The 144,179-nt window shown below is 40.8% G+C and overlaps 6 protein-coding genes across 15 annotated transcripts; 4 read left to right on the forward strand and 2 right to left on the reverse strand.

The window, feature by feature from the left end:
* The first annotated feature begins 10,187 nt into the window (after positions 1–10,187).
* On the forward strand, positions 10,188–36,268 carry fndc5b (fibronectin type III domain containing 5b). Of its 5 annotated transcripts, none has more exons than XR_011693951.1 (6): positions 10,189–10,463; positions 14,514–14,632; positions 16,305–16,503; positions 22,155–22,244; positions 27,355–27,547; positions 28,594–36,268. XR_011693951.1 is itself a non-coding variant. In XM_071500791.1 (5 exons), exons 1-5 carry the CDS (start codon positions 10,388–10,390, stop codon positions 27,492–27,494), a joined length of 624 nt encoding a protein of 207 aa, XP_071356892.1. In that variant the 5' UTR covers positions 10,188–10,387; the 3' UTR covers positions 27,495–36,268. The 5 variants fall into 5 exon arrangements, 2 of the variants coding, with proteins under 2 accessions (XP_071356892.1, XP_071356893.1); XR_011693952.1 differs by lacking the exon at positions 10,189–10,463 and adding an exon at positions 10,515–13,324; XR_011693953.1 differs by lacking the exon at positions 10,189–10,463 and adding an exon at positions 10,515–12,866.
* Positions 36,269–42,406: 6,138 nt separating this feature from the next.
* ldlrap1a (low density lipoprotein receptor adaptor protein 1a) lies at positions 42,407–60,489 on the reverse strand. The gene is made up of 9 exons (XM_071500790.1): positions 60,286–60,489; positions 53,449–53,591; positions 51,991–52,103; positions 51,721–51,835; positions 49,450–49,522; positions 49,125–49,220; positions 47,735–47,862; positions 46,156–46,190; positions 42,407–43,431 (listed from the first exon to the last, which is right to left on the reverse strand). The coding sequence occupies exons 1-9, from the start codon at positions 60,368–60,370 to the stop codon at positions 43,287–43,289; spliced, it is 933 nt and encodes a 310-aa protein (XP_071356891.1). The 5' UTR covers positions 60,371–60,489; the 3' UTR covers positions 42,407–43,286.
* A 994-nt stretch (positions 60,490–61,483) lies between these two features.
* Positions 61,484–75,502, reverse strand: maco1a (macoilin 1a). Of its 3 annotated transcripts, none has more exons than XM_071500782.1 (12): positions 75,282–75,502; positions 74,200–74,341; positions 73,460–73,586; positions 73,179–73,302; positions 72,853–73,031; positions 70,656–71,199; positions 69,792–69,950; positions 67,987–68,169; positions 67,732–67,852; positions 67,408–67,582; positions 66,561–66,705; positions 61,484–63,770 (listed from the first exon to the last, which is right to left on the reverse strand). In XM_071500782.1, the coding sequence occupies exons 1-12, from the start codon at positions 75,359–75,361 to the stop codon at positions 63,620–63,622; spliced, it is 2,130 nt and encodes a 709-aa protein (XP_071356883.1). In that variant the 5' UTR covers positions 75,362–75,502; the 3' UTR covers positions 61,484–63,619. The 3 variants fall into 3 exon arrangements, 2 of the variants coding, with proteins under 2 accessions (XP_071356883.1, XP_071356884.1); XR_011693950.1 differs by having other exon boundaries at positions 63,634–63,770; positions 66,561–66,694; XM_071500783.1 differs by lacking the exon at positions 66,561–66,705.
* Positions 75,503–75,516: 14 nt separating this feature from the next.
* On the forward strand, positions 75,517–78,633 carry srfbp1 (serum response factor binding protein 1). The gene is made up of 3 exons (XM_071500784.1): positions 75,517–75,657; positions 76,163–76,651; positions 76,813–78,633. The coding sequence occupies exons 2-3, from the start codon at positions 76,184–76,186 to the stop codon at positions 78,067–78,069; spliced, it is 1,725 nt and encodes a 574-aa protein (XP_071356885.1). The 5' UTR covers positions 75,517–75,657; positions 76,163–76,183; the 3' UTR covers positions 78,070–78,633.
* Positions 78,634–78,895: 262 nt separating this feature from the next.
* On the forward strand, positions 78,896–87,020 carry e2f3 (E2F transcription factor 3). 4 transcript variants are annotated; one of them, XM_071500788.1, is made up of 7 exons: positions 80,195–80,343; positions 80,674–80,797; positions 81,727–81,967; positions 82,165–82,296; positions 83,248–83,362; positions 83,466–83,652; positions 84,074–87,020. In XM_071500788.1, the coding sequence occupies exons 3-7, from the start codon at positions 81,744–81,746 to the stop codon at positions 84,349–84,351; spliced, it is 936 nt and encodes a 311-aa protein (XP_071356889.1). In that variant the 5' UTR covers positions 80,195–80,343; positions 80,674–80,797; positions 81,727–81,743; the 3' UTR covers positions 84,352–87,020. The 4 variants fall into 4 exon arrangements, with proteins under 4 accessions (XP_071356890.1, XP_071356886.1, XP_071356887.1 ...); XM_071500789.1 differs by lacking the exons at positions 80,195–80,343; positions 80,674–80,797 and adding an exon at positions 78,896–79,288 and having other exon boundaries at positions 86,820–87,020; XM_071500785.1 differs by lacking the exons at positions 80,195–80,343; positions 80,674–80,797 and adding an exon at positions 78,904–79,288.
* A 28,120-nt stretch (positions 87,021–115,140) lies between these two features.
* Positions 115,141–120,635, forward strand: LOC139634350 (uncharacterized). Its single transcript, XM_071500748.1, has 4 exons — positions 115,141–118,336; positions 118,530–118,685; positions 118,986–119,078; positions 119,622–120,635. Exons 1-4 carry the CDS (start codon positions 118,235–118,237, stop codon positions 119,928–119,930), a joined length of 660 nt encoding a protein of 219 aa, XP_071356849.1. The 5' UTR covers positions 115,141–118,234; the 3' UTR covers positions 119,931–120,635.
* Positions 120,636–144,179: the final 23,544 nt, after the last annotated feature.

Below are 144,179 nucleotides of genomic sequence, written 5' to 3' on the forward strand. Positions count from 1 at the left end.
TCTTGAGAGAGAGAATGATAGAGAGACATAAAGAGAAAGAGGAGAGAGCGAGAGTCAGGATGATGGAGGAATCCCATTCATCAAAACCATGGAGATGAATGTCAAAAATGTGTTTAAAGCTGGTATTTTGCACAATAACACAGCAGAAAAGACTCTGATGGAAGCTGGATTCATGTGTGAAGGACAGAGATAGTAGTGACACACACACACACACACGCACATACACACACGCACGCAGAGGGTCCGTTACTGAAGTGTGCTGTCAGCATCAGTACTGCAGTTATTCATCAAAGCTTCTCCTCTTTTCCATCTCTCTGTCCTCAGCTCTCCTTCACACACTTCCACATACATGACAGTGCTGAAAGAAGCCCAATAATGACTGGAATTAAATAATAATTGGAGGTGCAGAAAATGTTAAATTACTATCTGGTTTCTTTTGCATAATCCAATGAGATTAGAGGTCAAAGGGCAAATTTACCTTGGCCTGGCGTAAGATGTAACTGCCTGCTTTGCAGCTATTCTAACAACAGTGTGTTGATACTTATGTAGTTATTTTTGACCAAGTGGGAAATATTGTAAAATTTGCAGTATCTCTGACGTGGAATTGCAACTAAGAAGCTAACAAATAAATTTTTTGCAATTTGGTTGCTCATAATTCTGATCTAAACAAGGCCTGATAATGAAATGTACTGGCAATAGACATTTCATCAATAGCAATATCAAAATTGTCCGATAGTTTCACAGTTGCATGGACAAACCTCTAGCGTGCCCCCTCCCTGGCTCATAAACACTGCCCATCATATCCCTTGATAATGGAGCGTGCTGACCGAGAGGAAGATTTAGATGTCTGTTCTTTGTCTCACAGAAATAAATGAGATCTTATTTGGAGATCACTGAATTCTGACCTGTTTCTGCTAAACCCCTCCTTAGGATAAATAAGAAGCAAAAGAGGAGATCAAGATCTGAGAAATCAATCCCGTCCAATTTGAGAGGAGACAGGAGAAACACAAGAAAAGCAGGACATCTTATGCTGAGCTTACAAGCCTTCATTTGATCACAATTTCAGGTGTTGGCTCAACACTCATTTATAAGCCAATCAAATTTTCTTTAACATCTTACTGTTGTCTTAAAAGCTGATTATTTCAAGTAAAGATCAGAGCAGTGAGAGAAAAAAAAGACTATCTTACATTGATCTTAAATTGAGCTCAGTTGTGTCTAGGAGAAATAGACTAGACAAAGAAGGGATCTTATTTTTGTATTTTCCTCTGGGGAGTGTCAAACAGACAGTCATATTGCTCAGTTGCACTAACCGCAGAAGCGTAGGGTAAGAAAATGACTGCAGCCAGTAAGGGACAGGTCAGCTCGCCAGAATGGCAGTTTTTTTGGTTTCTTTAAAGGAGCAATTTGCAAGTTTTGCCATTGCTACATAGAAATGTAGCGAGTTTAACATCAAACTTCATTCCTTTATTCACCAAGAGCTGTCTCCAGCGGTGGAAAACAACACCAATGTTAACTCTTGTCTCAATCACGATTTTTCTTCTTCTGAACTTAGCATGCTAACCAGCTAGCCCCAGCCCGTCTCATCAATATCCGATAGCGACACACTGTAGCCTCCAGTCTGCCTGAAGACGTAGCACTGCTCAGATGACATATCAAAAGCTCTTGTCTTGTAAACGTAACAATGGCCGACGTGGTTTTCAAGCGGACCCTTTAAGTCTAACTGATAAAAGTTGTGCAGCAAAACTGTCCCAACCAAGAGTGGGAACACAACCAACTTCTTTTTTTTTTTAAGAATAACCTGTGACCCCACAAAATAATGTAGAAGCCTATGAAATGCTCCTTGGCCTTGAAAGTAACACTTGGTTATTCAGAAACACACAGTTTAATCCACTCCTTCACTTTTGTATCTGTGGTTTCAGACAGGGTAAGAGAAAAAAAAACACCATCCAAACTAAAGTATCTCTTTCTCAATACACTCAAATTCAAAGCTTGAAAGGTCCGCCACACCAAGTCAAAGCTGCTAAGTTTTGACTGGAAAAAACGCTGTTCAGGAGGGGTGTAGCCAAGTAATTTGACTTGGATAAAAGCTTAATGGAGAACTGGAGGGTTGAAGAGACCTAGATATGAGTATAACAGTGTTTGAGGGATTCCAGGTCGGGGGGGCTCCTCAAGGGCTTCCCCTGCAAAATGAGTTTAATTTCACAATAATTTAATTCACAAGAGTGTGTCCCATTAGAGCCTGAATCAGGAAGGATGGTTTAATAATAGACATCCCCATAACTGCCATTATCCCCCAGATACATAGCAAACAGTTGTACAATTCAGTACTAAATGATCATCTGCAACAATATCATCGGGGACTAATCTGATGAAACGATTCCATGGGGCCCAATCTGAGTGTAATTGGAAACGTGGTTGAGTTAAAATGTATGAACAAACAACATATCTCAATTATCTTAAATATGAAGATTAAATGCTCATCGTGAGTCACTTGTGGAGTCATGTGACAATCTGGAAGGACTGAAAGTGACTTTATCTCTGCTCCACGGAGACACACATGCTCCCACTGTCACACACATGCCCGAAATGTTGCTGAAGCTTCCCCTTCCTGTTAGGTAACAGAGGGGTTTGCACCCTCAGCACTGGGCACCGGTTCATGTCCTTGTAGGAAGAAGAGACACAGGGATGCTAAGAAAATATGCTGACAGAACAGTGGACATTTACCTCTCTCTCACTTGCACACACACACACACACACACACACACACATCTTCTATCTCTCTCTGTCTTTCCTCTCCGTCTGTTCCTCCTTGTGAGGAGGACAGTCTCTTTACCTGATGCCAACATTTCAATCGGGACCACTTAAGGAAATAAGCTGCTGCCATCTTTCTGCTGCTGTTTGCTGCCACCAGCCCAGGCAGGTGGAGCTTTGCTGTGTGGGGATGTCCACCTTAAAGGAATGCAGCGGACGGTCAATATCCCCCATTAAGTGATGAGAATATATTTGTCAAAATCGTCAATGTTTATCCACAGCAACGCTTCAAAAAACTCTTTAATGTGTTCTGCCTCATATTACTTCTTGAGTCAGAAACTTCATGCACCTACTCCTGGGCTCTGGGGCAAAAAGGAACCGCTGAGTCTCTATGCCGCCCCCAATGTTTTTCTGTGTTGAAATATGTCCAGGCCCCAGATTTGCTGCGAGGTAATTGAATTAAACACATTTATTTCAGTGTATGCACAAATTTAAAGCAGCTATTTGTGAGGTTTGCTATTGCTACTAGGGTTGCCACCTTCTATGTGAAGAAATAAAGGGCACCCCAGCACCCCCACCCTCAAACTGCCAATACATACTCTTTCATGTTCTTATAAGCCAAAATAAGGAAACGTTGAGGACATAATTTATAAATGAAATGATGTGTACAAAAATATGGGACAAATTTTATTTTCAAATAGACAATCCCGTATTGTACGGGACTGGTGGCAGCCCTGACTGCTAGAAGACGTATTACAACCTCTTGTATTATAAAGACAACGATGGCTGAAGCTCTTGCCCAGTGACCATCACCACCACCAGCTCCTGCCAAGAAACCACCCTCACAGAAAACTTACAAACAGCCCCTTAAAAATGATGACACTCAAAATTTTGACACAAGGTCCCTCTTTAAGGGTCTTCTCGTGTTGGCTTATACTGCACTTCGGTGGTTCATATTCCCAAACACATTTTTTAATCAGATCAGCACAAACTAGTTGACACATCCTGTAGCTTTCCTGACAGTTTTTCACTGTATGTGATCATCAGCTGATTTGAGACCAGCATACAGTCTGACAGTGAGAGACAACCAGTGGCCAGTGGGTTCACAGAGTCATCAGCTCTCTGACAAGCTCTGTCAGTGTCACAAAGTCTGGCTCATATTCTCCCTGTGTTAAGAGCTACAATGCAAACTGTGACTCTGAGGAAGGCTTGTTTGAATGTTACCATGTAAGAAACTGATTATCTGATGCCATAGTGTTGACATTTTTACAGTTTACAGATGATGGCTACAAAGTCTTGCTGGTGAGGTACCAAAAAGTAAATCGCAGGTATTTCACCCACCTGAGACACCCACACTCCGAACACAGAGGATGTCAATCCTCCTGAGAAACTGTCAGCAGTATCCTCGAGCAAGATAATGACCTACCTATCTGCTTGTGGAAAGTAGGCTGCTCTGGTCCGTCATTGACCCAGTTTCAAATTGTTACTTAGAAACAGTAACACCAGTATGACTGAACATACAGTTTATCAGCAACACACGCCACTCAATCTGAGCGGGTATATGTATGTATATGTATTGTATGTATAAAAGTCCAATATTCAGTTGCTAACTTTGTCTATTAGCTGTATGGTGCTGGCAGGTATCATACAGTGAGTTTATTAGAGCCTTTTCTTTGAAATGCCTTCCTGCTGCTGCTGGAAACAAGCACCTGTAAAACCAAAACAATGAACTGACAGATGCTAAAATATGCTAGAAGCACCATAGAGTTGAACAGACTGCCAAGTCAGGTGATAATTTGTCAATATGACCAAAACCTCTCAGATTACACAAAGTTATTTGATTCCTCATTAAAAATATCGATCAATGTACCTTTAACAACTACATTAAATCATCTCTAAAAGCTTATTGTTTATCAGTCCAACAATAGATCAAGTAACTCATAAAGAATCAACAGGCAGTGATAGGACTGATAATGTTTTACTGACCCATCAGTGAGATGAGACAAATATTTTCTCAAAGCCACATTAGACAATACACTGTGCTCCTCTGCCAAGCCAAGACTGAGCCTACACTCCTCTTCTGTCATTATCATTTGTTTCTCCATGCAGCCAAAACATCACTGACATTAATGTCAGTGTTTGCTGCTGGTGGACAACGGTTTTAAAATGTCCCTGCATCACCATCATCATATTAAGCTGTTGACAGGCCATATGCCCGGCTTGCTATCATAACAGCCTGCAGTTCAGATATAACAGTACACTCACTTTAACTCACACAGACTGTTAAGATCATACTACTTCCTGTTGCACAATTTGAATTTTGCACTTGTTTCAAGAAAAATCTGACTCTGTGGCTCCGTATAAAACTTGCTGAGGGATTAGGATGAAAACATTTTGCAGCGCACACACTGTTACCTGCTCACCTACAGTAACATACAGTGAAGAGAGCAGAAAGGTGAACGGCTTTAGTCCCGTGAGATCTGCTTTTAAATTGAATTGCGGCGCCAAGGAGAAAAGGACCAAATATTCATGAATGAGAGGAGATCTGATGATATCAGCAGCTCTTTGGCAGAGCTGTTTTTTTTTTTTTTTTTTCCGGATGGCAGCATACATGAGCGTGTGCACGTGAGAGGTTGAATATATGTGACATTGCAGAGGTGCCACTATGCAAAGTTGAACAGGTTCAGTTCAGCATCAGGGGGACTGGAGTAAGGTAATGGGCTGAAACTCTTTTTTATTATCTCTATATCAAAGTCTTGGCACTTTCCTGTCACTTTTTCTTCCTCTTCACCTCTTCCAACTGCATTCCCTCTGCTAGACTTAAATCCTCTGTAGAGAGCTGAGAGTCCTGTCCTGTCTCCGCCTTTACTTCTCTATTATTCACATTTTTTTCCGGTCATTCTTTTCTGTCCAATTTCTACCATAATTTCTCACTTCATTTCGCCCATGAGCCTCCGTCATCTTCATTTGCATGACTCAACCATAAATATTCTTCTGCCCGGCACACACACACACACACACACACACACACACACACACATACAGACACACAAACATACAGTGTAATTAAACAGTTCCAGGAGCAGTTTGGGGGTTAGCAGTGAGAGGAAGCGAGGAAAAAGTGAGCGATAACGCCACTTCAAAGCAGCTCCGGACTCGTTCCTTCCCCTGCAGCTTCAGATGGATTAAGGCCACTTCAGGCCTGTTTGTATCCCATCAGCTCCCCTTCAGTTCTTCACACGGCACAGAAAGCTCTTTAGGCCAAATGCTTCCTGCAACACTCTCAACACCCACTGGAAAACAACCCATCAAGTACAATAAGTGGTCACTACAAACTCACACTGAGAGTGCCGCAAACTCACTCTAATTAGGAATATTAGAGTAATATAGTGATTTGTCGCTCCAATTTGTGATTATTGTGTCATTTTTTTTTCCTTTAATTGCTGCTCAAGCTGTTTATTGAGAGATGAGTCAGCTCTTCTAAAGCTTTGTTCACGAGCCAGCAGGGTAATTATTTGAAGCAATTATTGTTAATATGAACATGTGACAATGAGCAGCAAACTTTATTACTGAAACACAAAATGGATCTGATGAATGAGTAAATTATGTTTTTAGTTTCCAGGTTAAGTGGGACATAAAAAAAAAAATCTAAGGACATTCTTACAGTTTTGCTTTACGTTTGTTTGCCACCACAGAAAAAAAGGTTTTATTGATTTTATTTATATCTCAAATTCAAGTCTTGCATTACTTTTTTTAGTTAAGCTATTATTTCTTTTTTTTTTTTTTACACAAACCCTATTTGTTACAAAAATTCAAGAGACAGTATTTGTGTTTCAAATATAAAGAATTAAATACCTAAATTTTTAACATATTTTGTTTTATTCCAGTATTATTGGGTTGAAAGTCATGAATGTTGCTCTAATCACTATTTTTATATTAATAATTGTTTAAAGTTCTTCTCCAGACATATTTTAAACTATGTAAAAATCTTCTGCTATGACTAATAATTAGTTTAATATGGTTTTCCCACGTAAAAAATGGGAAAAAAATGGCAAACTTGGGCTGGAAGCACATCTACGCCTACTTCCTCATTTAAAAAACCTGGATCAGGCCTTGTGAGACCAGCAGATGTATCAGAGCAGTTAGCATAGTTAGCATCTTTTATTTGTTTATGTTGTTTGTTAGCTTGTAACTGGCAGTGGCTGACACAGTGTTCGTGGTTGGCTAATGCAAAGTCTTTCTCAAGGTCTCAGCTTTTTTTGCCCAACATGCCTGTAAATTGATGGGGTTGGCTCTTTGGTTTGTGACGTATGAATCCCTGGCTGTCTGAATCTGTTTTTATGAGACAGTCATTACTTCACTGCAGTTCCAAGGTGGAACTATGCAGTTGTGGCACTGACTGATTATTTCACTCAGGATATGTCTTCTATTGCATAAAAAACACCATACGGACATGTTAACAAGGTTAAAAACTTGATATTCATCCAAGGGTGGTTTTAAAAGACCTTGTTTTGTTTGATTTTCATCCACCTCTTTCCGCCACAGGTAGCAGCTGATTTAGTGAAAAAGCTTTGACAAAGTGATGACATTGAAATGTTAATGGACGAGACAGAGACAGTGACAGAGAGTTCACTTCTCGAACCACTTAGTTTATTCCAGTAACACACAGGTATAACTTGGCAGGCTTAACTCTCAAGCTGACACAAAGAGAATCGACAGCCTCTGTTTCCACAGGTAAAACCAAACTTCAACAAGCACACACCCCTCACCCCCCTGTGCTCCACCAATCACCAGCAAGCACTCTGACTTTTACCATGCCACCCCGATGACTGGCTGCAGAACAAGAGACTATAGTCTGACTCCGCTAAACAGAACTCAAACTCTACAGGGTCGCTACAATATGCTACCTGTCAATCACCAAACAGCAGACAAAGTTAGCAGCATGCTAACGAACAGAAGGAGCCTGATATTTCCATTGATTGTTGGCTTCTAATGTTTTTCTGTGTCTGCCGGATGTGTGTAAATAAGCAACTGTTTGCTAACATAATTACTGTGTCTGCTTTCCACCTAGTGCTCCTTAGTGTTGCACATATGGCCACCAGACGGATATACATTATCCAGAAGCTCTCTCTGATAATATATACAATATATTAGATTAAAAATGCCAGGCGAGGTTCTTATAAACACGCTGCTGACAACCACAGCCACACTGTAGGAGTAATGTGGTGTTGTTGTTAAGGTAAGTGAGTGTTTGTGTGGAGGTCAAACAACAATCTTCCTCACCTCTTCAGCAGTTAAGATATTCTTCTCATTCCCTAACACCCACATCAAATCTGCATACACTTTCCTATCATCGCACCAAATGCATTAACCTCTAAAAGAAGCTCTACAAAATATATAACTCTCTGCATCATGGTCCATGAAAATAACAGATGAGCCCTACAGTAGGTGAAAAGGCAAAGTCATTTTTGTGTGCTGGAACTGTTGAATCCAGAGGTCAGCCGAGGAGATTTTGCTCATCTGAACCTAACTTGAGTGATAAAACTGTCAGTGGCAGAGCAAAGAGATATGACTGTTGTCGTCCAAAATCATTCACATAACCTTCAGCCAAAGACAGTGAAGAGCAGAGAGGAGGAGGAGGGACATGGAGAGTGGCACTTCTGCCTCTTCTCATTGAAATGAAAGAGACATTAAGAGGCTCCTGTTAAGAATGTTAATCATGTATTGATCTGTGTAATCTATGGCCAGCTCTTGTCCTCGGGTCCTTATATGTGACAGCAATAAGCGTCATTCTTCCACACTGCAGGTGAAACAGTGGCTCTAATTCATCCTTGATAAGATGAACATGTACTATAGGACCCCTCTTTCCTCTTTATTGACTGGACTTTGTATATATGCTTCTATATAATTTTAATAGACCATACATTTCCCTATTTGGATCAGATATAAAACACTTATTTCATTTTATCGACCAGCTATAGGACCCATAGGTCTTTCTATTACATATATGACCCCTGGGTTATAATTATGGACCAGACACAGGACTGGTTTCCTGTTAATACCGGGTGCACTCTTGTTTTTTTCTTTATTGTATTTGGGCTTTGCTTTGGTGCTGTGCAATCATTTCACTTTACAGATAAAACCTTAGATGCATATTCTTATGTACCACACAACAAAGTGACTGCATCACAGCTTCTTTACAGAGGCTTTAGCAGTTAGAAATTGTTCATCTTTTGCAGGGACCACCGTTCAGCTGGTGATGCAAACCCCGAATTCCCAACTACCCTGCACCATTTGCCACTCCCTCTCCCGAAAAGAACAAAGTCTCAGCTCTATGAGCTAATCCAGTCAATCCAATTCCCTGGTAGAAATTACTGTAAATCCATGTGGGAGGAGGACCTGGATGTCAGTTTCACTTAGGGGATATTGAGTTCATTCATCTCATTTCTGTGACAAACATGGCACCACCTAGTGCTAAATTCTTCTCCAAATGCATTTGAAAAGTGAAACTCCATAAATCTGATCCGCAGATAATCCTGGTAATGGCCCTGGAATTCACATGTATGATTTTATTAGCCAGACATCCTATAGTGCTGATATTTATGTCCTAATATCCATGTTTTATAAATGTTTTATCCAGATACATATTATCCTCACTCATCTGTGAACCTGTATGGTCAACCATGGATCCAGTGTTTGTTCATGGAGAAAATGAATAAAAAGATCTGTTTATAATTTTCAAAAATCAAAAGCAATCTGGTACTTCATTTGGACAATTTGCATTAAGTTGAGGGACACGAGACAAAAAGAGGGTCAAAAACAAGGTATCAGAGGTCAGGAAACAGGATATCCTGACCTTTAGTCTCTGATGACTTACTTTCTCTGACAATATAAAGCTCCAGAGCCACAGAAGATATTAAATAAACATGTACATTATATAAAACAGAGAAAAGCAGCAAATCCCCAGATTGAGGAATCTACTGTCAGTGATATATATGCATATGATTAATGATTATCATTCATCATATTTGTCAAAGTGTCTTTCAAACAACTGATCAATTAATCGACTAATCATATGAGCATCATAAACACCACTTACGAATATTAATGGACGACTCTTTCTTTGGAGGTTTGGCAGGTACTTCACCATGCACGGCTTGCTGCAGGTGTGTGTGTGTGTGTGTGTGTGTGTGTGTGTGTGTGTGAGAGAGAGAGAGAGAGAGAGAGAGAGAGAGAGAGAGTCATTTGCTGTGGCTGCACGTTGCACTCTGCAGCACTTGCGCACTCCTTTTTACGCTCCGCTCACCTCTGCGCGTAGTAAAAGCCTCTCCACGCCGCCGCTCCGTCACCAGCAGCCGGACTGAAAGTCTGGGGCCGTCGCCGCTGAGGCTCCGAGCACGGTATCGAACAGCAACCCCCCCACCACCACCACCCCCCAGCCCACCCCCCTCCTCTTCCCTCCCTCCTCTGGCTGTTGTTGCGCCTCTGCTGCAGCGTCCAAGTTCAGGTGAGCCTCAGTCTCCGGGACAAGAAGTCTCCATTCCGGCACCGACCGGGATGCTGGCTCCCTCCCGTTAAAAGGGATGTTATAAATGGGCCGCGCAGGATGTGAAGCTCCGCTAGAAGAAGCAGGAGGATGGCAAAACCAGGCTTGTCTGCGGCGGTGCTGCTGCTCCTGCTGGGCTTCCTCTCGGTGTCCTCCGTTAACGCCGGTGAGTTTTACCACAGGTTGATGAGGGACCATCACGAGTAAACAAGGTGGTGATGATGCACTGGCTGGTCAAACACATGCTGTGTGTAGTATCAGTGTGTCGGACCTCAGCTGTCCAATGCGGTGCATGTAGTGCATAAAAGAGCAGCGGGTCCCTTTGGAAAAGCACCTGACATGACACATGTTGTTACGGATGTGTTTGCGTGTGCTGGTATGTGCGTGTTTTTGTGCGCATCAGCGCCAACATTTGCATCAGCTAGGTAGAAACAATAAGCTTTGTAAAGCCAAAAAATGGCTGACACAGTTTAGTCTCCTACTGTACCAAGACTTAGGCTTATGTCATGCTTTATAAGCCAAGTTTTCCTCCCTAGTTTGGAGCATATTTCTATTTTTGAAACAAGACAAAAAAAAAAAATCATCTTTCTTATACTGTGTGATTGTTTCAAGAAAGTTGTCAGTTTTTAAGGGAAATACACTGGAAAAATCAGCACTTCATGTAAGAAAATAAAAGTCAACCTAAGACCAAGTAGGTAGACAAAACAAGACATTTGAAGATGTTACCGTTGCAATTTTGACTATTTACTGACCTAACTCAGAATTGGTTAATTGAGAAAATAATCAATAGATTAACGGATAATGAAGATGATCCTTATTTGCAGCCTTAAAGTGTGCGGCCCTGCTTTCAAACTTCAGCCTCAGCATCCATCAACGTCCTGAAGGAATATAAAATGAGATTAGACAAAAATGAGTTATTCCTATTCAAAGCCCCACACCCAGCCTAGCTTCTAATCATCGTATATCAGGCATGTTGGATATAGTACCTCATCTATCTTTCATGATATTGCATATTTTTAACCTGCAGCGGCTTATATTCCTGAGGAATATTCATCTCAGGCTCAGGATCTTAACATTGCAACATTGGATCTGGATGATAAGCGGAGAGATGACAGATAGCGCTTTGAAAAGCCCAAATCTCGGTGATATGATCGTGTGGGATTTATCTCAGCCTCCAGAGATTTGGTATTTGGCTTCCTGAGGCTGGAGATGAATGTAGTGTTAAGAGGGAGTTTTGTGATTCTGCAGCCAGCTCTTGGCATTTTTGGCAGCAAACAGCTTAAGAATGGATGGGAATCCCTCTCTGCTATTGTATTGTCTGTGTGTGTGTGTGTGTGTGTGTGTGTGTGAGTGTGTGTGTGTGTGAGTGCTGGAAGACAAACAGTGGGAAAACAGCTAGTCAAACAGGGAGTCATAGTTATGTATCACACATGTACGTGAACTAACACCACACTTCTGCTCTGCATCAACAAACATGCACAGAGCCTTTGGGAGCCACTGAGAGTTTGTCACCCACCAAAAAAAAAAAATAATTAATTTCACCAGCACCATGTTAACACTCCAGTTTTCTCTGCTGTGCTCTGAGGATTGTGTTCGCGGTGAGCAGGAGAGGACAGAGAGAAGAAAAGAGAGTCCGCTCTTCCTCCTGTAACATCATCGTTTGACTCTCCGAACAAGTCTCAGGCAGGAGGTTCAATATTTGCAGAGATGTGAGACAATGTGACAATCTAATTTGCTGTAAGTGACAGACCGCAATCTCTGCTGGTAATCTGGCGGGTAAACAGAGAGAGAGCAGGAGCGCTCTACTGTAATTGTACCACACAGACGCACACTTTTAAATGGAGTGGGGAAGGTTACAGCTGGAGATTAGGGTGTACAGAGGAGCAGTGTTAAAGGGCGACTTGGTAACTTCTGAAAGACATAATAGCGCAATTTTCCTCTTCCAGATAAAAAGGAGCATTCATAAGAAATGAAGTGCCGCCTTGCTCGACTCAACACTCGTTTTGCAGCTACAGCCTCACTTGGCCTGTGTTCGGAGCCGCCTGCTAACGTACCGCATACTACATACTCATTTGAGTATATATTGTATACTACCTACTAAATTAACAAATTAGTTTGCCTTTACCAAGCTGTGTTCACACTGAAGTGTACAGCCAATATCCCAGAATGCATTTTGCACAAGCCAGTGACGACTGGCGGGGATTTTAGAGACTGTTACAATATTCACTAATAACACTGTTAATAGGTCACTTTTTAAAGTTGAAACATTTTTTCAGGCAAGAACATAACTGTATAGACTTACAGTTTTAGGTCCGTATATATAAGTACCGTCTATTTGTAAATCTGCTCTCACGATTTTGGAGATTTAGGGAGGGCAGCTGGCCGGTGTAGTGTCCAGAGGAGCACATTCACATTTGTATAGGTTTGTTGCAGGCCAGTGCCAGGAGCCTCCGCCTCGTTGGCCGCCATCGTGGTTTGAAGAGTCGCAATACATCATGGGGCATTTGAGTACGTCCAGTATGCTCACGGCACATACTGAGAAATTCTTCGTAGTCTAGTATACAACCAGGTATTTCTTACATACACAAAATTCACATACTATGCAGTTGGAACGCACTACATATTCATTTTGACGTCACACTTAGTATGAATAGTACGTTGTGGTTAGTAGGCGGTTCCGAACACAGCCTTGGTCCTGCATGAGCAGTAGCCTATGGTGGCTAACGCTAGCTAATGCTAGCAAACTCCAGATAGATAGCGTTTTCTATTTTTACTTCAAATTTGAAGTGTCATTTAGTAAAGGAAATAAAAAATGAATGACATACAAATTCATAGGATATAAGCACAGCAGGACTTTGGTAAAATCCACTGTCGTTCTTAGTAAGCTAATGTCGCGATTGTTTTTGCTTCATTAGCACAAGACGCTAGCTGCGCCGCGCAGACAATGACACAAAACTTTCTGAGAAGTGATGTGCAGAAGTATGTATTCTGAATTTGGCAGTACAGGTGGAAAAATAGTGGATAAAGGTAGGGCTATTTGCTGCTTTTTAAAATTTGAAATTTAAAATCACTTTAAAGTAACAGTACAAATTTGTTAGCTCGTCAAGTGAAGCAGCAGAGGCATTGAACATTTAAGATTAGACAACGGTTAGCTCTCATTTGTGCTAACTTCTTTTTTTGACGACTGTCGTGCTACTGTTAGACTACATTTTGGCATTTACCAATATGCAAATTTTACATTTTATTTCTCAGCATTCCCCTGGTGGGAATTATTATTATGTTCTGGTGGAATAATAGTTGTGTTAAGAAAGAAACTAATTCAATTAAATGGAAATACGTATGTTCTTGACGATTGGGAATATTTATATTTATAGCATACAACTGGTAAATGCACATTTCGTTCATTTTAGTGCTAATCCTGTGTGTGTGTGTGTGTGTGTGTGTGTGTGTGTGTTGTCAAGGTCTTCCGTGATCAGAGTCAGGTCTGTATTCCCCATGAGTCTGACTTGTAAAAACAATGTCAGAGTCAGACCTTGACATTGTACTAGAACACACACATGCCTGCTCACCTACACACCTACACACACACACACACACACACACACACACAGAACCCTGGCAATGAGGTTTTTCTCCGCTCTCTGCTCCCTTTACAGGTAATGAGGGAAGAAACTTAAGCGAGACTATGATTTAATCCATCACAGTTAATCTCCTAACAAACAAATGTGCTGCATTCTGTGGTGTGAGATTTTTATCCCAAACATTAACATCAATTGTCAGTATGACAGAGGAAATACATCCTCATGAGTCACACTTTAATGAGATGTGCGTGGGTGACAGGAGAGAGAACAGAGAGAAAAGGGTAAAGATGGGAAAATGAGTGTGAGTGTGAGTGTGTGAGAAACATTTCGACAAAGACAGATGAGAAAGAATGTCTTTTCAAGGGAAACACCAAGAGACCCGTGTGTGGTTAATTAGGCCTGGTATTAATGAAAAGAGGAAGATTAATTTGTGGGAAGACAAGAGAAGATCTTAGGGAAGGCGGGGCGAGGGAGCAAGAAAGTTGAAAGAGAGAGAGAGTGATGGAGAGGGCGAGATGTGTGTTCAGGTCTACACAAGAGCATCTGTGGTGTGTTTCACAAGACTTAAAGACAAACTATTCATGCCTCGTCTCTCCTTATCCGTTTCATGTGGCCGTGCTGCTTGTGTGTGTCAGACACCCTGCTGTCAGCTCCGCTCAATGTGACCATCAGAGAGCTCGAGGTCAACTCCGCAGTGGTCACATGGGAAATCTTGGAGGGGGACCCTGTCATCGGATTCGCCATCACCCAACAGGTACCTCTCTGTGTGTCGTGCCCTTCGTGCAAGTGTGTGCAGACAGAAAGTGACAAGTTTGGACATGGTTTCAACCATCATCATTACTCCATCCGATCTTAACACATTGTTTTACACTCAGTGTGGCTTACTGTTTCATTTTTTATATCAATTGCATATAAATGCACATAAATCTTCTTAGAAATCATAAAAAACACTCCTTATAACTTACTGACTGGCCTGATAAACATCACATTACATCACAGTTTTCTTCAATATCAAAATAATCATTGCAAACAGATTGTTAATAGCTCACGTGACAAACTCAATGATGCCAGTTTGCCAAAATGTAAATAAATACAGGTTAAAAAACAGGGCCCAAGGTGTAGTCCAGAGCATAACTCACTGAATCCAATGAAAATGTGAAATGAATTTCCTCTTTACATCCCCAAAAGCATTATGGAAATTGTAGTTTCAAAGGTTGGAGCATAATTATGAACTAAAAACACTCATCAAGCACTTTATTAGGAACCTCGGTAGACTGCTTAATGATGCAGCTATCCTATCAGCCAATCACGCGGCAGCAGTGCAGTAAAAACAGTAAAACACCTTTGGGATTAGGTAGAACAGGAGATCAGCAGCATGAATGTGCAGCTGAGAAATCTGAAGAAATGGTGAGATGCAGCCATGTCAACATGGAGCAGTTTCCAACATCTTGTGGAGTCAGTGTCACAAAGAACAAAAGCTGTTTTGAGAACAAAGGGAGGAACGACTCAGTATTAGTGTGGAGATCCTAATAAAGTGCTCAGTGAGTGTAAAGACAAAGAATAACATTAGGAGTGACACCTCCATTGACATTAATGCTTTTTGTTTTTTTTCAATATTTTTTGACATTATTAAAGCGCAGTGGTGCAGTTGCCAATTAGTTGTAGTTGCTGTTCAACTGTACATTTTGTCGATGTGCAGTTTTAATAGGTTCAGAAATTCCCAACTTTAATTGCCTGGTAAATAACCCCCCAACCCCCCCAAGGAGACTTGCTCTTGATCTAACAGGAACCAATTGACCCGAGCAAACAGTCTTAGCTGGATAATAATGTACATTTCAAGCAGTGCGTACATGGTCAGAGAAGCACTCGGTTTCTTAACGCTTAATTACACTGCCAGAAAAAAAAAAAAACCCATGAGGGTTTATTTCAGATTTTTTTCTGAACGTTGACCAAAAGAGACGTGTACACATTTGCACCACATCAACCTGTAGGGCAGAATTTCCACAGGAGGGCTCATCAGCAGGAAAATCTGCATTTGATAAAACGTGCACCCACTAAATTTCTGCTAACAAGTTGAAAGTGCTTTTGTTTTGCCTTTAGGGAGCAAGGTAAAGCTGAACTCTGCCTTTAGTTAAAGTGATATGGGATTTTCATTGCAGATATTGTTATGTCAAAGAAATTACAAATAGTGAGCAGTTCCCCCACTATCTTGATCTTGGCCTGTAGGAATAAAACTAAACCCTCTATAATCTACGGTTTAAAAACATCAGACAGTGACCTGATGCATAAGTTTAACCCTGACCTGTATTTTCTCTGCTGAGGTGCTGCCAAAATACAAAGAGTTTCCCCGCAGGGATCAATAAAGTATCACATTACACTGAGCCTGCTCTCTCTTCTTCTGCTCCCGTTTCCCCTCTCATCTGCAGAAGAAGGATGTACGCATGCTGAGGTTCATCCAGGAGGTGAACACCACCACACGCTCCTGTGCACTGTGGGATCTGGATGAAGACACCGAGTACATCGTCCACGTTCAGAGCATTAGCATGGGAGGCAGCAGCCCCCCCAGTCAGCCCGTTCTCTTCAGGACGCCCAAAGAGTCGGAGAAGATGGCGTCCAAGAGTCCAGGTGAGTCACTCTTTTATTAAAAAGGTTTCTTTGACACTCTGGGAATTTATCACAAGGGAGAAAATCTGATTAATTCTTGGCGTAAACCGTATTTTACTTACTTAAACAAATTCCAGTGCCGTAGGGGTGACGTATTTTTGTAGGCTAACCCGGATGTTAGCGTCACCCTGGTTCCTCAGACAAACAAGCCAGTGGGATTTTTACATGGGCTTTTTGGATTACTGCAAAAAAAAAAAAAAAAAAGTTTATGTTTTACTTTTTTAGGATTTTTGAAGCCTAAATACAATCACCAAAAGGAAAAAGCAAATGTTAGGCTATGAGCGAACTTAGCTCTTACCTCTTCTACAAAAGCCATTTACTGACGTATTTTATGTTGTTGAATAAAAGGTGAAAATGTCTTGAGCTTGTATTAACCACAGACCTTATTTCAGGCATCTAACCAAAAACCCATTCTCAAAACCCATAGACTTTAGGATGAGAGAACCAGGAGTGTTAACATGATAACTAATTTCTGGGTTTTAGGACTCCTTCCTATTATTAGCAGCTTGTTTACCCCATTTCACTCTTCACTATTACTGGAAGTTTTATCTGACCTAACCCTTACACTGTTCTAAATACAAAACACTGTGATCGAGTCATGTATTACTTTTCAAACATGCAGACGTTGTGCAGTGGAAATCATCATCAAAAGCCGAAAAAGATGAATGTTACACAACATATGTTAATGCGTTTTTATTTCTGCAACAAGCACACTCATATAGGTAGATTAAAATTCATCATATGCGAGAGCACACAATTGTAAGTAGAAAAGCACACAAGCACTCACACTCACACAGAGTCCCTTGCTGACACACACAAACCTACATGCACACATACATCTACACGTGCACGTACATGCATACAGCTTTTGATCAGAAACAATAACACAGCAGAGGACTAATGCTCTGTTTATTCTTTATCAAGACAAAGAAAAAATACAATAAAACACAGAATTTCCCCTCTTTGTTGGACCCACCTCCCATACAATGTATTGTATTGTTCTCATTCTCAAATGCAGAGGATGCTGTTATCTGGAGCGGCTTGCAGTACTTCCAATTTTATCACGTCCGACCCAGTTACAGCGCCAAGAGCAGCTGCTTCAGAGGGACACAGCAAACGCTAAACGCTCATCAGCAGCAAGTTGATAAGAGAGGAAAGTGAGGATATTAGGGAGCAGTGTATTCCCTAGAAGCACCCTCCTGTGGGAGCTTTTTGTTGTCCCTATGGAAAGAAGGGGGGAGAGGTATTCAAACTAGATATGCACAATAAGAATATACATCTTAAGTTACTTTTGCAGAGTGAAAGCAACAATCCAGGCAATTTTACATTAGTAAATGGTCGTTTTTGGTCTTACAATTGTCAAACTTTACATTCTTGCACAACACATGTGCAGTTCACAGTGAAAACTTTGTGATTCCTGAAATAATAGGGGTCCTTGATTTCAGGTGAATGGTCATGTGATAGCATGGATGGAAATAATTTCTGATTCAGAGTAAAACAATCGTCTGGACTGAGGTCGTTTTCATCTTAAAATGCTGTTTTATCATGAAAACGTAGTGGTGTGGATGTAGCCTTTATCTGCTGAAGCGAGCTAGCTAATTACGTAAGCTAACATTAGCTGCATTGGATGTTTCTGGCTTACTTACCTTCTAATGTTTAAAGATGACTAATTTTAAAATGAATAAACTGTATAAAATGGGTCTAATGCCACACACACACACACACACACACACACACACACACACACACACACACACATACACACACATATTATGGGCACATGAAATCAACTCAGGCTAAAGCTACATGTCCCAGGTAAAAAGTTAGCATCCTCACCAGCTGATGATTCATGTAGAAGACATGGAAATAAATAATTCTTGTATAGCAGTGTAGAGTAAGTCCTGGTGTTATAAGTATGTTAAGAAAAACAGATTTTGTTCAAACATAGCACTATTTGCTGCTTATCTTACATAACTGTATTTAAACAGTTCTTAGGAAAATGGCTAACACTAAGCTAACGCTAACAGCAGCTAGTTTACAAGTTTAGCTGGGGTTGATGGAGCGTAAAACCAAATCCTGTAAAGAACAGGACAGAGCTTAATGTTACCTGAAGTTTATAGCACTGATGACCTTCTCGTATACTTTGGGGGAATATTATAGAGTGAGTGTCATGGTCATGAATAGGGTTTAATTTAACATCAAAGTTTTATAGGCCTGTCTAGTTAAGGGTGGCAAGCACAGTCAATTGCCATTTGCTGTAAAAGAATCATGATTCAGTGTATATTTAGTGTAGTTTATATTAGTTTGATGTCTAAGTCAGGATTTAGCACAAAGACTGACAGATACTATGGCTGATCACTTGACGAAAAATGCCACACTTCCACAAATTAAATGTCAGTAGAGAAATAGTTACAACACTGGACACAGTGTTTGATTGACAAGTGCAAAAATGCCACAGTGATTAGAACATTTTTTAAGTAAAATTTTATTACATCATGGGCAAGATGCTTTCTACTAGATTTAGCTACTTCCTAATTTCCATCTGCAGTCCCTGGGCAAGTGAAGGAAGCTATAAAACAGAAGGTAAAATCTAAGCCAACATCCTATTTGTAACCATGCGGACACAGACAAATACACAATCATACTTCATTGGAACAATGATTAAACAGAATATAGATGTCAAAATATTACACATCCATTTTTAACTTCTTGAGAGTACTAAAGATGGAGACACTTGATTTATAAAAAACTCTTGAAAAGGATAAAATTACAAAAGGAAACGTGAAACTATCAAACACCTATGGCTGATGTCTTTAATTGTGTTAAGAAAAATATGATTCTAAGACTCATCGTTAGAGAGAAATATTTGTTACTAGACTTATATTTTATTGTGTGTGAGGTCATGTGACTTTGGTGTTTAGTGGAACAGTTTGTCTTGATGTTGAAGGGGCTGACTCGTTTTGTTTGCCTCGACTTTGATGGAAGTTCCCTGTGTGTGTATGTGTGTGTGTGTGTGTGTGTGTGTGTGTTTGTGGAAGCATTCATTAGCTGTCCTGATTAAATCTCTCAGCCATTACTGCCTTCCTCCCCTTCTAAGCGGGTATTAATCAGCCTGACACCATTTAGTATCTGCAGGCGCAATGCAACACAACACACATCCTGCCTGTGTTTCCGTCTGTCTATGGCAAAAGTCTTGGGTGCACTGAAGTTTTCATCCTGTCGTAAAATCTTTGGTTGCAAATGTGGAGATATAAGGTTTTATTTTGGTTATTACATTATATATAGAGAGATGCAAGTTCTGCAGTTTTGTAAATCAATCCTTAACGGCGGTAAAATATTATAGAGCCTCTTCACTGTCTGAACCGTTTCAACCTTTAATTCATCACCGATAGTCTACTGAGCACCGTGCAGCAACAACCTGCTTCACATTCACAACAATATACAAGGATCCGATAATTTGACTGCAACCCGATTAAAGCCTCTGTGATTATTGCAGCTGTCGTGTACAACAAACACAGTAACAAGCTTATCTGACCTTTATTAAGGCATAACTTTAACCTGATTTACAGTGCTGCTTTGTCTGGCAGTCGTTCAAACTGCTCTCCTGTATGACTGCAGCTTGGTGTGTTCTATTTCAGCATTTTGATTCTGCACACAGGGGTCAAAGGTCACAAGGTGAACTGAAAGCAAAGTAGTATGTTTGACAAAAGAGCAGCAAGGCAAGTGATGTATACCTGCAACTAATATTAACATGCTTTGTAAACCCACCATGCACCAAATGATAAACATTAACAAAGTCTCCATGTGTTCTTTCCATTATTGTACGTCACCAGTGTCGTGTTTCTGCACATAACTGGAGTGTCACACAGCTTATATTGTTGAAGTAGTCAGTTAACTGCACAAAGTTTTATCAATAACATAAATGTTAAGAAGTGCTATGATGTGTAATAATCGATATAAGTTGATCAACAGAAAAATATTCAACTTTTTTTATAGTAGGTTCATTGTCATTTTCCACCAAAAGTACAAAACATTTCATAGTTCCAGCTTCTTCAATGTGAGGATATCTATTTTATCAAACAGTAAATGCAGGTATAAATATCTGTGGGTAGACTGTCAGCCAGGCAAAACAAGACATTTAAAGGTGTCACTATGGATCCTGTGAAACTGGGGGGGATTTCTTCTTTTTGGTTATCTTAAATTTTTTTATAATTTTATCAAGAAAAAAAACAGAAGATTAATCGATAATGAAAATAAACATTAGTTGCAATTTAAGAATGTGTATAAGGGAGAATATATGCTGAATAATGCAAGATGGCTACACATGCTCCGACTTATACACACACTTGCGAAGGTAAGCATTTACCTGGTCTGCTGACTTAAAGAAAGGTCAGTGTGCAGCCTCCGCACAGAGAGACGTACAGTGTCCCACCCAGCCCGACTGAATCAGAAAAAAAAATCTGAGCTCTGCCTTTACAACGGAGACATGTAATCTGCTATTACCAATTTATTAGAGTATAAGCTCCCCTCTGTCAAGCTTGACGTCTCAGCTTCAGCGCAGAGGGATCACCATGGCAACAAGAGACCTGAGAGCAAGTTGGACCAGAGAAGAAGCATTGCCCCTGATTCATCCAGACAACAAAAGTGTGTCCCGAAGAGACCGGGCTTAGGGAGAACTCAACCCTGCCTACAGTTCACAAATGTATGTGACTGTGACTATATTTCAAAATGAAAGAGATCATTTAGATTTTTTATAATGCTTTAGTGATTTGTTAATGTTGATGTGATTATGGAGGTGAAGCCCTCTTGCATTTTGCTACATTATCATCATAACATCATATTTTACAATTCTTACTGGTTCCTGTTTTTATTTTTCCTGTTTTATATTTGATTGTCTAATTTGATTGTCCTTTTATTCACCCTTATTTTATTGTACTATTCCTTGTTTTTTTATTGTAAAGCACTTTTAGCTACATCTCTTGCATACAAAGTGGTCTATAGATAAAGCTTTATTTTATTATTTTTATTATGTTATGTGTATTTTATTGCACTGAAGAGACCAACCCCCTTTTTACCAGTGTGTGGTCAACACTTCCTGTGAGAATATTCACATCACCTCAAATTGCAAGCACAGTCAAATCAGTGACAGTGATGTCTTTGTTCTGTGTGTTCAACCCTTTAGATGTTATACAGGGGAAGCAGTCCTGAGTGGAGGAAGGAAGGGGGGGGGGGGGGGCAGCTTGACCATGGGAAATGAGGTTAGCATGAGAGTGAGAGGTTGTAGTGGACGGTGTTCGAACCTTTAACCCTGTGATTGATGTTACGCCGCAGCTGTCAGAGAAACAGTGAGTGACGGAGGGTCAGGATCCAGCTCTCTCTGTCTCTGTGGACCTCTGCTCTCACTTAGTTTTAATTACACTGACCAGAGTGCAGAATTTACACCAGGCAGCCTCTGTGCTCTCCTGTCGCCTCGTCTGATTCCTTTATCTTCCCCTGCAGACTTCCAGAGTGATGGCAATTTCACATTTGCTCTCTGGGACAATAAAACGCAGTGTCCTCAGTGGCACTTTGTTGACTCTGTGTGTGTGTGTGTGTGTGTGTTCTCTCTCCAGACGAAGTGACGATGGAGGAGTTTGGTCAGGCCGCCCAGCTGAGGGCTGGAGAACTCATCATCATTGTAGTGGTGCTCATCATGTGGGCAGGTAATACTCCTCTTCAGCATCGCACATTTATCACCGCAGATCTTATAGGAATCCAGTGTCTTTGGGGCAAATAAGCTCTCAGACTGAGGTCCTATTAAGACACACACACACACACACACACACACACTGGTCGTGGTGTCATCTCTCTGTGATGACCATTTTTTATCCTGCAGTGCTTTTGAAATGATGCAAAGCCAGCTAGTGTGCATTTTGGGTGATGACAACACATCAGATCTAGGCTTCCATTCTGTACACCCATCAACAAAAAGCAACTATGGAAATGGAAAGTAAAGTATCAGGAGGCAAGACGCTATTATAGTAACTTGTCAAAATGGACAGAAATGTGTTTTAGTAAAAGTAAAATCCTTGAAGTGAGTTTGAGTTGTTTTTTCTGTTGAAGATGTGTTTTTATAAAAAAAAGACATCATTTCAGAGTCTGACGTTGAATTTTACCCCTAAACTCATCAAAATCAGCAAATTATTGTTCTTTGCTTTATTGACCCTGAAAGGAATTTTCTCAGAGCACTGAACATGATACATAAAATAACACACAGAAACATACAGTCCTTATCTAAACCAAAGACAGGGGTTGTAGTATGTTGTAGAGCCCTTTTTTAGTTTTGAGTTTAACAGTCAGCTTCATGTTATACAAATAAACTTATTGTAATTTATGTTAGCATGTATGGTAGGTTGTATTTTTTTAAAATCTTTATTTAATCAGAAAACCTCATTGAGACCTCTCTTTTCTAAGAGAGACCTGAGAACAAAAAGCAATCACAAAAACACAGTCAACAAAACAGAGACAGCACAATTACACAACACAAGGAGCTGAGAAACAAGGAATTAAGAAAAACAATTTAAAGAGTCATAAAAAAATTAAAAAAAACATCAGATAATAAAGCTTCAAAATCTCCCAGGAAAAATAAGACTCCAGTGAGAGCAGTTTGCAGTTCATTCCATTGAAATGATGCATAGTACCTGAAACCAGTTCTGCCAACATTAGTAAGAACATGGGAGATTTTGAAGGTTAAGTAGTTACTGGATTATGTACTGTGAGAAATGTGACGTAGTTTGGAAGCTTTATAAATGAATAACATGAGATGGTTATTTCTTCTTAACTGTAGGGAGGTTCAACCCACTGATACAGAGAACAATGATGAGATATTTGTCATTTGTGATAAAGTGTAGCGCAGACAGACATGAAGGTTGACTGGTGTTGTGGTTGGAAGAAGACAGATATTCTTTCATTATATAAAGAAGCCTAGTTTGATTTTTAATTTCTGAATCAAATGTTGGATATTAGTCTTGACAATTCCTGAGTATTTGTATGAATCAGCAAAAGAAATAAAATATAATTTTAATAGTCATTGGTGGAGGTGGAGAAAACTATGTACTTGGTCTTGTCTGCATTTAAGACTAGTCTGTGCTTAAGGAGTGATAATTGGAAGTCATCAAAAGCAGACTGAAGGTGAGCCGGGGTCTTGATTGGGGTGGAGCATATAAAACTGTATCATCAGCAAAAAAGCTGACTTTAAAGTATTGATAAGGACAATTATGTTATTTATGTATAATAAAAACAGCAAGGGAACAAGGATAGACCTATGTGGCATCCCATTTCTGATGGTACAATGGCTTGACTGAAAACAATCAGCAACAACAGTCTGAGTTCTCTCTGTAAGGTCAAACCAATTAAGAGTGGCTTTGTCGAGATCTATAGATTGCAGTTCATGGAGGAGAGGGCAGTACAAATTTGGAGTCTGAAGAAATCCCCTCTGCCCAGTCAGAGACAGGGATGATGTAGTGGTGGCAGGGGTAGAGGATGAGTCAGGAGAGTTCGAGGAACACAAGGGATTGTGTGTCTAGCTTGTGTTTCACACACTATCTGGCAACTTGTATAATATTAGACAAACATACAAAATATATCGATCTGTGTTTGATGATTATTGATGATAAAGGTTGAGGGTCATACAAATTATGAGAGTTTCCTTGAAGAAACAACAAAATGTGAGGGCGCTGGGAGATTACCTTGAAATATGAGAGACCTGACACTGATTAAATGTAATTAATTAGAGTGATCTGGAATAGCTCAGTTTGTCAGTACAGTGAGTGCCTGGTTTACTCCTAAAAACCACTGTAACACCCATCCCATGTAGCTTTATAATATTTAGTGAATCTGCTCGGTGTAGTGGTATTACGGTCGGGCCCCTGGGTACAGTCTGAAATTTAATGGGGCTAATGCTTCTACTTGTAACTGGTAGTGCCTCTGATAAGATTAAGGTTTTTACAGCATCTCAAGTCCATATACCCTTTTACAAAAACATGAATTACCTATGATGGCATATCACAGAAAGTTTACTGTAAAAGCAACACAGTAGCTATTCATTAATCCCCCATAACCTCTCCATAACTTAAAGTCTCTTTTAACTTCCCATCTGTTACCTCAGATTGGGCTCTACTATCACAAGTGCATAGCATCTTTCATGTGGGAAATCAACATGCAGGTGTGGGCCCACACTCTCACACATGCACACACTCACTCTGCAACTTAAACTAAAATGTAAAGTAAAACTCCTGTTGCAGGCCTGAGTCGTGGCTTGGGAGCACAGAGACCTTGAAAACTGTAATGGCCTTTCACTTGTGCCCACAAACAATAAACTAAAAGGAACATGCAAGTTTGTCAGTGCTCAGGAATCCAGGGAATATACATAAGGGTCAGTCCACAGTAGCACTGCACCAGCGAGGAAGCAGTTCTCCACAGTGGTCCAAAGGAACTTTCCAGATGTTCTCTCTTAATAATCACAAATGTCCGTCAGATAAATCAGCAAAGCAAGTCCACACACTATTTCAACGTAGTATAGCAATAGCTTGTCTTAACCAGTGGTTTCAAATGCAATGCTAACAGTCTGACAGCAAACCTAGTGGCGATTCAGCAACTTGTTTTTTTATTTTACACTATAATCATTTAATCACAGTATAGGATCCCATAAATAAACTAATTTACCTCTTGTACATCACAGAAGTCTAAACCATAGGATAACTGGTCATCAGCCACTAAGTTATTAACGTTATTGCTCTCGTACAATATTCTGTTGCAATTGATGCTGAATGGAATTTGGGTTGGCTGAAGAAAACCAAAGATTGACAAATCATGCTGACCAGGTTAGACTGCTGGCTGACTCACACATTATAATGAGACCATATTGAAAACATCACATCAGTCTTTTTCTAACTATTGGAATCACAGAAACTGCAGCTCAGTCAGAGAGGGAGGACTTAGCTTTGTGTTTAAAGTTACTTTTAAATAAACGTTTACTTTCCCTCAATGGAACATCCCATTTATGGGATGTTCATTAGCTCTTTGTTGTAGATATCTGTTTGTGCATCTCAGCACCATTTTACAGCTGCACACAGCTATAAATATTCCTTCCTAACCCACTTCACCAATGTAATGAGATATAAATATGGCCCACATACTGTATATGGGATATAGAGGAACAGCGAAAGGCTAGCTCTCTCTTTGCCAATTACCCATGAGAGGACAAGAGGCTGAGAGAGAGAGAGAGAGAGAGAGAGATTCAAAGGGAGTTGGAGAGGGAGCAGTGAGGGAAAGGAGTGGAAAACTGAGCAATTGTGTCTCAAGAAAAGAAAAAAGGAAAGCAGGATGGTGGGAAAAAGGAAGGAAGGAGGTGAATTGTGTTTTTCAGCTTTTAATTGGGCCTATGGGGCATGCTGGGGGATATCACAGTGAGATATCACATCAAGCTCTTTAGTATTGCAGTGATCAGATGAGCAGGGGCTGACATAAGCAGAACAGCCAAGACTGAAGCCCGATCAGGCCAGATTCAACCCTCCACATACTCCTCCACCGTCATGAATTATTCTCTTTTTCCTATCTCTCTTCGCATCTGTGTCTCCTCTCTGCCTTATTTTTAATCTTTTTCACTGAAGGCAGGTTTCACGTGGCTATCTAAACATCAAGTTCATATCCACATCTGCACATTTCACCACATTCACGCTCTCTTTCTCTCAGTTGAAATCTGTCTGCTTTATTGACACATCAGAGCACAGTTGCAAGAATCAGTATTTGTCAGCAGGGTTATGTTTTGGAGGTGGATAAACGCAGACTGACTCTTTTTACAGCGCCAGATGAGTTTGCCTCTCTGTTGCCTCTCACAGCCGAGCGCAGCAACACTCTCAGTGGAAGGTGTAGCCATGGTGTCTCTGGTTTAAGGGCACCGTGCTGAGCAGGTGACAGGTCTGTTTACAGTGTTTGTCACAGCTCGGATAAGGGGCAAAAATTAGCGTGTTCATGTTCACATCACTACCGACTGGAGCCAGAGCCGATAAATACCCATGACTACTGCAGGGTCATTTGACCCGGGTGTGAATCCTTGTTGGATTCTTGCAATTAAATGACAGAAGCTGGATGTTGTGGGATTTTTGTCCAGTGTAAAAAGGGGCTATAGTCAATATTAGGTATAAGGAAATCTACATTTGAATATATTAGATAAATGCAAACAGGACAGAGCTAAGAGATTGATAAGAAGATTGATACCACTCATATTTATATGGTAAAAATTCAGCTAAAGATAGTAAGCAGTTAGCCTATCTTAGCATAAAGACGGGAAACAGCTAACCTGGTCCAAAGATAAAATAATCCATCTAAGAGCACTTTTAAGTATACTGAAAAACATATGTTGTTTGTTTTATCTGTACTGTGCTGGTTGCCTGGCAACCCTCTGTTCTTTTGTCACCTGATTACCTTCTGCAGACCCAGGCTAGCTCTTTCCCTGTGCTTCCGGTTTTTATGCTAAGCTAACTGCCTGTAGCTGTAGCTGCTTATTAAGGGGACAGATATAAACATGGTTCTCATCTAACTCTCAGCAAGGAAGCAAGTAAGTATATTTTCCAAAAAGTGGAACTGGTAATTTAATTTGAATTATTTGCATTGGTTTGAGACCAGTAATAAAAGAGACCACACTGAATTGTCCATATTGACCTCTGACCTCACTATGGAGGAGAGCAAACACAAACCAAAGGAAAAATGTATTCCATCAGCTGTTTTATTCTTTTCAAACAAAATAATTACCATGCCCATTTCCTTCTTTAGGAGTGATCGCCCTGTTTTGCCGTCAGTATGACATCATTAAAGACAATGAGCCCAACAACAACAAGGACAAAGCCAAGAACTCCTCAGAGTGCAGTACCCCTGAGCACCCACAGGGGGGGCTACTACGCACTAATGTCTAAGACCAGCCCTGCATCGCCTTCTGCAATAACCAATTCCTCGAACCTCAGGACAGGTGAGTAACAGGAAGTCTTTACTGACTGTCATTTATAGAATGCACCTATCTTATATTAATACTGCTTACAAATACTATATAAATACTTATTTTCTATGCTTTTTTTCCTTCTATTTTGTTATTATGCAACAATCTACCTGATCTGATACTCACATAATTATCAGCTATGTGGGTATCACAAACTGAGTTTATGATTTTAAACTAGTGTCAGTTGTGTGCGCCATTTTTTTCAGTTGATGATTTGCAGGTTTAGGAGGACTCAATGGCACGACTCGGGTTAAAGTTCAAAACAGTTCACTCTGCAGGAAGAAGCAGACAAGGGCAAACAGGCGGGCAGATTAAACAGGCAGAAGGTGCAAGGAGAAAGCAAGAATGGGCAGATCGTCAAAAACAGACAAGAGAGACTGGAAAGCTACAGTGTGGAAAGCACAATATACAGTCTGACAGGGAACGAGTGGAAATCAGCCTCTATAAATACTAAAAGCTGATTCAGGAGTCAGGTGGCTGAAAAGTGAGGAAGCTGCAGGGCAAGGACTTCCATTTCACTTCAGCCTCTGCCTTCTAGCATTAGATCATGTATGTCAAGAGAATGTAATGTCAAGTGTATATTTAAAACCCTTTCACTGGCTTCCTCTCTTAAAACGAGTCAGCTGGAAACATAAATAAGTGAGCAAGAGAAAAGATTTGCAATGACATAGATTTAGCTAGCTGTTGGTGACAGTTTTCATTTCAACCAGTAAAAATGAGAACCCTTCTTTTGTCCACCTCTGTCTGAAATCACAGACCCATTGTTTCAAAAATTGCTAATAATAACCTTTGTTGTCATTGTAAACTGCAGTTGCTTCAGTGCTACGGTGGAAAACTTGACAGGTGGAACAACAGTAGCTATTTGGGCTTGGTGAAGAGTCAGGAATGAGAACATCTATTTTTTGGCAAATAACACAAAACAAACACCATCATATTTACAGATCTTTGACCTAGTAAGAGTCTTTGAACTATTACTGTCGCTTTTCTCTCATCAAGTACAGTAACTTTGTCTCTTCCAGACCCTGAGACCAACAGAAAGCCATTCTCAGACACCATCGTACTGAAGAACAGTTTAACCATCACAGAAACTCTGCTTGACACAGTGAAGAACTCTTGAAATACAATGGACACAAATCTGAACTTGTAGAATCACAGTCAAACAGAAGGGGACGAAACCACTTAGTGCGGACAGCCCCCACAGACACGAGACCTAAAATTGCTGTCGGTCAAAGCACCAGAGTGGACGGTGTTTCCACTTGACGAGAACTGCTTGGCTCTGGTTACTCTTCATCAGTGGCATCAAATCCCAGGAGTGGATCATCAAACATGAATGTCTGAGTGATTTTCTTTTTTTTTTTTCAACTTCAGGTTTGTATCGCTGGTCAGAGATGGCAGGAATGTAGTCTGCCTCACAGGAATAGCTGGTCCTTTAGGTCCAGGTATCAGTCAGCACACAACAAAACAAGCTAAGCTCTGTTTTAAAACAAGGACTTTCTCTTTTTCTATCTGTCCATCTGTCTTGACCTCCTTTCCGTCTATACTACAGCCCTCTGTGTAGCAGCTCATCTCTCTCCCGGTGTCGACATCTTTCTAATAAGCACATTACCGTTTGGTGCTCCTCCTATTGTGATTGTTTGAGCCCTCACAATCCCAGTCTTGATTACAGTATTGTTTTGATAGTGGGCCAGACATATTGTACACGGAGTCTTGTCTCCTCTCTCTCTCTCTCTCTCTGTATCATGAGTTAAGTGATGCATCTGTTTCTTTGTCTCCTCTCTCAACTGGATCCTTAAGGCTCTTGTCAGTGTGGGGATAAAATCTTTGTTTTTTTTTTTCTTTTTACAGCACCTGATATTTTGCTCATTTGAATGAAGTGATGCTGTCTGAATACAGCCATGATTCAGGCGAGGTTCAAGGATTTACCGGGCAATCTCTCATCAAATCAGTGTCTTACTCCAAATCAAAATGTTAAAGCTTTCAGATGGCACATGCTGCATATGCTGTCTGTGGTCTGCAGCAGGATGTGCAGGGAATAAGGATGGAGATATGCAGGCACATCATTCCTGCACATCCAATGAAATGTATGGACAGGGCAAAGTTTGGCTGGGTTTCCACTCTGGTTTGGCTGAAGAGCAGCAGAGATCCCAGGATGTAGAGGCACACAGCTGATCCATCCGGCTGTGTGGCTGAAGCCTGTTTTGAAATGTGGATTCACTGGATTCACTCATACCCGCCTTTTCGCAAAGTCATTAACATGCATCCTAAGCACTCAAGACCATCATGAGATAGAGTGAAAATGCACTATATCCAGGTGTAAAGTCATCTAAGATGCAATCATACAAACAGCCAGCATTATGTAGAACTCCTGCTAGTACCAGGAAATGTCACATGAACATGTATGATATGTTTGTATGAGTGTTTTCAGTCATTATGTTCACTTTTTAAAAGAACGCCCAGCTGTTCATACACAGTGCACAGCAGAGTATACAACTGAAAATTGAAAAATATGGTGTCTTTCCACCTTTAAAGCAGCCCGGCAGCCCAACCGTGCAATAAATGTGATGTCTACATTTATAAGTAGGTGTAATGATCGAAAATAGCCTGTTTTAATTTAGGTGGACCACCCACAACAGAGGGTTGGGTGTCCCAGGGTTAACTGTAATGCATAAGGCTGATTCACAGATATTAGATTCTTGTCAAGAATCATTTAAGAGTCATTTGTTGGTTACAGCTTTAGATGTCTCAGCAGTCCAGATTTGCCGGCATCTTTGTTTCATATACATATCTTTAATTGACATTTAATGAAGGAAATTATTACTCGATTAAAGCAGTGGGGAAGGAGTTGGGACAGGGCCAATCCCTGATCCAGAAAGAATGGATTTTATTTTTATCTGTCATTAACAATACTGGGGAAACTACAATTAAAAAAAGGCCAAAATTAATTTTTATTGAACTTAACATAAGATTCACATTAGGAAGATTGCATTGCTAGCCCTTTATTTTATTACCACATGAATACTATTCATTCACATACAGCTCTGCTCATTAATCTTCCCCCTGGATGGGCACTGTCGATTATTATGAGTCATTCCCACATTATTCGTACATATGCAATATAGTTGTAGCATGGTGTATACTCAGTAGCACCAAATGTGTATTAGTATGTGGCTATTATGAGTTGCCAACAAATTTCCTTTTTGAGTTACATTTGCCTGAAACTACAGTATGCTTCTGTTTCCAGGAAATTACTCAGCAAAAGGAACAACTGGGTCTGGGATGAGTGCCACAGACAGGCTAGAGAAGTCAGAAGCAAAACTAAATGGGCAGATTAATCAATGAGGAAAATCACTATTATTTGCAGCCCTAGTTCTTAAGCACACCCAGACATCTTACCATTAAAGGAGGAATCATAGTGTACATATTCATAACGTTCTCACTTATTCAGTTACCACTTCATCAAGGGTTTTATGATAAGGAGCAAAGGGCCATCAGAGTTACCCTGCTAGAGATAAAGCTGCATTATCTTCTTTGGGGCTTCCTGTTCAATTATGATGTGTTATCCACATAATTACAAATATATTGGACCCCCGGCTCTGGATACCGACGCTCACCAGAGGAGTTCAGTAAAAAGTCAGGAAAACACTGCAGAGCTGAACTCAGCAGAGTCGCAGCCATATTACAGATAATGAGTGAATGTCTGAATGCCTGGCTGGTTGAGATGACTGCTAATCAGCACCACACACACACACACACACACACACACACACACACACACACACACACACACATGCTCACACAGACACGCTCACACATGCTGGATTTAAATACTGCCTTGCGTATGTAAATGCCGTGCTGAGAGAGACAGCCATTACTTTCTCATCTCAATCATCGGTTCTGCGAGAATGGCGATCCTACGCTCTGCCGTCCATTTTTCCACTCTCTCCTTTATCAGCCTCCTTCTCTATCTCCAGCCAACCTCATCTGCTGTCATTCTCCCATTTATGACTTTCCCCTCACTTTCTATCCCTCTGTTGCAATGCTCTCTCATATATCACGCCACCCTTCCTCGCGCCCCCTCCTCCAGCTTCCCTCTCCCCTGTTTCTCATTATATCCACTCTCAGACTCCCGTTAGCCACCTTCTCTCTCTCTGCGTCAGCTCTCCCCTCTCTCCTTTCGGCCTCGGCCCACTGCCTATCCCTCGCTCCTCTGCTCATTTATCACCTTTTCGTCTCAGACTGGCTGGTATGGACACTTTACCTGGTAAACAAGTGAGGCGAAATAGAGGTAGGGAGGAAGAGAATGAAGGAATCAATGAAAGAGGAGAACTCAGAGGAAAGGGAGGGATAGGTAAAAAAAAAAAAGAAACACTATATAAAAGCACATGTGGTGTCATAAAAGCAATACACATTTAAAGAGTTTGGTGGGTGGCTTCTTGTTGTTTTAGTTACAAAACCCAAGAGGAAAAGTATGTGTAATGGATTAAACTGATTGTGATAATCTGCTCTAATATAAACTGCAAATGGTTGCATGTCCAGCTAGTAACCAAGTGTTACTTCCACAGCCGAGGAGAATGTGATCAATTTGCTTGGTTACATTATTTCTGTTTTTTTAAAAAAAAACTGTATAAGAATACAGCACATTAGTTGTGTAGTATTGCACTGTGGTGAAGCTGGTCCTGGACTGTTTGAGAGTTTAGCTTAATGTTAGCGGGAAATTTACCCACCAGCAACACCAGCCAGTGTTACCTGAGTTCCCCAAACACAGCTGTTAGCTCCCGTCCTCCATGCTTTTTCTCCTCTAACGTTAAAAGTAAAAACATACTGTTCGAAAATATGAACAAGGAAGCTAAGCAGCAACACATTGAGTTATGTTAGAAGACATACCGAAACATTGTGCTCTTACATTTTTCATTCGAAGCTCTACACCGCAATACAAGGATGCTGTATTTTTATTTCCATGCCTTCTTCAGCTGGTGAGAGTACAGACTTTTTTTGATGTAGTATCAGCCTCTGCAAGCATGATTCCATGTTATCGTGCTAATGTGCATATTTAAGACCCTTTTACAGAGTTGTCGTTAAAAAGTAACTCATAGAGGTAATCTTAGCTTCATTTAGCATTTTAACCATCTCATAGAGATAATGTTAGCTTAAGTTAGCTTGTGACAAGGGACATAACTTGCCAGCAACAAGTATTTTGATGTAACTGACCAAGAAATTCAAGGCACCATGGGAGAATGAAAAGGCTGAGAGATGTAACAAAAACAAAACAAAACAAAAGCTCCTGAACAAAGTTAAATGAAAAATGAAAAAAACTCAAATGAAATGAACAGTAACATAACACTTCCTGAAAACGTCAATCCCTGCTTAACTCCAGTGGTTTAATCCGTCGGCAGTGATCATTTAAAGCAGCCTGCTTCTGTTTTCTGGTGGTAAGTTACTTATTAATGTGAGATGAATGTGCAAAAAAAAAAAAACCACAGATTCATTCACGCAGTACCAAGTCTCTCAAACCATAAGAATGGGTGTAAAACAAGTGTGTCTTGAAAGAAGGGAGATTAAAAGAAAGACCGTGTAGCATGAATAATGACTTCAGTGATGCGCTGGTCTCTTAAATCAAGCTGAGAAAGCCAAAGAAAGTGTTTTTCACCTGCACAGAAGAAAGAAAGAGACTAATAGAGCAGACTTGTGAATTTTTGAAGCATTCGACTCTTGAGAAGTGATGGGGCATCATAGTAGAACAAAGAGAGTCCAACTAGATAGACACTGGAAATTTGAATGTCAAGCTTTTTTGAAGGGAAGTGTATCTGGTTGCGTCTGAGAAAGTTAGAGTGGAAAAGAGTTCACTCCCCCTTCCTGTTTCGTCGGTGCTGTCATGTGTTCCGTCTCTTTCTGCCATGAAAAAGAGAAGAGGACAGGTATTCTTTTTGCACAGACGTCGGCTCATTAAAAGCCCAAATACACTCTCCATTCTTCAGCTTAATTATTTATAGCAGTAGTTTAAAGCAGCCTGCGTCTGTTTTCTGAAGGGGCCAGTATACCCTGTCAGAACCGCTTGTCCAGTGGTCGGATAGCTTTGAAAACCCCTCTCCACACCTTTTAGTCGTAGTCGGAGGGAAGGTCCATGTCCGACCATATCTGTAACTGTATCCAAAACGGACGATCCGACATTCAGACCCACTCCACACAGTAATTGGCCAGCAGTGCAGAGGTGAGAACCTCTCTCTGTTTCTGTCACCTTTCACATGAACAACCGAGTGCAGCAGTTTTCCAGGAGAGACTGTCTGCGCCGTTCTCATGTCTGAAGCCTCTCTGTGAGGACCGGCTTTTCACTCCACCTTCAAGTGTTTGCTTTTTAAAGAATCACGCTACAATTGTGGGGAATCTGTGTGTTTACTGTCAGATTCAGTCAGATTCAGTCAGATGTGAATGCTGCTTACAGTTCTTGCTTGAAAAGTAACGCTGGCAGGACTTTTACGTCACTTACTCCTGCTTTCTTACAGCAAAGCCAAACAAAATATCTCCACTTTGCACAATTGAATCAGCTAACATGAACACATTTTTGTTTGAGGTGAAACTGAGCAATTAGAGGCGACAAGCACATTACTCAGGAGGCTGGATTTTTCCCTTTATTTTCAGCATTAGCGGCTGCATCTTCTCTTGTCGTTGAAAATCAGAATAAGTTTGCTGTCAGTCTGTGGTTGTGATTGATCAAATGAGCCACTGTTCAGGCTGGCCTTGCCACCATGTTGCCAAAGTGGTTTTTTTTTTCTAAATTTCTCATTATACTAGGTGCATGGGGGGTAAACACCATCCGAATCATTGAGCATAAATCTGATATAGTGTGTGTTAAAAGTGCAAATGTGCTTTGTAACTGTAATAGCATTTAACCTGAAGTGGTAATTTCCCTACCCTGGTCTAGTCCGAGCACACACACACACACGCATACACATACACACTTAAACACTCACTCATGCACCAAGTCCATTCTCCAGCTGGCTGCAGTCCAAACTGAAACGTTTGGGGGAAGCAGCAGAAGGCAGGTCTGGCCCATACAGCTCTGTCTCTGTCTATCTGAGGCTGCAGGAGGCGACTCAACAGCTGCTCAAGGTGAACGTCCAATGAGGCATGTGCGTATATGGAGCCTGAGAGGCTAAAGACAGGCAGATAGACAGAGTGAGAGAGAGAGAGGGAAAGGAAGATGAGTCAGACAGTAAATAAAGCTGGGAGTGACTGACACAGAGGGAGAGAGATCATGACACCCAGTGGGGTTTGCAGTGTCAAAGCTCCAAGTTCATCCCCGTATGGTGAGATATTTGAATGTTGACAGAGGTGTCAGTTGGGTGGTAATGTCTGGGCACAAGTCTGAATTTGAGCTGCAGGGTTAAACAGTGGTATTTGGAAAACCGAACAGGATCTGAAAACATAACACAATGGCCAAATTATATCTGATCAGTCATCAAGCATTGCTCCACATTGTGTGCATGTAGATTCTGGTAGCAAACGATATTTGCTGCTGCAAAGTTCAGCACATTTTTTTGTGTTCTTAACAACCTTGCATTTTTCAAACAAGTCGTTCTCTCGGTATGATATTTGTATGAATGTTTTAAGCCCCCAGTAAGATTTAATCTTAATATTACTTAATAAGTAATCTTAATATAAGAAATATTCCAGTAGTACAGTTCGTTCCACTAAAACACCACGTGCATCTTCAGTAACCGCAGCCTTAAACCTAACTCCTGGTTGCATAATCCTCCTGTGCTGACAGAAGGCTACCAACTAGTCGAAGTCATCACCTTCATCCCCACTGGTTTGCCTGTACTGTAGATGACTGGACAAGTGATTACTGAGAACCTTGAATAATTACCCTAAGGTCCCGCACATAGTAAAGAATGGGACTGTTTACTTATGGCATATATTTGTACTTTATGTCGAAGCAAATAACCAAGAAGCATGGATTTACAGCAGAATAATGGAGTCGGTGTTTTACGTACAATCATGTCTGTGTTGTCCATTTTGATGTTCATGGGATAAAACCTGTTCATGAGGGCTAGCATGACTCTGCTATCGTTCACATCCATGGTATACACACTACCAGGCAGGAGTTTTTTAGAACACCTCCATTTTTCCAGTTTTTATTGAAATTTAAGAAACTCGTTCACTTAAAGTTTTCCTGCGGCAATGACGAAAATGAAGCCTTGAAAATCAATGCAAACAGTTCCTACAGATCTGTACAAAGGCAGTGTTGGAACAACCCCCTCTGATGCATTATTAGGACAGTACTGTACTGCAGGACCTGGTATTGTATATTGGCATCAGGAAAGTGTGAGAAAAAGGAAAGTAACAAAGGAAGACAAACATTTGTGGGAACTTCTGCAACAGTGTTGGGACCAACTCTCTGAACTATATTTGATTTCCATTGTAGAAAGAACGTCACAGTGACTGGATGAGTCAGAAACTTAGATTCAGTTGAGTTCAACATGAATATCCCACAATTAGTTGTCCAATTGTTTATTTGTTCTAAGCTTTAATTTCAGAAACATTGAGATGTTGAATTATTTAAATTTAAATAACAGCTGGAACAATTTAGGTGTCCTAAAACTTTTGACTGGTGGTGTATACATATACTATTTCTATGAAAATATAAATGTCTAATTATGTATTAACACAGAAAAGAAATAAAATATTTTCAATGCACCATTTATGTGTCCTGGTGTTTACTGTGTGTTCTATTAGTCAAAGCAATGCCTTGTATTCTTGTGTTTAGACCATTAAGAGACACAGAAACTCAAATATTATAATAGTTACAACACACACACACACACACACACACACACTGTAAACCACTTAAAGTGATCACATCTGTCTGGGTCAAGTTGATCACCATAAACAGATGATTATTAGTATATATTTTTTATTTCTCATGCAGATTAGATCTAATTATTTTTTGTTACATGAATACGAAGTAATGGAAAAGACAGCTTGGCTATTCACTGATTTGAAAATAATATAAAGTGCGCCCGGGCCCTCTCCTGCTCCAAGCCTCGTCTGAATGTACAGGGTGAAAGCATTACACTCCACCCACGTAACACATCTGCTGCTCTGAGAGCGCAGGGATGATATAAGCACTGTAAAGTCCCAAAACGTGAGCAGAGAAGAAACAGGAGGGCAAAATAACTCACTGAGCCACTACACACACACACACATACACACACACATGCACACACACAAGGGTATACTTATGTTGGCAGAGCAGGCAGGGGCAGTCGTAACTGGTCGTTACACTCTGTGGCGTCAAAAACTTCCTACAAATAAGGTAGAAGAGCACATGACATCTTACAGTAGTAGGCTACAACAGTTTTATTCTTTTCCGTATGTTGCCATGTATGAAAAGACCCAAAATTAACAAAGTGAATGAATTATTTAAATGGCATTTGTACAGGATTCTATCCCAAGCTTTTTGATCCATACCAGCAGATGATCTATAACTGTGATCACTGTGCGCAGTTTCCTCATATATTAAAAACATTGATGCTGGTGCTAAAATAATTACTCGGTTAATGTATTAGTTGATCAATATAAAATTATTTGACAACACATTACATTAGTTTGCAATGTGTGTGTATCAAGTCGCCTTCAAGTGCCTGTTCCCGACACATGGTAGTTTCTTAATAGTTTTGCAGGTGCCCCTGATACCAACTTTGCCCCATGTTTGCTGTTTGTCAAATGAGCTTTTAGTGATTTGATTAAAGAAAAAAGTATCCAGGAATATGTACCATATAAGAATAATGTGAACTTATACCCCAAATTTAGTAATTTTGTTAAGCTTAGCATAAAGAAGCAGTGGGAAACAGCTAGCCACTGCTGGCTCTGTCCAAAGTTCAAAAAGATCCCATTATTATCATGTTGCATGTCATTTATTTGTTCAGAATATAAACAATAAAAAAGAAGCAGCAACTATATCGTTACTCTGTTTTTACAACACAGTGGCACAAGATTCATAAAACCATAAGGCTTTATTATTTTTATTATTATTATTATTATTATTATTATTATCATCATTATCATGCTGCTGGCCTGTATCAGATTATAATGAAAGACAAAACATATCAGCCTACATCTATATCACTTGAGAGTTTGGTGAGTGCGGATGTTATCTATTTGAATGCTAATGAAGGGTGTGGGTGGCCAAAGCTGGCCTCCAGCATATGCAGCCTGACAAGGTTAGATTGCGATGGATGTGGCCCAGGCCTTCAAACTCAAGGCTGGTTTATGAGGCTGGATCAGGAGGCGCCGTGCATCAATATAACAACCACAAACACACACAGACTCACATCTCCTCACTCACACTCCCACCCATCCTGGGCATCTTGTGGAACCGAAAACATAAATTAGACTGGGGCTCCAGAGAGTGCACCACCGCAGGTGTTCACATGCTTAGGCCCACATACACACACGAGCTAATGGCGCTATGTCAAATAAAATGGTGATACGTGCTTCATAATGAATGGGGTAAACAGTGGTGGCAGATGATGACTCGGTAGATTGTCAGAAGAGGCTGACGGAGCCTAATGAGGCAAACACTTCTGTTCTTGTTTCTAGCCTTGGACGGCAGGAAGTTTAGATGGCTTGTGTCTGCTGTGACGTGGATGTCAAGAATGAAGACAAGGAAATAAAGACACGCACATATAGGGGCACACAATCATTCTTCTGCATCAATAGGACTTGAAACTTAGCTTTATTCCCTTTCCAAGTTTTTATAGTCCCCTTGATCTCTGCCTCCCTCTCCCTCTGCACTCAGTGCTGTTATCTGAATATCCAGATGGAGGAACAATGCAAAATTAATGTCTCCATTTCTCCACCCAACTGCTCCAATACATTACCGCTGGCAGGTCACATTATGCACGAAATTTATTAGATATGTGAATTAAGAGTGGCATCGATTGCAGCCACCGTAGATTAATCCTCTGTGAAGCTAAAGCTATGGATTAGTTTGCTTAAATGTTTATTCGATGCCGAGCCAGTTTTGCTGCAGTGCTTGTCGCAGCTATACAATAACACCGAGCACACACTGTGTGCGTATGACATAACCACTGTGTACCCTCTTCGACCCCTGCAAAACTGTTTACCCATGGGATTTTGCTGTTGAGTGAAAGCCAGAAACTTCCATCCATGTCACTTTCTGTCTGTGGGTTTTATGTCTACGGTAAACGGGGTTCTCTCTGTGCACAGTGTGGCCTTTGTGTGTGTTACTAGCTGTTGTTAGCTAAATTAAAATGGCTGAAGTGAGGCGGTTAATCACCTAAAGTTGGACATTTTAGGAAATATTCTCATTCACTGTCTTGCTGAGAGTTAGATGAGAAGGTACCACTCTTATGCCTATTCGATTTCCATTCAATTTAAGCTGGAGCTTGAGATGACCAGCCTAGCTTAGTCTAAAGACTATGAAACAGCTAGGGGAAAGAGATAGCCTGACAAAAGCAGAAAAAAAAAAAAAAAGACTAATATTACTTCTAAAGCTATTTAATTAACATTTTGTAGTTGTTTTTTTTTTACTTATACACAAACAGAAAGGCTAAAACAACACTTGTAAGTTTGTTATGTATTGATCTTATTATATACAATAACAGCTGACCTGGCTGCACACTTCAGGCTAGGACATGTTTAGCCCAGCTTAACGTACACAGGCACAGGGAAGCAGTCTGGCTCGGTCCAAAGTCACAGAACACACATACCGACACTTTGACAGCTGATGGTGGGTTTGGGTAATGTGCTACAGTTTCTTGGTTGTAAAATAGCAACTTATTCAGTTTTTATATAGAATAAATAAAGAAGATAAAATGTGTTAACTAGTGAGCTTTAAAGTGTGTCAAGTGACTTAGGTGAGGTGAAAACATGCCTGTTTGGGCTGGAAATGTCTCAAATAGAGTAAAAGATGTGTGCTCATCCTGAGGCTCTGTGCATCTTCATAAACACACAGACACTTTTCACACTTCACCACACACAGTCAGCGTGTGCATTGCTAGCTAGCTTACAGCTAACGTCCATATACTTTAAATGAATAGTAAAATGGTGTTGGATGAAAAATGGCTTTGCTTCTTGTCTTTAATAAATAACTGTTAGCAGAGTATTTGTCTGGTTGCGGTGCTGTTGTCTCTTTTTAGACTGCACGTCTGTATATTTTTAGTGAATTGTGTGATACTATTAGTTGTGTTGTCTGTTTTATGTTGTTTTTGCTATTGTTGTTGTCTCCTCTTAGACTATACATCACAATGAATGAATTCAGTATAGGGTTTTACTGGACTTGTATATCTGTAGTGTATTGTAGTTTTATTATAGTAAAAGCTGACTGTTTTAATTGAATTGAACATGTAAAAGCCCAACTAGGAGTCCAGAATTAGCAATAGCTATAAACTCTTTGTGCAGCACATTCGTTTCATACTGTGGTTTGGAAGTATGTTAACTGTTATGTTGCATTGTTCCTATCAAATAAAAAAAAAAATGTTTTACAAATGTATTTATTTTTTTAAACCTTTGGACCAACACAGACTAAGTGTTTCCCCACGATTTACAGTCATAATGCTAAGCTAAGCTAATGTCTCGTGGCTCCAGCTTCACATTTAATGGACAAACACGAGAGTAGTCTTTATATTCTCGTCTAACTCTTGGTGAGAAAGAAAATACGCTTATTTCCCTATGTGTCAAACTCTTCCTTTAGTACATACACAGATTGTAGGTTTCATTTTCTTCCCCTCTGCCTTAGGTTATTGGAATGCTCTCTGAGGTTATTTGTTCTCTGTATATTGAATAGGTAATGTACTTAGGCTCATAGCGAAGACTTTAAACAAGCCAGATGATAAAAACTGTGCAGAAGGTGCCTGAATTTTAGATATGTCCTTTCTTTTCACAGGTTTTCAGTGGAGTGAGAAATTTAATATTCATCTTATTGTGTCAATAAAAATATACCAACCCCAAAAAGGAAAACCAGCTGATTTTGCTGATTTTATCCATCCTAAGTCACTTGACCTTGATGCCCAAAACTCACTTTGAGCCTTCAGCCATTTAAGTGTATGTGCCCACAGTATTTGTCCCCTCTCTGACAGAGGAGATGTTTGCCGAGCTGTTTCTCTGTGTGCACGCTTTCATCAAACTTGGAGAGAGAGAGAGAGAGAGTTGGAGCTCCCTTTGAGGAAAGACTGTTAAATAATGCAGGTGGTTAAGTAAGCTTGTCGGGACGAATTGTAAAAAAGCCCCCGCTTCACTGAGCCAGAGCCTGTTAGAGAGAGAAAGGGGGGAAGACCGCGTGACTTTCAGCCCTCTAGAGTTCTGTTCACACACACGGGTCGAATACAGAACGTGGCAAGGAACGTGTGCATGGCAGCTGAAGTCGAGCGTGCCCTCCTCCCCTGCCATCATGTCCTCTCACTGGTGGTTTATAGATCAGTCTGACACAAAGCATTGTTTGGTTTTTCCTCCCTTTGACAATCTCTTTCAGAGCTAATGCAGTCACATTTAATGGCCTGCACTGTCACTTTGAATTTAAGACAGGGCAGGAAGAGGACGGTTTATTAGACAGAATTAGACACATTGTAACATCATTGTCTGGCAATAAGGAGTACAAATGACTGATTGGTACAGAGCTGAAGATGTAACCAGCATAAGCTGCTGCCGAACACTCAAAGAGCAGTCCTCCCAGCCGTACTGTGTGGGCTTCACTTCATTGTTAGTACAGGCCTGCCCCCTAGTGCTTTTATAAACAAGCTGCAGCTTCATCTCCTGAGGACGACATTGTCAAGAGTCAGTAAGAACACAATACGAGTCATTTCATCCCAAGGAAGATCCAAAACTGAGGAATCAAACAGAATAGACCAAAATTAAACATTTATCACAAGCTGCACTAAGACCATTAAAAAAAAAAAACAGAAACTCGATGTAAGTGTGAGAAACTGGGAACACATGCAGTAAACTTGTAACTTTGGCTACGTGGTGGAGATACCTACTGGGAAGCTGATGCAGTGATCCACACACATGCATCAATCAGTAGGTGGTATCCTACTGATTGATGCATGTCACAACAAATGCCAGAGAACCGCTCCATTTCTGTATGATGCACTGATTCACCCTGATGCCAGATAAGCTAAATTCCTACAAAACAAAGTTGCCCCTGTAAACTCAGTTATTCTGGAGCCTTGAATTATATCACTATATCAATATATATCAAATTAACATTTTTTTCAGTTCACTTCATTATGGATTTCCCATCCATGTCGGGTTAAAATAGTTTTACAATTTGAGAAATATGCTTATTTGCTTTCTATTCAACAGTTAGATGAGCAGATTGATACCACTCTGGTGTCTGAATGGTAAATGTCAGACCACAGCCAGCTTAGCTTAGCTCAGCATGAAGAGTGGAAACAGGGAAAGAGCTAATGTCCCCCTGTTCATAGGTGACACAGACCAGTGTCACCTGTGTTTGTTTAATCTGTACAAAAACTGAAATGTGAAAGGGCCAATTTGTCTATCCACACACATCCTGACTTTTAGCCTAGCTTAGCATTAAGACTAGAAACAGGGGGAAACAGCTAGCTAGAAAATGTTACAATCAAACAGAGCCAACCAAGCTTGAAGAACTCATTGAATTTTGGTGTTGGTCCAGTTAAAAGGGTGAATCCAGGAACATTAACAATCCGAGATAGAGCATTTTTTCACTAATATGGCAATTTCTAAAAAAAATAAAACATTTTTAAAATATATTTATGATGTTGAAATGTATGATTTTGTACAGTTTGGTGCATTTGAGTGCTGTTCCGGTTTGGTAATAAATTACATGAAATATACCAAAACAATCATTTTTTATTAATGAATATATTTTAATTCTTTACAACGCTGATTGATTATAATGTACATTGAAATGGCCACAACGGAATGTGAACACATCTGGGCTTCATTCAAGAAAAAGCTGTTACACTGCAGAGAAAAAGTAATGCCTGTAACAAAACATCTTGAATGAGCCACTGGTAGATTTCATATAAATACAACAATTAGAGTGATTTTCAGATTATAGAAATAAAACAATCTTCAAGGTTGCATCTGAGGTGGTGGAAGGCAAATCCTCACAATAATTAAATCCACTGATACTGAACATAAACAACTGAAAGATGTAGCTGATTGTCCTGCTGTTATTAAGGCCTGTTGATAGTCTGTACGTCAGTCTGAATTAAATCCTTCTCTCGTCTTCATCCATAAAAAAATAATTATAAAACTATAAATTATAACTAAACATATACAAAACACTGATTATGATCCCATAACTACTGAAACCGAAAATTTTAAGTAAACAAAGGACAACAAATGCTAACATAACATGACGGTGAACGTACACACACCTGTTTTTAGGGATGTTTGCAGTGTATTAGCAGGAGAGACTCAGAAACCTCAAAAGAAGATATTATTGCTTTGGTGTGTGGGGGCAGCAGCCTGTGCTGTTTCCACAGAGAAGGGAAGAAATGTCCATGTGAGGAAGGCAACAACAAGGCGAAGCAGCCAAACATAATCTCACAGATCTACACTTATTCCCTTATTGATTTACTGTATCCTCATCTTTAATACACACCGACAGTGATGCCGTGTTAATTCAAAGGAAGACATAAAGACACCCCTCCTCCCCTTAGTTGCTGCCTCTCTCTTGCTCTCTCTCTTTGTTGTGTTGTGGTGGTCAGAAGCCGAGGATATCGTCCCCGAATGGGCTGAGACTGCGTGGAGTGTTTCTGTTGGTGCTGTCCCAGTTGGGTTCAGTGAGCCAGTCTTGGGGCGTCACCCCAATGTCCAGGACCTGGGGGTTAGTACGCGACACTGCCAGTCTAAGGAGACAGAGGAGAAAATGATGAAGAGAAAAAAAGTTTCTCCTTTTAAAATAATTTTAATGGTGAAGCTGATATTATTCTATTTTTTTCTAATTGTCAATGAATCCAATGAATCTGTCTCAGTACTTTTTAATTTTGACACCCTGTCTGCGCACCCAGCTTTCATTGAAAGAGCAAATCTTTATGAAACAGACCACAAATATACAGTTTCTTACTTCATATTTTTCATCTCATCTCAGTCATTTTTCAAGAATATATGGGCACTGTAGATTTTATAAAATATTCCCCAGTAAATGCACAATTACCACATTATTATTAATTAATTAACCATACGTTTTTTTTGGGGAACATTTTCAGGCACAAATTGATACAATTTTGATACCCTAATAAATGTTTAGGATTCAAGGATTCAAATGTTTACTTGTCACATAAAAATGTGTCATGCTTCTAAGTAGGGCTGCACAATTGATCAAAATATAATCTAAATTGCAATATGGCCAAGTGCAATATCCAAATAGCAGGAGCTGAATGTAAAACGTGTAAGAACATTGTTGTGCATTGTTAGCACCATAAGCGCTGTGGTGCTACAGAGATGCCCCGGCCTACAAATCATATTCTCCAGACATAAGGGAACATGATTGGTTGGAACAAAGCCCACAAAAATCACATCATCATCATTTTAATTTTCTTTTGACAATGAAATGTAAAAATGATCACTCCAACTGAAATCATGACTCACTGCAATATCTGCCAAAACCGCAATTTTCTTTTTTTTTTTCATATCGTGCAGGCCTACTTCTAAGGGAGCTCAAAGACTAGTGTAAAAAACGTAAGGGTTAGAATAAATCTAAGTTAGAAAGTAAAATGTACACATCACAAGATCAAATTTTCATTGTGCAGCGCAATGGAAGGGATTCACAGGAGATACTGTGCGAGACATGCCTGAGGATACACAGAGGTCAAAGTTCACCATCCTGATGGCTACACATTGGTGTATGAAGGACTGACTCAAAACAAACTACAGCGCCCATGTTCATCATAATAAAGGAACACATTACCCAGTGAAACAGTTTAACTCACTGGTGTGGTTTTCAGCTTTCTTTCGTTCTAATAATTTTGGACAACAAATGAGCTCTGAGGCACAGAGGATGAGATCAGGTTTTGGCAACACAAACAATTCTTGACAGGTTCAGGATCATGCTGGTTCAGGTCTTTTCATAGATATTTTTAAATATTAGCCACCTCTTACTTAGACAGTAGAATAATTATGAGCTGACAAATGGCAAAAAAAAAAAAAAAAACTGTAGAAAAATGGCAGACAGAGACTTGATGAGATGAAGTATGTTTTTGCCACATGAGAACTAATAATAAAAAGCTCTGAGAGCCTGCACAGTTCATAACATGTATTTATACAGACAATAACCAGAGTGGGAGCTGTTAGAAAGGCAGTACTTATCTTACTACCTGAGTGAAGGTGGAGTCAAAGAAATAAGAATAAAATCAAAAACCTGAATTTATGACCTTAGACGTCCAACAACATAGCTCACTAGCTTATTTTACAGTGTAGGGATTAGTTTTACATACACATAGGTACTGGGCCTGCTTCTCTTCTTTTTCACTGAACTGCAGGCTAACGTTACATAGCCAGAGCAGCCGTTGTTCTTCAGCTCCTTCCATTGATGTTTAGGTCAACTAGCGATTTAAATGCTGCCTCTATGGTGGCTCAGCCTCCCAGATCTGTTTATACAACTAAAACCTCGGTCTGTTCTAATTCAGGTTTCCTCTGTTTGGCCTTTTCTCGCCGAGATAATGATGTAAACAGAGTCTGGGTGAAAGTCAACAGGATTACTTCAAGACATTAAGTCCATCTGAAACACGGGATAAATGGTGTGATCCGTCGTGTGAGTTCAAGTGACCCCCTGCTCCACTTTTACACCAGTGACCACAAACACAGTCACTGCTCAACAAATCCCTCTGTGTGCACTGGAGTCCCATTATTCCCACTGCTGCAGACACACACAGACTATATATAACAGAAAGGGCTTTCAGGAAAAAAAAGCCAATTTTTGGTGATGATGAGATGTTAGTGACTATGACATTTTTCACTTTGACTGAAATTCAATACTTTGAAATAGTTTCCTTTTCTGGGCCCAGTCAACAATTACTCCATCAGGGGGTAAATAAAGGACACAGGAAGCTATTTCACACTAATGACTAACATTTCTGACCTGTAAACTGTGTTATTGGGTTTGGTGATGATTGAATGGAATGGAATAGGGTTAGGTTAGTAATTAGGACTACTACACTAAACGAGGTTTGTACCAGTTGACAGTGGTACTGAACTTTACCTGGAAATGAACCATAGCTATCCAGAGCACAGCTGGAGACACAAACACACAGTAGATTGAGGACAGTTTAAATCTCAGCTGTCGACCAAACTTTATGCCATCTATTGATTGTATCATTTCTCTTGAGATCATCCCTTCATTCATCCTCACTTTCTAGAAAATCACAGGTTGGGGGATTTCTATTCTGCAGTACACACAAATCATCAGTAAGTGGCACTGTAAAGCCAAGCAATATGAGAATAGACTACAGTTTACTGAAGGGTTTGACAGGGCAGATTTTGGTGATAGGATATTTCATACCAAACAAGCAGCAAAGGGAATCAACGAGGATTAATTTCACTTGATAACAAAACTATTAAGAGAAATATTTCACCTGGAGAAGGCTTCATCCAAACCATCTTCTATTTCCTGGAAGAAAATGAATATTGGCTTAATACACAGAGAAAATTATATAAATATGTGTAACAATAGTGTTTGCAAACAAGGTTTTGACAGTTATAAAACTGACATATATTTTGTTTCAAAAAATCTTAGATAGTTATGCTACATATTTCACCTTATTGCTTTGGATGCTTCCATGATCAACATCTGACTTGACTCGAAATTCCAACTTGAAAATTAGAATCACTACCTTGTGGTTGTTTGCCTCCACCACTCAGACTAGTTTCAGATTACATCCCTGTTCATACAGGGTCATAGAAAATATTCACCATTTGTTTGAATTTTTGTCATAATTGCTGTGTGAAGTCTTGAGTTATGGCTAAAAAGTGTTAAATCTAATCAGTCCACATGAACATTTGTGCCAAATTTGAACAAATTCCCTCAAGGTGTTATGGAGATATTGTGTTCACAAAGCCAAAACCACATTTTGTGAGGTCACCGTGACCTTGACCCTTGACCACCAAAGTCTAATCAGTTCATCCTTGAGTCAAAGTGGACATTTTTGCAAAGTTCCTTCGTGGCATTAGGGAGATATCGTGTCCACGAGAATGGGATGCGTACGGACAGACAACCTGAAAACAGTATGCCTCTGGCTCTGGCTGTTGCCGGCGTCGAGGCAAAATAAATACCATGATTTTAATTTAAAGGACACTTGAGAGATGAGAGAGAATTGCCATCATCATCATCATCAGCAGCAACACAGAGCCAGAGCAAGAGAAAAGTTGAATGTAGGGGTGGACTTTAAAAAGTCGCCAACTTGTGACACATTCTACTTCCTGTAGTGTCGGTGAGCTCACAACAATGATTGATCCCATGGTGTGTACAGCTTTTCCTTGTTTTTATATAAAAAAATATGAGTGTTAACCTCAATATGTCAATACTGTTTTGCAAAACCTATACACAGTGTTTATTCACCAAAAAATATGTTGTTCTAAAACATTTTCAGGCCGGACACAAGCTTACATTGGTCCTTTGACACATAAAATGAAATCAAAGTAATGTTTTAAAAAAAACAAAAGCCACCACGTTGCCAGGACGGTGAAAAGAAAAGAAAACTAAAGGATAAAAATATGACCCAACAAGGCCATCACTTCCTTTACAAAAACAAAACTGTTTTTACAGCTTTCTGACTGGAAATAAAAACTGTAGTGATGATGTCAATGAGTGAAAAATGAGCTGCCAGAAAGAGGAGATCAAATAAGGTGCTTCCCCTTTAGGAGAGACAGTGGGTCTGAAGTTCTTAGAATAAAAACACAGAAGAGGTCAGGCGTGTCAGTCAAGACTTAAGCCAACCAGGGCAAAGTGCGGTCGTCACAGACGTGGTTTCCAGTCGGTGGAGAAGGGGGGGGATTAACTACAGCACCCAACTCAGAAAACTGGAGCCACCTCGCTTCTGCTGGGTTTTAATGTCATGCTAAATGGTGGTGTTCTGCAGCGTCAGTGAACATTGGACACAATTTCCAAGCAGCATCATGTTAAGACAAATGAGCCTACGAGGAGGAGAATCTTACCCAGGCGGGGTTGTTATTGGTCTCAGAGGGCCTGTGGTTGTCTAGCTGATCCTCTTCTGCGTTCCCATTGGTCTCCACTACAACATTCACACTGTCCTCAAAGTCCAGCAGGTTGTCTGTGGCAACATCTAGATGTGAAGAGGGGGAGGGACAATCAGTCTCTGGTTTACCACACACAGGTGATCCATCTGTACTGAACATAAAATCATTGACAGTCTATAGCCGCGCTGAGGTGTCAGTGTTCTTTACAGATCAGCTGTTCTTAGATCATTAACACTGATGAGGAGAAAGGCCATGTCCACGCCTAAATCGAAAGTTTCGTTTTCTGTCACAGCAGAAATGTTTCAACATCTCAGTCTCAAACTGTCCGAGTTGACTCAGCTCTCATCAGTCTGTGCTGTTCTTGGTCTTCCTCAGCTGCACCGTGAACAAGTTAACATCCATAACATTTGCAGTTTTTCTCCATCGTTGTGATGCAGTTTACACATCAGAAACATCCTTCTTACAACTGTTAATGCAGTTCTCAAAACAGTTCATCATTTTCCCCCCATACATTAGCATTTCTCATTGTGTTTGCACAAACTGCCTTTGTGTCCACACTTCAGTACCACTGCTAAAGACATTGTTATTGTGTTGATGCATTTCCCATCCGACTCTGACAACACAATAACAAAACAGTTTGTACATTCGTTAGATAGAATAACAGACCTCTCTCTCTCACCTTGATACTGTCCTGCACTGCATCAGTGTTTTCAGTCAAATCAACTTAAACAGAGAATCCATCGCTGTCAGTGGTAATCAGTAACCTCCTTTACATCACTTCTCAAAACTAATTTTTATAGACTTGCTTATGTGATGTTCTCTTTTTATACTTTATTTTTCTTTTTTTTAATCTTTTTATTATCTCTGTATCATCCTTTTACTTTTTTACTGTGTTTGTGCATGTGTGTGTGTGTGTGTGTGTGTGTGTGTGTGTGTGTGTGTGTGTGTATGTGGTTTTGCTCCCTCTTTCTTTACATGTTTTTTTTTTTTTTTGTTTAGCTTTTTTTGTGTAGAGAGACAGGAAATGGGACAGAGAGAAGGGAATGACATGCCGGAAAGAGTCCAGCTGGTCAGGATTGCTCTAAGCATTTGTTGTATGAGCCCTAATGACTCGGCCCATTGGGTCGTCCCCCCTCGGTCCCACTTTTGACTACCATTGTTTTTCATCTGTCAAAGCACTTCGTAAAGCCTGTTTTGAAAGGTGCAACACAAATAAAGTTATTATCATCATCATGATTATAAATATCAACATGGGATTGTCATTGTGAGCATGTCAGCATGCATGCATAGCGCCCTGCTGTGCCTGAGTACAGCCTCACGGAGCCTTGCTGTAGACTTGAGTTTTTACCTGTCCCTTTCAGGCTCCCCAAGCTGTTCGATCTCTCTGAATGTGAACTACTGCTGCCTTCTCCCGCTGAACCAGATTTCACTCTTTTCCCTTTCTCTAGAAAAGAGATGTAAGGAGACATGAACAAGCAGGTTAAGACCTGTTTACTGCAACTGTACAGCAGATATCAACGTCCTTGGAGCATCAGGGCCGATTCAGTACAAACACCAGCAGTTTGAGACATTGATAAAACAACGCTTCCAAAGACAAAACTTGTGTGTGGGGGGGTTGGACATGGTGTGTGTGTCATTTCCAGGACTTGAAGAGAGAGGAGTGAGGTGCGTACCTTCTTTGGCTACTTGCCAGAGTTCAAAAGCTACTGTGAAGGCCTGGGCTACTGTCAGAGCCACTGCCTGAGCCTGGAGAAGAGGAGAGAAATTCACTTTGTAACAGACCATGACCAGAAAGAGAGCATTCATGTTCACCACCGAGAATAGACTGAAGAAGAAAGACAAGCATGATCTGCAATATGTCACTTGTCTTATGTCAAAGTAGATTTTGGATAGAGTCATCATTTGAGATGCTGTTGTTGTGAAAGTGAAATTTCAACTGGAGTCTGACTGATGGCCGGTTTTTTATTGGCCAGTTTAAGCTAATTGCAGATAAATGGCTGCTTGAGCCATTTTATTCCCGTTTTCTCATTTGCATAGTTTGTCCACCAAAGAGCACTGAAACCCCCGAACACAGAGCAGAGTCAGCAGCAAAGTAGCTGAGTGATATAATCTGCAGCCCGTCGACAAACTTGATTTGATGTTTATTTGAGAGGCAGTCAGTCAGTTAGACAGCTCTAGTGAGTAAATGAAGAACTGGTGAATCATTTTCTCCCTCGACAGTGTAGCGCTGACAGCTGTAAGCCATGAAGTTAATGCTTGTCAGAGGAAGACAGCTAGTGAGGATGTTAATGTAAAGTGTTACTGTCATTCTGCCTAAATGTCATGAAATGCCATGTAATGGCCCTTAGCTAATGTCTGACCATCACATTTCAAAACAACTGTCTAGAACTGGTGATATTAGGGGGATTATTATTATTACAGACCAGCAGAAAAGACTAGAAATAAACACATGGAGATTCAAACAAATGAATGACAGTGAAAGCTGACTCAGACTCTCCCTCTGGCCCATTGCCTTCTTTGTCTTGTGTCTGCAGCAGCGTTTACTCTCAGTCACTGTTTCACCACATCGTTAAAGAAGATGTGATTTTAAACAGCGACAGAAACAGATGCTTTACTGTAGTTTGCATTGTATAGACATAAAAGAGTAAATGGATAAATCAAATAAATTAATACTTTAAAATTAGTCATAGTGACACACCTGGTGTTTCCCCCAATTCCTATTATATGAATAGTAATGATATGTCATTTAAACATATCATTTTTGTACTTGTGTTGTCATTCAAGTTTACAGTTTACCATTTTTGACAATAGATGTGATCGAGCCTAACTAAAATTTCTTTTATGTCATGTGTTTCTTTTTTAAAAATGAATATTAGCCAATGTATTGTTATTTGACTTTTTAAACCCTAAAATTTTGAAACCATTGGCTTTAAGAATCCTGCATCAGTCAGGCTCTAATTTCAAACAAGCAGGTCTGCAAAGTTGACAATAAAAAAAAAAAGCTTTGACGCGTTAAGGACTGAAGAATGTGATCAGTAAGAAAAAGTATAGAAAATCTTGACCACTGTCCTGTAGTCTTCATCAAACAGAAAACAACAGCTCTTTCTTTCTTTCTCCCTTGCTTGCTTTCCCACAAACGTGTAATCATGGGAGACATGCAAGTTGTGACCTTTGTGACCACAACTGCAAAAAAGGATAACAGTGCTGCAGCTGAAACTAACTGCGTCTGGCTCAGGTTCACACATAAAAAAAACAGAATGACTGTCTGGCTCGGCTCGGACTTGGGCCGGATTCGGACAGAACTCTACAAGAAACTGAGTGAAGATGATTTACCCTGAAGCCAGTTTAACTGAGACAATGCTGCTCATTCAATAAGACTGGACTTGGGGCTCTTAGTCAGAAAACAGATATTTAACATTTATCAGAATGAAAGTGAGTTATTTTCATTAGTCATATCAAAGTTGCCAGTGCCTCTACAGCAGAGGACAGAACGAGGTCATCAGCGCTATCTCCATAACCGTGATGAGAGAGAATCAAGTATAAAGGAAGTGGAGTATTAGCATGTTATCCTGAGAGAAAAAGGGATAAGCGTGGTTTCAGGTAAGATGAGAGGAAAAGTGCCCTTCTGTTTTTCAACACACAGGAAGATGACAGAAGGCTTGAGGAGCTTGACTTCTAGGGTTTCCTCTGAAGGATGGAGAAAGAGGTGAGGAGAGCCGCAGTGCTGGAAACGCTCTGAAGAGGAGCAATGTTACAGGGAAAATGGTGTCTATGATGAGCTAAACTAAAGCAACCAAGCAATTTTAAACCCACTCAAAGCACAGAGGAAGGTACACAGAACTCTGACTGATGCTGGCTGAATTTAAAATCCCTGCACCGCCTCTTTATTCATCCTCGTCTTAAATTAAACATAAAAACACTGACACTGTGGTCAAACAACTCACCACTTTCCTCTTCGGGCAGAGGTAGGCGTGGCACTCCAGCGTCCCATTGAGGGTGTTTTGAGTGATGTAAGCAAACACCTTATCATGCAGTTTGTCCACTGTGCAGTAGGATATTCTGCAGGCCAGAGGTCACAGGTTAGACAAACAGCATGCAGAGCATTTCAGCAGGGTTCACTGGATAAGTAAGCCACGTGCCAGAACAGCCACACAGCATTATTCTCTCTGACGGCTTAACACAGTCCAATGCCACCTATGTTGTTCTGCACATACCTGTATATGGACACATTTTCCAGGAGTTTATTGTTCAAGCTGTCGTGCAGCACTATTCCCTGAGGGGAAACCTTCAGAGCAACTTTCTGAGGCTTCTTCCCACTGGCTTTGGCCTGTTAGAGGAACAATTGTAAAACGTTTGTTTAATATTATACAGCTCTGCATTCAGGTTGTTATAGTGTAGCCACAGAGCCTTCATATATAGCTGCTGCTGCCACAGCTAACTTGTGCCAACAAATGTGTCTACACGTTGGAGCTACAGCAGCTACAGAGATAGTGAGCGGTGAACAACTGTGACAGGTTAAACTGAGCTGCTTGGGTTTTCTCCTACAGACGGTGGTAGACACTGTTGACACTGACGACAACATGATCCAAGCTGAAGAAAGAATCAGTAGCTGTAATCACTGCTCTGTATTTATGAATGAAAGAACGTGTAAAAAGTAAAATACATGTGGTCTAGCATTGCAGTGCTGCTATCAGTGGGTGAATACAACACTCAGTTATTAATCAAAACTTTTGTCATCTACGATGGGATTTCAGTTAACCTCTTGCACTGACTGTAAATCCAGCTTTAGTGTGCTGAACAATGCAAACAGATACAACACACACACACACCAGCTTTAAATCCATTTTTGATGCAAAATCGACAAAAATTACTCAGGATGGTGAAGAAATGTATGACAATGGTTGAAAAACCCAGGCTTAACTGTCATACTGATGAAAACCTACCATATCTTAGCAATATGAGATGTTTTTGCCAATGAAAAGCCAACAGTCATAATTCTGAGGTTTTACTGTAACTTAAAATGTCCTATATTCTAAACTTCCCTTGTGTTTTATTTGATGTTTTGATATCCATAAGATATATTTGTGGTTTTAAGTACCAGAAACCATCTCAATGTAGTTTTACATCTCTTCTCTCAGGCTTCTCTCTGGAGCTCCAGTAACAACGGGGCAATGAGCCAATCAGAAGAGAGTCTCTGAGCCTGAGCTGACTGTTTTTTGAGTGATTGAATAAAAATGTGTCAGATTTCAGGTAAACACTCAGACAAACTAAATCCTGCAAAGTTGGATGGTGGGTCCAGTGAGCTGGGCTTGGAGCGTGGCTAAGAGCAGTGACTGCTCTGCTGTGACATCATAAAGCTACAGAAGTCCTGACGGCTCATTTTAAGGCTCAGTTTCTGAATACAGGCTATGTGCATTTCTCTGATGACTGAGCGCTTTGATACTTTCACAGTATAAAATAGAACCTAGACCTTTAAGGTTACATGGTCCTCCAAATGATTTCAGCTTCAGGCTGATTAAACATCTTAAAAACAACTGTATCATATCATTTTTAAACATGATTGTCTTTATGTGTAGGTAACAAATTCGAGCAACAATGGCAACATATTCTGTGCAGATATAGTACCTTTAATGAAAACAGTAGAACAATGTGATTGTTAAACGAGCTCTCACCGTAGCAACAATCCTCTTCACAGCAGCAGCTGACAGGTCCTCTCCCCTGGGCTGGTCCACTAGTGTCATGCCAAGGTGACGAAGGTTAAAGGTCATGCCCTCTAAGATGGTCTCCCGTGTGTCAGTCCAGTTCTCTGGAAGCTCTATAGAGTGAGAGAGAGAGAGAGAAAAAGACACACATTTTGAGTTAAAAGTGCATCAATACATTGATCAGCAGGACACGTGTTCTTGCTGCCCCCATTCATCGAGTTAAAAACATCAAATATTTCGCAGATGCTAAGATTTGCTTTTCTCTCTATTTCATGTTCCAAAATTAACATCAAGTCGTGAGAACATTCAAGGGGCTTCAGAAAAACACAAATCAGGGGAAATGTAAACAGCCAATGTCGAACTTAAAGTTGAGCCATTTCATCTGCTCGCTCCCTGAAGAGGACAGGCAAAACAGGGTATCTAGGTCAGAGGTACTGTCGATGTAAAGTAAATATTTCAACTCCAAAACAACTTATAGCACTTGACAATAAAAAAGGCAAAGAGCATGGAGCAAGGATACATGGACTCTGACATACTGTGATAAGAACGTGTGGTTTTCCTTTCTGAAAGTAACATAACTTATCTCCCCCAAACTAGGCCACCAACATCTCTCTGAGAGTGCTCTACTGTCTAAACTTTTGTGTTAACCTCTACAGAAGAATTAAAAGATAGCACACTGATATGTTTACTGAAAGAGGAGTAGGAAGAGGAGGAGTGTCAAAACTGTAACTGTTGAAAGAACAGCTGCTACCTCTGTGCAGTTTTCTTATCATTTTTGAGTGGTGCTGTGTGGCCCTGACCCTGTGGCTGTGTTTACAAAGATTTCCTCAGAGAATGAAAGGAGGGGAGAAGAGTAAGAGAATGCAAGGGTGGAAAAAACATCACCATTACCTAGAAATTCATCCTCCTAGCATATTCCTCCTCTGGGATGTAGTGCATACCACATACTCATGCAGACACATGTTCACACACATGTGCACACACACATAGGAAATGAAGGGTGGTGGAGGGGGGGCTGTGGTTTGTCATGTGAGGTTGACACAGAGGCTTTTAAAAGACTGATAGAGCCACCGGACTGACGCATAAAAAAATAAAAAATAAAAAAAATAAAAAATAAAATCTGATTTTAATGGCTGGAATTTACTGTACTGAAATATGGCAAACACTTTAACATTTCAAAAAAAAAAAAGTAAAAATCCCCCAGTCTTTAAAAACTGCATTGCCACCAATTCATTCTCTTTATGATAAATAAAGGGGGGGGGGGGGGGGGCATGCTAAAGTTCACATCTAACTTTAGCATGTTAGCATGCTAAGATTTGCTAAACCAAGTGCAGCTGAGGCTGATGGGAATGTTGTTAGTTTTGCAGGTACAGTGCATCCTGAAAGTATTCACACCGCTTAACTTTTTCCACATTTTGTTATGTTACAGCCTTATTCCAAAATGAATTAAAGTCATTTTTTTACCTCAAAAATTCTACCCACAATACCCCATAATGACAAACTAAAAAAAGTTTGCTTGAAACATTTACATATTTATTAAAAATAAAAATATAACATGTACGTAAGTATTTACAGCCTTTGCTCAATACTTTGTTGAAGCACCTTGGCACCTCCCTGCCTAAGGCCCTTCTGCCCCGATCGCTCAGATTGGCTGGGCGGCCAGCTCTAGGAAGAGTCCTGGTGGTTCCACACTTCTTCCATTTACAGATGATGGAGGCCACTGTGCTCATTGGGACCTTCAATGCTGAAGACATTTTTCTGTACCCTTCCCCAGATCTGTGCCTTGATACAATCCTGTCTCAGGGGTCTACAGACAATTCCTTGGACTTCATGGCTTGGTTTGTGCTCTGACATGCACTGTCAACTATGGGACCTTATATAGACAGGTGTGTGCCTTTCCAAATCATGTCCAATCAGCTGAATTTACCACAGGTGGACTTGTTGTAGAAACATCTGAAGGATGATCAGTGGGAACAGGATGCATCTGAGCTCAATTTTGAGAGTCATGGCAAAAGCTGTGAATACTTATTTAATATATTCCCAAAAATTTCAAGCAAACTTTTTCACTTTGTCATTACGGGGTATTGTGTGGAGAATTTTGAGGTAAAAAATGAATTTAATCCATTTTGGAATAAGGCTGTAACATAACAAAATGTGGGAAAACCAAAGCGCTGTGAATACTTTCCAGATGCACTGTATGTGGTGAAATTTTAAGCACTGAACAAATAAAATTTGAGCTGATGATGGCGCTTGATTAAAAGTCAAAACTGTTACAATTCATCCTGTGGGGAGCGTGAACATGTGTGTGGCAAGTTTCATGAAAATCAATAAAAGACATTTAATTTAAAACAAGCCTGTGAACCTCATGGTGGTGCTGGATAAAAAAAAAAGAAAAAAGTCCCCAGAGTCAGCAGGATTCACTCTCTGGGAACCATGAATGTCTGCACAAATTTTCATATTGATTCATCCATTAGCAGCTGAGATATTTCACTCTGGACTAAAGTTATTCACCAAACAACAAAGTGACATTGTCATCTACAGCACCACAACAGTAAACGTTAAAACTGTTTTGTGGATAATCTCATGATGCCAGAAGTTCAAACTTAACACATACAAGATGTTCTTCTGCGCTCTTTTCTTGGGAAGTTTTGAGGGACAGACCCCGGGAGAAATCATTAAAAAACACTTCAGTGACCAGTGCCAGAACCACAGTGTACCTAGAACCACAGTGTCTTGGTCAGTTACCAATTTGTATGACCAGAGGAGCAGATCCAGGGATTGTTTGAAACAATGTAGAGATGTTTTTGGCTCAGACTGTAATATCTGCCCACTGGTTTTGGCTGTATGGCTGTAAGTGGTGATTTGGCAGAGCACTTGTTCGATAATTATGTGCACTCATTGTTGACTTGAAATTGCCTGTACCACAGACACACAAAAAAGACTTCAAATAATGCAGATTTTTTTTAAATGACCAACATATTTTGCCAAGTGGCTGATAATGGTAGATATTTTGTTTTTAGCTTGAGCCATGACCCATAACAAATTCCCAGAATTCCAAGTATGCAATGTTAAAAACACCACTTCAAACATCCTGGGACAACAAAACTTTCAATTTCAACCCAAAAGATTTAAACTGGGCTGAAGCAGGTTTCACAACAGGTTTTACAAACTGTTCTCACACTGCACTGGACTAAATCCCACTGAGTGCCAGAATCAGTTTCCAGTTTGTCTATCCTGAGAAAAAGTGCAGGTACCAGGCACCACTCAGCCAGGGAATGTGGAGGGTCTTTAGGGATCAAAGGTCAGCAACAGCGACACATGAAACGTAACAGTTGTGTGCACGTGTGAACTGAGATCAACTAAACCCGGGCGGCCCTGCTGTAAATACAAGCTGATCCCAGTTAAAGTTAAGAGATTGATTTCTGGGTGTAAAAATCATTAGTTTTCTAATGGTGAGGTAAGTGGAAGTGTCTTCGATGACAGCAGGAAAAACAACATCAGACAACACTTGGTCTTCAGCTCTTTAGTCATCTGATCAATCAAACCCAACACTGATGGATGAGTATCCATTTCACGCATCACAGTGTAAAAGAAAAGCCTTTGCTGAACACTGTGACAACAAACGTGTTGATTCAAAAGGGCCCAACTGACAGGCAATTCACGTCCTGGCTGATTTGTGTGTCTGCACCAAACACTGAGTCACTGTGGAAACCACCAACTGCTCTTCTACAACTTAGACCCACAACAGGACTCAAAGCCAAATAACCTTTTTTTTTTTTTCTTTTTTTACAACCAACTTCTGCTACCATTTGACTTTTCTTTGAATTCTACTGATCCACACAGCTCAGAAAAAAACTGGTTTCAAGGAATCAAAACCCATCTGAGCAGATGTGAGGGTTTCTGCTCATGCAGAGAAATGTAAACATATACGTGATAACATGAGCTGGCCTGGAAGTCTCTGCAGATGGAAATAAGTTAAACAAACATTTCAGAGGCATTTAGCCTCAAGTTCACTCATCTGCCTTTAGACTGTATGGGCCAAATAAACAGACCCAAGTCACTTGAAATAGGAGAACCTGGGTCCTTAAAGAAGTGTCATCAAATCAGGTGAGATTTTTTCCCCCCATCTGAATTCCCTGGTTCATCTGCATTATCATTGCTACTGGAGATTTTTTTATTTTGTGAAAATAACTGAAATCAAACTTGAGGACTTATTCTTCCCAATGGCAGTTTGTTCAACTTTTGAACTCTGTGAGTTCTGCCTTCAGTCTTGAGAGACCTCCTGACTTGCTCAACATGCAGGAACCAACTGGTAAACCAATACATACATCTCAACACCACCAGGAACCATAAATCACTCAGTATGTTAAGGAACTGATATGTTACCATCCATGCTCTGTGACCCAGGGGCTATAATATAGTAGGAGCCTTGCTTTTTACAATGAGCCTCATCACACATCTTCCTGTATCTGTTCCCACAGTGCAGGTGAGATGCAGGCAAAGTTAAATTCAACTGGTTCCTGCAGCCAGCAGAGTAAAGGGGAAGTCTGAACATAACAGTGGAAACAGAAGGGGGAAAAGGCCTCGCCCATGAGCAGAATCCTCACCGAAGGAGAAAAGATAAACCGAGAGCAAGTCCCACGCTTTGGTGAAATAACCACTTCTTTACAGGGAAGAACTATTCCCATCCTGGCAGTGATTCTCGCTTTACTGCTCGTTATTGTAGGGCCACAGTCACACGCTTCCATTTGACAAGGTCCCTGGAAAAAGGCTCTTTGCTGCAGACAAGCACCCCTCCAGTTGGTCTTTGGCGCTGGTAGTAGGTCGTGTAGGGCCAGGGCAATAAGAGTGGGTAAGGAGCGGGGAGGCCACTGCCATTTAAAAATGGGGCAGTCCTCATGCTGTTAAATAGGTCTGTCCTCAATCCCACAGTATGCAGATACATGAAGAAAAGTGACAAGGCATATGGAGTGTCTACAGGGCTCTCCTAGTCCTCAGGTACCACAGCACTGTTGGTTTTCTGTCCTGCTGCGTTGCCCTGTCATCCCCGACTTGCTCCTGTAGGTCAGAGTCAGGCCTGGAAGTCGGGCACGGGCGACATGGGTCAGCGCTGGTTAGGAATGTGTGCCCTGCAGCCTGGAGAAGACCCTGTGATCTATACTACAATACACTACTTCTGTAACAAGTGGGTCACTAGCTGCATTTACGGGGAGCTTGTAATTCCACTCATCATCAGAGCAAGAGCCCAGTTAAAGTCAGACTGCCTCGTGCAAACACCTCAGTCGGGATAAACTGGCTCATTCTGAGGGAAATTTTACTGCATTTAAAACAAGCTGCTTTAAAACCTGTACAATACATAAAAAGCCCCGTTTTATTTTAAGATTTGTAATTGTTTCACACGCCTTACTCTCTGTTTGATTAACACAGCAGCAGTATATTCAAGTAAGTGCTGCTTCATAATAAAAAGTGATGGAGCAAATACCCTCCACAATGGTGCTGTGCACGTTCCAACTGCACTTTCTGACCTTTTACTGTGGGGCATTGGTAAATATTTTTGAGAGAACAGTAAGATGGATAGATAACAACCAGCTATGTAACCACAGCCACTGATAGCTCTGCAGAACTACATCAAAATCTGACCCTCGTCCATTAACACAGAAATATGCTGGCATGTAAGAGTGTATCTCAAATTCCTGAGGCATTACTAATTTTCCAGGTACGCTACTAAAGTTACCTGCCCTAATGTGGGATGTTTATGTAATCCACCCTGTATTTTCTACGAACCCTATATGCTTTATAATGGCCGTTCTGATGGAATTTAAAATAGGCCAGCTTGAGCTCCAGCCAACGGGGGCCGTGCACCGACTGACCTGCAGCATTCCTGACGTGTCCTCTTGGTTACAGGCAGGGGAGCTTTCAGGCTTTCTCTGCCACCCGGTCAGGATCAAGTGAGATTTAGTTTACAAAGTGGCCCTTGAGTGCTACAATGGGCGCCGGAGTGGCCTCAAAAGTGTTTCATGTTAATGTTGCAGTGTGGGCAAGCTCCTGTCCTACTGAAGGGCCCTTGAGCAAGACACAAAACTCACTGTAAGTTCTAGTTTTGTCCCTGACCTCTGCATTTCCTCTGGTGGAGCGAATGCAGAGAGGAGGCTGTTCTGATGACTGGGATTATCCACAAATCCAAAATACCGCTTTAAGGGGTAAAATAGCAGTGAAATAAGTCATTGGCCTCATAAGGAAAACCTGTTGAAAATATTCTTATATTCTTAATCTTTTTTTTCCCTTACAGGTAAAGAAATGATGCCATTGAGATGGGGATCATTTTAAACAGTTGAAATCAAACAACTGTCCTCAGTCAGGAGCCACGTTTGGGTGGCTCTGTGGTTTACTTTATTCTGCCAAGTGTCAAAATAACATTTATTTCCGGAAGATGCCGCACTGCAAAACAAGCAGGTTGTTGCCTCCACATGAGAAAAACAAATAAATGAAACTTTTTTCCGCCCAAAACAAAAATAAACGTGAGAGAAAAGTCGCGTGTGAAATGATCCGTTTATGAGACAGACTGAGACGTGCCAACGTGAGTTAAAAAGATGTCAAACTTCATCTCTGTTTCGCATTTTTGCAACAAAAAGCTCTGATAAAGTCAGCCAACAAATATAACATCGACTATGTGTGAGAGTTAAGGTGAAACGGGCTCAGCGGTAAGAAAAAGTCAACTTCAGCACGGTGACACTGGAAAATATTGCTCTTAAAAATAAATAACCTTTATTTGTGCGTTTTTCTGTGGAGCTGACAGTTGTTTCTTACTTCTGTGTTTGCCGGAGGTCCACGACTGCTTCGCCATGCTCGGGCTCCGGATGATAGCCCGCCCAGCCGACTTCAGGGCATCCATGTCGGGTGTTTCAAAGTGCAGGGAGTCGGTGAAGCTCGCCGCTGAGCCCTCCTGGAGAAATGTTGTTGACCAGACTGCTGATGGGGAGGATGGACTTGTGGTGCCTTCCAGTGTCGTCAGAAATCCCGCTATTTACGAAGTAATGCTGCGTTTGGGTCACATGGGACATCGCAACACGTTAGCTGTCGGGTACGATTACACGCCTCCATGTGAGAAAATACTGACACAGTACATACGTATACAATAGAATTGCGTCGTCAATTCAATCAGTAATAATAATAATAATAATATTGATAAATCATATAAGTATGGGTTTTTATCACAACTTGAGGTCACGTTAAAGATGGATTTTATATATGAGACATTATGTTGTATCAAAGTAACGTTTTATTTTTTGAGAGAAACTGCTCAAAGGGTGTTTTTAAAACTTTAGATACAGCAGCTTGTTTGTTTCATTTGTGCCTTTTTGGTCCTTTTTGTGGGCACTTATTTCAAAATTCCAATATTTCATTACACATAAATGCAACATGACTGTATAGGTGGAGTTTGCCATGAAAGCATCATCATTAACTAAATAAAAAGTATTTTTTGATTTTAATTTGCATTTATATACGTTTGTATTTTCTCTCTTGAAGTTTCAGATATCATACCTTTTTGTAAACAGGACTTGTAATGCGTTATCTTCCTGGAACTGAGCTGAAAATACTGACCTATCATCTATATCAGTCCATTGCCACACACACAAAACCTATATGGCAAAGCAGCTCTGTGGCTACAGTATTTCCAAACCCAGAGGCAAAGAATGGATCTTGTTCTTGTTTTTTTTTTTAATAAGAAAGAGTTGAGATTTGAGAAAAATCTGGTATTCAAAATGGAAAGGTTTGTTTGCATAACAAACTAAATACCTTTTGTGAATTGTTAGAATTTAACATCTCAGTGTAGCACATCTAGTAGATGTCAATTAGAATATGTTTCTTTGTTTCGTAATCCCAGATGCCATGTACCACACAGTCAACATCTTGTGATGAATTCTGGGTAAAAAGTTTGGCCTCTTGATCGAACCAGAAAAAGTAAAAAACTTGACATCAAGATCATAACACACTCACAAATGGAACAGCTTGCATTGCCACCAGCAAGACTTTCTTTAATAGTGATGGTCAAAGTGAAAAGTGAGACACAGCCACCATCACTTTGAGTAAAGAAAATAAACATGGTGGAACAATGAAAAGATAAAACAAAGCACTTTTTTTAAAACCTTCTCTTCCTTCTACACAAACTTCTAAAAGCAACTTGAGAACTGAATTCACAACGCCAGAGCGATCCACAAGAAATACTTTTTTTTTTTCCCCAGGTAGGCAACATGACAGCACAACATGGTCAAATGGTTCAGGGGTAACCTTTTCCCAACACAACACATTCACTGAATCCTTCCTGGTAGAAAAGATAGGAAATCAACTCAATATGATGGGAAATATCAAGGATGTGCCAGTCAATAAAAAGTCTGTAACAAATAAATAAATGTGTGAATAACACAATCAGTTCAACTGACCACTTACTGCGTCGTCATGATCAGCCCAGAACCTTGTAAACACAACACCATCCGAATATGTTCTAATGACAAAAAAAAAAAAGAAATAACAGCACTCTTCTGCAAACATTATGCTAGCTACATCGATCAAAGTATGGATGGAAACCCAACATCGACACTTGGCACTTCAGAACTGAAATGAAACAACAAAAGAAAACATTCCTCAGTAAGTTAATGTACATTGCTGTAAACAACTAAATGCCAACTCTAGGGCATGATAATAGACAATCAGTTTGGTTGGTGTCTGGCATACCAAGACTGAGTCACTACGAAATGACATGTACTGCGTCATGTCCAGAGTTATGTCTTCCCTTTAAGTCTGCAACATTGAGGTCAATTAGCTGCGAAATGTTTGTTGTTGTTTGTTTGTTTTAATCTTTGAATACTGAATTGAAATCTTTGTCTCAAACAAATGAAAACCAGGCAAGTCGCAGCCAGAGAGAGAGAGAGAGAGAGAGAGAGAGTCAGAGAGAAAAAGACGGTTTTGAAGGTTGATGTTTTTAGATCCCAGGATTGCAAAGTATGTGGTTTCTGCATCTGAAAAAGAGAAACTGCAAGGCACTGTAAAATCTGCAAATAATGGTAACGACTGGTTACCTCGACATCATTAAATCCAGTGAATAATATGGCCTAACAGGTTCTAATTTGGTCCAGAGGGAGGGGAAAGGTGTCTGCAGCAAACAGGTGAAGATTAATGTAACATTTTTGGCAGTGCCAGGTCAGATCTATCAGTAGCATTTTTTTTAAAGGACAAAACTACATCTGCTTCATCCACTTACTGATAATCCTGGAGAATCCATTATTCCAGCATTAAGGGAATTAATTGTAATGGAATATCTGAGGAACACAGCAAACGTTTACCTGTTCAATGTCACTATTTTTGAAGAAATGTACATCATCGTAACTGAACTGAAACATTACAAAACAAACCATCACTGATTTAAGTTAATGGTGATATCAAAACATGAATAGTTTTACATTCATGTATCTCTCACAGGGGCTTTACTTTACAGGTGAGTTTAAAATTCACATCTGAACAACAAAAAAAAAAATATTCTGTCTCAATATAAACCATCATGAAAGCCAATTGTTTTCTGAAAATTAAAAGTCTGGGTGTCAGTTAACGATGGAAGAAAATATGGCTGTGGCAGGGATTTATACTGTACACTAAAAGAAGACTGACATGAAGAGATGCATCATGGCTCTTAAAAAGACATTTGGCCAACAAACTGTGTGTTCCTTTCTCCCCCTTCAAACAGATCACGCTGTCTAATAGCTAAATCCCAAAACTCAACAGCAACAACAAAAATTCCTACTGTACACAACCCCTTCAAAATAATAGTTCTAATAACAGAACCAAAAGAAGGACCAAGTACATGTATGTATGGAGGAGTTGTGTGCATTGTGTGAGTGTGTGTGTGTGTGTGTGTGTGTGTGTCTGTGTCTGTGTGTGTGTGTGTGTGTGTGTCTGTGAGTGTCTGAGTGCAAAAACTGTCAGGGGCTGGTAAAGTTAAAAAAAAAAAAAAACAAACAACCCGGGACTGAGAGCTTGACTGAAATAAAGAAAGAGGAAAAAAGTTCTGTCTGACAAACAGTGTGGATGTCAGAGTCACTTTTTGAGGGGCTGGTAGACTGAGGCGTTGGGGTCCAGGGAGGAGGGACTATTGTCCATAAACTTGGAGGAGTAGTGTGGGGTGACGGGGCTGAGGTTGCTGCCATCCGACGAGTAGGACAGACTCGGCATCACCGCCATCACCTCTGCTATCTTCTGCTTCAGCTCGGCAATCTCCTGCTCTCTGTGGTGGATCTGGCCTGGATGAGACAGAGGAAACTGATGTTATTATCACACAGTTAGGAGCGGAGCAATGGGACATTGGTTCTGAAATGTCCTTTCAAACTGAATCCTTGACAGCTGTCGAGGTGCTGTTCTGCAGCTGACTCTCACTTAAAACTTTCCTGTGGAGTCGGATAAGGAGATAAGACAAGACACCTGACTTCACGCTGGCACAAGGGAGGGCCACATGCATGCAATCCTCCATCACAACATGGATATTTATCATGGTTACCAGAAAATACAAAATAGAAATGCAATAAAAAAATTAATTGATGAATTGTTCATTAACACCCTTTCAAATCAAAGTACTTCATCACATAAAGACAAAAATCCAAATCAGGAAATTGCAGTATTGCCTGCAATGGGCTACTACACCCAGAAATGTTAAAGGCACACACACGCACACACACACACACACACACACACACACACACACACACACACACACGTACATATTTATATATATATCTCTTGTTTTCTGTGTCATTCACCCTCAGATTAACATTGACACACGAAGTCCTTCACAAGTCCAATTTGTCTCTGTGGTGCGTCACTCTTTAAGCCAATGAGAACAGTGTAGTATTCATTTTAACTGAATGCTACAATGCTCTCCCATAATAGAGCTTTTCCACGGCAGATGTTTGACATGCCATAGCAGAGAATACACAGGTGTAATTCATGACGTTAGCAACAACTAACTGTCATGAGACACCCAATAAAGCTGAGCCCTCGTTAGGGAGATTAGTTTCACCTGCACGTTTCCTGCTGTGACAAGTTAAAATGTCTGCCAGGTGAAACTACTTTCACTCAGCATTATACAGATAATATGTCTTTTCACTGAAACCTGTTTGTAATGTCACAGCTGGAAAAGTCCCACTGTCACTGATCCCCCTGATCCCCAATTGCACCAATCACCAGCACAAATTCCTTGTATGTGGACACATACTTGGCAATAAAACCGATTCTGATTCTGATTCTGAAGTTAATTAACTGAATTAATAATGCTGCCTGAACTCTACTGTGGCTGCTTCAGTTAGTTTCAGGGTCCTGGTGTTGTGCATCACAGCTCACTGTGATGACGAGGACAGAGCCACTGTTAATGTTATTACTAACACCTGCGGCTTATAATTACATTATAAGCAAAACCCTACACACACCACACTGCAACTCACCATTATTTTCATTGTCAGTTCATCTGATGATAACTTTTTTGATTAGTCAATGAATCGATTAGTCATATTCAACTTTAAAAATGCCAATCACAACTCTGCAGGGCTTCATGTGACGTCTTCAAATGTCTTGTTTTGTTCAACTAAAAATCCAAATGGAATCAGAGAATATTTGGCAGTTCACAATTTTTCTTGAAAAATGACTGAAATGACTTGATAATGGTTGGCGTCTCTGATAAGATTTAAAAAAAAAAGAAGTGCAATGCATTTTGAGCTGAATAAACAGGTAATATGACTCGCGCAAGAGTAATCCCTACAGTGTGCGCCGTGTATTTATCTGCAGAGATCCTGCCCTCTGCCTGTTGTTTCTTAATTCTACTAATTTTGCTGTGTTCAGGATGTTTCTGGGCTGCAACCTTTGGGCAGTGGGGTGTGAGGGTGGGACACTATAAATACACAGCAACCAGATTATGTCAATGTCTCCATCTCTCTTCTCTTCAGGTCTGTGTGTCTGTTTGACCAGGGGTGGGGCTGAACTTCGGCTGCATTCACACTAAATCCGGCGGCGCGGCACTTTCCTGTGGGATTTTGTGAAGGTGTGGGTGCGTTAATTTGTGCTTAAGAACATAACCACTATGAAACAATATCCCATTTCTCTGATTCACTGCTTTGTAATTGCTACTGTCTAGCTTACTCGAACCCTGCTGATCTCTCTTCCATGTTGAGCTGTAGAGGAGGGGCCAACTTTGAATGGTGTTTACAAACAGCAACCAACAAACCCTGCATAATGTACCTTTAAGCACATTTGACATTTGTGTTACACCTTATCATCTAAATATGTGAAGGGGACTCTGGGAGATGTGAGAAAGAATATGATTAAAATGAGAAAATGCATAATTAATACTGAAGTTTTACAATATTCCAAAAAAAGGGTGTTTTATTTTCTGACCTGGACACAAGTTTGTTTTAACATGACCAAACAGTAGTCTGAAAATACACTTATAAGCTTCTATGCTTCTTATGAATGAGTCATTTCTTTCTAAAAACATTAGTTGGGGGAAATCACCTGAAGTTGCTATGATTAACATTTCATATTTTCACTGCATTTGTGTAGTTTTATATAGACCAAACAAACAGACGCGATCATATTGAAAAAATTCTGCATGCGGTAGGTAAATGTAGTGAACTGCAATCCTTTGATCCCATGGGGCTGTGGCACAGAGAGCAGCCAAAACGTTGCATAAATAGATTAAAAAAAACATTGTATGACGTTGCAGGAACGATACCAAATGGTTAGAAAATGTGCTGTAGTTGGGGCTTTGTGGTGCAGTGGCAATGGCTGTGTTTTACTGATTCTATTTTCAGAGGTAGAAACACAGTAAATATGATTAGGGATTAGGTTACAGCACAAGGTCAGAGATCATTACCCAGAGGGATTAGGTTTCAAATGTGGCGATGGTTTGTTGTGGTTTTAGTCACTGCTACTTGGTTCACTGTTCAGAATTTCACATTTCATTCTCTAATAACTATGTACGTATTAAAGGTTGATGCTAACCGAAATATATACAGATCTATCTCTGCGTTAGCTGTCACTCTCACCTGTTGCCTCTGGCTCTCCCACAGCAGCATGGTGGCTGCCGTCCTCCTCTCCTACACCTCTCTCCAGTAGTTACAGCTCTCCCTTCCTGACCCTCTTTGGCTGCCTCAGCTGCCTCAGTATCACTGTATGAAGCCTGGAAATATTCTTAACAAATTAATTGGACAGCGAATCACACTATGTCGGGCTGTTCAGCTTTCCCACGTGTGTTTTCTTAAGTGTCTGGGTGCTCTGTTATGCTAATACCTCTGGAAACTGCCTCTGTGCCTCCTCCCTTTCTGAGTCTTTGAAAATATTCTTCAATATTCATGTGGACTGAAGGAGCAAACATTCAGCTTCAGAGGGCATGATGGTGTTTTGATTCAGAGTGTGAACAGAGAGGAGGGGCTCTCTGCAGACGGGTCCGTTGTCAATGTGTTTGTGAGGGAGAGCAGGACAAGGAGGGGCTGAGCATGTCAACGTGCTGCACTTAGCTCCGCAGTGAAATAAGATTCTGCCCATTTGAAGTAGCAAAAAAATAGAAAATCAATATGTGGTGGTTAATGGTTAATGTTGATATTGTGCTGGGCAGCCACAAATAAATCAGGGTAAGGGAGACCCTGCTATTGTGATCATTCAAGAATGTGGGATGCAAATCACTAGCATATTCTTCTTTAACAACCCTGTGGTCATTTTTGTGCAACCAAGACTTTTACACACTGTTGAGTTCGGCTACGTTTAGACCTCCAGTCTAGGGTTTTGAACCAAACACAGATTCTGTAGCATCTAAAATGCTTATCTAATATAGAGAACGAAGACATCTTGAAAGTGACGTGAGCACATCAGTGCATCCCTACAGTCAGCGTCTACCTTGTGCTATCTCCAGCTGCCTCTTGGCGTCCCCCAGTGCAGAGAAGAGGTCCAGTTTGATCCTGGTCTCGGCGCTGAGGCTGTTCTCCAGGTGCTGGGTCTTCTCCTGCATGGCTGACAGTGCTGACATCAACACCTCTGTGTCCTTCTCATTCTCTTTATACTTCCTCAGCTCCTGTATGTGACAACATTTTATTACATTCACAGCACTTAGATCATTTCTGGTTTCCATCGTTTCCAATCTCTTTACTGACCTTGTAAGTACAGTTTTGCCAAGATAAAGCATTATGTTAATAAAAAAACTGTTGTGATATTCAGACTTACCTGACACTTGCCCTCCAGATCCCTAATCTGCTCCTCCTTAAGTTTCATGTCCATGCTGAGCTTCTTACACTCTGTCTCCAGCTCTCTGATACGAACACGGAGAGAGTCAGTGGACTCCACTCTGTTCAACAGAAGAGAAAAACAGAAATCTAATAGTGAAAAGGACAAAAAGGTCCAAGAGTCAACAGAGAGAGAGAACAGAGGCTCCTAATCTTGGTTCGGACGTAAACTTCCTAATAGTCCTCTAATTAGTACCTCGTGGCAGCTGCTAATGCTACAGCTCTGGCAGCAGTAGCCTCCTCCATCTTCTTCCTCTTCCTCTCCTCGGCCAGCTGTTTCTCAGCCAGGGTCCGAGCATCCTGCTCAGCCTTTAGCCTCTTCTCCAGCTGCGAGATGGTCTGCTTGTCCTTCTGCTTGGCCTGGACGGCACTGTGGAGCCTAAAGTGTGAGGAGGAAAATAATCAAGCATTTTGGATTATAAAATGAAAATGGGAGATTATTTAGACAACACTTTTTGACCCTTCATGCCTGGTTGTTGCCGTCTTTCTACATTGGTGAGACCCAAAACTTTCCTCTACTGCCACCAGCTGGTCAAAGTTTCCACTTCCTGTGAAATATCTCAACATCTACTGGATAGATTGGCACAAAACCTGGTACAGACATCCATGTTAGCCCACTGACTTTGTGTTGGTACAGTACAGTACAGATTTTTTAATATCTAAACAACATTTTGGACATACAACCATGTCCCTCCTTGGATGAATTCTGATCACTTTGGTGATGCTTGATCTTTCATCTAGAACTAGATCAAAATTTCAGTTCGTCAAAACTTTGTTTTTGCTGCAGCTTTATTTTTTTAGTGCTTGTTGTTAGCATTCTAACACCAACAATAAGATGGTGAACGCGGTAACACCAGCTTCACATCAGCATGTTAACACTGTGACGCTAAGATGGCTGTAGACTCTTAGTCTTGTTCTGTTGTTACTGTTTAAATTTTTTGAATATGTTGCTTATGAATTCCCCAGCTGTATGTAAATGCAAATGTAAATCACTACAGCACTTCCTCAATAACTTTTATCTGAACTATTGTCCATGGTGTACAAAGGAAAAACAGAGAAGGGATAAAAAGACAAGACAAGTGTAAAATAAAAAACTCCACCTGTTCCACTTCAATACATTTATAATGCCAGAGTTCATGACTCATTACGTGTGCAGCATAAAATCAGATCCAGTTTGCTCACAGACTGATGGAAAAGGGCTAATTAATACCTGACCAGTTTATCAAAATAACAATAGTTTGTTTAGCTGCCTCCAGACCTCTGTGACCTGCAGTATAAAACCACGTTTCTTGTTACCACCAGTAATGACAGGTGTTGCCAAATCAACCTGGAGTGAAATCTTCAAGATTCACACAAACTGAAGAGTCTGTGGTGCTCTTCAGGACATAAAAGACATTTATTCAAGCAACAAAATGAAAAAAAGCTTGTTATAGTGGTCTGAGAAAAGTTCCCTCCATTGCTTGTAAACACAACTCAGAACAGGTTTTTCAGGCATCTATCGTTTCTCCAGAATGAATAAACTAAAACAGGAAGCCGCTCACAAAACAACGGATTTGATGGTCAAGTGCTTTGCTCTGAATGAGACTGGAAACATACCTGTCTGCAAAGCATCATTTATGCACATTTTTTGTAAGTAATAAATATTAATACACGTCTGATTATGTGGATAATTCTTAAATTTCATTTCAGATTGTTTGCTGTTTAATTCTATACACAGCATTGGGCTTTCAGTTTGTTAATAACACAGCACCTTGATTATAGGAGGACCTGACCTTGGAGATGACTGCTCTATCCTACAGCACAGACCATCACATGGCCCTTCACTACCCAGCTACTGTAGCTTCCTCAACCTACTTGGTCCTTATATATTTGGTATTTTTAAAGAAATATGTCCAGTCTTTTCATAAGCTGCACCAGGATCTCAAAGAAAAGGCAGCAAAGAAAAGTTATAGTTATAGTTTAGGTAAGTATACTCAGTGAGCAGACTGTACATCCACCCACTTGTTCTGTAGCAGCTCGTTGTCCTGGCGGAGCTGGCCCAGTTCAGAGCGAAGGCTGCGGTCCTGGCTGCTCAGAGAGGAAAGCTGACTCCGCAGCTCTGACTCCAGCTGCCTGTTGGCCTGAAGATCTGCCTTCAGTCGCTTCACATCTTGCTCCAGCCTTTAAGGCAAGAAGAAGAGAGGGCCATGAAAACATCTACTGGAAGCCACAGGAAACCACAGCAACAGAGGCAAACATGTCTCCTCCAACTGGCCCACACAGAAACGAGTATTCTGCATTTCTGTGACTGCAAGAGTTGGCAAAACTGTATCGACTAGTTTCCTTCAATAAAGAGTCAATTCTGCAAAACAAACTAAAAGCACAATGAAACTGTTGTTGGATGGCTGTGAATGGTATCAACAACTCAACTCCATCCACCAACAACATGATGTACGGTGAGTGTGGGCGCAGTGAGGGTGGGTACAGAGAGGATGGGTGCAGTGAGGGTGGGTGCAGTGAGGGTGGGTGCAGAGGAGATGGGAGCAGTGAGGTTGGGTGCGGTGAGGGTGGGTACGGTGAGTGTGGGTACAGTGAGGGTGGGTGCGGTGAGGGTGGGTGCGGTGAGGGTGGGTGCGGTGAGGGTGGGTGCGGTGAGGGTGGGTGCGGTGAGGGTGGGTGCGGTGAGGGTGGGTACGGTGAGGGTGGGTGCGGTGAGGGTGGGTGCGGTGAGGGTGGGTACAGTGAGGGTGGGTGCAGTGAGTGTGGGTGCAGTGAGTGTGGGTACAGTGAGGGTAGGTACAGTGAGGGTGGGTACAGTGAGGGTGGGTGCAGAGGAGATGGGAGCAGTGAGGATGGGTGTTAACAGTACAACAGTGTGAGTCTTACCGTACTAGAGCGTCTGGTTTGCCCAGCTGATTGTTTGGAATGCAGTTCTCCACCGGGTCCTTCTGACCCTTCCCTGCCCCCTTCTGCTTCTTCTCATTCTTACCGGTCGAGGAACCCGGCGGCACGCTGCCGTTTGCAGAACTGTGATTCCGTGGAGATGAATTGGAAATGCTGCCCCCCCCTCCGCTGGCGTTTTTATAGTTCTTCCCCGCACCCCCCATTTCCTCTTTTGAAGTAGAGTGTGTGTTGGTGTCGGCATGTGTGTTTTCTCCTGCCAGGTCGTTGTTCAGTCTCTTTGCCCCGACGTAGTTCTCAATATACTCTGTCTCCTGTAGTTTGGAGTCCAGTGCATGTATAATACTGTTGTTATTGATTCCAATTGTGTTTTGTTTTTTTCCCTCGCGCTCTTTTGTAGCACTGTCCTTCCCTTTTTCCCGGTACTCCAGTTCTGGTAACGAGACAGAGGTGCTTTTCTTTCCAGGCGGTGCTCCGTTCTGGGATATTACTGAAGGCTCTACCTCTGAGATCCCTTTAGCTAAAGCAGCTGGAAGAGAGCGAGCACAGGTAGCATTAGTGAATGTACAAAAACACACTGGACAGAATGAACTAAATTCCACAGCCAAGTGGAAACATATTTGACCATAAACACAGACTCAACCTGACTGTAGCCGAACAGAAGAACAGCCTGATGACAGCAGGCTGATACGGGAATACCTTCCTACTCTCTAGTAACTACAAAGTACACGCTAAAACTCATTCCAGGGTACTCTGACACCTGTTAGCCTAAATGAACACTGGTATCTTTACCTGTCTGATTCTGTTCATTTAAGGCTTATGTGGAAGCTGTTGGTCAAACTAAAGCTAAACAACTGGACTGAGACAGCAGGAAATGGCAGATCTTGCTTTTAGTGAACTAAGCTGTTTCTTTGTGGAGTGAAAACAAAGCAGGCCAACCACAGGTTTCTTTATATGATTTGAGCAACACTAAACTACCTTTACATGCAACTGACTGTGAACTGTGTATATGTTTAGACAATATCATCTAGTAACCATAGTTACATGTATGAGCACCACCACATGAGTGCAGGGCTTCTCCCCAGTATATCAGAAAGTGGAAAGGAGTTAAATCAAACCAGTTGAGATTGTGTCCTAATTTGTGTATTTTATCTACAGCTGCAATGATTTGTTGTTTAATTGATTAAATGATTGAGAGAAAATTAATTGCCAACTATATTGATAACCGATTAATCATGACATGTTTCAAGCAAAAATGCCAAACATTTTCTAATGGTTTACTGGTGTCTTTGTTATACTGTGTATAACAGGAAGTAAAAAGAAAGTTTTTAGATTTTGGACTGTACAAAATAACAAATGGAAGATAACCCCATTGCTTCTTGGAAATGGTGAATGGCAGTGTTTCACTATTTTTGTAACATTTTATAGACTAAACAATTGAGAAAATAATCATTAGTTGAAGCCCTAATGTTATCAGTTCTGCAATAAAAAGCAGCAGCTACACAGCAACAGCAACCCCAAAATATTCCTTTTTAAAGGCCTCTTTTGTCGTTTCTACCCATTTGTTACTCTTTATGACAAGTGAGGCCTCTTTGCAGGCTAAACTAATAATTCTCCTAATCATTGTAAGCTCTTTGTGAAGCCCTGAGAAGATAAATGAACACATTAATGGGAAAGTGCAGCATGACTTGCTACAAGTCACTGCAGTTTGATTTCCACATGTGGCTCTGATGACACAGGATGACAGTTCCCAAAACTGTCTAATCAAAAGTTCCGTGTCAGTCCATATGACTTCTGGTTTACAGCTTGTGATTCAATTGTAAACAGCACATGTGAACATAAAAAGGCAGATTTTTTCCTTTGGTTTGGACCCAATCAACTAAACTGCAGGAGCGAAAACACCCTGAAAATGACTGATTACTTTGGAAAACATAACTATAATACATTTTACATAGAAAAACAAATGATACACAATGTCAGACATGAAAATGTTGACAAAGCAGGTTGTGTTGCTCTGGATAAATGTGTCCACTCAGTTGGTTAATTGACCCAGTAAATCCTGGTCCATGAGTGTCCTCCTCTTTAGGTAGACCATCTCTAGTCATTACTGCTTCTTCCGTCTGCAGAATATTTGTAGTGTACTGCTATAAGAATAGTAATAAGTGTTGTGTGTGTGTCTCACCCTCCTCTGCCTCCCTCTCTTGTCTCTGCAGCATCTGTTGCTCTGGCGGTAAAGCCTGCTGTAGAAGCTGCATGTAGAATTCATTCTCCTTTTGCACTTCCTTCTGTTTCCTCAGTCGCATCTTGTAGCTAACGTAGCTCTTAAAGCCAAAGCCCAGAGTCACCACTGGATAGCCGATACTGGGAGGTGAAGAGAAACACGTGTCAGCTTCTAACAAAGATATTCTTTTATGTTTGGAAAATAAATGTATAAAAATATTACCATGTATCTTTTTCTATTTCTCATGGGCATTGGTGAAAAAACAGACAAAAGGCTATGACATTTACCAGTGAGCAGCAAACGGTCGACACAGGTCTACATGAAAGTTCTTCAGATCTTTGAACCGTATGGCAGCTTCGATGTACACAAACAAGATCCACAGAGATACAGTGGGTAGACAGACTCCTCTCTCTGCATGAAAGGAGAAAAAAATGAAAAAAAATCAGCTCTTTCAGGTCTCGCTGAAGAAACTTGGCAGCTATGAATTTCTTGTCTTTGGGTCTTTGGGGTGAAAGTGGCCGTTTGGCTGGCAGAGATAAAAAAGAGTCCACAGAAAACTTGGACTAACCTGTGTGCCAGACATACTGGACCCATACGTAGGTGCTGGCAGCGAAAAACAGCCATTGGACGGGGATGAAAAGGAGGCAGATGATGTCTGATGTAAACGCCACACATACAAAGAAGACAGAGAACGCCTAAGTGTAAGAGGAAAGAGACAGACAATTAAATATCCATATTCACCTAAATATCCATCATAACTAAGTTTAGTATCAGAGTGGAAAACATTTATATTTACATTTTACATTTACTCATTTAACAGACACTTTTATTCAAAGCAATTTACAAGTGAGAGACATCACTAGAGCTTCGGTGGAGGAGGAGACCTTGGTGTAAGTACTAAGTACTATATCTATTTAATTAGTGCAAGGAGAAGGGCCATACACGTGGACAAATATAAAAGCATGTGCATACACATAAAAACCCTTATTTTTAGCATGTGTAATGTAAAACACACTTGATAGTCTTGCTTGCTGTTATCCACCCACCAACGCCATTATCATCCACGTTTGACTTTGCTACCTGTGTCCCATATTTCATATGAGCATTTCTTTGCTGCATTCTTGTACAGGAATGAAGTGAATTTCTGTTTTACTGTGCAGACTGAAGAGGCATAGTATTTAACCTTTGTTGTTTATTAGTCCAAATGTGCTCCAGACCGCCTCCAGCCTGAGTAATCACAAGAAAATTAATGTTTGGTGGAAAGGGAGGGGGTCAGGGTCATATATACATATATATATAAGCTCTTACCAGTCCCTGATATCTGAAGGAGTCGTAGACACTTCGAATGAAAAGCCAGAATGGCCACAGGTACTCAAACCTGAACTCCAGCACAAAGTCGGCCAGCAGAACTAACACCCACACTACGAGGAACTTCAGGTACAGGAACGTACTGCAGGAGAAGACAGAGACGAAAATATGGAGAAAAATGTGAAAGAGAGACATGTGAAGGAGACAGAGAGGACACAGCTTACTGAGGATTTAGATGGTATCAAGACATCGGGTTTAGACAACAGTCTAGTGTTTATAAGAACCACATTGTGACTTTCAATGTTACCTCAAGTTCATACAAGGTTTCGAGAAAGATAAAAAACATGTTTCTGTTATCAAAGAAACAGTAAAAGGTAATGCTTCTGAGAGACATCCAGATAAGTGAGAGGGGCTTAAAGAGAGGTTGAGAGTGTATGTATAGTGTCCTGTCTAGACATGTTACTTATAGCACAGCTGGTTTTCTTTTTCTGGCATGCCATCAGTCAATCTGTGAGAAAAGGCAGGCTATTTTCATATCCAGTCTCCTCAGATAAAATGTGCGCTTCACTTGGTCCGGTCTGACCTGTCTAATTTGGCGGCTATTGTTTTCCTGGCATGTTAAGATTGAGACCTCTGCCAGACAAAGCACAGGTGAGAGCCCCGCCGTCGGCATCACCCCGGACCTCGAAACGAGCGCCCCTGACATTGCTGTTGTCATCTCAAGCTAGAACATAATTTCCCCACACAAGTCCAAGCTGATTGATTTCTTCCCTTTAGCCGAAATCATTTACAAAGAGCGGGATGTGTTACGAGTCACACTGGATGCCCACAGAGCCTCACTGCCACCTTCCCACTGAATTCAGCCAGAATGTGAATTTAACTACCCAGCTCGGAACAAATCACACAAGTAACGTTAGGCCTATAATTTTGTCGATATGCGTGCATGTTCATTTAGCGGCACACGGAGCACAAAACCACGGCATGCTAAAATATGAACGTAACAGCGGCTGGCGTCCCTGTCTTGACATATGCAGAGAGGCGCCATTGTTATACAATAACGTCCCTCCAGCCCCTTTTTGTACCTGCTATATATACCCTCGGTGATTCGGTTCCGTTTTAACGGCCGTCGGAGTTTGCTGCAGTCCGCATTGCGCCGCTTCATCCTCCCCCTGTTGATTCACTTGTGATATCGGTCTGGTAACTGTAACTGGAAATGTCATTCGCTCATCCTAATGTTCACACTTCTTCAATTATCCACCATTGTTGTTGTTTTATGCACATGAAACAAAGAAATAAATAAAAACAGACCGCGGAAGGCCCTCCCCTTTTCACGACGTGCTGCGTCCTCTCACCGTCGTCTGACGTCACGACGTCGTCGGTGGCGTAAGAAACATGGCGGCTCCCGACGAGCTCAGACATTTCTCTCAATTTTAAAGTTTCAGTGTTTCCTTCTGAACGGTAAGTGTGAAAATAGTGGGTTACAGGTATATTATTTTATTTTGTGGGCTAAAGTTTGTACTGTTAACGCAAATTGTACGTAAAATAAACCTATTTACACGTAACGTTACGTGGTAAAACGTCTCCATGCTTACTCAACCACGTTTGTTTTGGCAGCCTTGGTCAGATGCTTAACCATATTTTTGGTCCCTCGGTAGAAAGTATTTTCTCTGGAGTTTCTTCACCTGTGACATCACATTATAAATTACATATAATTTCGATAAAGTCGTCTGTGGTTTAATGCAAATGTATTTATGTGAGAATTAATGAAAGACAAAAATACACATACACGTTTATATACAATATATATAATTTGCAGTCTGAGTCATGTAAAACGTGTGATATTGTTTTCACTTGGGTGTGTCTATGTGTGTATTTTTTTTCTTAAAAATTGTATACTGTGTTTGTTGCTTATGAGAGCACATGAGAACTGTTACTGAAGTGAAATGGGTTTATGTTGAAACAGGTGATACATACCAAGGACAAGATGGAGAAACTGCCATCTGCTGAGGAAAAAGGGAGGGTGGAGGGAGAGATCGAGGAAGAGGAGGTAGAAGAAGAAGAAGTACCAGAAAATGAAGAAGGAGACAGAGATGATGGTGATGATGATGATGATGAAGATGAAGAAGACGGGAAGAAAGATGATGAAGAGAAGGATGGTAGAGATGACAAAGAAAAGGAAGAGGAGGCCGCAGATAAAACAGAGAAAAATACTCCATTGCCTGCTCAACCCAAAGACAAAAAGCAGGCTGATGTCCTGAACCTCAACAATGAGGTGGTGAAGATGAGGAAGGAGGTGAAGAGGGTGAGAGCTTTGATCATCAGGAAGCTGACACGACAAATTGGTGCCCTGAAGAAGAAGAAGGGGAAAGAGATGGATATTGAGAGGAATCAGAGGAGAGCTGCCAGGCTGCTGGAGGAGATCCATGCTATGAAGGCGCTCTCACCAGACGTGGTAGGTTTCATAAGTACTTTTGAATATCCATGAATTTTGGACTCTATTATTCCTCAACATCTTCAGGGCTAATTTAAATTATGAAAAAAATCACTTGCTATTTTTAAAATACAAACATTTGTTGAAATGTCTAATTGGATAATTGATTTTCCTATTATCAGGTGACCAAGAGAGCCTTACAGAAGAATCTCAACTTTGAACAAGTGTGTAAAAATCCTAAGTCTACTATTTCTGACCGGGCCGTAGCACGAATCGCCAGCCACCCTCAGTTTAACAAGAAGATTGAGAACATCAAAGCTGCTGTGACAGCCTTCAAAGAGGAGAGGATGAAGGGTGGAAAGCAGGGAGGGAAGGAAAAGGTGGCAAATAAAACTCACAGCCACCCACAGTCAGAAGACAAAAGGGAAGAAAGAAAGAGTGAGAAAGAGAAAGAGGACATGACAGGGCAGCGAAAGGAAAAGTCAGACAACAAGGAAGGAGATGGTATCCTTAAAGACTCTAAAGATGCAACTGTTGCTAAACCTGAAAGGGACATGGGGAAGGCAGCTCATTCAGCTGACACTGCTGATGTTCAAAAGAAAGACATCCCGGAGTCTAAGAGTGTCACACCAGAAACCATCAAAAGTAATGAAGTAAAGGACATTGTGAAAACTGACCCTCAAAGTAAAGCGACAGGAAAGAAACCCACGCCTGCTGTGCTTCAGAAAAAGGAAGATGAGGAGGAAAGTGATTTAGAGTCATCAGATGAGGAAGAGAAAGAGTACTTTGATGACAGCACAGAGGAACGCTTCCACAAGCAGTCCTCCCAGTCGGAGGAGAGCGATGACGACTTCTTTGTAGGAAAAGTGAGCAAATTCAAGAAGAAGAAGCCAAAAAGCATAGAAGGGGAGAAAAAGGTCGAGAAGGGGCATGAAGTGAAAGGGGACTCTGCAGATAAGGCAAAAACTTCAGACAAGGTCCAGAGTGAACTTGATGAGCTCGAGTCCAGGCTGAAGTCTAAAGCGACTTCGCTTCAGTCTGTTTTCTGTTCTTCTCTCTCTGGGTCTAAGCAGAGTAGAGGTGGAGGTGCAGGCAGAGGGAGAGGTGGGGATAAATTTAGGGACCAAATGAAACCAAGGGGTGACAGTGGTTTAAATAAAGATTTTAGTAAACAATCCAAGTTCCAAAAGCAGCTTACAGGAACAGAAATAAATTCAGGTTCAAAGTACAGCAAGGCCTGCCCTGAAGGCAGGGGGAGGGGACGAGGCAGAGGTGATGTTACAAGGCAAAAGGCTCACGTGGGTGGAGGTGTCTTTTCCCATCAGGCACCACAGCAGGCATTGCATCCGTCCTGGGAGGCTAGTAAGAAAAGAAAGGAGCAGCAAGGACAAATCTTGGCCTTCCAAGGGAAGAAGATCAAATTTGATGATGACGACTGAACCTACTTTTTGTTTGCTTGTAAATGTCAAGTACATTCATGTGGTTGTGCGACTCACATGTGGCGATCCTTTCTGTCTGGTACACTTGTTAAATGTAAAGCTTGTCACTTATGATGATCTGTGACAGTGTTTTAAAGGGTGGAAGCCGCTGTTTCATCTTTATGACTGGGAAAAGACGGCATGATATTTCTGTATGAAACATCAATCGAAAAATGTATTTGAAATATTGTGTTTTGCAAATGTGATTCAGATTTAAGGTGTGAAATGCATCACCAAGGCATGTAACTTTCCTATGCCATACATTTACCAGTTTACAACAGATTTAGGAACAAGTCTTTCTTAAGGATGTGTTATACAGTTGTGTTAAAAATATAAGTGGGAAATTGGGAAGCAGTTTTTTTTTAATTGAATGTTTTAACTTCTACACAGCCTGACACAGTTCCACTAATGTGACATAAACTATTTCTTCTCATCATGACAATTAGTATGTGCATTATATGAAACTGATGTATGGTGATACATGAGTATCCATGGCAGAAAGACCTTAAACCAGATGTTTTTTTTTCACGTTTTTGGTTTTTCATTTGTGTTTAAACAATATAAAGTTTATACTGACAGGTAGGGTATCTATCAACCGCTGTTGCCTTGTATTTATAATTATATATATGATATAATATATAATTGCATCACGGAAAATGTTTTAAATACAGAAATACAGCAAATGAGGTACCATAATAACTTATTCTACTGTTAGTAGAATAATACTTTGCTTCAGAGCTCTACGGCCATTGGTCGGCTATAGCTGTTTCAGACGTACACGGTTCTGCGTGGAGTGATGACCAATAGTAGTTTACATGCAAATCTGTTTAAAACTGTCCCGGGGAATCTGCTACAGCTCGTAGCACATCTTCTTTATCTGTGACAGTTGCGCTTCTCTGTTAATTAATTATGTATGTGTGCGTTATTAGTGGAGATCGCATAGTCATGTAGAGATGAGATGGATACGGATTGGTAGATATTGTGCAAGCGGTAAAAACGATAAATTGGCAGAGTAATAGTCAAGCCAACGCGATGAGATGAGAAAATGCTTTTTCTCGGTGTTGATAATAACGCGGGATGTTCCGAGAGTTGCTCGACCACACCGACCCGCACCGGGTCCCATTGGCCCGGACCCTCACCGACCGGGTCATGGCAGAAGTGTCAGCGCAGAGGAGCCAAGGTATGACCAACAAATAACAATTAAAATTTGTGTTTAACGTGACAACCTAAAAGCTTAGAAAGGACGTGGAAGGGCGATATGCCAGGTGGCCGCTAGCTCAAGGCTAGGCTGTCTGTAATTAGCTAACATTGGGTTAATATAAAAGTTTATTTACACATAACGCCATCCGTGGTGCCCAGTAACTGGCTTCACAACACATCTGGGCGCACTCATCTTACACTTCGCCGTGCCTGTCCCTCCAGATGTTTTCATTTTTTTTTTGTTGAATGCTTGGTAGTGGGTATCTCTGTTTAGTTTGTCAAATTAGCCAAACACGCCGGGGTCCAGTAACATTAGCACCTCACTCCAAAAACAACTGCAGTCAGCTGCTGCTTCAGGGACGTGAGGTTACCCGCCAAAGTACCGGAAACTCTAAAAACGTTTTCAGAATAAAGGTAGTTTAAAGTACAGTGAGCCACTGTTTTTGCTTAACCAGCCGTCATAGTTTAATCCTCTAGAAAGTTAGAAAACACTTGGAGTTGGCTACACACACACACACACACACACACACGTGACATTTACATTTGAAATATTACTACTCCAATTAATAATTAAAATAAAGTAAGCACAACAAGTGATGTCGGACATAATGTGTTTGTTTGGGGAAAATGTCTACATTTTGGGTCAGTGAAAAAAGCAATGTGCCCCGTAAAATAAAACCAAAAGCTGAGCAGTGGTGATAGGTGTAAGCCTGTCGCCATCTGGCCAGAGAAAAGTCTGTATCAATGTTTAATTAAACATTGTAGCACTGGCCACTGTAGCTCAATGCATACTACTGTGTTTGTTTATGATATGTGTAGAATTGTGTCCCAGTTATTGACATACTTTTATCTTGAAGGTGGGTTTGTTTAGCATCGGTTACGTCTGTGTACTTCCGGTAACTTTGCGTGTGTTTTATCTTTGGCTGAGGCATCACACCGCGCCTTGTCGGGACATACTTTATCGCACTTTGGTCTACGAGTGCACAGCGCACTTTGACAATTAAGTTTTACCTTTATATATGTGGGAATACACAGGTAAGGTGATGACTGTCGGTTGTGATGTGTTCATTACTGCAAGAAGCAAACTACTGTGTAGGCTTTGGGTCAGCGTGGGAGGGGGATGGGGAGATGTTGCTCCAACTAGCTAAACACATTGGTGAGGGAAGCTAGCTTCTGTCCCAACCCCCAGGTAATGTCAAACTTAATAGTGACTTCACGTAAAGATACAGTCTTTAATTAAATGCAAAGCAAGTCGCACGTCAATACAATGGAGTTATGTTTACTTAAAATTGCTTTCAGTGAGCTATAGGACTCAGTTAGATAATTGCAAACAAAAGTTTTACAGCTTTCTGACAAAATGTGCAGTTTCTTTCGCATGCAAAGAGAAGGCTGGAGCAGGAAGTCAGTGACCCCCAGGACCTTCAGGATGGTGGCAGGACCACCAAAGCCAATAAGTCAGTGGCCTCCCTGTCCCCCACAGTAGAAAAGAGTAAGACTTTGTGCTGAAATGACTTGTATTTGGGATTTTCAGCAGATCAGTGTTAGTCAAGAGAAGTGGTAGAACTTGTCATAAACCAGCATTTCCTTATGCAGTTTTTACTGTCAAACCATGACCTAAACAATAATAACAGTTCACATTTAGCAAATAAATGGCATAATTCATAATGACATGAATTCAGGTTAGTATTGAAAACCAATGGCATAAGTGGTGTTTGCTGCATATTCTCAACACATATTGGTTTATTAGCTCAGTGAGCTGATGTGTGTTCTAGCATTGAATCCAGCAGTTCAAAGTTCGCTTGGTTCTTTATGTGCACCACTACCCAGCACCACTTTCAGTGTTGGTTTTTTAAGTGCTTGCTGTCTGTATGTTTTCCAGAGTGCTTTTGCTTCGTTTTCTTTTGGGGAGCACCTGACTTTGTTCATCACATGACCTCCAGTTTCTCCAGACATTTCTGTTTCTTTCTCACTCCTTTGGGAGCAGTACTACAAGAGAATCATTGGCCTCTTTGATGCGCTGCTGAATCGTGGTTCTGCTGTTCATTTTCATAACGTCTCCTAAAGTCTATAGAACGGAACTAAACTACGCACAAACTTCACATTTAGACTATCCACTTGAAAGTGAAATTATGGAATTTATGATGACAAACGATGTCTAAACTAATATGGCGTTGAAACTTTGAAACCAATTTGGTTATGTTTATATTGTATTATAGCATAAGGTGGTGCATGCTACCCACACTCCCACTTCCTCTGTTGCTCAGTGGCAAGACAAGAATGTTAAATATTTAAAGATAAGTAGTCTAAATGCACACATCACCATATCACATATTAGAGCGGCTTCAGGAATCACTAAATAATCGTGAAAAGAAATAATCTGGAATTAATAAAATTCTCAATCCCTATCTTTACTTCCAGGTCCAGCACAAAGTCCCATGTCACACTCTTTTGCACTCGAGAAGGCGCGCTACGAAACCTCGCTGGGTTTCCTGACGCGGAGGTTTGCAGAGCTGGTGAACCGCTCTTCAAATGGGGTGTTGGACCTAAACTTAGTCGCGCACGCGCTCAATGCCCCAAAGAGGCGTGTCTATGATGTCACCAACGTGCTTGAAGGGATCCACCTGATCAAAAAGAAGTCTAAAAACAACATTGAATGGTTGTAAGTATGAGTGAATGAAGTAGGTAGTGTGTGTATTTTGAAAAGGAGCTTGTCACTCAGTGCATACACACACATTGTGACTGTTCTATCTTGGTTAATATGTATTGTTTAGAATGATTCAGTATATATAGTCAAATTTCACCTTGATGTTTGTTGTGGTGTTAATCCTGTGTCGCTGCTTGACTGTTTGTGCACAGAGGTGGTAAAGTGACTCTAAAAAAAGGTCCCGAGCTGAGTGTTCTCATCGAGGAGGAGAGGAAGCTGGACGAGTTGATCCAAATCTGTATACGGCAGATTCACCAGATATGTGAGGACCATCACAGTCAGAGATATCCTTTTTTGTGTGTGTTCATTTTCTCTTTGTCGTTGGAAGTGAAGAACTTGGTTTTTGGATAGTAGAAGATAAGATTAAGTCCTTTTATTAGTCCCACACTGGGGAGACTGTCACAGCAGTAAAGTGGACAGTACAAGAAAGAAAAACTGCTAGATGTCAGTAACAAATACTTAAAAAAAAAAAAAAAAAAAAAAAAAAAGATAATAATAAAATATGCGCAATTTGATTCAGTATTTACTAAAAAAAAACCTAAACATTGTTGGAAAAGAAAGACGTCCATCACCAGGCAGGTGTTTCTAGAGATTTTTACATGTCCATCATTCTTCCAGTTGACAAAACAGACACATTTCTCTTATACAGTGTATCAAATACGCACATCTGACGAGCATAAATACAAACCCTCATCTGTTTTGATTAATAGAAGATTAACTGATAATCACGAGTCTTTAAAATGACATAAAATAGAGAATAAATGACCATCATAAGCCATCTGGCATCTAAAACATCTGAATATTTAGTGCAGTGGCACATGATCTGATTCTCTCATTTCAGAAGCTTGAAAAAGAGAATGTTTGGCTTTTTTCACCACTTTTGCTTGAAAAAAAATTGAAACGATTAATTGATTATCAAAACAGCTGCAGACTGTTTTTCTGTTGATTGACTAATCAGTCAATTGACTAATGATTTTGTCTCTACAAGGCGCCCCATTTCCTCTGAGCATTCCAGCTTCATTCTACGCAATGCAAAGAGCTGGTGTGTGGTGAATAGTGATAAATGAATCAGGTCTATTTTCTTTTTGTACACTCTTATTTTGTTACATATGATCCTGTTTTGTTATTTCTACTGTAGACAGCACGTTAAAGACAGACTGGAGGGAATGTTTGAGTACATCCCCGTCTGTGCATAAAACTCCAGGGTGATTATCCTCCTTGACTTGGTTGATAACATATGCCTATTTGACATATGAGGATGTTCAGAGGATCCCCAGTCTGAGAGAACAGACTGTGATTGTGATCAAAGCCCCAGCAGAGACAAAACTGGAGGTCCCACATCCAGAGGAGGTACGTTCCTTTACATAGCAGCCTCTCAAGAAACTGCTCTTGACAAGTTTCTACAGTTCAGAGACCATTTAAGAAAATCACTGTTTACCTGCCGGCTGTTTAGAGCCTGCAGGTCCACCTCAGCAGCACCCAGGGACCCATTGAGGTGTTCATCTGCTCTGATGACCCCATCCCTATGGAAGCTGGAGATGCCTCTGTGGCCAGTGATGGCCACTTTAACTTGTCCACCAATGGGAAAGACTCCGTCCCCCTCTCGCCTTTCTCGTCCGTCATCCAGGTGTCCATCAAAGGTGAGTCCTACACTTAAAGGTCCCATGGTCTATTTGAGACAGGTTGCTAAAGCAAAGGAGTATTACATTGCCTCAGAGAAGGAGGCAATAATCATGCGCTTTTACTCGTACAGGAAGATGATAAGATAATGTACTCAGTTCTAACCCCACTCTTAGATTGCTGGCTCAGTTTTGCTTTGGGTTTTTAAATCATCATTGCTCATCTTTCCTCCCCACCCCATGTCTCCTTACCTACACTCCCCACCCCATGTCTCCTTACCTACACTCCCCACCCCATGTCCCCTAACCCACACTCCCCACCCTTGTCTCCTAACCCACACTCCCCACCCCTTGTCTCCTAACCCACACTCCCCACCCTATGTATCCTTACCCACACTCCCCAACCCATGTCTCCTTATCCACACTCCCATTATCTTTCCAGACGACGCTAACAATACTTCTGGAATCAATACTATCTCCAAACCGCTGTTCGATCCGAGACAACATTCATCACCAGTTACTGTCACCCCCGTCTCCCCCTTGCCCATCTCCCTCCAACCCCCCTCTGAAGACCAACAGAGCTTTGTTGGTCTCACTCCACCGCTGGCTGTCTCTCTTGATGGGGAGGACTACCTCCTGAGCCTGGCTGAGGATGAGGGCATCACTGACCTCTTCTCTGTTGATCAGAACCAAGCGCCCCTGGATATGCCTGTCCTCTGAACAGCCTTTTTGGAAAGTCAATCATTTTGGAGGGAATGGATAACTTCACACAAACAGGATATCACGGGGAATTCAAATAAAAGAACAATCTGCTTTTTTTTTAAAAAAAAAAAAAAAAAAAAAAGAATTAATTACAATTGCCTATTCTGGACAATGTGACTGGGATTTACTGACACTCAGAGGTGTGACGGAGGATGTAACCCAAAAACATCACATTGGAAGGTTATTGTAATGAGCATATACTTCTAAATACCAAGTTAGATCTTCTGACGACTTCTCCAGTGTTCTGGACTTGGGCTGATGTGCATGTTGTCAGACGAAACACTTTGAGTCAGAGCTTTAATCTGTTCTTTTTTGAAGTCCGACCTGTGCTATCAGCTTAGACCTGAAGTGAAGGTCTTGAAAGACACCGCGGATCATAGTATGTATCATGAACACAAAGGAACTGTCACAACACAACCAGAAGATTTAGACCCCCCCCCCCCTTTAGCTGCTGATGTTTTCCGCATTGAAAGCTGGACCCCTGACACTTTGCTGATTGTGTTGGGCTTCTGGCAAATGGTTTCACTGCGAATGGTGTTTGTCCACACTACAAATGTATGTTTTGTTTTTTTTGTTACTTCCTTATTTTAAGCCCCAGTCACTCAGCCACTGAAGATACTAATACAAAGCCACATTCTGTGCCTCGTTTCAGAGGGTCGGTCCCTCATCTCCTTGCACTGATGGGAAATAACCCACATGCCTTTTGTTTCCTCCACTACATGGGAAGCATTGATCCGTTCCTCTCTCATCATACCTCAGCTCAGGGTATCGGCAGATACCAAACACTGATTTGATACCAGAGATCCTGAATTAAAAATCTGTTTACCTCACAGCATCGGAATTATTTTGATCTAAGGTAACATGAGGCCCACGTTTGCTGTAGCACTAAAAACTACAAGTTGGTGCCTCAGCATGTCTGAATGATGTAACTGGTATTGGATACACTGAATTTTATGACACTTACAAAGAAACTATCTAATCAGGATCAGTGATGTCATTGCTGATGCCTGATTCATATATTAAGGTGATGGTCTTAGGTTTTGGACTGGTGAGTTCCTGTCTGATGTACAGGTGAAATTACAGTATAGCTCAGTCTCTGCCCAGCTTTTGGCTTCATAGTTTTCTCAGGGCTCTAGGAGTTTCTTCTAGAGGTGCAATTGTATGTATCAAAGGCTGATTCACTCCAGATGTTTATGGTGTTTCCCAAAGTTTTGCATTGTTCCTTCTCAGTTGCTGACTTGATAGCAGTGTTTTGTCCTGAACATTGTTGCAGAAATCTTAGCACCTCTCTACAGTTTCACCGACTGTGTTTGAGATGTCAGACGTCTCAACAGGTAACTAGCTCAGGTAACAGTGCAGCCTGTCTTCCTCCTTGTTAGATGTATGAAATCGTCTGTTAACGACACATGAACCACCAGAAGCATCGACTGGCTCGAGAAACCTTTAGCTTTTCCGCAGAAAAACATGTCCTTGATTGCAGAGAGAGGTGTCAAGCACTGATAAACAGAAAATTCATTTGCAACTGTTTTGATAATTGATTATACCTTTTAACCATTTTTTAAGCAAAAATGCCATCTTCCTTTTTTTTGCTTTTTTTTTTTTCATCATAGAGACAAAACAATTACCGGTAATCGACCAATCAGAGAAGTAATCATCAGATGAAAGAAAATAATTGTTAGGTGTTTCCCTTCCTCTCGCCATATTTGCAGTAATCAGCCATTGACAAGATTTAAGTTATTAAAGAAAAGCGTTGCCTTTTCTTTTAGCCACACACCAGCGCAGTCTGTCCAGACAGGGGCAGGCTGTCAGCTCTACATGGCTCTGAAGAACTAGACTGTGGTTGGAAGAGTTTGGACTAATATTACTCTAAAAACTTAAAGATAGCAGCTTTGATCACTTTAAACTTTGACATAAAGATCAAATGTAGACTTCTTATGTTCTCTTAACCTGCGGTTCAGAGCCTCAATTAACAGATGTTCTTACTGGATTTTTTTTCTCATGTGACAACCAGTTTGTGTCACTAGTACTATGCACCAAAGCTGTATGCACCTTTGTAGCTAGAGGACCTTGAAGGCTAAATAGCTTTTATGTTACTTAGTTTTTCAGTTACTGTGTCAAACTGAAATAAATGGAGATATGCTTGTTAATATCAGCTCGAATGTTACATGTTAACTTCCCACAGTGCTTTGATCATTTCTCTTACTTTTACTTGCAAAACTGTGCAAATCATTTATTTTTCAACAATCCCCCATGAAAGCATTTGCTGCTGTTATATGTTCTGCTTTTAATCAGTTTGGGAAATCATGACGTTAATCCCACAAAGGTTTATGTTCTCAGTTGAGTGAAGTGTTGAAGATGCAGGTGCAGTGTGAGTGTTTATATAGTTTTTCCATAAAGCTCCATTTTCCACTGCTCTGACATTGCAGTATTAATGCTCTATATGACCGTGCTACACTGACCTCAGGATGGAAATCACTGACCTGCTTCATCTCATTGAGACGCAGATGCCTTCTACATGAAGCCGTCTGTGTTCTGCAGTCCACAGTACAGCTCACAGTTTTGTATGATGAGATGTTTGAACAATGTTTTTTTTGAGAAATGAATAAAATTGGTTTGGTATCAAAGTATATCCAGCTTTATTTCGGCAGCTGTTGTTGGCTGTTTGATATCATATAGGATTGTGGGGTTTCTTGTGTTTTTTATTTTTTTTTACTTGCCAAAAATTCAGTGTTAAATTGTGACAAATGTTGCTCTCAACTTCTGTCTGACAAGCAGCAAAGCAATAACAATTTCTTCCTTTTTTTAATTTCGTAAGTAGTAGGGAACAGTACTAATTTTACCAATTTTATCAATTGGGTGTATAATTAGTGAATATTGTGAGAATGAATTGATTTATTGACTTGTCTCATTTGTCACATTTGTTGGCCATCTAACAACAGTCATTATAAAGATGCTCTAAGTGATGGTGACACTTTGACATGACGTGACTTGACATTTTGTAGGAAACCATGACATTTCTTGTCATGGTTTCCTACTTGGATAATTAGAAATGATTAACTTTTATTAACTAGACCTTGGTTATCCACCATATAGTAAGCTTAAAACAACCAGAAATATGGTTTTAATTAAGTAACTCAATGGACTGTGATTCAGTTTAATTGCAAGGAAGTCAGTAATTTATGCTGCTTTTTTTTTTTTTTGAATATCACCTTCCAAACTCGTGCTGTTGCAGATGAACAGTTAAAAACATTTGACTGGATAAGACGGCGTGCTTTGTTGCCGTCCTGTGTCCTTCTTCACTGGCCTACTACAAGAACAGCCATCATGTTATGTGCTTAGTTTGGTGTTGACTCGCTTCACTATCCAGCACTACATCAGGAAAATTTCTGATGACACCTCAGAGGTTTCTACATCATGCCAGCCCCCTTCGTCTCTGCAGCTGACTCCAGTGCAGTATATATGGAGACACTAGGAGGCAGTGTGATCCCACAGAATCATTGACACACATGATGCTGTGATGGTTCGAAACTGTGTGACAGTGTTACACGTCTTACTAGGAATTGACTTTTTATGAATTTGGCATCCAGTGGAAATGATCAGACCTCAGTCCAGAGTTAAGAGGTTTGAGCTCTGTGTGAAATCTGAAACATTTTCAAATAAGTTAGAGGAGAAAGTTGTAGAAATAGAAAGCCTTCCAAATTCATTCTTCAAGGAACTTGTAGAAAAGAAATGGGTTTTGTTTTAACTACAAAACATGATCTTGTGCTGTTAGGGCTAGAGTGTATACTTCATTATCAGCATCATCATCATTATCATCATCACTTCAGCAGGACAGGTGCTTGTTGACTTGGTGGTGTGACAGCCTTTTTTTCTTTCATTGAGGTGAAGTTGCAACAATCAGCCCATGCTGGTTTTCAGACATCTATTACAGTTTAATTACCTTTCAAATTAGAAGTTCAGGTGAACGTACAGAGTGAAAATTGCTTTTTTTTTTTTTTTTTTAAATGCGTCTTCATGCATTTTATCTCTAACTAAAAACAGGCTTGTTAAACCACAAAAGAGCAGAGGTTTAACAGTGTTGGGAAAAGGTTTCAAACTAGGTCTTACTGACACTGGCTGAGCTGACTGGAGTCCTGGGGGCCGTCTACAGAGAAACAAGACATCCGGGATGAGCTTTGATGTCAGCTGGGCTGGTTGTCTCAAGGACAGCATCCTAGTTCTTACAAATGAGGTGAAAAATATTTGTTGGGCTACTACAATTTGCACAAGTACATAAAAATATACATGTACTAAGACTGACATAATATTAAAGAAATGGAGAAATTAATGATTTATAGAAAAGGTTTAATTATGGACAGTAGTCACTGTTTAAAGGATTGCCACGATTTCTTTATGTGTGCACATACACATCTTTGAAACTTTCTCTTATTTCAATCCAGTTAAGAAACTATCTCTGTCCCTGCCTCTCTTTGTCTGAGCCACAGCATCTTAGAAAAACACATCACATGATGATGTAATCTGTCGGGAGCCTTCAGCATCCAGACGTGTCCATAGATGGCAGTGTTGTACCTCAAAACTCCACATAAACCCGGTCAACCCAGTTCCCCATAAACAGTGGCACATTCACTTTGAGTTCATGGAGAGTCACTGGATCACTGCTGTTATTGATTCATGTGCGTTTCTGTCGTTTGTTTTTTTTTTTTTTTGTCCTCTCTGCGCCACAAAGATTTGCACATGGAAAAAAAGAACCAAAGTGAATATTGAATTGGGTGATATTGAATGAGGCCTGACGTCAGCCCCCTCTCGTCTCAAGGGGGCTCAGTTAAAGATCAGCCAATATAGCTGTCAATCAGCCGATCAATCGGTCAATGTAGTTTCATTTTTAGAGTGCTTTCCCCTGTCACCTAGGAGGTTTTAAAGTGCTGAACAAAATACACAGATGGCAGAGCTTAATGGGCGAGATAGGACTAAGTCGTCACGTAAGACTCTGTCTCTCAGGGGGTCTGGAAGTGACTCGGAGCAAGTGAGATCCTCTCTGAAAGTGTAGGACGATAGTCTTGTCTAGAAGGTCCCCTCTCTCCATAATATAGCACTTGTTTCTACACTGCACTCTCTTCAGTCAGGCTGTTTTGACTGCTGTAATGCACTGAGGCAGGGAGTGAGTGAAACAGGAAGACTGAGAGAGAGAGAACAAAAATGAGAGAGGGTTAAAGAGGGAGCATGATAGCAAGAGAGAGAGGGAGAGAGTGTACAACTTGTCACTCATTGGCTACCGCGAGCACGCCGTCTTTTTGCGTAGCGCCCTCCCAGCCAATCGGCTGCCTTTGCAACATTTTGGGTTTATGAATGAAATGAATAGTGAGAGAGCAGGACAGGAGTAGTTTGATTCATCACCCGCAGCTCATGGTGCGCGGAGTCTACTAAAGTGAAAGGTGCGCTTGTTTGCTTTGCAATCTGACTAACATGGCCTCTGGATACAAAGAAGATGACCATGATGGTACATGCAGAGAAGCACCTGCAGGCACCTGTACCTGTCTTTGTGAAGAAGTAACTGCAGTATCAACAGGAGATATTTCAGAACAAACCTCAGGCATTACCATCACTGATGCACTGGGATGCAGAAAAGCTGCCTCACCAGTTTTTTTTAAAGTTGCAAGTACAGATGAAAGAGCTTTTGAGTTCGTAAATGCTGTGCACATTCCTTATTACGCTACTAATTGATTCTGTTTCTAGTCTTCTGTGTTAATTGCAGTTTTTGGCCTTTTTTCAGGAAAACATTGAGCAATGCCACCCTCCAGACAAACAAAAAAAAAAAACTGTGACTGCATATTTCTGAAGCACAAGGAAAAGTTACATTCTCAACAGTCCTGGTAGCAACCTTATATGAAAAGAGATTCCACAGAAATTAGCTGTAGGCAGTGCTCAGGAGATGTCAGGAGATGTAGTTCTAGAGAGATTGAGACTGTAAGGCCAACTGTTGTAGAGTACAGGAGTGGTGAGCTGTTGCTTTACAGTATTAAGCTGAAGAGGTCAAGATGCTTCACATTAAAGTCATTTATGGATCATCGAACAGTATCTGAAACACACACCTTTCCAACATTGGAAGTGCAGGGGAGGCTGCGTCCAACAATCTTTGTGTCATCACGTCCACTTCACAAAGCGACCAGGTGTGAGGAGGTGAACTCTGCTGGGTTTGATCTTCTCTCTCAAGATCTCTTTTAATTCGTCACTCACCTAATTCCATCACTTTGCATAGGCAGTGCAACAGTTAGAAAGTGTATGCCGCATTTGAATGGTTATCACTTTACCTCTCTGTGAAGTCAGACTTTGCCCAACACGTTTGTCTGCACATGTAACTAACTACTCCTCTTCCTCCCTACCCCTCAGACCCCCTGCCCTGTCACTGTCAGTATCATTACCAAGAAGCTCAGAGTAAAGTTCTGGACAACACCTTGGCCATCTGCAAAGTCGGAGGCCTCAGAGGAACTAGAGTCACTGGTACTGTTTTGGGTTGCAGTTATACACAAGTGAAATGTGATCTGCTGCATGGCTGGTGTACTAATTAAAACTTCAGCTCCTCTGTTCCTTCAGACAAGCGTAATCCACAATGAAAATGTGTCTGAAGCAAGTAGACGGGGAAATATGGAGGGACGCAGGACCAACAATCTGTCAGGGCTGTGAGGGAGTGTCACTGTGGGGTTTCTGGGTTTGCATGCAGTTTTTGAATATGTAAAAGAGGATTGTTAGAGCTAAAACGGGCTGTTAAGTTGCTCTTAAAGTGGGGCGTTCCTGTGGTCTGGTGGTCTGGGGCACATACTGTTTCCAGCCGAGAACCTTTGCTGCTTGTCAGGCTCCTTGCTCTATCCACATGTTTCCTGTCCGACTCTCTAATTGAGACAAAATGTCAAAACAAACTTAAAAATGTTGCTCTTTAAAGGACCACTCACACCTGAAAGTGGATACAGCGTCCCTTCCAAATAGACAGTGCTAACGTGTTGCTAAGGGGACGATAAGGTCACACAGTTCGTTCAGGAGGCATATTTGTCCTGTCTCATTACTGTCTCCAGACTGTGCCTCTTTTGTAGAGGGGGGTCAAATAAAAGTGGATGGTGACTGAGCTACATGGAGAATGCTACATTAGCATTCTCCATGTGGGACTCTCCGGCTCTCCGTCGCAATGTCACAATGGTTTGTTCTTGTTTAGCGGTGCAGCATTGTCTATTCACCAAAGTTGAACTCGGTGCAGTGAGCACCTTGACTGATAGCAGCGATTCCATTGAATTGATTTCGCTGCTATATTGTATCACTGTAAATACTGGTGTGTCCGGGGCCTTGAGACACATCAATAGCCCACCATTAGTCAACTATGGACAAAAAACACTCTAACTAAAGTCAGAACCTTCAATGGACCTTCATACTTCTATCACACTGTGTAGAGACAGTTGAGGTTACATCAGAGCAGTGTTTGTGGATTTTTCCTTTTTCGTACACACGTTAACAAGGTTCAGTACAGCTCAGTTCATATAAGGTTACATCTGTGCGTCTCATTCTTCAGCTGTACCACTTAATGGGGTGGCTTTCAGTGAATTAAAGGACATGGTGCGAGAATGCACCTCCTCCCCAAAGGAGACACAGTAGTTTAAAGTGGAGTTAACATCACATCACTGCAGCGTCTCACTGCAGAGCCTCACAGAAGCAGTTCACTGATCTGCAAAGGCCTTTGAGAAACTTGAACCTACAAAAATACATGTGTCCTCCATATCTAGACAGGTGAGAGCTGCAGAATTTGTAGGTATCTTTGCATTGGGACATCCTTTTGACCTGTTGTTACATATTTGCTGTTAAAAGTGTGGACGCCTACAATTGGAAACATACATTTTAGAATGAAATGTATGGGTTTTTTTTTTTAATGGGGTTTAGTGTTAAAAGTGTAAAGAAAGTGCAGAATTTAAATGCACACACAACATAAAAAGCGGTATTTCATCTGAAAAAGTGCATACCAGGAGTTACCAGTACTTTCCACCTCTTGAGAGAGGATGGAGGAGGATCAATGAACTGCTCCTGTCTGCAGGAATCCATACTGCAGGTCGGTGTATGGACTGAGCATTAGAGGAAGTGATTTTTCCTCTGTCACATGGTCTTTAGGGGCTTGTCTGCACAAAGGTTTGACCTCTTCACAGGAGGCTCTGGCTTTAAATACTCCCTCTGTCAAAGTGTTAATACAACTCTGCTCACATTGCCATATTTATTATGTGGGCTTTCTACTGCAGGGCTGGATCTCAGGAGTGAATATATGAGGCATGGCTCCAGATGATGTAGGAGTTGGCTGGATCACACACAGCTGGGTCCTGGCTTTGGTACATGTGGAGCGGTTGGAATGTAATGTCTACTTCCCTCTTGTTCTCTGGTTTGAGGTTTCTATTTTTCCGTCCCCTGCGCCGGGCCGTGCGGTGTGGGTGTATAATGCTTCAGCTGTTGTGATGACAGCCTCCTGACCTGTTGTGAACTTCCTCTGCCACTCCACCTCGCTCTCCAGTGGGTATTTACTTTCTTTAGTTCCACTTGGATACATCAAATATTTGCATAGACAAAAACCAGTCTTGAACCCAAACCCATAGGCTCCTACCCTTTAGCCAACCGAGACAAAGACCGTCAGTTGTCATTTGCATGTAATTTGCATTAGATCCCCCTGTGACTGTTTGCAATGTCAGGAGGCCAAATTAACCAGTGTTCCGTTTTAGCCAGATTTGCATCTCATTTGCATCAGGGTTGCTTAACGAGGGTTACTTAGCCGAGTGACCCCTGTGGAAACTCCTTACCTCACCCTCAGAGGAAGCAGATAGTGCGATCAGCTAATTTCATTAAGGGAAACAGCCGTTTGACTGAGAGAGAGCCTTTGGATGTAATCATTAAAAGGGATGAGGGCTTGCAAGCTGTTTGTAATCAGGCTGTTTTCGCGTGCATATGGACATTGTGTCATATTTACTGTAAGGATGAAAGATTAGGCATGGAGGGGGTAGCGGGCAGCATCAATCTCACTCAGGATCTTAGAGCAGGCACATTAATCATCCCATCTATGGAAAATCATCCTCATCAGACTCAGGGCAACAGTGTGCACACATGGTGATGATCATTCGATGCAGGAACGGACAGAAGGAGAGTTAGTGGCTGACTGAGCAGAAGCTCCACAGCCAATACTTCTTCATTGATCCTCAGAACTTGGACTGGATGTTAGGCGGTGTTTTGCCCTGCTAATGTGTTCATACGGCAGCGCCTGGCTGCGTCAAAGTCCCAGCACACCCAGCCGGCCTCACATGCAGGCCAAATCATTTACGTTCCACATCCTCCCCAGGTTGATCAGTGCCTCCTCTTGTGTAACAGGCTCTCGTTTTTTCTCCACTCTCTACTTCCATCTCACTTTCTTGATCCTTTTATTTGTAGAGGGTAAGGGAGCTTTATGGGCAGATGGATCCCTCAGATATTATGTGGTGGATTTCAATAAGGAGAATCAATTCTGGCTTTGTTTGTGGAATCAACCCACACTACAACTAATACACAGACATCAACCCGGGCAATATATCATCCACAAAAAATTTCATCATGTCGTTTGTTTGCTTGGAAAAGAAGAAAGGCAAAGATTGGAAGTGAGAACTCAGGCCCGAATTCCTCGAGGAATTGTTGCACTGAAGTGTTTTTCTACAAGCATTACCTCCTGTTTTTTTCATGAAAAGAATGTTGCATCCAGAAAAATGCGACTGAATGTGTTTTTTTCCCTCTTTTTCTCAAGGATTTATCAAATGCTTTCATATATATTGTATACACTCATTGGGCATGGTTCCGACAACATTTTTGCTCCTGTTGAGTGGTTTTATTAGGAAAATGTGACTCCCGTTTTCTGTATGTGCACTAATCCCATTTATACACAGGAAAGAAAATGCCCTTGTTGGCTAAATCTGCAATTATTCCGTCTGTAAGCGGACTAGCCAGCACTCACACTCTCATTACCAGTGTTTAAGTGTTTAGTAGTGTGTGAGGTGCTAAGCTGTGCGGACTTACACGCGTGCACGTACATACACACACACACACACACACAGTGCGGCTGGTGGTAGGTCTAATGAGCGAGAAGGCCTTGAATGGTTCCTATGCTGTGATGCATTAAAGCTTAATAACCTGTCCTTTCAGCTCGCTCTTAAGAACATGCTCCAGAGCTGATAATTGGAAAGATATTTGCCTTTTTCTCTTGCTCTCTCTTGTCTCTTTTGTCTAATGGCTGCTTTCAGTTCAGTTGGGACTATTTTGCCCTTGAATGATTACTCTTCCATTTTCCAAGTCATATTTTGGCTTCTCAGAGCGTAGTTTATGGATGAGGTGAGAGTGACATGTTTAGCTGTGTAGTAGTTGCCATTCAAACATCTGTCACATTTAGCCTGTCACATTCAGAAGTAGTCAAAAGGTAATTGTGCCATTAAAATTTTGTATTAATCACATTAAATCAACAGTAAACAGTATTTGGATGTAAAAACTCACATTACCTTGCATATATGAAAGTAGAATTGCAACAAGTTATGTTGCAGGAAATATGGTCACAGTCTCTCCTTACTGAGTTACAGCGTTAAATAATGGTCTGAAGTATTTTTGCAGAGCATTATGATGTCACAGTGATTTGACCTTTGACCATTTGGATATAAAATGTCATCACTTCATTTAATCCTTGTAGACACTTGTGTTAAATTGTGTCATAATTAGTGTATGCATTAATGGGTTAAAGCCAAAAAAGTGTTTTGTGATGTCACAGTGACCTTTGACCTCTGACCACCAAATTCCAATCAGTTCATCCTTGACTCCAAGTGAATGTTTGACCCAGATGTGATGAATTTCCCTCTGGCCATTGCTGATTAAATCGCATTCACAAGAACGTGAAGTCTCTATGACCTTGAACTTTGACCTTTTCTCACCAAAATCTAATCAGTTCATCCTTACTAGCCAAAAAAGCTGGTAAGTGAACCTTGGGAGGTCAAAATTGAACATCATGATTAACCTATAAGCCAGCATGTGAGAAGTCCCAAAAATGTTTGCATGTCGATAGAGCCATCTCCATGACGACTGAGAAAAAAAACACCATCCTCTGATGAAGATCATGCAACGTGAAAGCTCTGGAAAAGCTAGGAGGTGGCAATCAGTTGTTATTTTTTAAAACTGGAAAAATTCAGTAAACTCTTCATAAGTAAAAGCTGCACTCATTACTGTCAAAACTAATATCAACACTTTGAATGTGCTGTCATGATGGCCTCATGATGGGAGTTCATGAGAGTTCATGACATTTATTGATACCAATGGTATTATTGATTCTGGTTTTAGGACTAATTCTTTACAGGTTCCATTAATGATCCCTAATCAAATTTCTGTGTGCGGGAAAAAAAGTAGGCCTACACAGGTTGTCCTTATCATCATGGAACCAGGAGGGGGTCAGGGGGTTGGTTAGACTCTCTCCATACAGATGATGTGAATGAAATACTTCATTTTAGCCTCCATCCAAGAAAATACTTTTTTGAACCTATAATGGACTACAGTAGACAATATCCAGAAAAAATCTTAAGCTGACACATAACTAACCTCTAGGAGAGCTGGTAACCCAAAGTAATTATTCTACTGTTGGGAAAGAGTGCAAACTTTTCACTACAAATTTTGTGACAGTAACACTCGTTCACCCTTTCCTGACTCGTCGTTTTCCCTTCCGTGTAAGGGTTTTTCTGGCTGGGAGTTGACGGGCGAGTCAGGCTTGCTGTGGACTGAGAGCTAGCTGTAGCAACAGTCTGTGGTCGTCTAAAATGAATGAAATGAGAGAACATTTGTACAGCATTCATTTTCATCAAGGACTTAAGTTTGCTCGGGTTGTGAGTGGGATATTCACCCTCGGTTGTGCTGAGATGTGCTGCTCGGTTGGGAAGAAGTGGCACTCGAGTGAGAGTGTCAAATACATGGCACTCCTGAAACTGAAACTCATGTTGCGTAGAAATGGGTTCCCACCCTTACTTGTAATTACAACCAGCACTGACTGCTCGGTTCAGAACAGCTTCCCAACTGGATCCAGTTCTTAATTCCCAGATGTGTGGAACACGCTTTTGTGGGTTGCATGTGAACAAACTTTTACAGGTCAGGTCTGGAGTGGGGAAGTTCATTTTGATTTATTTATTTATTATTTATGGGTAGCTGATGCTCGTTAAGAGACCATTAACTGCTAACCGACAACCTTAAAATTAACTATTAGGAGTAGACTGTAACCCATTATGAGTACACACATAGCAGGGAAGAAGCCCCTCCTGGCAGATCGTCACACAAAGTGATGGTTCTTTTAACCTCATCGTTACAGAAGAAGCAACACCCTGTTTATCCAGGAACACAGAAAAACCTACTCTACGTCATAAAGATGAGCTGTACCTGAGCAGAGGAGCAGAACTGTTTGTTGACCAGCACAGAGTGAAGTACTTCTGGGACTCCTGCTCACGCAACAAACAGTTGGTCTGGCATTAAACCTCAAAATATAATAAACAGACGAGGCCTAACTCAGCCCTCAGCATAGCAAACACCTTGTCTACTGGTTTTTATTCAGAAACAGTAACATGTAGACAGGCTGTGGGGCTGGTGTGGTGCGCAGTCTGCTTACTGTCAGACCTGCAGCGGAGAACACCAGCTCTGATGGTACTGACATCCCGGGACATTTTAACTGTTGAAATGATAGTATTAATAAGTCAAACATCAGTTAGTGGTTAAGCGATTAATTATAAACAACACTAGTTTAGAGATGTTGGTGGGGTGGATGACTGTACAGAAGTTGGTTCGACTTGTCAACATACTTGACCTGCAGGTCTGCACAAGGTGTCAAGATGCGGTAGGTGCGGTCATCAAACCTCTAAGACATAAGATTACCCATGATATCGTTCCCTACATTGACCCACAGAGGTGTTTAATGTGTGTCTTTGTAGAACCATAACTCCAGGTCAGTTTTAAAGAGGAATTCAACAAAAGTTTCCCATTTTGGTTTCGCTACTTTATGGAGTGGTGATAGTACATTTCTTGAATGCACCTTTAAATCTTGAACACCGCTGTGTTTCATGTTAAATGGGATTATTTGCAGTGAACCGTCAACATGTCATTCTTCGTTGCGTGACTGCCATCCACTGAGCATTAGCAGGAGCTGGGCTAAATTTTACCGTCAAAGACTGAATGGCACAGATCCATGGTTCTCAGAGTGGTCGCAGGCTAAACAACCGCAGGAATGTGACGTGAAAATAAACTAGTTCATGTGGTGTGCCCTGCTGACAACTTACTGACTTGCAAATCACTCTCGTCTCAGTCCATACCATGTCCTGTATGCGTTACCTCCCAGTGTTTATGCCCTCAGCTGGATCCTGGGACCATTACTGATGAGAGTTAAGGTTAACATTCGTGCCAGTCAGCGCACACACACGCCCCTCCGCTGGCTGCTGGCTTCTTTAGATGTGGCTTTGTTTTTGCCCCTATATGCTGTGGATTAGAATAAAGGGCAACTTTATGTGTTGACGCCCTGAGCAGTGTCTGTATGGCTCGCAGTAAGTGCCTAATGTGTGGACACAGTTGGTAGAAGCCTGTCCACATTGCTGCTTCGCCACAGGGCCGAGGACAACGGCTCACCGCGCCTGCTTGATTAATGCGCTCTGACCCAGAGACTAGCAGTCTGACCTCTTTAGCTTCTGCTTATAGAAAATCTCCCGCCCTCTTTCTCGCTCGCCTCTACACCTCTTGCTCTCTCTCCCTCTGTTGGCCCTCTGTCCTCTTGTGATGTGATGTTACACCCTCTACGCCTCCCCTGTAAACCGTCTCTCTGAATCAGTCTCAGACTTTACCAGATCCAGTTTCTTTTACTTTCACCTTGATAAATCTGAGCTTCTTCAGTCACGAGAATGCGATTTTGAATGTCCGGTCTGTCCTGCCTGTTTAGTCAGTTTTTGTAGTGATCAGTATTTTAACAAGAAGTTATAATTTTACAGTTACTGTAAAAGTATTACATGCTGTTTTTTTTTTTAAATCCAGGGACAAAGTTGATTTATGAAGACACTTAATCTGCTGATTGTTTTCCTCAATAATTTACAAGCTTAGATGATAGGTGGTGAAAAAGGACATTTTCTCTGGGTTGATTTATTTTGCTACTTTAATTTTATTGAAATTCTATTAGAATTCATTGCGAAGAAATTGTTTTTTATGTCCTTGCTACTTGTTTTGACTTGTATACTTATTTGGTCAAAATAGTGATCAGCAGTATTTGTAGAGGTGACATAGTAGGCGGGTAAACTGTGGACTCTACCACTGGATCATGAGTGTCATTTGTGCAATTGTTGATGGCTTTTACCTGTTGTGCTTTGGCATGTTTGCTTCATTTGTGTAGTTGTGTGAGTTATGAAAGTTGCAGGTTATTGAACATTCCCCTGCATCAGTCCTTTTGACAGAGCTCCATGCAGGGCCGGTGCTGTGTAGCTGGGGTACTTACTTTGTGCCTGAAAGGCTAAACCACATGACAGACTCCACCTCGACTGCCTGCGCTGTAAGACGTGCACTGATATGTATGTGTGGCTATTTAAAGGTAGCTGTATGGTGAGTCCCCCTGCACAGAGGTGGGTATACACAACACTAAACCTGTGGTGAAATTAAAAAAAAAAAAAGGTTTTCTTTATCATCTGCTGCAGTTTCAGGAGTATCACCGCAACCGGACCCATGAAGGAGAGACAGCTAACTGCCGCTAGTAACCCCCCCCCTTTTTTGGTTTTTACTGTGTTTGTCCCAGATGATCTTGTGGGAGCTGACAATGACTCAGCAGGTGATGAAAAAACATAAAAAGCACAGAATAACATCAAACTGGAATCCAGGCCGATGTTGACTAACTAGTTCTCACTTTGCAAACTTAACAGCACGATAGGTTTGAAAACACAACCAACGCTTTGTTGAAAAAGGAGAACAAAAGTCTTGTATCAGTATCTGTCAGCCGTACAGGGCTATGATGTGTTTTAGCCAGCAGCTCATCACAAAAATGAAAAGTGTCTCCTGACAGCACCAAACCTCAAATGACAGCCAGAGCTTACTGCGTAACAGAGGATTGAGGCCGATATGTGGATCCTGTTTCCACAAATGTTTCCAAAAACGATTTTGTCCTTTTTAAAAAAGGAGAACATGGACCACAGTTGTCAGTGTCACAATGTCTGTATTCCCTCACACAAAAACTGAAATTCAAATGTCAGTTTTGGCTTCAAACCTCGGTGTTTTATTTTTAGTTACATTTGTGGGTGAGTTCAAGACAAGATGCACATGTTGTAAGTAATTCTGTTTCCTGGAGATAAAAGATGGATTAACTATCACTAGAAAATTATTGAGGAAAACAGGTCAGAAAATCAGCTGAGAATGTCTCCAAACACACATAAACACGCACACACACACCCTTCTCCCCCCCGCTCCTGTTATTGTGACTTATATAAGCTGTGTTACTGCTTCTGTTTGACCTCTCACTGTGGTGACAGTTAGTGCTGTGAGAACGCCGCCCAGTCCTGTTCCATCAGGCTCAGTGTGTGTGTGTGTGTGTGTGTGTGCCTGTGTGTGTGTGTGTGTGCCTGTGTGTGTGTGTGTGTGTGTTCATGTGCATAAGTGGAAGGTGCTCTGAAATATTCAGCTCAAATAGAGCACATATTACTTTGGTAAAATATAAGTTGAGCAGAAGTGCATGTCCCCTTAAGGGAAATTATATTTGAGTAAAACATAAGAACCTCATCAAATGAAAACACTTAAAAATGTATGGTTCAACACAGAAGTTTGTAAATGTGCCACGTGTTGGAAGTTAAATATATGGGAGAAACTTAGACTGTTGAAAACGGTTTCACATTCTTGTGAGTGTTTGCATATGTTTGTGAGTATATTAGCTGTGAATGCTGTGAATGTGCTGTGTGCAGGAGTAGGAAGTGTACACAAAACCCACTCTTCACTGAAGTGTGAGAGTGTAGACGTCTGAGAGCGTGAATGGGAAGCAGAATGTGTGCAAAGCTGGAAATTCTCCAGAAATGTTATGAGTACAGCAAAAACACCAATCAGGTGACTGCTACAAATCATAATCATGATCATTTTGACAAACAAAAAACAAGCAAAACAAAAAAAAAAAAACTAAGACAAATGATCTTTCCAGCTGAAATCATGACTCATCAAAAATCTGTCAAAATAATCACAATTCCTTTTTTGCATTGTGTGTGTGTGTGTGTGTGTGTGTGTGTGTGAGTGTGTGAGTGTGTGTGTGTGAGTGATAACATGTGTGTACATGTCAACATGTGTTTGTCGCCCCTCCGGACCCCCCGTCTGACCGATTCTAAATGTCATGCCCCCCTCAGCGCGGTGCAGGAGATGTTATGCAACTTTATCTGGACGAGTCCAGCTCTCGCGGCGTCAACAAAGCCTGCCGGCTGCAGATCTGTCCGCGACAGCCTGTTGTTTTTGTTATTTTCCTCCCTGTCTGTGATTACCGACTACATTAGCAACTTAATTATATGACCTGACATGTACCACTTGGTGAGAATCACATCGGGAACACCGGCACTCAATAGCCAGCGAGCCCATCTTGCACAGCTATGATAAACAAGTTGAGAAGAAGCAGGTTAAATGATAGATTCCTGTCCGTCTTTTGTGTTTGTCTGCTGAGACCAAAACGTGTGTGATTTGTCCTCATTCTAGTTGAGCTCTCACATGCCTGAGCCGGGGACTGCTGTTTGATGCCTTTCAAGGCCTAGTTCTCTTAGTTCTCTCTCTCTCTCTCTCTCTCTCTCTCTCTCTCTGTTTATAGCTATGTAACCAGTGGCCTGGTTGTTGGGTTCTTGTGCACTAAGTTCACCTCTCTCTCTCTCTCCCTGGATGAGTCATCGCAGGATAATCAGGCCCAGAGCTTTACGAGGATAACTCAGCTCGACAGCACAGACACGCTCTAACCACCATCACAACGCCGTCAAACAAAGAACCGATAGACAGAACAGAGTGATGAGAGAAAAGGAAAGAGATTGTTTATATTGTCTGTGTACACAAGATTTCCTTTCTTCTTGACTGACTTTGTGTATGCATGCATGTCTTTGCATAAATAAGCCTGAGCATGGGTATATGTGTGTGCATGTGTGAGTGCGTCCCTCCCCTGCTGGTTTTGGTAGGTCATCGGGTGCAGTGAGTTGGCACATCAGGGTTTTCCCCAGGTTAGTGCCAAGGCCAGTGCCCAGGATAATTATGGTATTATTGCGTGTGTGTATGTGTTTATTTTACCAGAACATTCTCCTCTTCCCTTCATTCCCCTCACATTCCCGCTCTGCACTGTGTCTGAAGCCAGTGGTGCCATCTGTCAGTCCTGTGTGTGTGTTTGTGTCTGTTTGTCTGTGCGCACACAGAGCTTCAGAAGGAGAGAGTATATTATGCAAATTAGAGAGAAACGAGCAAGAAAAAAAGCAGGGTGGCAGTGAGCGGAAGGGCGGAGAAAGGGGAGAAGCGGTATGGAAATGGTTCGATGCGCGCGCGCACGTGTGTGTGACTGCAAGTGTGTATTTGTGTGTTTGTGTGTTTGAGTGTCTGCCCGAGAGCTGCAAAGTCAGCCATTAATTTGACCCCTTCCTGGCAACGTGAGTGTGTTGTGGTTTGACACTGTGACTGTGTGTGTGTGTGTGTGTGTGTGTGTGAACTGGAAAGCGGCTGGTACCACCAGTTCCTTTACTGGAAGCACACTGTGAAGCTGGAGCCGTCCAAGTGCTATTTGGTGTGCAGGGGTGGAAAGCACAGCAGCAGCACTTCCACAATGTCCTACTCCTGCAAATGTGACGCCTGGGTGAAAGATTAGTTGATCAGAACTGAAGTTATTGACCTCAGATCGCACCAGAGTAGAGTTCGCCACCGATTTATCATTGCACTCTCAAAATATTATTTTATTTTTTTTTTTTCTGTGTCTCCTTTGTGTTACGCTAGTGGCAGCTAATGTAGCCTTGAGCTGCAAGCCTCAAGCAGAGATGAAAAGCTTATCCAAACTCATCTATGGAGAGATGTTAGGGTCAATATTCATGACAGGATCCAAAAAGACCAGATTTACAAATGTGTATAAGAATTTGTAAGTAATTTATGTTCACAGGTGTATTATTCAATCCACAAACATACAAGCTACTATATATATATATATATATATATATATATATATATATGTATATTATTATAACTTTTATTTTACAGTATTTTATATATTTGCAATTTAAAGTTCATAGCACTACTACTTCATTAAATATTATCCAAGGGCGACCAGCTACTTTATGTTTTGGGAATAGAGGCAGACTTCACACAGCTCCCTCTGGGCACACAAAAAACGTTTTTTCATGTGTGTACAGACTACAAATCTGTGGACTTCCCCTTTAAATGTTCTAATAGCACAAAATAAATATTGTTTTATGTCATGTTTGGCATCTGAACATCTGTAACTTCTTATTTTTTATGTTTTGACTCTCCTTTAAGGATTACATGTTTTTCTCTCAGATTGAGGACACTTTAACAACCTTCAGGACATACATGAAATTGTGTTGTTATTGATCTGAAAACACAAGGTCGATCTTCACCAAACAAAACAACAAAGACAAGAGGGCAGAGTTTCAAGTAGCTGATCTTCAGTAAAATCCTCAAAATAAAGCAGACAAACAATGTCAGCTGGAATCAGCACAACTGATTCAATGTGATTGCAGCTGGCCAGTTAATGACGTGTATGAAGAGCCTGCAAGCAATTTGAAATGTGGCAAAGAAAAATACTTTGGTCAAAACATACCTAGAAGCAAAATTACAAACTGCAAGCAGAGAAAAAAAAGCCCAGTTGGTTGCAGATGAGGAGAGTAATTGAAATTTATTACTTCCACCCTTGGGTCGGACTCAGGCTACATCACCGCAGCACAAGCCCTGTTTGTTGCTCCCAGTGGCAAAGTGTGGTTTCAGCTTCGGTCATGTCAAACTCAAAACATTTTACAGTAACAAGTACTCAGAGTTTGCCACATCCGCCCACGTTGTTGTGACCGAACCATTAGGACTATGGTGCTTCACATTCTGGTTTTAGACCTGAGGGGGAATTACATGAAAAGCAAACGTTTTCCTTTTGTCACGTGACGTCAAACAGCCTGTACTTGAGCTTGTGGACAGTGAGCAGCTGTAACTGGATGTCTGAGGTGTCCAGATGTTCATCCAGTGTCCTGCACATAACTTCGCATCTCATATAGGGAAGAGACAGGTTACAAGTTAAAGGAAAAAGCTGAGATAACTGTAGAAACCAATACTGCAGTTGCTGTAGTGTTGAGTATGAAAATAATATGAATCATATGCTCTGGCCTTCAGTCATTTCAACCCAACTGAGCACGATCATGGAGCCACATGTTACACAGCGCTCTCGCAACAATCATCAATACACCAAGAAAGAATCCAACAGGTCCTCCCAATTAAACAATAAGAAATGTCATTTGTTTGTGTCTCCAAAACTGTTGCAAATCACTTTTGCAAAACTAAAAATAAAATGTTCTGTCCGGTGGTTATGGTTTGGGGAAACTTGGGGAAAGATCATGATTTGAGTTAAAATAAGTTGTTGGTTAAGGTTAGACAGCATTTCCAACTGACAGTGAATTGAATCGCCATCTCTGTAAACAAAATACCATGTGTACCAGCAGCGTCGTACATGATCTTGACCAGTGAAGACATGTAAAACCGCTGCTGTGGCTCTGGAGGTAGAGCGGGTCGTTCACTAATCGGAAGGTCAGTGGTTCGGACCGGTGATTCGGCTCCCGCATTCCTGCATTTCAAAGTGTCCTTGGGCAAGATGCTAAACCTCAAATTACCCCTCACATGTCACTGATGTGTGAATGTGTGTGTATGGTAGAAAAGTGCTGTGAAGTGAAGTGAATGTGGCTTCCATTGTGAAGCACTTTGAGTTGTCCATAAGACTAGAGCAGTGCAGTATTTCAGCGTAGTATTTCCCATGGCTTTGGCTGGTTGTTAGTGGTTGAATCCAAGTGGAAATGACACTGTGGTTTCTATGCCAACACATACAAGCTCTACAAAGATCAAATAAGTTTATCACAGCATCTCTTTCGCCTCTTATCAGCTGATAGAGATTCATTGTCAGAACAACAGCCTCATGCCGCCTGCACTCCATTAAACCAGGTTTCCCCACCGCTGCGTTACAAACACACGCTGTCACGGCCAAATAGAGCGCAGCCATGGTCCGACGTTTAGTGCGACCCTCCAACCCATGCACCTCCTCTCTCTGCTGCCTCTGTGGCTCTTTAACAATGATGCACTACTTCAATCTTTGGTCACAGAGGATCTGATTCATAATTCTTACAGCTGCCAGAGGGCTTTGTCACTTGACCGTAAACATATGTGGCTTCCAGGCTTTTGTTGAAACAACTGATGCTGCTGTTTCTCTAGGTGCTTTAGTCTCATTTGATTCCTCCACTGGTGTTTCACAGACTTGTAGAATCTATGGCAAGGTGAGATGAAGCCACTTAGAGAGTCGGCCTAACACTTTATTGAAACACAGCCACAAAAACAACACCAATAACATTAACATAGCAAATTTTCCAGCTGCACAGTGTTTTTCCAAGCTAATGAAAAGCCAACAGCAAAAAAGTCAGTGACAGCAAAGTAAGAATTATAAAAGTAAAGAATCAGCCGTGAAAGCAAGGTCAAAGATAATTAAAAAGATAATTACATGAAAGCCACTGTATAAAAATGAGTTTGGGGGCTGATCTGAAATGATGGGACACATTTAACACCCTCCATTCTTCAGATAGCTCGATCTAAAGTTGGCGAGCCCAACGCCCTTGATTTTAATCTGGACTTAAATTTGCAGCAACTCTTGAATAGAGATAAAAATGTAGAACTACAGGCAACAGAAGTGTAATTATATCACGGAGTCGTGCTCTACGTCAACGGTTGATATTAGAAATAAACATCACTGTGAGCAGAGGTCGGGAAAATAGATGCTGTTGCACAGATCTAATGGCTTGAAACATTCATTCTGTTTGGAAATGGAGTTTTATGATGGCAGTACGGTCGGCTCAATGGATGTCAGCCTTCTGGGACATCATTAGATGAGATTAGCAGCACAGGAGAGGTTATTTATTTTGTCCTCAGGTTCAAAGTTGTCATCAGACTGACCTTTGACCCTTGTCTCCTTTGGCACGCCCATTTAGTTGGATATCATGAATCCCTGTCCACAACTTTCTTACTTCTTTCAGTGGCAATAAAACTGTTGATCATGTTCTCCTCCGCTGACCCTCTGCACGCAATGTTTGTGTAGGAGTCAGACTCGCTAGACTGTCTGCTGAATCTGCTGAATCTGATGAACACACAACAGGCTGGAGTCTGAAATTCTGTTTTTATAGCAGAAAAGATTTCATTTTCAAGATGGAAAATGCTGATTTTTTTGAGTCTCATTCTCAGTGGCAAATTTTCCGTCTTCTTTCAGAGAAACAACATTTCAAGATGACGTTAGACAAAGTGACTTTTTAGCTCCCTGCAGTCACAGACACAGATTAGGATCACTTTAACCACCGAGATGCTGGGGATATGACAGCAGTGGCGGTAAACTTGAGCAAGATTTGTGTGTGTGTGTGTGTGTGTCTGTGTGTGTGTGTGTGTGTCTGTCTGCCTTGTGTCTGCCTTGTGTCCATATCTCATATCCCTGACTGGGCGGGTGATATTCTCATCGTCCCACAGGATTGTCTCTCTCTTCCATTTTTACCCTCTGTAGGAGGTGAACCAGTGAACAGGCCTGTAATTGCGGTAAACATGGAAATGCAATATTCACACCAGGACTGCTCCACTCGCTTAATGGACAACTTCTGTCATCTGTCTCACACTCCTTCACTTTTTTTCCCCTTATTTTCGTCTGATATCTCAACACTTTCATCACCCTTGGATGCCAGATGGCAAAGTCATCACCAACCCGATATTCAGAAACAAGAATGTCTCGTCCAACAAGACCCTTTTCAATATCCATGTATTCCTTGAAATGTTGTCACATTTACAGAACCGGAGCACGTAGATACTAGCATTGCTGTGATTAGTTGTGTCCTCTTCCCAACAATAGCTTTGTTAACACAAGCGTTTCTGAAAATCAACACCACATTTCCAATAAAGGACGCTGCTGCCTGTTGCTCAAGATGTTCCCGCTTGTAACATTCTTGTTTGTCACACCATGTTAGCTCTTCTTTGTAAGTCCAATAAGAATAAATATGGTCAAAGTTAGACATATTTTTCATGTTTTTGATTATCTGCCATTGCTAGAAAGGCTGAAAGCTTCAAGAAACTTGATTTTTGGGAAGATGTGTATTTCAGAGTGTTAGATCAGATGATTAATGTTTTTCTCATGGTCAGCTTGTGTTTGCTCAGAAACTGGAAGAAGGTAAACGGCTAGCTTGGCTTTGTCTAAAGTTAACATAACATGTTATAATAGTTTACCATGAAACCCCATTTAATTGACCTGCTCTTTTTTCATGCCATAAAATATTAGTTCCTAATCTGAACAGGTGGCAAGAGAAATCATATTGCTTATGGGATGAGAAACGGAATGGGAGTAAAAAAACAGAATCTGTGTCTCTTTAACAATCAGACTTTTCTTCACATTTTTTCTTTTTAAATGCTTCACAGTGTAACCTCTTCATGCCTCTTAAATTATTCATTAACAAATCTGAGAAAGGGAACTTGACAAGCTGTTACAAGCTGTCAGTGGTAGACATTGCTTTGTTTTCAAGGGGTCACAAGCCAGAAAGTTTGGAACTCACTCCTATAAAACAGTCTCTTCAACTCTCTGGTGATTTCTTGATCTTGTTTGGAGCTGCAGCTGATGACTAAATTTGATTAATTTGACATAATTTTCTCGATAAATGTAAAGAGACATTGTTTTGTCAAAAAAAATTTGAAAAATGTTCATCATAGATTCTTAGAAGCAAGTTTTGATTAGTCCAAGCAGCATCCATTCACAATGATATAAACACAGAAAAAGATCATATCTCCACTTCAAAAGGTTTCACTTCTCCATCTGATTGCTAACAGTGGAAGATAAGACAATACAATCTACCCTCTGTAAGGGTGGGGACGATATGCATATCTGTGGTGTTGATTCAATATGTATTGTGATTCATATTTCAATTCATTGCTATTTTTGTTTATTTTTTTAACAACAGACCATGGGAAAAAGGTGAATGAAAAACACCTCTAGAGACTATGTAGAGACTATGTATGTCGTGAGTCATATTTCCAAAAACAATACACAGATCACTCAGTCTTTCTCAGTTTTATTTCAGAGGCATCTTTGCTATAAACCTATTGGCTCTATATCTTAAAGCCATACTAACGAAAAATCTGACATTCGGAATATTTTTTAAGAGGACAGTTGGACATAGGCCAATATATTAGTCTTTTACCTGTTAGTTTAATAAAGAACAGTAATTAAGTTAAATAAACTACTATTACAATAAAGTACTGTTACGATAAAGTTTAATGAAGTACTGTTATATTTAAGGTAAATACAGTACTGTTATAATTAAATGAATCATTGCAGTACCACTGGTGTTTTTATATATAGTCTCGGGCCGGAAGTGTTGACATAGGTGCCGTGAACTTGAAGCTTCCAGTCAACACATGGTCAGACAACCACAGTGAACAGTTAGGCGTCACTGTTTGCAGTTAGTGGAGAGCTAAACCATTAGCGGCCAGTGGCATCGTTAAACATGAGGATTTATTCATTGTGAGCAGGAACAGGACAGCTCTCTGGTTCACATGCTGAATGCTATCAGGATAACCAGCTAACTCCTGAGCAGCTCCTAGCTGTTAGCTAGACTACACTAGCTCTGTAAATAAGAAAATAAATATCCATTCAGGAATCAGTGTGGTGACTGAAAAATTGTAGAAAAAAAAAAAAAAGAATTGCGATACTACCCCTAAATACTTATGCACAACTTTGATTTTCATTTCGTAGATCATTGTTATGTTGTTTATCATCTTATATTTTGTGTTTCCCTAACTATTATAAACACTTACTCACACGCAGCCATACTATTGTGCATATAAATGAATTTGAACATGCTTCTTTTGGTTCCCTCTGTGCACAACGCCGATTTCATAAAACTTAACTTTCACTTCTTTCTAACCCCAAGGCTACACGGCATCTCTTGCTTCTTCTCCCTTTCATTGAGCAATTAAAAGAGTTAGCCTTGCGAGAAGGCTGTTGAGCGGGAGTTCGTTTATGTGCCTCGCCAGACAATAGCCGCTCTCAGTCACTTTAGCAGAGGCGCGATGCACAGTCGGCGCAGACAAAGGGGGGAAAAGACAAAGTGAGAGAAAGCACTGGAAGTTTGTATCATCAGTGAATGCAGATGAGTGCTGCCGGTAACACACTCATCATCATATCTGATGCAGACAGAATCATTCTCAAGTCTGAGATGTGGCAGAAAGGGATGTGTGCATGCGCGTCTGCGTGCATCTGCCCCCCCCCTAATAACTGATTCCGATCACTGCCCCAGCATTGTCTTGTAGTTGCCTCTCGAGAAATAAAGCAGGAAAGATAAAAAATGATGGCGGAGAGAGGAATCCTAATTAATTGTGATGAATATGCAGATTGGGTTGAATCCTCTGGATAGTCGGCTCTTTTCACCACGATCTACTTCAATATTTAGACAGAGCTTAGGGACAAAGACAAGTCTACGCCGAGAATACAATCACCCTCAATTTAACTTCACTATATTCCTCGGACGTGTGTGTGTGTGTGTGTATGCCTTCCTTCTTTATGCCAGGCCTCTGTCTATCTCCTCTGCTTCCTTATCCACTGCAAACAATCCCATCTGAGTCTCCCTCTGAGCCTTTTCAGTTTTTGTTTTGTCCATCTTACAACTACAAACAGACATTTTTAAATAAGCTCTGTTGAAATTCATTGAACAAACCCGAGCAACATCTCTGTTTGAGGTATTTATGAGTAAAACAATGTTTTTGAGTTTGACACTATGTGATACAACTGACAGCACAGCAGGGGCAGATGAATATGAATGAATTTTTCTATCAAAAACTGATTGTAATATTTCACTAATGGCAAAAATAAATCAGTTTGTCGCTGTGTTTCTTGAATCAAGTGTCATATTTGTGATAGTAGTGGAGAACTGATCTGCTCTATTTCAAGATACTTTTACTGACAGGAGGCAGTTTGTTGAAAAGAATAATTTTTCTGGTCAAACTGTGCTAAATTTCATATTACTATCAACACTTTGTTACTTATTTTAATCAGGGCTTCATTTTTGGAAACTCACAGGTGCTGTGCCACTCATTCAAGTTTCTTTGTGATCAGCTTGTTGAAGAACAGAATAATAGACAGATGAGCAAAACATGAATAAAGGGGATTGTGTGATGTCAGAGAGGTGTATGTGGGTGAACCCTCACCAAAGGAGGTGATGAAAATATTAGAGAAGAGCAGGTTGTGTGACGTACAGTTACACTTGGCACCAAGATTGCAGTGTGCAGCTTTAGTGTTGCCTGCTAACATTTCATAACTAGCACTTAAAGGTGCAGTAGGAGATTCTGCAGAAAGACTATTGATAATTGAACTCAACATCAAAACAAAATACACCACTCCCTTTAGGGCTCCTTCAGAACCCCACCGCCCACCCCCCCAAGAACACGATCAAACAAATGGTATGCACACAAACACACCATCCAAAACACAGAGGAGTAAAAACTAGCGAGAGTTTAGATTCTTTTTGCAGAACTGCAGTGACAGAAGAGAGGACCATAGGTTTGTAGCTAAGCTAAAAAGGAAGCTAACGTTACCTGCCATAGCATTTTGAATCATTCATCCACCCAAATTCATCCACTGTGCTAGCTAACTTGTGCTTTTAGGGCTATAAAAGCCTTTGCTTGTTGCGCGGACAAACAAACAATGAGACAGCAAACTGTTGCTAGCATGCAGAGACGATCACATGGTTTCCCACAGCCAGCACACCAGCTTCATTCAGCTCACAACTCTCCTGCTACAACAGCTAACATCACACTAACTACTCCTCTTCGCAAACCAGAAAGTAAACTGAATCTGTGGGCAAGTAGTGTAATGTTACCTGGCACACAAAATGTGACATCGGGACCTTCTTGCTGACTAAGCAGTTGGGCTTGACTGTCATAAACAAGTACATGGGACAACGCAACACTGACCCACTGGCTCTGAGAAACATGGCAAAACAGAAACAGAGCAACATCCGCATCTGTCTTCATAGCTTTCAACTGTCAGGTCTCTCTGCCATTGTTCAACTAGAAAACGTGACTACTGGAGTAAACACTACCGTCACGCTACCATCACACTGCTATCACACTGTTGCCGGTAGACGTTCCCACCATGCCCTCGCTATAACGTTGCTGCTGATCTCTCGTCTGCAGGTCCTCTCAGTCCCATTCAAAACTCCAAACAGTCTTCTTCTCCTTCCCCTGGTAATCCTTAAATTGGCATCTGTTAGCATCTGCAAGACTTACCGTCTCTCGCTCCCTCTGTCCCCTGTCAGATTCACTTCATCGAAGTCACACTGGATTTTTTATTTTTTTTTTCAGGACACACAGAACTGACAGCTATCAGACCGTGAGGAGATATTCACTGAATTTAAGTGTATTGGATTAGAATCACTTACTCCACCTTTAATATAAAGCGCAGCTGATGCTAATTATCATATGATATTTTGTTATAAACCAAAGTAGATGAAAAGTCAGGGGATCACCAAACATTTTATAACTCACCCAGAGGGGAACATGAATGCACCAAACTGCATGGCTGTCCAGCCAAAAGCTGTGGAGCTGGAGGAAAAATTAGATGATTACCAAAGTCATTAGGATACATCATCTACAGATCCTGAACATATGTACAAAACTTAATGGCAATCAGTGGAATAGTTGTTAAGGTGCTTCAGCCAAAGTGGAGTAACAATCTGTGACAATCTGCGCGTTCAGGTGACAGTCAGGAGCACTCTACTACAATCAGAACTGTTGTGATGTAATGTTTTCCATCTGCTTTATTTTCATTATGTTTTAAAACACATGCAACACAAATATAGATTTTTAATATCGTTTTTTATAGTTTAACCTTTCTAGTTCACTTACTCATTTTTTTTATCTTCAGTCAGCACAGAAAGCAGTGCTGCACACTTCCAGTGAAGTCATTAACAACGCTGTGTGAATCAGAAACCAAAATTTACACTGCAAAGCTGCACCATCGCTACAACACAGTGTTAGTGTTTTACATCCTGACAGCGTTTCCGCTCAGCGTTTCATTCTGATGCATGCATTTTGAATGTTTCTGAGCTGAGATGAGACAAGCATCTGGTTCCTGCTGAAGCTTCAGGTTCACTGCATGTTCACTCTGTGCTTTCTTTTTGCCAAAGGAAATCTTTCAACCAATGCCTCACATTCACTTTGATTACGTCCGTGAATCAAACCCTACCCTAGCCAACAGGCAAACTAAAGGCAGAACACTTCTGGCAGCTGTGATCTATAAAAGGAAATTGAAATTAAAGCTACATTTATGAAATGACTGCTAATTTGCCTTTGTTTTATGAGAGTAGGTCCTGGTATTTACACTGTGTTTGTTTTTTCCTTTATGAAAAACAGCTATAGAGCTAAAGGAGAAGTAACAACTAAAATGTGATGTGTGAAGTCATTCAAAAAAAAAAAAAAATGCCAGAAATGAACTAAATTCACCACTGATCATTATAAAGTAATGGAAAGTCAAGAAAAGGAGACAGGGAAACAAAAAAAATATTGTTTGAGGTCAGCACGGGACCGAGACTCAGCCGTTACTCCTTTCATCACCTGCTTCCAGTTTTCTTTTTCTTATTTCAATTCAGTTTTTTCCCCCCATTTTTTTCCTTCATCTTTCCCACTGCGGCCACCATAGACTATCATCATCCTCCTGACAAACTTAATGAGGTGTGTGTGTGTGTGTGTGTGTGTGTGTGTGTGTGTGTGTGTGTGTGTGTGTGTGTGTGTGTGTGTGTGTGTGTGTGTGTGCGCGCGTGCGTGCGTGCGTGCATGGATCTAGTCTATATGTGCCTGCACATGGACGTGAATGCAGTGAAGGGTGAGTCATGTTAATGTCTGGAAGCCGTGTGGTGATCTCTGAACCACAGGCTGGCCGACAAGAAGCAGCCAAACAGTTGGTCATCTGGTGTGGGCTGAGATATCACAGGCTGGGTGTAAAACTCTGTGTGTGTGTGTGTGTGTGTGTGTGTGTGTGTGTGTGTGTGTGTGTGTGTGTGTGTGTGTGTGTGTGTGAGAGAGAGAGAGAGAGAGACATGCAGAGCCACAAGTGAGACTACTTGGACCAGCCACCTGTGTACAGAAAGCACCAGGAGTTATGGATCTCATCCCAGGCGTGATGCTGAGATAAAAGATATTAAATGTTAAATGGAGTCTGGCACAGCCACAGACACAATACAATCATTGTACAGTTTGAAGAAGTTGATTGTTTAATGGTAGTTTAAAGTAAGTGGTACACAGTCAGGGATGCAGCAGTGTGTAAAACCCCTTATATTAAGCTGTTTAAAGTTAGTTAAAGTGGTAGCTCAGGTTATCTTTTTTTTCCCCTTTATTAGACAGTGGAAGTGGAGACGGACAGGAAATGTAGGGAGAGAGTAAGGCAAAGACATGCACCAAACGGTCGTGCCAGCCGGGAGTCAAACCAGGGACTCGCTGCTCAAGGCATCTGAGCCCATGTGGTATGCACCTTAACCATTTGTCTAGGCCATTTGGATAGTCATTAGTTATTACCTGCAGTAGATTCAGATCAGAGAGCTCCCAATACAGTAGTTCAATGGTTCACACATGATAGTTTGAAAGGAAAGGGTTTTTTAACGGCAAGATAAAGCAGTGAAAATATTCAAAATGTGGCATACACTTCAATTGATATTAGTTTCTCTCTCTGTGGGCATCTGTTTAAAGTGACTAAAATGCATTTCTGTGGATGTCCCTGTCCACAGCAGCACATCACTCAGCTTCTGTGCCAGTGCTCCCTGCTGCTTCTCTACACTGACAGCGCTCTGATCTGAATCTACTGCAGGTAACACACTGACTATAGATAAGTATCTCACACAACCCCACGTCAAATAACCTGAACTATCACTTCACATGTGAATCTACATTTTTGTACTGTCAAAAATACCTTGGTGTTAACTTGCCCCAAATGGCAGCAGTCCATTTAATTTTACTTCAATTTCAATTCAATTTTATTTGTATAGCGCCAAATCATACATTATCTTAACCCTTAGATGCACACGTGGGGTCAAAAATGACCCCACGGGTTGTTATTCTTCAATATCTTTAAAATGAAAAGTTGTAATATATTCATATTCCAGGTATTCCTCATAAAACATGTTTGTGACATGAGGCCATTTGCATTTTTAATTTATTTTTCATTAATTTTAAGAAATTGCAGTTTTTGTATCACTACCCCACTCTTCCACAAGTGGGGTCAAAAATGACCCCAAGCAGTTCCTATGGAATCTTCTATGAACCTTTAATTCTTAGCAACTCTGACTGTCCCACTTACACATCTGATGTCATCTCTCACATCTGATGCAACTTTGACTGTCAATACTGTCCCACTTACATGTCAGCAGTCTCACCGCCCAGGAGGTCATTTTTACACAGCAACGTACATGTAAGTATTATCTCCGTTTATGAACTGAATTTGGGTTCAATGGCAGCATGACCATGATCAGCTATGTGAGAAAAAAGGGAAAGGCTGTTCTGCTGCTTAGCACAATGCACCACAGCAAGATGGTGGATGAAAACAGCCCAAAGAAAAAACCAGAAGTGATCCTCTTCTACAACCAGACCAAAGGAGGAGTAGATACTATGGACCAGATGGTTGGCAACTACACCTGCAAACGCCATCCCAGAGGTGGCCCATGGTGCTTTGGTACAACATGATTGATGTCGCCGCTCTGAATGCCATTCATTTTTCAGGGCTCAGCACCCGGAATTTTACACAGGCATCACCGATGGATGACGACACTTCCTCACAGAGCTCTCAAAGGAGCTTGTGACACCTCACATGAAAAGTCGACTGGAAGGTACCCTGACCCTAACAACCGACATCACTGAAGCAATGGGAAGGTGTGGAGTGACAAAAACTGCTGTGATCCGGCCACAGGAAAGAAGCACACAGAGCCAGCAGAAGAGAAAGAGGTGCCAGTTGTGTCCAAGAAACAAGGATCGCAAAGCCACTGATTGCTGTTGGAAATGCAGTACCCCTGTGTGCAATGGTCACAGCCAGAAGCAAGTAATTTGTGACAGCTGCACACGGTGAGAGGAGATAAGATGTTTGTGTGTGTACATATGCGTGGACAGTGTTATGGTCTCCGGACCTGTTGAATGCTCTCTGTTCGTCCTCCAGACATAGGGACACACAAACATGTTTTGACACCTGATTGACCTGATTGATTGATTGTTAAGTGCTAAAATGTGAATGAAAAGTAAAAAATGTACATGTCAAAAATGAAATTACTCTTTTGTTTGAACAAAATATATCATCTTTAACCAAAATTAGAGAAATGTCTTTAGTTTATTGCAAAAACGCATTAATTTTAATAGGGGTCATTTTTGACCCCACTCGTGGAAGAGTGTAGGTATTGGTAGGTTGTGCATCCAAGGGTTAAGATACTTTACAGGGTCAGGTCGAGACCTTACTTTGTTATCGAGAAAAACCCAACAGTTCCCACAAAGAGCAGCACTTGGCAACAGGGGGGAGGAAAAACTCCCTTTTAACAGAACCGGGCTCAGGGTGGGCGGCCGTCTGCCTCGACTACTTCTGTTTCAGCCCAGTCATTGTCCAGCACAGGTGATCTAACATTATAAAGAACATTGGCTGGATACCATAGTCTACCACTGAAATACAGCACTTTTTAGGCATACCATCAGGAAAACATTGCAGGATCACATATCGTCTGTTTCTCTTGGTTTCATAAGGTGACATTACATTTGTCAGTTTATTGATTTCTGTCAGGTTAATGGTTGTCTCTTGGCTGTTGTCAGTGAAAGATTTGCAGAAACAGTTATATAAAAAAATCAATATTTCACATACAATATGTAGATATATAGGCAACACTGAGAGTCGATCTCCTATAGAACAGATTTCAAGGATGCAGTTGGAGAAAAGATGAAATGTTTTGTGACAGTAAACAGGTCTTTCCAATGTTTGAGCTGGACTCATATTGTCTGTATTTATCTCCTTCAGTGACCACATACCTCTTGAAATGTTGTCGTTGCAATGCTTTTAAGGTGTTTGTATCTACACCACACATCATAGTAACTGTATGAAATGTACATTCCTCTAATGGAAACTGAACACACAAACTGTAATGAGTGGTGGCTAAAATAAACATGGAAGTGTGATACAGGTTACTGGACATGAGCAAAAACTCACAGCTGGAAGATCAGTATTCTTGTATTGAGCAATGGTTAATGTAACTGTGTATAATGTGAAACCCCCAGAGATGATCAGCCAGCTGCAATTCAGCTCAGCTCTGAGGAGATTTTTAACGTCTTTCAGCTCATTGTGTTGGTTTTCTGTGCCACAACTTCACTGTTTTGGTTCAGACAAGAGGCCGTTGTTTTCAGTGATACAACAAGCATAAACCGACCGAGCTGCTTTGCACCAAAGACACAATACAAAGTTTGCAACTAGCTAGTGAACAAAATGGAGCATTTAGCAGCTGCACAGTAGATGTTTCCTTCAGGAGTTGGTGGAGACAAAAATCAGAAGCATTAGCTACATGGCGAAAACACAAATCCGAATAAACGCAGAGATTTACTTAAGTTCGCCATGTCAACTTACTGATAGTATACCATCGTTGTGTTACTAGTTTGTTTCCACTGCCCCAAAGTGGCCAAAACATAGCATAGCATTTCAGCCCTCGACTGGCTACATCTCCAGGATTGTGTCCGAAATCACAACTCACTCACTCCCTACTCACTATCCAGGGAGTTCTATGTGAAGGACTACGCTACAAAAAGAACAATTGGAGGAAATGCACACGAGAATTGGAGCCTGTTGAGATTTCTTCCTCTCTTGATTGGAGCCAGAGTTCCTTCAAACGAACCAGCATGGCAGGTCCTGTGTGAATTAAAAGACATAGTAGAACTTGTTGTTGCACCTCTTCAGACTGAGGACTCTATTTCTTATCTAGACTTCAAGATATCTGAACACAGGGCAATATTCCAAGAGGTTTTCCCCCATGAAAGAATACGGCCCAAACATCATTACTTGGAGCATTATCCCCAGTTGATACGCCAGTTTGGCCCCCTTGTTGCACTATGGACTATAAGATTTGAAGCTAAGCATAGCTTCTTTAAAAGAGTAATCTGTCATACAAACTGTTATAAAAATGTATTGTATTCATTAGCCCAGAGGCACCAATTTCAGACTGCATATAATCTGCACATGTCAGGATTTTCGAAGCCCTCTTTGGAAGTTACTGATGTTTCAACACTTCCCCTTGATGTTATGAATGAGGATATTGCACTGGCAGTCAATGATAAACACCCACATATGGACACTGTGAACCTTGCAAAAAATGTATCCTACAACAGCTACAACTACAGGACTGGAATGGTGGTAGCCCATGGGTCACTGGCTGGACTTCCAGAGTTTTGTGAAGTAGTTCATATGATTGTTCTACAGGAGACACTAATTTTCATTGTCAAAAAATTGGATGCCTGGTACCTGGAGCATTATCGAGCTTATGACTTCATCATATCTGCCACTAAACAACTACAGCTTGTTGGGGTGCAAGAACTGACTGATCCCTGGTTCACTACATGGTTGTCGGACGGCACATCCTCTCTCTGAAGAGATACATACATGCATGAGGTTGTATATGAATGAGTGTGGGTTGGGAAATGTAGAATTAAATCCTGATGACACCAGGAAGCTTATTCTGCCTGGTGGAATTCCAGAGACAGTGGAGGAACTGATCAATCAAGTCAGGAAAGTGTGTGGTTTAAATGGCAATGTTAGACTGCAGTACCAAGACAGAGACTTTGGAGATGCACTAGTGAACTTGACGTCTACTGCTGAACTTGAAGATTTGGCAACTATCAAGGTCATCCCACTAAATGATGATAGCCAAATCATCCCTGTCTGTGATGATGTAGTGTCTACTGAAACTGATGACACAGAGCTCCTGTCCTCACCTTCCAGCTCTGTCTCTACAAGAACCCAGGCGTGGCCAAGAGAGTTTCCAATACCAACATTCTCCTACGACACTGAACTGCAGTTAGAAAAGGGAAATGCAGTGTATAGGTCAAGCAAGAGACCATTGGCACCAAGTCCTAAAACAATATCAGATATTCTGAGAAAGGCAGCTGAAGAGATTTACAAAAACAAACCCTACCCAACAGATGCTGACTTCAGTGATGTGGCCGAAGCACTAATCAAGAAGCATCCATGCCTCTCTGAACCCGGTTCATACAATGGTTGCTATGGATGGAAACAGCGGCTGAAGACAAAAATGGGCAACAACCGAACTCAGCTGAAGGGCATTGGTTGTGCTGAATTACTTGCAAATTCACTGAAATCCAAAGCTCCAGAGGATGCATTGCCTGCAAAAAGAGTCAAGAGACCTAGGAGAGGAGAAGCCAACCACATACCTGACATTCCAACTGGAGAGACCTCAGACCTAATGTGGAAGATGAGAGACTGTCACTTTTGAGTGAAGTGAGGAAGCGAAACAATCGTGCAGTGATAAAGAACAAAATGGACAAAACCTTTTCACTGCGAAGACAAGAAATTGTGGCAAAGGAATCAGGAGTGGAAGAGGTGAAAGAAAGATGGCCTGCATTGTTCACAGTGGATGAGGTAAATATTTTATTTTTCAATCAATAGCAATAGGTGGTGGCCAGTAAATTAAATTATATTAATATCCCCTCTCACATGAATCCTGTGAAAAAAATTTAGCCAAAGCAGTCACAAAGAAGATCTCTTACACCACAGATTTTTTATGCAATATTTAATGTAATAACATATGATTGTGATATTTTGTTTTATAAAGATCAATGCTGAATTTATGAGGATTACCACTGTTCCACTTCAACCGCGATTCCTGGCTTCCTTGGACAAGCACCACAGCAAGCTGATTGAGATAATCAGGAACAAGGGAGGAGCTGTCAGAGAGAAGACCCGTGATGTGCTGAAAGTTCTTGATGAGGTATGTACTTGCTGAATACTCCAAAACTTGGGTTAAATCACGTAAATAGTAAGACTGTAAAGAGAAGCAATAGTGTTCATGTGTCATATTGTCATCACATTTGATTGTGGAAAGGTACAGTGTATATCTTAGGAGTTTGACAGGCTTTTTTAATGGTTTGCTCAAACCATTTGTTTGATTACTGTACAGTTACTCTAAGTCTAAGTTCCCATTGATGCACTTTTGTTTTTGCGTCTTCAGTCAAGTTGCACATTTAGACAGCATGATTTTTGCATTGTTTATGTTTGCACTCTCACCTAGAGCATTGATGTGAACCTAAGGAGAGAGTGTCTGCTGAAGTGCTTCATCCTGTACCTTGGGGAAGATGTACAAAAACTCATCAAGGAGTTTCTGGTGAGAAGTTTTGCAGGTCATAACTTTAGCATTAGACAATTCTAACTGAAGTATGTATGTGACTGTAAAATTTAATGTTTTTTTGTCACAGCAGTTGTTACAACTTTTTGGAAGATAGCCGTTGCTAGCTGCTAGCTGTTAGATTCAATAATAATCACATTATTCAACATTATGATCCCTATAACATTATACAACTATGCAATGATAACATATCCTATCTATCAGTGAAGAAATACAAATATGGAATTTAATGAGATGCAACACAACAAACACAATGTAAGTACAACAGAAATGGCACTTACTTTTCTTCATTCACTTGACGCTTGGAGTACAACAACACCCTTCCAAAGCAAAATAACTAAAATCACAGGCAGAAATGATGAGTAACTGTCCACTACAAGTTTACTACAGCTGAAAGAAAAAGTCTTCCGGTCTTCTGCTGTATGATTACATCACTTCATGCCACGCAAAGGAGAGAGGGACTTATGTGCATACATACACAATAATAGCTTTTTATACAATAAATGTCTTGTCTTTTGTCAGGTTGGTGAGAAGGATGATGCTGAAAGAGAGCTGCAGCAGTGCACAATGGCAGTGTTTGTCATCAGAGAGGATGAGGATCCGTTAAAGCCACCATGTGACATAGGCATCATCATTGAAGGTGTGGAGGTGCTTAAAGAGCTGCCATCAGTTGCACATGGATGTGCCCTCTTATTTGGCATCATCTATGCTCTAAACTTGAGCTATCCAGGTGAGCTCAAACACACCTTCGATGCACTGCAGAAAATATTCATGGAGATAGAGCCAAAGAAAATGACACGCAGAGTGTGCAGTCTGAGTGTCAAGCTCTAAATATGGGGTTGCTCAAAGAAAGGCATTTGGATACAGCATGTTGTTCTGTTTTAATTGCTTGTGTTCAAATAGATTCCAGGATGACGTTTGGGGGTCACTGTTAATAAGAGAAAAATCAGCTTTGATTCAAAATAGGCTATAATTTCTGATATTCTCTGTTTTATAAATATTGTGGCACTGATATTAACACTGGAAATGTGATTAATGCTAAAGTCAGAATGATCAGCAAGAGCACTAGTAATGGTTATGTTTTCTTTTTTTCTTGAACTGCTTTTATTCATAATTGCATCCATAGAAATTGTGTTTATCCTTGGTTTATTTTTCTTGGTACCTTGCACGTGTAATGGTTCAAAATAATGATATTCATACATTTTGATCATTTTGTCAAAGGATAGCAAAGATTTAAAACTGTTAGAAACTCTATTTTCATACTTAATGGCTGTCTCAAGTTTTAAAGAAGAGTACAAACCAGTTATACATGTTAAGATGTGTAAATTGATGTGTTTACAGGCTTCGTAAGGTTTAAAAAAAAACATGATGAAAAGACCGGAGTTTATTATATTTTATCTACACGTTTTTGTTTTTTTCAAGTGTTAATGTGTAAAACGTACTATACTGGCTGCTGATTGCAAGTTTTATTATTATTATTATTTTTATTTTAAAGGTGATGTCTATTTTAGAGTCATCAAAAATAAATGGTCTTTTGAAGAGAATTTTCCTGTTTTTAGTTTTATCTTTAAGTGAATCACTTAAGTGAATTCTGGTCTTGTATTATTGGGAATTATATTTTGTTTATGGTGAAATTTCTATTGTAAAAAGGCAAAAAATATCATTATATTGACCTAAGTAATACTTTGGCTTTTGACCAAAGAAAATATATTGATTAAGGTATAATTAAAAAAATTACTTTGTACTGAATCAGAAATTTAACTTGAGAAAAGTTAAAAAAAATGCATGTAAAAGAATTACAGCAATTCAATTAGTTTATTCCAAAGTAAAATCTATAATTAGATGTAATAGTAAATATTAGGTTTTCCCAAATAAAAAAAGTAAGTTGCAATAGAGAATAAAAATAGTTTATGATCTTTGTGATGAATAATGTTTTTACTTTGTATGGAAGCAAATTTTTAGCTTTGTCTTAAAGTAGAAAATGTATTTACATTAAATCAAAATTTACATTTTCAACCAAATCAAAGATTTAATTAGTGAAAAACTAATAAATTTAAGTGTAACAAATTACAGTAATTTTTTAAAGTTAATCCAAAGTATCATTTTTTTCAGTGTACAGTGAGCTCATCGGTAAAATTGAAAACCACTTTTGGACCCTACTTGGGTAATTTTCTCCGCACCCCTTTCCAGTCATTCACTGCAAGTTCAATGCAACTTTTCATGATGCATTGTGGGATACTATGAGTCCCCTATATAGGGTATAATAATTCTCACTATACATTCAGACAGCACTACAAAAATGGCAAATTCATTATGTAGTGAACTATATAGGAAGTAGTGAATGGTTTAAGACACAGCTCAGATTGTTCCTGCCTCTTTGCCCAGTGCATTCTGGGATACACTCCTGACACTGAACAGGGGTGTAGAAAGTGAATGGATGACAGTAATCAACTGAAACTAATCAGGCTACATTACTAAATGAAAACAATGTGTGTTACATTGCGTATTAGAGTTTTTAGAAAATCACTCTGCAGGCATCGAAACAAACACTGACGGAGCCAACACTTCTGTTGCTCATTCATTGTGGGTGTTTGTGCGTTAAATGTGGATTTCTGTTTTTGAGCGCTTTGATGTAATTATATCTTTTCCCTTATGCCTCCCAATCAGTTTTTCATCATCATTATGCTTTTCAGTAATGAGCACTCTCTTTCTTTTGAATAAAGGAAAACATGCAATTCCACACAATGGAATATTTAGTAGTGTTATGTGTCCTTGGATGGGTTTGTTCTCTTTTGCTGGAAAACATGAACACAGTGTGTGTGTGTGTGTGTGTGTCTGTGTGTGTGTGTGAGGGATGAGACCCCAGCAGGGGGTGAAGACCTGAGATGGGGTGAGTCTTGTTGTCCTCCCTGAATTATTTAGCACATGGAAGGGGGGGGGGGGGCCCTAACCCTAACCATCTCAGGAGACCACCAGCAGAGTGCACTGTTTGTATGAGTGTGTTTGTATAGCGTAGAAACACATATAGCTTAGCGGCGTTGTCTTTAGGAGTCATACAGTTCATGAGAAGGGGGACATATAGAAGTGTCTGGACTCAGACCAGTGAGACTGACCAAAAGCTCATCTGTGCTCACTTTAGTCCTGTCGTCAGTTTCTCTGAATTCGACAGAGGGAGCAAATAAGCAAATAGGAAAAATAAGATTGGGGTGGGGTGAGGGAGGAATACATGAAAGTGTGATCTTTTCTGGTAAAGCCTCTTAGAGCACAGTGGGTTTACACTCCTGTCAAGTGATTTGAGGTTTTATGTGTTTTATTTGTTTTCTTTGAAATGTCCTCTCAAGGATACAAAGATGAGTGAAATCCTTTAAAGTGCAGACTGTTATTGTAAAATATTTTTTTAGGGTTTTGACTTGGCTTTGGAGTTAAAGATTTGGTTGGTCTGGATCACAAGATCAGCATTGAGTGTAAGCCAATGGAAAGTCCTCACAGGTACAGCGATACAGGCGTGTGTTTCCACATTTATTCCACGGCGTTGGAAGTCCCTGAACTTGTGAACTCTCATTTTAACCTCAGCCCCCAAGGCACAAAACACACATGAACACACACACCCTCAACACCCCTAAGGTTCCCTTCAGGTATCCTGTGGAGCTGTGAATGTGTATACTTATACTATATTTATTCACCTTAGCATCCATTATACCAACATGACCCACAGTCTGCTTACTTTTTCACCTTCATCATGCGGTTTCGGCACAAAACTCAGTTTTGAAATGTTTTTTCATGTCATTTCCCGTCCGCTCTCTCTCCCTCTCTTTCCGGTTTATACCCCAGTCCTCTCTCTCTCTCTCTCTCTCTCTCTGTCTCTTTCTCTCTTTCTGCCCGGCTACTAACCCACCCAGCCAACATGTTGGCATACAAACACCGTTTTTAGAAAGCAAAACAACCCGTGGAATATGACTGGAATATGGAAACGCTTAATCTCTCTGGGTGGATGAGTATCAAATCCCCCAGCGGATGGTTGAGGCAGAGAGAGAGAGAGAGAGAGAGGGGGAGAGACTGTGGAGGAACACTCTGTTCATTTTGCCAAGGCCAGATGGTGAGGGCAGCTTTGGTGCTGCACGGCATCTCTGCCTGTCAAGCCATGACACACACACACACACACACACACACAGACACGATTACCTCAGCCTGTTTGTGCAGCAGTGGTCTTCTGTATGTGGTGGCCTAAGCGAGTCAGACTTATTAGATTAATCTTTTATTTGTCTCTCTGCTGTTATCACTGTTTTTCATCTGAATGTGTTGCTGGGATTAACAGGCAGTTTCTGGTTTGCATTCCCCTTGTTTGGATAGTTTGTAATCTGTTTCTGTCTGTGGATGTGTGTGCGTATGTTTCAGGGCTGAAGCGAGTACAAACATGTCCCAGAGCACTACTGTGCTGAAATGTTTCTAGCACTGTAGCTTCTGGTTTGGACATAAATTTGAGTACAACTAATTGTGTTTCCTTGAAAAGTGTTTATAGCAGAGATTACTACACAAACTTTCCCACAAGTTCAGATACAGTTCACACATTTTTATTGACTGTGTTAAATGTTATAAGCTACAACAAATTGCGATATTATGTCGCAATTTAATATTATATGTTATGTCATCAGTCAGCCGTGATGAATCGGTATCGACATAATGATGCTGATCACTTCACTTGTTTAATTCAACTCATTCTCAGTGTGGTCTCGGTTGCTTAGTCATTAGTTGTCAAACTCAGTAGGAATTAAAATAAATACTGCTGAGTAGTTCTTGGGCAAGTAACAGGGCCTCGGTAAAAACAGAGGGTTAGCTGTTAGCTGGATTAGCATGATAGCTACTTTAAAGTGAGTCACAGTATTGTATCACTGACTTTATACGCAGCTGCCCTGACTCTAAAATGTGCTTTATATTCAATCTGACTTTAAAGGTACTACCATCTTTAATACAGTGTCATACATACCTCTCATACTGAGAATGAGTGGTGGCACTGCGGTGTCATGCTGCAACGTTTACTGTGTCACGTTGACATCAGTGTATTAGCATGGAGCCACAGCCGCTCACTCAAACTAGGCACATTAGCGAGCACAGACAAGGAGGAGTCGTCCTAATCTAAATATGTGATACTGAGACAAGATAAGTGTAATCAGTATTAAGTTTTACCAAATGAATCAAGGAAAATCTCTCATTGGTGATTGCTGGGCTCAACAGTAAATCTGTCTAAATAGCCTGTGTTGATCCAGTGTAGACACTCACCGACGCTGAGCACCACCCTCCACCAGGCAGCAGTTCTCAGTCATAAAACATAATTAATATTTCACAGGAAAGTTTGGCCAACTGACATTGCTTCCAGGTAATGAAAAAGAAGAGCATATGAGAGCCAAGTAGAGCCTTTGTTCAAGTGCATCTTTGGCCTGTGGGACTAAGTTGTGCTAGTGTAAATTTGAATAAAGTTTGTTGAATTTTAACTCTAGCCCCATGACATGTCCTAGTACTCTGATAATATTTGCTTGGGTTGTTTCAGGGTGTCTGCGGGGTTTTATTTACTACCTTTTAATAGGCAGTAAATAAAATAAGCAAAAATTAAGGCCATTAAAAGGTATTAAAATGTATTAAACGCTATTTTATGAGATATTAAATTAAAACAATTTTTTTCAAACTATGAGTTGTCCATTTGTGTTTAAAAGTTTATCTGCGTAAGTTTATTTAAACGTGGGATTAGGCTCATTCATTCTAGTTAGGCGATATCTATGGTACTGACTTCATATTCAATGGTCGTTCGACGTCTCAAACATGTTGCATCCTGAACTGGATACTGGCTGGCTTGTCAAACTCCTCAGGTTTATTTACTTAGGCCTATCTTAAACGCTCGGACAACCAAACGTATCGTCGTCATGGGCAAATGCAAATTCTCAGACAACTGGCTAGAGGACCCGACGTTTAAAGACTGGCTCAGGCCTGTAGTAGGGAATAACCGGCAGGCTCACTGTTCGGTTTGTATAAAAAACATCAATATCAGGTGGATGGGGGTTAACGCTCTCCGGTCGCGTATGCAAAGCATTAGCCATAAATCTGGAATGCGCGGACGTGGAGAGCAGTTATCAGTCTCTACTTTCTGTGCTGCTGCTACCATTACACCACCACAAACCAGTGCCACCATCCAAACCAACATTAGTGCTACACTGACAGCAGATCCCTGGGTGACTACGGGCGCCAAAACCAACACTGTGCGCGGAGGTTCTGTGGTGTCTTGACACTGGTGTTAAACAGGTTCGAGTCCATGTACTGGTTGTAATGGCATAACCAGTTCATGTAGTGAATTCCAGTTTGTTGGAACTTTTATCCTTTTATTGAACATTTTATATAATCTATTATTTTTTTATTCAAGAAGTAAAAAAAATGCAAGATGTGTTCAAAATCACTGAGTCTCTAAATCTATTCTGTTGACCCATGTTCCCTATTTAAATTCTGTTGTACTGGCCCAGAGTGTTTAGTTTTATAAATCTCAAAATCAGTGTAAAAGTTAGAAAAGTTGCCGACTAAAACAATTGCAACTCAATGTTGTGTTGGTTTTAAAAAATATTGAGAAGGTATTAAAAGGTTTTAAATTTAACTTCAGGATTTCTGTATATACCCTGTGTTTAGTAGTTTAGTTTTGTCAAGTTCTTACTGACTTTGTGAATTTCATGTAAAGTCTCATGATAATCTTATTTACAGCACATAGAAAGATAAACACATACAACAGTTATCAACCTTCTATCATTGCTGTTTTTGTCACTGTGTAACTTGCATCTTTTGAAAGCAGTAGTTTATGTGTCCTGATGATCACCTCGTCTCCTTGTGAAAAACGATGTCCTGTGTATGACAAGTGGTCAGCGCGTGTGTTATTGAATTATTACTGCAACAAATAAGATCAGATGTTAAGTAAATACACAGTACAGTGGACAAAGAAGCAAACAGAAACAGACAGCCAGATGTTAAGGTGCTTTAAGCTGCTATACACACAGATGGGTTAATTAGCTCACAATTAGTTAATAAACTCAAGATGATACAGTAATTAGTTGTTTATTAGTTGCCTGCCTTTTTCTTTTTAGACGATCTTATTGAGTGACTGTATGACCTGTTGATCTCATTTAACAGAGCCATGTGACTTTCTGAGATTCACTTCACTGTAAATGGAAAGTTAATATAAAGGATAAATACAAGATCTTATGACTGGTGCCTTTGTTTTACTGTTTTTTCTGTGCCTTGCCTGAGAGCAGCTCAGCAGTATTTATTCACTTTAATTCCCTTGATTTTCCCTCACTGAGGCCAAATACTCTCTTACCTGAACCTGTCAAGTCAAGGATGCCCTCCTCTAACCTTTCTGAGGCTTCGTCTGCTCCAGTGTAAAATGACAAATTGTCTAACCTCATTACCTTCAACGTGACAATGTGGAGACAAGATAGCTTGACGCCGCACTACATATGAACCAAAACTGCCAACAGCTTTATAAAAGAAAATTCACCCCATTTCACCCTGATCACCATTTTACAGCTTCTTTGTCACACTTGAACGTCACTTCGATTCACGAGGAACAGCCTAAACTGGCTCCAACAATAAAGAAATAAACCAAGCTATACTAAATTCCCCCATGCATCACGGGGGCCACGGAGAAACGCACGCTGACCCAGGGTGACTTGTGTGGAATGTACTGCCGTCTCTAGGAATGCAGCGCGGAGCGTCAGCGCCGGCACTCTCACGTGGTGTATGTTAAGGCTGTATCTATGAGAGGCAAAGAGTGTTTTATCAGCACAACACAGACAGCCATTGTTGGAACTGTCCTGATGGATGAAGCACACGCCATAATGTTCTGGGTGATGTTTATAAGAATTAGTTGAAAGATTTACAAAATGAAATCAAACAATTACAAAATAATAAAGCTCTCTAAGTTGATACCATTGACACGATATGTTTTATTTTCCATGTGTTTCCTGCCTTGCTGTTGTGTATGCTTGACTTTAAGTCAAACTGATTTCATTTCGTTTTTTTATAAAAGGAAATACTGTGTCCTTGCTGGGATAAAGCTGGGGGTGAATATTCAGCCTTGCCTGTTGTTCCTTGCTGCAGTCTGGTTCAACTTTGTTGGCTCTACAAAGACTCTGTGCGGCCCTGGGTTCAATAGATGTAATTTGAAATTACTGTTAGGGATGCAGAGATAGATATTGTCTGCTCCACTCATGTCCTTGTGTGAAGTGTTTTGTGTATGAATGTGTGTGTGTGTTGTTATATTTGGAAGGCTCTTATCTGCCCTGTCTCTTATTCCCACTGTATTTCTGGTGTGTTTAATCAACACTTGGCCCTGCTTACACTGGAACAGCGGCTGTGAAAACACACTTAACCATTCTCTCTTCTCCCTCGCTCACTAATGCAGTTATAAAGCTCTGACTTCCTCACCCATTTTTACAGTAGATAAAAGTGCTTTCATCCCATCTGAGGTATCTGGCTCTTTTAGTGCAGAATAATGTCCAGGCCTGCATGAAAAATAGCAGGGGTCTATAGGTCTGCCTGCAAATGCATAACAAAGCTCAAAATAGCTGGGCTCATTGCCATTCCAGACGGATAGGACTAGGCTCAGGGCAGTGTGGAGCACAGAGACACAGAACCAGCATGAGGACAGAGCCAAGGTCGGCTCAGGATACACACTCATCAAGAGGTCGATGATCCAGCCCAGGTGACCTCACATTGAACCAAAGAGTTTTATAGCCAGGAGGGAAACAGTGCTGTGTTTGTGTGTGTTGTACAGTAAAAAATGTGTTTGCTCTAAGTGTCTGTTTTTATGTATGTCTGGGAGATTTTTCTTCTGTGCTGAACTTGGCTGGTTGCATGTAAACTAATGTGCTATTGTGAGTTTTAATCTTCATTCTTAAGGTCATTGTGTCACTGAAATATTTTGGCTGTAACAACATTGAATTAGACATGCAGACACAATGAAAAGCAAATAAGAGGAAAACCAATAGCAAGATGAGAATCAGTGGAAGAGGATCATCATATCAAAGAAACTTCAGGACACAAGTAAAGAAAACATTTTTTAAGGCTAAATCATAGGAGGACAATATCTGATTGTTTCTAAGAAACTATTATATGACTGATGACTATTTAAATTACAGTCATCACCCATATGGGAGACTTTATGGACTGTATGGTACTGAACATAAATTTGTATCAAGCATGATCACAAACTAAAATGAATGAAATACAATTGTTTAAGTACTTAAGCTTGTTGTAAGTAGTTTTAGTAGCTATCTTCAGAGTGGCTATTTGTACATTTTCTCTGCAGCCAAATGTGATTTCTTGCTTGTGATTGTCGCTTGACAAGAGCTTCAGCCATTGTTGCGTTTACTGGTTATAATACACCCTCTGAGCAGCGCTACGTCTTCAGGGCAGACTGGAAGCTTCAGTGAGTTGCTGTTGGAAAGTGACAAGATGAGCTGGGGCTAGCTGGTTAGCATGCTAACTAACGTAGAAGAAAAGACGTGACAGAGACAACAGTTAACATTGGCGTTGCTTTCCACCACTGGAGACAGCTCTTGGCGAGTGAAGGAATGAAGTTTGATGTTGAACTTGCTACGTTTCTCCTGGACTGGTATGTAAACAGCTGTAATGCTAACATTAGCTTTGTAGCAATAGCAAAACAAATAGCTCCTTTAAATAGAAAAACTTAACTATTTAGCCTACATTTAGTAAGATATTATTAGTGGTGTACTCAATGCTCAATATAATCACAGCATTATAATGGCATTATATTTATGGTATGCAACATTATATTGGTATTATATCAGTGGTACGTAGCATGAAAATGCCATTTTATTAGGACAACTATGTAGTAATAATATAAACTGCTGCTAAGTTACAATGTAACTGAAATTTCAACACCTTGCTAATCGCTCCTAATGACACTGTTGTTAGACCTACATTATAGCTGCTGTCGCTAATTTTACCTTCACAAACTGACAGGACAAGCTGCTCCAAAGCCCCAAATTGTGGAAGACCTGATTTAGAAATATTAAGTTGATAAACTTAAAACAATAATTGTGTGTTTAAAAGTTTAACTGGAAAGTTCTGACTATTGCTAACTACACGCCAACCATCTGCTATTTACTGCTAACGAGCATGTAGCTAGCTAACTTGCTGCTAGCTACTAATGATAAAAAGTGTTGATTCTTTTGAATTTTAAATTAGTAAAACAAGACCAGATAGTTTCATTTAGTAGTTTGGTCAACTCCTGGAGTTAATGTTAATTAGCAACAGTTGAGTAAAATTTCCAGTCACAGTTCACCTCACAGCTTGTTAAGAAATTGTTAATAACCGAAGCTGTTCCCTAATTAAAATTCAGGCTTTTAAAAATAGCACCCTCTCAAATTGTGATTTTGATATAAAACTGTTAATAGTTTAGCTCTTAGAGAGTAAACAGGGCTTCAAATCTTCTGAAAATAGTTCTTTTCACTGCAGGGAATTTTAAACAGCACATTTAGAAAAGCACAGGTGTTACTGCTAACATTATCGGTCCCTGTACTGTTCAAGTGTCCCAGTCAGCCATGACAGTGTGAAAGTGAGCCAAGTGAAGAACAGCAGGACCCTGAAACTGAGACTGCAAATTTGAATTTATCCATCATTAATTAAATTAAAATTAAATTTAAAAATTAAATTAAATTAGTTTACATCTGCTAACTTTCCTGCTGTGTCAAAGTCCCGTCCACGTAAACAGCCAGTCATCTTCAGTTAAACAAAATCAGTGTAAAGTCAAATGCAGTCTAATGTTTTGTTGTAATATCTGAGTGTTTCATACTCACCATATTTCAGTTTCTTCTGCAAACATGCTCCATCCTTTCTTAACGTTGTCAACTGTCTTTTTATTCTCACGTGTATTTCATTTTTTTAAGCTTTCAAATAATTTGCAAGAGCAGTAACTTTGATTTCCCCAATGAACATCTAAGTTCAAGCGTTTTGAAAATACATTCCCACAGCGCCCCACCACTCTATGTAATGTTTCAACTCCAAAATGATTTAACATCACTTCATTTTCAACTCCTGTATTTTTAAGTTCTGATCTGCCTTTTAACAAAGCCAGAGGGTGACGGCGTGGCTTGCAGTGAATCCTGTCATGTAAAAGATAAGCTGTGACCTGCCTTAATTACACTGTGTTAACTCCTGAGGTGAACGTGTTAATGAATCACTTTAGAGCACAGTACGTTGCATACTGGGCTGAAGTTAAAAAATAACAGAAACGTTAGTACATTACCCAGAAAGTCAAATATCAAATGATGTGTCTCTGTGTTTGCGCTCAGGCCTGATCTTTCCAGTCTTGCAGTGCGCTCACCATAATGTCAGAGCTGCATCAGAATGCTAATTACAAACTTACACATGTTGACATCTCGCTGTATTCCCAGATAAGACACCCCCATGGTAATTTACCTGGCAGTATAATCAGCAGTACCATATATTCACAGTGATCCTTTGATTTAATTTGCAGCCAGAATGATTGAACATAGCCTCAGGTCTGTGCCTGGCCTCTGCATAAACAGATCCAGTCTATGTTATGTTTAATTCAGAGTCCTTCCACTGGAAGGGAACCAAACTGATCAGGACTTGTTTACACTCTCTGGCCCCACCAAGCCCTGGCCTACTTTTTAATAACTTCCCTGCACTTTAAACGGAGTTAACTGTACACTTGCATGTGTGTGTTTATGGGACTGACTGCATGCTGCATATGGTGTGCACAACAAATTAGCTTTGCATGTATAATGCAGGACTCCTCAGCTATAGATCCATATATCGTCAAGCTTGGGGGATTGATATATTTTTAGCTGTGTGCTCCCAGAGACCTGGCTGTGCTGCCTCCTTGTGTGTGTGTGTGTGTTTGTGAGAGTGAACGACTGGTTACATGTGCTCGTCTGTGTGGAAGATATATAGACTTGCTGTATGACCTCTTTTGGCTCTGAGATCTCCATCACTCAAGACATAGAACTTGGGCCAGATAAGAGGCAGCTATGCACTTGATGACTTAATAAAATAGGCCGATAACCAGCCTGTACAAGCCTGTGCTTTAATGCTTTAACAGAATGAGACTTTATCAGTCGTTGGCTTCATAAAGTGATTGCAAAGCTGGTCTATGTTAAAAGTACAATTATGTAACTAAATATACACATATATGCTTAAGTAAAATCAGCCGCCCATCTGTCTCCTCGAACGTCCTCCTCTATCAGTCAAGCAGTGAATCACATACACAGATACGCAGACATTTAACCACAGATTTAATGTGCAGACTTCTGGACAAAATCTCTGGAGGTGTGTGTCTGTCTGTCTGTGTGTGTGTGTGTGTGTGTGTGTGTGTGTGTGTGTGTGTGTCCCTGACAGCTCCCTGTACTAACAGCCCCTGTGGCAGAACAGATACCAGCCAAAGATTAGGATGTAATTACACGCCACTTTCTGCTCCATCTCTCTGCCCGAGAGAGGAAGAGAAAAGAAATGGAGAGAGGGAGATGGAGGGAAGAGGAGGGGAAGTAAGGTGGAGATAAGGCTTGGCTGTGTGTGTATGTGGGGTGGTGTGTGAACATCCTAATAGAACACCCCTCCCCGCCCTAATCTTGCACACACACACACACACACTCCACTCCACCAATGAACTTGCAATCCAAAATAAGAAAAAAAAAACCTTTCACCCTCCTTACCTCGCTCTGCACGCGTCAAATGTTTTGACTCGAGATTTACCCCGCTGTGCTTTCATTGGCCGTCTGTCACCATGGTAACGTAATGAACACCACCGTCCCATCCCACACATGCAGAGGGTGTGTTGTGCCCTAAGCGTCAGACATTAGGATAATCCCCTCTCTCATTTAAATGTAAAGTCAGCAAAAGAAAAAGTCGCTCTGGCAAAAGTGTTATATATGTATGAGTGTGTGAGTGGAGCAGGGGAAACATGTGTCCCATGTGCACACCTGGAAGATAATGTGCAGGAAAAAAAACTTTAATGGCATCAAATTTAGCTCTTATTTTCCCCCACCTCTTCCTTTATACACAACATCTTTCTTTCTGTCTTGCACACATTACCGTGTTTTTTCCCTCCCTTTTCCTGTGGTGACATTTTTAGGTCACCCCTCACTCACTTTCATCATCTTTACCATGGCATGTTGTACGCACATCTGCGGGCGTATCTGTGCAAGGTGGGACGTGGGAGCGGGATGCAGAAGGAATCCCTCTGGGGAACATCAGGGAAACGCTGATCTCTCGGCATTCCCACACACTCCCGCTGGCTCCCTTTTGAAGATGGGAATGCTGGTGTTAGAGGAGACAGCTGTCACAAATACACAAGACACCTATAGTGCGGTGGAGCACCTATACACACACACACACATCTGTGTATCCTAACTACTCTTTCTCCCCCTGATTCTGGATGTGTCAAGTTTTTTTTTTTTTTTTGATATAGGAAAGGGGGAGAGATTCCCCAATCAGGAGCAACGTGGATATGAGCAACTTTTAATCCCACTTCTGAGAGAGCGAGAGAAGGAGAGAGAGGGAGGGAGTGTGTGAGAGAGAGAGAGAGAGAGAGCGAGAGAGAGGGAGAGCGTGTGTGTGTGTGTTAGAGCAAGAGAGAAGGGAAGAGAGAAAGAAAAGGGGGAGTTCCACATTTCTGCTGGATCAAAAGCTTTCAGGGGATTTTGGAGCTTGGAGCTGGTATCTGTGTATGTGTTTACGTGTCTGTGTGTGAGTGTGTGTGTGTGTTTGCATGAAGGGGGAGGGAGGAGTCCAGGGAGCTTTGACACAGATGTGAATATAGAAAAACAAAAACAGCACACACAAACCTCCCACACGCACACACCACATCCACGCGTGTGCAACACATAATCATATGCAGATAGACACACACACACACACACACACACACACACACACATACATATACAAACATAATGTATTGATTCACACTTTTAACTCCATACCAGAATGTTAAAATCACAGCAGGATTAAGGCTTAAATCTCACCAAAAACAAACATATTTGATTACACTGGCTGCAAACACAGATACACTCTTAAAAATTCTGTCGTTAAAAAGTTCAATAGGGTCCCCAGGGTTCTAGCCCTGAATTTTAAGAAACTTTTACCACAAAAAGTTCAATATCATCCTTGCACAGAAAATAGTTTTTAGGTTATTAGTTGACTTGCTAGACAAGCCAGGTTTGTTGTATTGTTTAAGTATTTTTTTAAGTTTGTTTGTAACTTATTTTTCTTGTACTTTAACCATCTCCTCAGCATGAGCATTTCAACATGAGATAAGTACATGAACTGAATTATGCTCTAACGTGTCGTAGATGTCAAGTAAGATTGTTGTCTTGCAAATTATTTAAAACTACAAACCAATGTTAACTATCAACTTAAATTGTAATTTTATAATAATATGAACTAGGTGGGTTACCAAATATTGATAGTTTTTTGGTTTAGGTATACTAAATATTTGGTTAGCATAGAAATGTAGGAACTGTCCATGAGTGTCTCAGTTTCAAAAAACATATTACAAAAAGGCTAGGCTAATGTTAGTGCTTGCTAACATACAAGCAAAGCTGGGTGTTGGGAGGGTTATACCCCATTTTACCAGAGTTACGTTTGTAATGTTTCTCTTTTAATAAAATGATTATTTTCTTCCAGAAATCAGATCAGCAAATGTTAATGCTAGCTAACATAAGGGTAAACTAGTGATCCTGGGAGCTGTGTGAATTATACGCCATTTTGCCAACATTATTTAAAAAGATATTCTAATTAAAAGTAGCTTAGGTAATGTTAATGCTTGCTAACATTCCTGTAAACTAGCAAAATTGGGTGCTATGTGTCTCATCTTACCAATGTTACACGGGTAACTACTCTTTAAATTTTGAAATAACATGTATTTAGCTAATGCTGCTAAAAAATGTACAATTTATGAAATTATAGCCCATAACTGTATAATCAAAGACATTGCTACATAGCAATTAGATGTTGAGAAAAGTTTCAGATACTAAATGTGGCTCAGTTGTCACTTAATTTAAGCATTTAACCCAAAACACCATTTCCTCACACATTTAACAGTAGAAGAATGAAATTTCAAATATGCAACTTTTTTTTATAATTGTGTGCAGGGGCCAATCAACTATAAAGTTTTACAGTCATCGAATTAGCTGTGAAAAAAGCAGCAAATTCTCACAGTGGAGAAGCAGTAACAAATGAATGGGGATCATTAAAATGGTTATATATTGAACCATTTATTGGTGCCATTAGTGTACCTAAACCCAAAATGTTCAATACAGAGCCACTTGTTCTAAGAGTGATATTTACACACATGTTCAGACATCAATCACTTACACAAACAAACACAGAGCTCTGCTCAGCCCCTTACCAGTCTAACAGCATGTTAAAATCATGAGTGGATTATGAAAGAGTTTCTAAATCATACCGAAATCATGGCTGGATTAATTCCATGTGACATCAGCTTGTCTGCGGCTCCTAAGCCATATTTAGTTGACGATCAAATAGCTTAACCTGGCCAGTCAATCCCATCCTAATATTCCACTAATCTGTCCCCAATCCAAATTATAACAGAATCAGCACTGGCCGTTTGTTGTTTGTGTTTAAGGGTTTTTTTTTTCTTCCTTTGTGTGCTGCTTTGTTTTTCCGTTCATTTTTGGCATGCAAAGAAAGTTTTGATCCGGACACCTGTTTGTGTTTCTGGATATGAGGGAGTGTGTGTGTGTGTGTGTGTGTGTGTGGGGGGGGGCGGGGGGGTCACACACACACACACACACACACACACTCTCACAAATACACTCTTAGCACTGTGACCTGATTGAAGCCACATACCTAAACACAGGATTAGTGACTTATCATCAAGTCCCTGGACTTTTGATGTTAGCAAGGTTATATTTCCTGGTAAGGTTCTTATGCAACCTCGAAATGTTATTCATTCTGCTTTTGAAGAGCACTTTACTTGATGAAAAAATAAAAAGTGTGTAGAACCTCCTGCTGCACTTGTTTGTTTGGACCTAATGCCATAATCAGATCAACATTTTCCACCAAGGATAGAAAGGGGGGTAGGGGTAGGAGGGGTGGGGGGGGTCTGAGATGAGGATGATGATGGTGACTATGATAAGGGTATAGCTTTGGAGGATACCAGTGAAGAGAGTAGAGAGGATTTTGAGTGGTGGGTGGGGACGATGGAAGGGGGCAGCAGAGCTTTAGAATTGGGGGAAATCATTGATGGGTGGGTGGGTGGGGGGAGGAGAGAAGAACATATCATTCTGCTGGTAGTGGTCTTTTATTAAAAATCATTTATCAGCATGTCAGTGCCTTTGATGTGATGGATATGGTGTCGTTTGATTGATTACATATTTATTGGGGAATTGATCAGTGCCACAGTCATTTTTTTTTTGTCTGTGAGAAGCACTTAAAAGGAATTCTAATGACGCACTATGATTGAAATTATTGTTTTCCACACTGCTGGGAGTTTTGGTGTCCAGTTTCACACAGACACAGTGGAACATGACACATCTCGAAACAGATCAACAAAGACAAAGAATAATTGATTTCATTTAATTTTCCTCAAATGCGTGCACTAAGAGGCAAGAAGAGCACACAAATGGCTTGGACTTGGACTGGCAATAATACAGCATCAAAATGTACTGACATATGTCATATGTCTTACCCAAACAGCTGTAAATACAAAACAGCAGAGGATTGCTGATATAGTAGTGTAGGTGTTTTTACACTAAATTATGAACAGTACATTTTAAGTTATTGTAAATTCCCACATGGGTTTAGTCTAGACTTGTATTTTGAAGGGTACAGGTTAACAGTTCTGGAGTACATTTTCTTCACTTTATTTATTAGTTATATTTTTAATTTTTCTTCTTGTAGTTTTAGTCAACATTGTGCCCTCTGTTCTGGATTTTCCCAAGGAAAGTGCAGAAGAGCTTTTATTCAGGACAGACCTTGTGAATGCTTCAAACATCTGGATGTATCTTACAAAACAGAGCAATAATTACACAGACATGAACTGGTCATTAAGTTTAAATACACCAGAAGTCATTAACTCTAACCAGGTGAAAATACAAAATACTTTCAGTGCTGTGCAAAATGTTTTAGGCACTTTAGATGTTTACATTCTTATCCATCAGGCAGTAACATCAGGGAGACGTCTCATTGGTCCCAAATTCAATCTGCAGCATGACAACAACCTCAACAATACAGCCACAGTCACGAAGACCTGTCTTCAGTGACAAAAAGAACCAGGAGTCCTGAAACAGATGGTCTGGACCCCACAGAGCCCTGATCTCAACATCACGGAGTCAGTCTGGAATCACATGAAGAGACAGAAGACAGAATAAATCCACAGGAGAACTGTGGTGAATTCTCCAAGATGCTGGGAACAACCTTCCTGCCAACTTCCTTGTAAACTGATTGATGAATGAAAACTATTCATAGCATTATTTTTGAAAGTGTCCTCACTTTATCACATTGTTTCACAAGGGCCTAAGAGGTGTATACAGCATATAGAATCCTACAAAGTCCACTCTAAGGTTGTCTGTCATGACAATTGAGGCATTTACTGACAACTCCATCGACTGATGAAGACAGTGCGACGCAACTGAAAGCTAGAAGAAGCTAATTTTGCTTGTATTGATGGTTTAGAGAAAACAAAGATCAAACTACTCCATCAACCCATGAGGAGCAACTGTTGTCAGCTCACGTGTCTGAAGGAGATCATGATCGCCATCTCTTGAAGAGGGTGAGATGAATTTATAAGTAATTATTATGTAATTATGACATCACTCCTCCCTTTGCTTGAAACATTATATAGCCTTAGAGGCCATTAGACTTTTTGACTCGGTGCAACCTAGTACAAATTGATCATACCAGATTTGTCACTCTGTATTGAACACCTGCATTTTTTTTCCTATGCTGACAGTATAATCTACAATGAGAACTTGGACTTTGTGTAGTTGTGTGTGTGTGTGTGTGTGTGTGTGTGTGAGGGAGGTTGCTATGGGAGTATGATTACAGGATATTAGGCATTGAGAGCTTCAGTGTGGGTTCCAGCCTCCAAGAGCCCATTCTGGTCGAACCCTAGCAGATGGTACCGTAGTGGGGGGAGCGTATTTGGGTTTGAGCAGGAGCAAAAGAAGGGGTGATGGGCCGTGAACGATGGCGCTGCTAAGATTTAAAATGAGGTGAGGAACTCGAGAGACATCTCTCTCAGTCTCTGCACGCAGACCCAGATGCAGTTTTCAGCATGATTAACAACCTGCCAAGTTCATTCCTGTAGAAATTGCTACTAAAAGTTGTTAACAACGTTGCGTTACCAACACTTTTGGACTTGTTACTCATTTCAAATAATACATCACTGGAGGGGGATCACAGCGTGATTTTCAGCAACCATGAGATGATTTATTGAACATGGAAAAAATATAAATCCCCAATCTGCAAAACTGTTCTGTTTTTTTAATCACGGTAATAACGGAGTTTTAGCTGTCAAGTAATGAGTATTTGCACCCTCCAGGCTCCCTCCTATAATTAGAAAAGTAAAATTGCCTGTCAAGGGAAAATAAAACTTGTCATCTGGTATCAAAGTTTACTGTTTTGTGTCTGAACACCTGCAACAGAGCACATTAGAACGAAAGTAGGCATTGATTTATTTTGGCTGATAATGAGCTAAAAGCTTGAGTGCTACCGTTACGATGCGGTGAGGTTTAGTGTCAGATGGCAGGTGAAAAGTGTTACTTCCTGTGCTGTCACAAACTCTCCTCTGAGAAAGAGGCTGTGTTGACATATCAGACAAAACCAGTGTTGTTATAGATATTTGTGCTGCTGCTTTTCTAACGATTAAATAAAGCTCTTGTCTTGTGACATTTTATTGTCTGAGAAAAACCAACCAGAAGTAAGTGAAGTATTGAACACTACTTGTCAGTTTCTTCTGTATGATGAAATGGTCAACCCTCCCGATCAATATCCCATGATGCTTCCCATTAAGGTTTTATTTTAGGGCGCAGTGCGATCAGTGGGGCGAGAGCCCTGACAGAATGGTCACAGGGGGTACACGGCTTGGTCTTAGGAGGGGCTGAGGTACCCCCATCTGCACCATCTGTGACAGATCCCATTACCCCATTCACCATACACTGTCCAATGAAAAAGCCCCTGATCCTGAGTCAGTGAGCTGTGTCCCACTTCATAACATCCCATAATGTCAGCAGGAAATGATCAGGATGCTCATTCCAAGTTAATGAAATGGTGTGATTTTGTCAACTCTCAGGAGGATTGCTTCACAAAAGCCCCATAATCAAAGTTTAACTGTCCTAATAAATCACTATAATTATATTTATTGTCCCCTTTCTCATTACAAAAGCTTTACTTTATTCCTCTTCTAGTTACCCTCAATACCACTGCCTTTCAAATCCCTGCTTCTCCTACTCTCGCACTAATACAAATTGCAGGCACATACCAAACACAGCATGTTTTGGACTGAGATGTGTAGGATTGAGTTATATAGGCAGGGGGATTTTCTCAAATCCCTGTTTTTGTTTTTTTTTTAATACAGAATCGTATGTAGCTGTAATGCAGGCTAACACTTAGGAAACATGGTGGATAATTCTGCCATGCACATGGATATAGATTGACCTGAGTCCCTGGTGTTAGAGGATGTACAGAAACAACAAGGTCCTCATCAGCGGTAATGTGATGACTGGGCCAGGATTAGAGTAAAAAAGGTTTGATTTCAGTGTATGGTCAAAAACCTATTGACTCCTAAATCGGCTTGTGTACATACTTTGTTTATGTGTGTGTGTTTCTGCATATGTTTGGTCCTTAGTAATTCAGGAGCATATGTTAAAGAGATCAATCAATGACATTTTTTATTGACCCCCTTCTTCCCTGCGCGTGGGCACTCACACAAACCTAAGTCAATATCACGCTGTGTATGACTCAGGGAAATTGCGTGGGAGTGATTTATTTAGGTGTGACAGATGTGTCGACTATATACAGACCTGTCCCCGCATGATAAGATTATTCACATTGGACACCTCTGTTAATTCTGCATGTGTGTGTGATTTGAGTGGAGAACAGCGTGTGCTGGTCAAGAGGTGTGTGTGTGTGTGTGGGTGGGTGCGGGCAGCGAGATAATCCCAGTGAGCAGCTGTGGTTCAGCCTATAGAGCATCTGGTCAGGTTGGCAGAGTGTTTATATAACATGATGTTGACCTCAAATTACCGACAGTCAATAATGATGATTAGGTCTGATATAATGATGATTATTGGATGGATGGAGTGCTTTGTGTCCTAATGTGATGGCCATTGTATCATTCTGCTATTCCGAGGGTTTGATCCTGGCAGCACCAATGCGACAATGACCTCCTGGAAACATAAAAATGATCAGTCACCTTGAACTCCCTGAACCCATGCTGCTGCAAGTCTTCTCATTTATTCTCCTTCTGAATTATTGTTAATCCTGGAAGTTAAAAAACTACAAAATCAAAATTTTTGCTGTTGTCTGGTAAATGCAATACAAGAATATGTGTTTATTCAGGGAGTGGACCAAGTTGTTTTCGCCTTGAGATAGATAGATAGATAGATAGAGTTGCACACCTTTTTCCTGACGTATACATTCATATCGAACCATTCAGTTGTGCAGTTTTATGTCCAGTGCCAAAGCAGGGTATCCTCTAATCTCAAAATTCAGTCAGGTAAGAATGAAGTTAGCGGTTAGCTAGATTGGGGTCAACAGCTAATGCTAATGGATAGTAAACAACAGTCAGAATCTCTCACCTAAAATTACAAAAATATTCTTATTTCTATAGCACTCTGAATTGGATCTTCAGGAGCCTTCAGTATTACAGCTTGTTTTTCTATCACATAATTTCATAATTTACAAAATGCTAATTTCTCATGCAGCCAACATTCAGGGCTGTCAGACACTGTGGTTGTGATTGTGAGATGTGATTTAGCACCACCATATGTAGACAAACGTATAGTTGTCATCAGCAAATATCCATCCATCCATTATCTGTACCGCTTATCCGTACAGGGGGGGCTGCAGCCAATCACTGCACCACCGTGCTGCCCTTCACCATATATTACAATTTTATTTAGTTATTAACTAATGTTAAGTAAGACTGAGCTGTAAACGGTAGGCCATCATTTAGGATCTGTCATCTGACTTGCAGGCAATTTCACATTATTATCTTAAATAGACATATAGCTGTCATCAATCAATATTACCACACATGAATTATTATAATAATTATAACAATAATAATAATAATCATTATTATTATTATTATTATTATTAGTAGTAGTAGTAGTAGTAGTAGTAGTATTGTTAGTATTATTATTACAAATTCTGTAAAATTTTGTGTTACAGAAATCTCAAAAGAGTTTTAAATCGAAAGCAACTGGACTTGGTTATTTGTCTAGGAAGACAGTCCCAGCCTGGTCAGGTGCAAGAAAGAACTGATGAAGCTTCTTGGATGAGAGGTGAAACGTCTTCCTAGACAAACAACCAAATCCAGTTGCTTTCGATTTAAAACTCCTTTGAGATACTATGACCTGGACAAATGAGAATATTCACAGGCTTACTGTTACAGAAATGTATCTCATGCTGCTAAATGGGAGCTACAGTAAACTGCTGCTTTAAGCTACAGATGAATTTTGAAGTTCTTTGAAATGGACTTCTGACCTTGAGTTAAAATACTCAGAGGCATCATAGAGCGCCGCAGCAGTGCCTAAAACCCCAATGTTACTTAGCATTTTAGCACTTTGTCCGGGAGTCTATGGGTTTTTGTTTAGATGATTGAAATAAGGTCTGTTGTTAACACAAGCTCAAGACATTTTCACGTTTTATTCTATGATATAAACTACATCAGTAAATACCCCAGTTGAGTTTTCTTTAAGCTTTTATATTATGATATATGAGACAACAGGGATTGTCAGGGAAATTAACCATCATCATCCCAAAAAGAAAACTCAAGATTTACTTCTACTAACCTCGTAAGACAAAAGGCTTTTGTAGAAGAGGTAAGAGCTAAATCAAACTATAAGTAGGAAGCTTAGCCTGAAAAATATATCATCCCTGCAGCACTCTATAGTTGGAATAAAGAGGAATAAATACTTTTACCAACTCTAGTTGGCATACAGATGATTTTATCACTTCAAGTTAATTTCTTTAATGTAATTGGGAAATGAATAAATGTCTGCATACATGGATATTTATAGATGAGGTTAGATTAGATATTTACAGATTGTAGCACTTGGTGGGTGTAGAGTCTTCCTAGATTTGTTCATTGCCCTCTTTGGTTGGAGCAATCATCCCCTTAGAAAAGTACTAATTGGTTCATTTGACCCCGTCCAAGACGACCTTGGATCAAACGCTAAATTTCTTCTGTCTCTGCGTGTATTTGAACTTAGATAATGTATGCATTTAAAACAGCAAAGGGAGCATGTGTACTATTATCTTGCATTGGGAACAAGTGTCTTTGAAGTGTTGTGTTGGTGTGTGTGTGTATGTGCATGTTCACAAACATGTGTACCGGCTGTACCCTAAAGTAGTATATGTTCTCTGCTGGGTAATTGGATTACTGAATTCCTCAAACACAAAGGCTGAGACCCCCGAGTACTATTTTATGCCTCCTCAGCACCCTCGCTGCTCCCTCCTTCATCCTTTGCTCTCATTTTAACTTTCCCCAAGACATTCACAATAGAGACCCTGTCGATTTGCAAGAAACATCCAGAAGCGCTGACAAGTAGCTGTGGCAGTGCGGAGGAGTCTAATTCTAGTTCTCTGACCCATTTCCTACGAAAAAAAAAAAAAAAAAAAGCTGAGAATCTCCTCCCATCGTCTCCTGCTTCCCTTTCTAACGCTTTTCTTGGTCTGATTGCATCAGCACGGACTGTCCTACTGTATGAAGAGAGCATGGAAATGTGTGCGTTTCATTTGACTGTGTCGTGTAGTGCGTGTCAAGGTCGGCTCTTGTTTCAAACAACCTCTTCACATTCCTGCTTTGATCTAATTGATCCACAAGAGAAAAAAAAGGCAAGAAAAGTGGTATAGGCACAAATTTGCCTGAAGTTGAGACTTGTGTGTGTGTGCGAGTCTGTGTGTGCTTCATACTCAGTCTGGGGGCAAGGTAATACCCCTGGATAAATCCAGCTGAAATAGGAGGGGAATGATTTAATAAGGAGAGTGTAATAGAGGGAGGAGAGAGGGACAGAGAGGATGGATGAATGTTTTGATCAGAGCAATAAAGAGAGACCCCTCTCTCTGCCCTCTTTTCTTTGCCCTAGGCTCTATATCGTATGTATGTATGTGTGCAAGTGCGTGTGCGTTACTCGGGCACCTCTGCTCTAACAATGCACTGGGATGAGAATGAAGGGAGACAGCCAGGGGAATAGTGTAGAAAACAGAGAGACATCTCCGGTGGACTCCATTCAATCAGTGAGGAGCTGGACCCAGCTCATCTGCTCTCTAACAATGGAGAGGTCACTATGAATTAGAGGCACGCAGAGATTTGGGAGATGGAAGTAGGCGAGACACACACACGCAGACAATGCAGACACGCACATACATACACATAGTCACTTGCTCACTTATTTTCTCCGTCCATCTACCTCGCTTATTTCCCGCTTTCTCTTTCCATCTCTATCGGCCTGTCTTGGCTCTAAACAGGTCCACCAACAGGCTAAGCATTGTGCAACGCCCCAGAGACTGAGTGTGACATTTAGAGCGCTGGGTTCCATTTCCCCTGTCATTATCGGCTGTCTATTCTACTGTGGTTCTACGACAATAGCCGCTGTCTCACTCCAAGCAGGCCTGCTGCTGTTGATGCCTGTTGAGAATAGGCCGGGGCTTTTTGTCGGGCCACGAATGGCTCCCGGTTTGCTGATGGGATGTATCGACTGAGATACAGAGCTGAGCAGCAGTTACAGGGGGAGGGTGGGAAGTTTGCGGCCACGTAGGGTCTTGATTAGATTAGTTTGTTTCTTACTTTATGCTAGGGCTAATCTTAATGGCAACACGCTGCTATCAGAGAACACATTACTACATCAAGATAGACCACTCATTTATTTCCCTGCTCCAGAAAAGCATCACTGTTATCACATCTACTCCTCTGACTGGCAGCTACTACACCAGCGCTGCTCCCTCTGTGTGTGAATGACGGGTTCAGTGTCTGTATGTCAAATGATGCGTCACATGTGTCAAATGACACAACAGTATAACACTTTGCTCTACGGCCTGTGTGTGTTACACAAGTGTCATTACACAGTTGCAGTCAGCTCAGTTAAACTTAACAGTTTTTAGCTTTATTGTCATGCTAACGAGCTATTTAGCTTATACTTGCTCAAATATTTGACAAAATGCTAATAACAGTAAATTCTATTTTTAGTTTGTTAGCTAAGTTACATCCATAGCAACCTGTTGTAGTTAAAGGCCCCTTCATCAGTTATTTCTCAGCAGAGGAACTGAGTTTCATTGTCAGTCACATCCTTCAACTAAATTCTAAGAAGATCTCATTAAATCCCCCCTCAGGGGATTTAGGTTGAATTCTGTGGGTTAGCATATGTAACCAGCCCTTTTAATTTTTCACTTTCCAGTTACTATATCACTGCAAATAATAAAAGCAAAGTCAAAACTCTACGTTCAGAATATTTTCTTTTAACACTGGTCTGACTGACAAACCACCTGGCCCATAGTGTGCGTTGGCCCTGGACCACTAGCCCAGGCCGTGGTCAGACACTGAAATCATTCTCCAGACATCTGTAGTACATCTTATATTGCTGTCAGAAAACGGAGAGATTTTTAACAGTGTTAAACTGTTGTTTTTCACAATTTTTCTGCAGCAGTTTTACAGGACTGTAGGGGATCTTAACACTGATGTGAGGTTATGCAGCAGGGGGTCTTTGCTTCAGCCCTATAGCACAAATACAGGCCTATAGGAGAGAAGGGATAGAGTATTAACACTTATACAAGACTATAGGAGCCAGGAAAATAGACATAACCCAGCCCCAGACT

Source organism: Trachinotus anak, unplaced genomic scaffold (assembly GCF_046630095.1).
Source record: "Trachinotus anak isolate AG129_WGS33_773 ecotype Australia unplaced genomic scaffold, CSIRO_AGI_Tana_v1 ptg000016l, whole genome shotgun sequence".
NCBI classification, from domain to species: domain Eukaryota; kingdom Metazoa; phylum Chordata; class Actinopteri; order Carangiformes; family Carangidae; genus Trachinotus; species Trachinotus anak.

Excerpts from the sequence above, each read along its gene's own strand:
- ldlrap1a (XM_071500790.1), bottom strand. The coding sequence starts at position 60,370 with ATGGATGCCCTGAAGTCGGCTGGGCGGGCTATCATCCGGAGCCCGAGC. Across the intron at positions 53,592-60,285 it reads GACCTCCGGCAAACACAGAA|AGCTTCCAGAGAACTGGACT; the intron begins GTAAGAAACAAC and ends CTCACTCTATAG. Across the intron at positions 49,523-51,720 it reads TCTGCCCGAAGAGGAAAGTG|GCTCAGGCAGTGGCTCTGAC; the intron begins GTGAGTTGTTTG and ends CCTCTTCTCCAG.
- srfbp1 (XM_071500784.1), top strand. The coding sequence starts at position 76,184 with ATGGAGAAACTGCCATCTGCTGAGGAAAAAGGGAGGGTGGAGGGAGAG. Across the intron at positions 76,652-76,812 it reads AGGCGCTCTCACCAGACGTG|GTGACCAAGAGAGCCTTACA; the intron begins GTAGGTTTCATA and ends TCCTATTATCAG.
- fndc5b (XM_071500791.1), top strand. The coding sequence starts at position 10,388 with ATGGCAAAACCAGGCTTGTCTGCGGCGGTGCTGCTGCTCCTGCTGGGC. Across the intron at positions 14,633-16,304 it reads GATTCGCCATCACCCAACAG|AAGAAGGATGTACGCATGCT; the intron begins GTACCTCTCTGT and ends TCTCATCTGCAG. Across the intron at positions 22,245-27,354 it reads GGTGCTCATCATGTGGGCAG|GAGTGATCGCCCTGTTTTGC; the intron begins GTAATACTCCTC and ends TTCCTTCTTTAG.
- e2f3 (XM_071500785.1), top strand. The coding sequence starts at position 79,186 with ATGTTCCGAGAGTTGCTCGACCACACCGACCCGCACCGGGTCCCATTG. Across the intron at positions 79,289-81,726 it reads GTCAGCGCAGAGGAGCCAAG|GTCCAGCACAAAGTCCCATG; the intron begins GTATGACCAACA and ends CTTTACTTCCAG. Across the intron at positions 81,968-82,164 it reads AAAAACAACATTGAATGGTT|AGGTGGTAAAGTGACTCTAA; the intron begins GTAAGTATGAGT and ends GTTTGTGCACAG.
- LOC139634350 (XM_071500748.1), top strand. The coding sequence starts at position 118,235 with ATGGACAAAACCTTTTCACTGCGAAGACAAGAAATTGTGGCAAAGGAA. Across the intron at positions 118,337-118,529 it reads CATTGTTCACAGTGGATGAG|ATCAATGCTGAATTTATGAG; the intron begins GTAAATATTTTA and ends TGTTTTATAAAG. Across the intron at positions 119,079-119,621 it reads AACTCATCAAGGAGTTTCTG|GTTGGTGAGAAGGATGATGC; the intron begins GTGAGAAGTTTT and ends GTCTTTTGTCAG.
- maco1a (XM_071500782.1), bottom strand. The coding sequence starts at position 75,361 with ATGAAGCGGCGCAATGCGGACTGCAGCAAACTCCGACGGCCGTTAAAA. Across the intron at positions 69,951-70,655 it reads AAACCAGACGCTCTAGTACG|GCTGGAGCAAGATGTGAAGC; the intron begins GTAAGACTCACA and ends CTTGCCTTAAAG. Across the intron at positions 67,583-67,731 it reads ATCTGGAGGGCAAGTGTCAG|GAGCTGAGGAAGTATAAAGA; the intron begins GTAAGTCTGAAT and ends TGTCACATACAG.